Source organism: Pipistrellus kuhlii, unplaced genomic scaffold (genome assembly GCF_014108245.1).
Source record: "Pipistrellus kuhlii isolate mPipKuh1 unplaced genomic scaffold, mPipKuh1.p scaffold_m20_p_6, whole genome shotgun sequence".
NCBI lineage: Eukaryota > Metazoa > Chordata > Mammalia > Chiroptera > Vespertilionidae > Pipistrellus > Pipistrellus kuhlii.
The window spans coordinates 35,029,133-35,139,828 of NW_023425562.1; the positions used below are offsets into that span (position 1 = coordinate 35,029,133).

The 110,696-nt window shown below is 48.7% G+C and overlaps 2 protein-coding genes across 7 annotated transcripts; both read right to left on the reverse strand.

Annotated features, from left to right (window-relative positions):
• Positions 1-9,174: 9,174 nt before the first annotated feature.
• Positions 9,175-79,325, reverse strand: PARD6G (par-6 family cell polarity regulator gamma). The gene is made up of 3 exons (XM_036418146.2): positions 79,109-79,325; positions 51,366-51,588; positions 9,175-12,040 (listed from the first exon to the last, which is right to left on the reverse strand). Exons 1-3 carry the CDS (start codon positions 79,178-79,180, stop codon positions 11,169-11,171), a joined length of 1,167 nt encoding a protein of 388 aa, XP_036274039.1. The 5' UTR covers positions 79,181-79,325; the 3' UTR covers positions 9,175-11,168.
• Positions 79,326-86,983: 7,658 nt separating this feature from the next.
• On the reverse strand, positions 86,984-109,711 carry ADNP2 (ADNP homeobox 2). 6 transcript variants are annotated; one of them, XM_045574730.1, is made up of 5 exons: positions 109,659-109,700; positions 106,559-106,638; positions 100,120-100,174; positions 94,394-94,483; positions 86,984-91,698 (listed from the first exon to the last, which is right to left on the reverse strand). In XM_045574730.1, the coding sequence occupies exons 3-5, from the start codon at positions 100,159-100,161 to the stop codon at positions 88,432-88,434; spliced, it is 3,399 nt and encodes a 1,132-aa protein (XP_045430686.1). In that variant the 5' UTR covers positions 100,162-100,174; positions 106,559-106,638; positions 109,659-109,700; the 3' UTR covers positions 86,984-88,431. The 6 variants fall into 6 exon arrangements, with proteins under 6 accessions (XP_045430686.1, XP_036274031.1, XP_036274029.1 ...); XM_036418138.2 differs by having other exon boundaries at positions 100,054-100,174; XM_036418136.1 differs by lacking the exon at positions 106,559-106,638 and having other exon boundaries at positions 100,054-100,174; positions 109,659-109,711.
• Positions 109,712-110,696: the final 985 nt, after the last annotated feature.

Below are 110,696 nucleotides of genomic sequence, written 5' to 3' on the forward strand. Positions count from 1 at the left end.
GACACTCTACTCCCACTCAGGAAAAGGCCCTACAGCTAGTTTTATCTATGATTGCTGTTTGCCTCAAATCCCACCCCATTTGTGATATAACTAAAGACCCCATGCACAGATTTTTGCACTGGTGGAGGGGCATGGCCCGCTGTGGGAGCACCGCTCATCCCAGTCAGCCAAGCGGCACTCCAAGTGTGTGAGCGCACTGATCACCGGGGGCTGCTTCTGCATTAAGCATCTGCCCCTTGGTAATCAGTGTGCATCATAGCAACTGGTCAACCAGTTCTGGTCATTCCGCCGTTTGGTCGCTGAGCTTTTATTATATAGGATACACATTTTTTTTTTCTAATGACCTGAGGAGACATGTTTATCATGCAGAATTTACCTACAGATTTGGGCCTAATACTATACGTTCTATTCTGTTCCATTAACTCATCTATTTGGAAGTAGTACAATCCCAAATCCTGACCGGAGGAGGTGATGACAAAAAGTGGTCCCACCAGAAACTGGAGGACTCACCCCAGGAAACCAGTCCTAAGGGAGTGCTGATAGAGAACAGCCTGGAGAAAGTGCTCACAGGACTCCAGCTGGCTGTAGTGCACCCACATGCTGCCTCTCACATGCTGCTTAGAACAGGTTGGGAAAATCACATCCAGTCTTTCCTCGCCTTTTCCCTCAGAACACCTTCTGCTCATCATACCTTCCTTGGTGGAGCCAGGAAGAAAAAAATGGCTCCAGGTCTCGCTTTCCCTCTTTACACAGGTACCAGCTGCCCATCAGATGCTGGGCTGGAGTCAGGATAAACAATTTGCTGCAAGGTCTCTGCTGGTTCATGTCCCTTGGCCTCTTTCCTCAGATCCTCAGATCCTCTTGCTCATCACATCCTAAGGCAGGGATGGAAAATTCAGCCCCAGATAATTCTCCTTTTGCCAGGCAACCCCTTTAGCCACACAATAAGGATAGAGAATTCCTGGCCGCCTACCCCAAAAACCACTGTGCTCTTCACACCCTGGCTTAAGCAGGGAGGGAGGATTTGCCTGGACTCTCCTTGCCTGTTTACCCAAAACCCCTTCAAAAGCTGTGTGGAGAGGGAATCAATAATTCGTCTCTAGTTCTCTCCTCAGCTCTTAGCCAGGCACCCATTCTGCCCCTCACATACTTGACTCAAGCCAGAATGGAATTTTACCCACAGGTCCACTGGATCCTTCTCCAGACACCCCTCTTCTCAATAGCTGGATGGAGCCAGGATAGAAAATCCGCCTCCAGCCCTCTCATCCCTTACCTGAGGACTCCCGATGCAACTCACATAGCAGACAACAGATATGTGGATCCTGAGAAAGAAGATACCTCCTATGAAGGGCTCCTGGTGGATAACTGGGCTCAGATTTTTTAGAAAAAACTTTTAGAAAAACTTCCTTGCTTTCTGGTACATTAACTCACCTTGTACCTTCTTTCACCCAAACCTCTATCAATTCTTCTCCAGAGATTACCTTCTTTTACTGGAAAATATTAGGAATCAAGAACTGTCTAATTCTCTGGCATACTGGAGAAATCATTCTCATGTGTAATCTTCATCTGTCATTTACTTGCCATCCTTCTTTTCCGATGTACTGAGGTATCTAGGAAAGATCACGTTGGGCCTTTCTGAATACCATGCTTTTAATAGGGCTGTTATACTTATTTGGGTATGCCATTAGCTCAAGAATATTGTGGGAGAGGGGCTGGGCCCAGTAAATTACAGCTTTTTTTTTTTTTTTAATATGTTTACATTTATTCCACACCACATTTCAAAAAGTATATGAGATGCCTTAAAATGTATAATTAACAAAGAGACTGCAAGTAACTTTATATATAATGCAAAGAAAATTAAAGATCAAAGATAGGTTATGTTGCCTTATATGCCTAGTCTGTTAACCGGGAAATTCCCTTTTTAATTACACAACATATAACAGGCGTGTACTCTTTCACTAGGACGTGTCAGTACGCCATGCCCGGAGGATGTAATTTCATATTATTTTTTTTTATTTATACTTAAAATAAATGAAAAGACTATGAAATATATATTTTTTCATTTATTTATACATAAAGCACAAAGGAAAATACAAAATTACAAATAGAAAAGAATACCAACAAAAAAATGGAAACATCGAATTAAAAAATTATAAATTTTGCAAACAATCATAAAGATTACAAAAAATATATTTTTTTTATTTCGATACACAACAAAAAATATAAAAAAGTTAATAATTACAGAATAAAAGCACACAAATAGAAATATTGAGTTAAAAAAATTAAAATATAGATGTAAAAATTCAAAACTCAACTTCTGTGTGATATATTTTAAAACAATTGTTAACACATAGTGCTACCTCACAATCCGGACACCAGTATGTAGATTCTTTCCTAACACCTTTTTTATAGCAAACTCGGCATTTCCTGGATTTAGTTTTTCCTATATCGCTTTTCATTTGTTCTGGAAAATGCCGTTCAACTAAGTGTGATGGTTTAGATGTAGAGCTGGTTGTTGATGTCTTTGGGTGGGTTTTCACTATGTTGTTATCTCCAATTTCTCTACACACTCTATCAAAAAGTGTAATCGATCCAAATGACCTTTATCTTTTTTGTATATAATATATGCATTAAAGCAGCAAATATCAATTAATCGTAGAAAAAAATTTTTATCAAATTTTTTTACCCTATTACGGGCAGCCGTGTAGGCCACCATAACTCCATCTCCCAAATCTACGCCGCCCATATTCTTGTTATTATCCAGGACAACATTCGGTTTTTCTTGCCTTCTTCCTCTCTTTTCAATCATTGTCTTTTCGTCATTATGAATAGAACTGAGCATCAATATGTCTTTTTTATCCTTCCATTTTAAAACCATAAGTTTGTCTTTAATTCTTACTATATGTTCATTTTTCTGTAATTTTTTTGTTTTTTATTTCACTGGGGATTCCCACTCTGTTTATCCTCATTGTTCCAACGTCTGTATTGTTTTGACACAAGAGTTCAGCCAAATGAATTGACGTATAGAAATTATCTAAGTAAATCCTATACCCTTTATTCAGTAAGTCATGTGTTAACTCCAAAACAATTCTTGATTGTTTTTCTTGTGGATAGCTCGAACCATAATTTGTGTCCTTGCCTGTGTATAAAATTATATTTTGTTCGTATCCAGATTGGTTTTCACTCAAAATAAACAACTTCATTCCAAATCTATTGTAGCTCTTTTTGTAGATATATATTGTTTTCAAAATAAATTCCCTTTCCATAAGAGATTCATCTACGCATATTTCTCATTCACATACATAAAAACTTTTAAACTTTTCTGACAAATTATTGATGATTGGATCAATTTTATATGTTTTTCTATTAGATGTGTTAGGATCAAAACTTAGATTGTCTGCAAAATGCAAAAACTTAAATAATAATCCAAACCTGCTTTCGCTCATAGTTTCATAAAAAAAATGGTGTTTCAATTATTCTTCTTCTTGAAAAATAAAGTTCCAAAGCCGGTTTTCCAATTATTCCTTGTAAAATTAGGATCCCCAAAAAAAATCTTCATTTCAGTTTCATTTGTATCCTTCCATTTTCAAATTCTCAAACGTGGATTTCAACTCAGGATCATTATAAAAAAAATTGGGCGGCGTACAAATTTGTTTGCTCTGTAATTAATCTGATAAGTTCCTCATCCAAAAACTTCTCAAGATAAAACAAAGGAACTTTTTTTGGAGGAGTATCGAAAGTTTTTCCAGGATGTGTAGTGAAGGGAAATGATGGTCTTTCTGCACTCTGAGGTAGCCATGCTTCAGAAACAATGCTGTTGCTAGGACCAACTTCATCAACTTCTTCACCATCTTCATTCTCAGTATCGCTCAATTCCGTGTCGTAGTCAAAATTACTCTCAGATGACTCTGATGACGAACTCATAATACGTCTCCTTTTTCTGCCTGCCGGTATATTGATTTTGTCATTGCTGATATCGTTTTCATTCATTTTGATGGATACTTATAAAAATGTATTCTAAAATAAAAAGGTTGGAGATATAAAAAATATAAGTAAATAATATATAATATGAATAGGTAGGTAAGTGTAAGTACTGTTCACCCAGAACATGTCCACCACTCTCAATAGCGAAATTATACTGATTCCTTCCATGTCTTAAATTCATATCGAGACATGTATGGATGACTAATGCCTTTGTTGTTCAGAAATATACGCCCCGCCCGTTTCGGGGCGCAACATGTATTTCAAGGACATATTCATAAGTCCTACCCGTACCCGATATTGTTTATGTTTGACATATTTATATGTCCCGCTCGGTTAACAGGCTAGAGCCCTTTATCCCTACTACAGTTCATGTGCATTATCCCATTTAATTCATAACACAGTCTAAATAGCCTAACTTCTACATTTCCTAATTTCCTAACCGAGCTCAGTGCTCAGTCCCTGATGCCTGCGATGCCAGGGTGGGAGAGACCCAGGGAAAGCTGGTATGGCCCAATTAACACTTTTTTGACCTGCCTGAGGTTCAAGTCCCTCTGCTGTTTGCTGGCTCCCCAGCAGCCCTGTCTGAGCTGTTGCCATCCTTCACTCCTTCATCTCACCCCCACTGAGTCTCAATGAGACTCACTTTTAAATATATATATATTTTATTGATTTCAATAAAAGAGGAAGGAAGAGAGAGACAGGAACATTATGAGAATCACTGATCTGGCTGCCTCTTGCATACCCCACAATGGGGACTGAGTCTGCAACCTGAGCATATGCCCTGACCCAGAATCAAACTGTGACTTCTTGGTTCATAGATCAACTCTCAACCACTGAGCCATACAGCTGGTGGAGACTTCTTAATTAGTATAGGCATTCTTTGCCTTTATCCTGAAAAAAAAGCCCAATCTCCTTCAGGGGCTAAGTAAGGATCAGCTGAGCATAAACATTAGGATTACGTATTGTTGTGCAAAGGGCTGGGGTCCCAGAAAACCTCAGCCTACTGTTCTTGGATCCCAAAGACTAGCTGTCAAACACATGGGTTTATTGGGGCTTAAGTGCGCACCGGTGGCCACTGGTGCTGGGGCAGTTTACTGTGGCACCAGCTGCCACCAATGAAGCTGATCTGCCAAGTCCCGTACAGCCTTCGGCAGGCGGTGCTGTTGTTTCGCCACTACCAAACACAAGGTTTTATAGAGTACAGTACAGAAAACAGAGAAAACCAGGGCACGCAGAGGGAGGGGGATGTGTTTTTGCACAAGCTGTGTGAGATCAAAACTGCCAGCTGTTTTTTTGGTCGAAGAGCTGGCTAGGCTTCCAAGATCTCAGCATCCCCTTACCGACGGCCTTCCTCATCTTCCCACGGGCTGGGAGAGGGAGTTGGAGCCTGGGAAGGGGGCCCATGTTCCCATTTACCATACATGTTCGTTAAGGCAAATCATGAACCAAAGGTCGTAATTACAGGAAATGTTTTCGTCGCAACAAAATGAAGATCCTTCTAATAACACAGTTGTTTATACCCAGAGTGTGCTGGTGGCGAGGGGAGGCACTGTTGGGTAGCAGTCTCCCATCCCTGCAGCAGCTCCCCCACAGCCTCCTGCCCACCTGCCTGGGAGAGACGGGCGGGGGTCGCCTTGGCCTCTACTATATTAGATGCCTCTGCTTCCAACTCCTCCAGATTTTAGGGAGAGAGAGGAAAAGGGGGGAGAGGGAGAGGTTTTTTGGTGGTTTTTGTTTTTTGTTTTTTTTACATTTTATTGTGGTGTTTTTTTTTACAGAGAGGAAGGGAGAGGGATAGAGAGTTAGAAACATCAATAAGAGAGAAACGCCGACCAGCTGCCTCCTGTACAACCCCTACTGGGGATGTGCCCGCAACCAAGTATTGTACATACCCCTGACCAGAATCGAACCTGGGACCCTTCAGTCCACAGGCCGACGCTCTATCCACTGAGCCAAACCGGTCAGGGCGAGGAAGAGTTTTCTTAAAAACTTTTTGCATTGAGTAAATATAACAGATAAATATTGAGTTAAAAACCAATTACAGTAGGTACATTTACACAATTAGAGCACCACTGTCAAAAAGGAAATCAATCCCCACCCCAACCCCCGCCCACACACCCACAAAAGCATGGATGGACCTGGAGAGCACCCATGTCCGGTGACATAAGCCAGCCAGAGAAAGACAAGCACCACATGACCCCACTCACATGTAAAATCCAAAGAACAAAACAAACAACATGATTAGGCCCTTTCCATTCGAAACCATATTGTACTTTCCCTCCTATTATTATTATTACCTACCACAGAAATGGTCCTGTAGATGCTTGTCAAGACACAGGCCGGTCCCTTTGCTGCCTCTCACAAGATAAATACTTCGCTCTTGCGACGCAGCAGCTTGTTGCAATGGCGGCTGCCTCTCCCAATAGTCTTCACGTGGCCAAAATAGCCTACTTCCCGCGATAGTAGCCTGTTTCTCGCGAGAGTAGCCTTCTCTCGCGATAGTAGCCTGTCTCCCGTGGTGGTAGTCTGTCTCTCACAATTTTAACAACTTCTTGCCACAGTACCCAGCCTGGAAGTTGGAAGTCATTTCTAGCACTTCTAGCTTTTTGCAGAACTTACTTGTCTTGTTTTCATTTAGGCCATTTGTAAAAGGAACTGCGGAGCCCGGGCTGAGGTGCTTTCTGATGTGTGAATTTTAATGTACACATATTTAAACAGTAACAGTCAATGATGGTGACGTGCAGCTGTAGACAGGCACATGGGGCATCCAAATGTGTCTCCTCCCTGCAGCCATCCATTCATTTCATTCATTCATTCATTCATCTATCTAAAGAATTTGATGGCAGAAGAAGCCGAAAGTGGCCAGTTAGAAGTGCATCCAAGTATAACCCGGGCTTGGATTCAACACTTGTCCCCTGATGACTGGATGGGAAATTCACCTCCTGAGCTTTTCTTACTGCTTCCTCACCAACCAAAGCTGGGAATGGGCGGAGATCATTCATGTACTGGTACCTAATGAGTTGTTTGATAACAAGCGAGTCTTTCTTTAAAGGCAAATTCTGAGATTTGCCATGAGAAAAAAGAAAAGTGTGATTTTTTTATTTTGATGTTTCAACGGAATGTAATTCCTAAGAGTGTCGTTTGCATTTGTGTAGCAATTACAGTCTCTGTCCCTATGAGTCTCTGGTCAATCCTGTGGGAGAGGCAGGTGAGACTTTCCTTTTTGCAGCCAAGCAAACCAGCGGAGAGTTAAGCAGCTTTTCTTGGTTAGTAGCTGGAAAGTTGGAAGTAAGTGGAGTGATGGACTTATTTCCTAGTGTATGCCACTTCAGAATGAACACAAGTCTTTTAAAAATAATTTTGCCCTAGCCAGTTTTGCTCAGTGGATACAGCGTCGGCCTGCAAACTAAAGGGTCCTCGGTTAGATTCTGGTCACGGGCACATGCCTGAATCGTGGGCTTCGATCCCCATTGGGGGAGGAGGGAGGAGAAGTGTGCAGAAGGCAGCCAACCAATGATTGTCTCTCATCATCAATGTCCTATCTCTCTTCCCCTCTCCCTTCCTCTCTAAAATCAACAAAGATATTTTTAATGGAGTTTTAACTGTGTGATAATCATTGACCTCAATGAGAGGTGGCAAAGCCGCTGAAGCTCAGTAAGGGCGGCCAAGTGCATGCACTGGTTCCGCAGCTGCAGGGGAGACCAGGGCCTGCAGCTGTCACTCGGTGTGATTTCAGAGGAAGGACAAGAGGCAGAGTGTCTCAGCTTGTGTTTGGCTATTCGTAATCTCTAACAATGGTTTCCAGCCCGGGAAATGTATTCTCTGTCTGTCTTCTTTAATCCTTCACCATCCCTCTTCAGGCTCACCCCTGGCCATGCTGGATGCGGTTCAGTCGCCATTCTGTATTACAACCTCATGACTTAGTTTACAACTGAAAGTTTGTAAAGCTTTTTACCATCCCCCATTTCTTCCTCCCTCAACCCCTTTGGCAACCACCAATCTGTTTCCTGTATCTTTTGTTGTTTGTTTTTAATTCTACATACAAGTGAGATCATACTGTATCTGTCTTACTCTGACGTGTTTCACTTATCATATGCCCTCAAGATTGATCCTTGTAACATTGTGCAAGATTTTATTATTTTGTGGCTGAATAATATTCCATTATATATCTTTACATCTTCATTCATTTTTCCAGTGATAGAAGCTTAAGTTGTTTCCATGTCTTGGCTATTGAAAATGCTGCGATGAGCCAAAGCCTGTTTGGCTCAGTGGTGGAGCGTCAGTCTGCGGACTGAAGGGTCCCGGGTTCGATTCCGGTCAAGGGCATGTACATTGGTTGCGGGCACATCCCCGGGGGGGGGGGGGTGCAGGAGGCAGCTGATGGATGGGTCTCTCTCATCGATGTTTCTAACTCTCTATCTCCCTTCCTCTCTGTAAAAAGTCAATAAAATATATATTTTTTAAAATGCTGCGATGAATACAGGACACATATATTTTTAAAATTGTTTCTTTGTGTGTTTTTTAATCCAGAAGTGGGTTGATAATGTGTTATTGCAAATTTTTCAAACCAGAGTATATTTAGGAGGAGCTGTGTAAGAATTCAGAAAAGCTTTTTCAAAAGGATTTCAAAAGGTTATAGACCTATGACACATCAATCTCCCACCAAATACGTCTATAATTTGGTAATTTAAAATGATACTACTACCTGCTTGAGTTTGACGCATTTTCTCATCTGTATAATGAGGATAATACTTGCTTCATGGAGAACATGTGAAGATTAAGTGGAAAAAATATGACCCATGACAGCCCTGGCCAGTGTGGCTCCTTTGGTTGGAGCATTCTCCCCGCACCGATGGGTCATGAGTTTGATTCTTGGTCAGGGCGCATGCCCAGGTTGCCGGTTCAATCCCTGGTCAAACCTTGTCAAGTTGAACCTGGTCAGGAAGTGTACAGGAGGCAACTGATAGATGTTTCTCACATCAATATTTCTCTCTCCCTCTCTCTCTCTCTCTCTCTCTTCTCTCTTTCTCATCAATAAAAACATATCCTCTGGTGAGGCTTAAAAAATAAGTATATATATGGGCCATGACAGGCACATCGTAAGTATTCCAGGCATCCCACCAGAGCTATAAGTTTATCTGTTTTGTTGTTAACACTGATATTCTCTCTGTTAGTTAGAACACAACTGAGGAACACAAAGAGAATGTTTTTATTCTTTGATATATAAAACCAAGAAAACTTTAACACGTAATACAATATTGTTTGTTTTTTAAAGAAAATGGCAGAAGTATAGACCTGGGTAGAAAAATACACTCAAGCAGCTATTCCAAGCAGTTTGTAACTCCTAAAATTCTGAATAGCACACAATCTTTTTTTTTTTTCTTTAAAAAAATTATTCACATTTGCTTAACAACTTAAAACATGGTAAGAAATATAACTTTATTTCTTGGTAACAGACCCAGTTATATCAATAAGATACTCTTCAGCCAGCAATAACTTAGTAAAATAACATTTCCTTTGTGGTAGTATGTTACATTAGAGTTTTGGTTTTATAATACATGTCATGGTTAAAAAAAAAAAAAAAAATACCTCCGACTGCTGGGGCACCAAACAAGGTGCTTGCACAGTTCATTGGAACCCATGGATTTGGGAGTGTGTGCACTCTCACTAGGACCTCAAAGTGGGGAGTGTCTTTGGTCTTCCCTGTGCCAAGGGAAAAATGGGTAGAAGAGAGACTGGCATTCAAATAAAAAAACCGAACATAGGCGCAGGGCACAAGTACTCAATAAAAGCTATTTCTGAACAATAAATACTTTATGCACAAAAGAAAGATACTTTTTTTTCACTTAACAAGTTCAGGAAAAATGAAAACAGTGAGATAGTTTTTAGACAGTCTGACATCCATGAAGGAAGGACAGGTCTGCCATTGACCAGCAGGGGGTGCTGGGCCACCGGAGAAGCAGCTTGCATTGAAAAAGGCCACCTAAAAAATATTGTATATGAAAGCTTTATTTGGTCAAAGTTTAGTCCTCAAAATATAACTGTAACATTTTCTCAATATCGGATTCAAACATAATATACACTTCATATAAAATTTCATTGGTATAAACATGAATAAAACATTCAAAATTCCCAAATATGTAAATATTGCTAAAAAAGATCAAAGGGAAGTGGCAATGGATTTAATCCGACATAAAAAACCATCACGTTTCATATGAAGATATTTTAAAATGAAGGTAACAGACATAGTCCCAAATGTCTGTGAGCTTTCAAAGGCTTGTCTGGAGGTACGGTAGGGTTGTCCACCATTTCTAGGGAAACATTTCAGAAATTGTGCTCAGAGTCAGTGAAGTCATTGGAAAAGACTGGTTTTTTAACTCCAAGTAAATACTGGCTTTTGATCACAAATGGAATTGCCAAGCAGAGCTGGCTGCTTTCCTGAGGGCTGCTGATAGACCTCGGGGCGTCCCAGGTCACGGGCATGACCTCGGAGAGCTCCTTTTCCCAGTGAGGTCTGGGGGTGCAGCTCCCATTTGGCTATTTGAAACAGGACTATGAACTGACCATTTGAAATTTGTCTTCTACAGTCACACCTCTTAGAGATGTGGGTGCGTCTGTTCTTAAAAACCAGTCTTTCCCTTCTCGCCATGTACCTTCTTCGCTGCGTCCAGCCCACCAGAAGGTTCCACGCGAAACGGAGAAGACTGTGGCCGCCAACACGTAGGTGTGTTTGCATCGCTGACGTTAAAAAACACGAATCTGTCCTTTTAAAGGGTAATTTTAAAGCTTCCTTTAAAAAAAATAAAGTCTTTTAAAAAAATTTTTTTAAAAAGCAAGTATTTTCGACACTTGGTCAGAAAATAACTTTACAAAGGCCCTGGACCTGCAACGGGCCTGGTGTGTGCACGCAAAAGTGGGCACCTTCCGTTTGTGGAGAAATTTATTTAAAAAAAAAAAAAATAGGCAGTATTTTTCATTTTCTGTCCATCCGTTGAAACATCGAGTAGGGTTGTGGAAGAAAAGGAAGGGATAAATAAAAATACAGAGGAGGAGGGGTGACATATACAATTATTTTCTTATTTAAACAAAACAAAAAACAAAAAAAACGGGAGGGGACTGGTCCCTGGGGCTGGGCCAGGATGCTACAGGGGGACGCCCGGCGGCGCTGCAGGCAGGGCGCCCCGCTAGAGGGTGACGGCCGGGCCGTGCTCCTCCACGCCGCCAGGGGGCAGCGCCAGGCTGTGGCGGGGGTCGGACCGCAGGGAGCTGATGAGCCTGTGGAGGCTGTGGAGGCTGCTCTCGCGGCTCTGGGCGCCGCCGCCGTGCAGTCCGGACGCCGGGCCCGAACCGTTGAGCCGGGTGAGGCCGCCGCCGCCGCCGCCGCCGGGAGGCGGTAGCCGCGGGGCCGCCCGGGGCTCCAGGTCGCCCTCCAGCACCACGTCGGGCTCCTCGTCGCTCTCCATGTCGTCGGCGGCGGCGGCGGGCAGGCCGGGCGGCGCGGGCGCCTGCAGGCTGTGGCGGCTGCTGGCCGCGCTGTCCGAGGAGCGGCCCGAGCTGCCGGAGGCCGCGCGGCCGCCGCGCAGCACGTTGTTGCGCTGGTTGGCCGGCTTGACAGTGACGATGAGGTTGTGGCTGTTGGCGATCATCATGTCCGTGACCTGGTCCAGCGTCTTGCCCGCCACCTCGATGCCGTTCACCTCCAGCACCTCGTCGTCCACGGCCAGCAGCCCCGTGCTCTCGGCCAGGCCGCCCGGCACCATGCGCGAGATGAAGATGCCCGGCACCTTCTCCAGCCCCTGCGGCGCCACCCGCACGCTCACGCCGTCGCGGATGTAGAAGCCCAGCGGCTTCTGGCAGCCGTGCCGGTACAGCCGCACGCGCCGGTGCGTCTCGGGCAGGATGTCCACGTCGATGATGGAGGACACAGGGCGGAAGTCGTGCGGGAGCCCGATGTGCAGGTGCGCGCGCCGGCGGGGCCCCTCCTCGCGCAGCGCCAGCGCCTTCTTGCGCCGCGAGAGCGAGCCGGTCGCCAGGCCGCCGCCGTGCTCGGCCTCCTCTGCAAGAGAAGAGGAGAGTCAGGACAGGGGACCCAGCGACAAAAGCACAACAAAGCAGCGCAGCCGCCTGCAGCCCGGGCTGCATCCGGCCCATCTCGGCTCTCCCTGCGGCTCACCTTTCAGCGGCTTCTCAGACTCTGCCCCCCTCCACGGGACCCCGGGGACCATCGGAAGAGTGGAGGCCACACTAACCCCAGCCCCCAAGTCACTCACACACACACACACACACACACACACTCTCACACACACACTCACACACCAAACACACACACACTCTCACACACACACTCACACACCAAACACACACACACATTCACACTCACACACTCTCTCCCTCTCTCTCACACACACACACACACTCACACACCAAACACACACACACTCACACACACACACTCACACACCAAACACACACACACATTCACACTCACATACACTCTCTCTCACACACACACACACACACACACACACTTCGGGGTTGAACTGTCTGTTCATTCTGTCACATTTTCCCGTTCTGGAAAGCATCAAACATCCTCCAGGGTAATGATATGCTCACAGCCATCCTGGTAGCAGCTGGGCTAGCCCAACAGTATTCACCATGAGGCCAAGTTCAAGTGCAGCCACGTCCCCCCAATGGACTTCCAACCAATCTCAAAACCGCACCTGCACCCACGGCAACCAATGAAACGATGGGAAGATTACGAGGTACTAACAAGACACCGCGATACAGAGAGTGAACAATAGACGGAAGGGTTAGGAGTGCCGGTCAGTTCTGGGAAGATGGTGGAGAGGAAGTACCAGGAATTTCTCCCCAGCAGGACAGAAACTGTCTGGTGACACCATTTGGGAACTCTGGAGTCTGCATTGAAGGTCTGCAACTTCAAGAAGATGAGTTGGACAGTAATAATGGTCAATTTTGGTAAATTCCATTGTCTAGCACAGTGAGGCTGCCCATGCCCCCCCCCCCCCCCCCAACTCCCTGGCAGGCAGCTGTGCACGTGGTTTCTGGTTTCCTACACAGCAGCTCCTACAGACTGTGGAAGCCAATGTGGTCAAAAAGACTGTCTTCCAAATACTGGGAGCCAGTGCCGATGGCTGATTGCTGCTTCTGGCTAAAAGAGATGCAGACAAAGAGATGGGTAGCCATGGTCGTTGCCCCTCCCCCTAGGTATGAAGCCCCTCCCCAGCTCAAGTGGCTTCTGTGAGATTTAAAGGGAGAATGTCCGGGAGCCAGACATTAAAACTAGGATGTTCAAAAACAACTGTCACCTTGGCCTGGTGGCTCGGTTGGGGTGTTGTCTGGTGAACCAAAACGTTGCGGATCCAGTTCCTGGTTAAGGCACACACCCAGGTTGCCCATTCGAACCCCGATGGGGGTGTATACGGGAGGCAGCCAATCGTTTCTTTCTCTCATTCCTGAGTTTCCCCTCTCTCTAAAATCGATGGAAACATATCTTCAGATAGGAACTTTTTTTTTCTTTAATCACAAAAACAACTACACATAGAGGAAAATTACAAAGTGGCAACACATTCCCAAAGAAGACCCGAGGAAACATCTCAGGCTCATTCGAGGCACAGAGAGAGCCTATAAAAAAAAATAAAAATAAAAGACTAAACCAGCAAACCCTGGAGAAGGGGGAGAATCTGATTCCCAGAGTTAAGTTATTAGATCCAAATGTCCAGTGTTCAAGAAAAAAACCACAAGATATTCAAAGCCACGGGAGAGTATGTTCCATTAAAAAAAGAAACAAGCCGCCTCCTTCCCAAAACTACTCTGAAAAGGCAAGGCCAGAAAGCAAATGTGAACAAACTGGAAATATCACTACATGATAGGAAACCTAAGAGGAAACCAAATAGAAATTCTGGAGCTGAAAGGTATAATAACTGAAGTACAAAATTCACAAAATACACTAGGGGGGTTCAAAGTCAGCTTTGAATTAGCAAAAGGAGGAATCAATGAGCCTAAGCTAGGACAATGCATTATTATTGCTGAGAAACTAAAAGGAAAAAATTGGAGAAAAGTGAATGTGTAGTGCCTCAGGGACCTGTGGGACACCACAAAGCACACTGTAAACAATAATAAAAATGGAGTCCCTTTAAAACGGAGCCAGCCGGAGCTGCCCTCCCAAAGGAACTGCCTTGCATATCTTATGCCTCAAATCTTTGGATATGAAAGCAGGACAAAATAACTTTGGACTGGGCCTAAGCAATCTTGAGCCCTCCCTCCCCCCCAATTGTTTGCAAAGATAACAAGAAAACAGTTATTATGACTACTAGATTGATGGCTACTCAACTGAAAATTGAGAGCATTATTTAGAATTGGCGACACCATGTTATGTTATCTGCATCTGTAGAAATGCCTTCCTTCTATGGATATAAATGTTCCCCTCCCCTTTCTCATAAATACCCATTGCCTTTGTCTCCTTACCAGAACACTATTTGAGCTTCTACCTGAATCAGTGCTTCCTGGATAGCTATTCTTACTGATCTCAAATAAACATGTGTTTGCTTCTCATCTTGAAAGGCCTTCTATTTTAGGCCAACAAAACCAACATGTGCATCATGGGAGTTCCAGAAGAAGAGAAAGGGATGGAGAGAGAATATTTGAAGAGGAAATGCCTGAAACCTCTCAACTTTGATGAAATGCATGAATATAAACATCCAAGCTCAATGAACTCTATGTAAGATGAAGTCAAAGAGACCCAAACTGAGATACATTACAATCAAATTTTCAAAAGACAAAATAAAGAGAAAATCTTAAAAGTAAGAGAGAAGGTGGGATGCCCTTGCTGGTCTGGATCCATCCCGCTGTTGTTTGCACCAATTGTTGGGAGCCACCTAGAGGCTGCTTTTATATCGTTTCTTCCTTGCAGAGCATCTAGGAAGGGAAAGCAGCCCCGGTGCCCAAAGCCAACTTACAGGAGGCTGGAGGTGCTGTAGAGTCGTGCCAGGGGTGCAGATCCATTGGTGCCTGGCCCTTTCTCTAGAGATTGGACCTGCAGGATTACTGAGGGAGTGTATGATTGCCGCTGGGCCAGTGGGCCCCCAAGACCAGTCGTTCGACTGAGTGCAGTGATTACAGGGTGCAGCTCCTGCATTGAGCATCTGCCCCTGGTGGTCAGTGCGTGGCATAGCGACCAGTGTCAACTGGTTGACTGGTCGACTGGTCATTCAGTTGCTTAGGCATATATATATATATATATATATATATATATATATAATTTCAATCTAGCAAGAAGATATAGCAATCAAACATTTATACATCTACTGAAAGCAAAAACTGACAAAACTTAAGGAAGTGAGTTTTATAATAGAAGTTGGACTTCAATACACAACTCAAAAATGACCAGAGAGAAGATAAGTAAGGAAATAGAAAATTTAACACAATAACCCACTATATCTAATGGACTTATACAGAACACTCCACCCAACTACAACAGCTCCAACCATTGAGCACACCATCCAGGGACAAATTGATTACTTAGATGAAATGGACAAATTCCTAGAAACTCAAAACCTGCAAAGTCTAAATCATGAAGAAATTTTAAAAAGCTACACATCAATATTCCTTATAAACATTGATGTAAAAATGTTCAACAAAATACCATCCAACAGCAGATTAAAAGGATTCTATAAGACCAAATGAGATTTTTCCTGAGATGCAAGGTTTAACATAGGGGGAAAATCAATTCAATAAGACACCTAAACAAAATGAAGTGGGGCGGACATGATCATCTCAATTGGTGCAGAAAAAACACCGGACAAAATTCCACACTCTTTCATTATAAAAATTCTCAACAAAGTAGGAATAGAAGGAAACACCTTAACATAATAAAAGTGATGTCTGAAAAACCCAGAGCAAACATCAGATCAATGGTGAACGACTGAAAACTTTTCCTCTAAGATCAGGAATAAGACACGGATGTCTACTTTCACCACTTCGGTTCAACACAGTACTGGAAGTTCTAGCCAGAGCAGTTAGACAAGAAAAAGAAAGAAAAGGCCTACCAATTGGGGGGAAAGAAGTAAAATTATCTCTATTTTCAGGTATGATCCTACACATAGAAAAATCCTAAAGACACCACAAAAAAAGTTGTTAGATCTAATAAATGAATTCAGCAAAGTAACAGGATACAAAGCCGGTACACGAAAAGCAGTTGCATTTCTATCCACGAGCAAGCAAGGAATGACTTGAAAAGGAAATGACCTGTCAGGCAGGTGCCATTGGGAAATACTGAGTGTTTGAAAAACAGCGTGTTTGGTTTATGGTGTGTGTGTGTGTGTGTGTGTGTGTGTGTGTGTGTGTGTATATATATATATATATATATATATATATATATATTATACCTCTTTTTTTTTTTTCTTTTGACATGGGAAAAGTATAAGAAAAGCACTGGGAGCAGATGGAGGCGGTTTATGGGGGCAGGAGATGAGGGCTGTCCACACAGACGAGAGGAGGAACCAGCCATCCGCAAAGGTGTGCCCACTCCCACACGCGCATGTCATGTTTGGTGTGGATGGTCCGGTGGAATTTTTGCTGCGTCCAAGAGCCTCCCCCGTTTGGGGTGGGAGCCGTCTTCATTGCTTTGCTAATGAAAACCTGACAAGAGTGCTGTTTCTCTCCATACCCTCCTCCTTTTGCCAAAGGCTGACCATTTCTCTGATTGGTGCCCCAAAGCAGCCATAGCGAGAACAGCTCACAGGCAACCACAGAACAGTCAGAGTGTCAACTACATGGTCCCTTCCTCATTCTGAGGATGTGAGATAAAATATGAATGGATTAAAAAGCAATAAACTGCCCTAACTGGTTTGGCTAAGTGGATAAGAGTATTGACCTGCAGACCCAAGGGTCCCTGGTCAGGGGCATGCAGGAGGCAACCAATCTATGTATTTCTCTCTCATCAATATTCCTCTCTGGCCAAAACCAGTTTGGCTCAGTGGATAGAGCGTCAGCCTGTGAACTGAAAAGCCCCAGGTTCGATTCCAGTCAAGGGCAAGAAATACATCTACTGATAGCAAAAACTGTAGCGGGCACATCCCCAGCAGGGGGTAGTGCAGGAGGCAGCTGATCGGTGTTTCTCATCGATGTTTCTAACTCCCTGCCCCTCTCCCTTCCTCTCTGTAAAAATCAATAAAATAAAATAAAATAAAAATAAAAAATAAAAATAATAAAAATAATAAAAATAAATAAATATATATATCTTTCCCTCTCTCTTCCACTCTCCCTAAAAATCAATGGAAAGCCGAAACCGGTTTGGCTCAGTGGTAGATGCTCCAGAAAGTTCGGTTCCGGTCAAGGGCATGTACATTGGTTGTGGGCACATCACCGGTGGGGGGTGTGCAGGAGGCAGCTCGTCGATGTTTCTCTCTCATCGACATTTCTAGCTCTCTAGCTCTCTCCCTTCCTCTCTGTAAAAAAAATCAATGGAAAAAATATCCTCGGGTGAGAATTAAAATCAATGAATTAATTTAAAAGAAAGCAATAAACCACAGAAAGCATGAATGAGAATGTTGGGAAGAAAAAGGAAAAAATGGGAGGAGAGTGATTTGAGAATAATCATAGGAACCACCAAGAGAAGGCCCTCAAATGCCTAACCTATAAACAAGGAAATTTCTCCCAGCTCAGTTCCCTCCAAAAAAGGTATTAATACTTCCCTTAATTTGCCGGATCCCCGCCCACACCCTCCCCAGGGCCTACACCTGTCCAGACCCCCAGGCAGCTGGGCCCTGCCCTTCACAGAGCAGGCTCACCACCAGAGTTTTCTGGGGATTGCAGAGCTTGGTCGCCGCTCAGGAAAGGACTTCGAAGACAAAGTAACTCCCACGTGTGGAGCGGGAATTCAGGCAGATGGGAGCGGAGGCCTCGACAGGCCCTCGTGCAGGCTCGAGCTGGATGCCAGGACACCTGGGCGTGACGAGGGCTCAGTCCTCGGAGCCAGAATCCCATGCCAGCCTTCAGCAGATGGATCAATGAATTAATTACAGCATCAACCAAATTATCATCTCCTCTTAGTCCTCACCCAAGCAAAGGTTCTTATTGACTTCAGAGACAGAGGAAGGGAGAGGAAGAAAGAGAACATTTGGTGTATGAGAGAAACATCGACCAGATGCCTTCCAACCGGGGATTGAACCTGCAATCTGGGTATGTGCCCAAATGGGAATGAAATCTTCAACCTTCTGGACGATGCTCCAACCAACTGAGCCACACTGGCCAGAGCAAATTATCAATTTTTTTTATTCCATATTGATATAGCAAGGTCCAGAAGGATTTCTGAAATAAAGTGATTTAAAAAAGAAAAATAACATATGAGCACATTCTGCTCTGCTCCACAGACATGCCCCCAACATGTGGGTCTATCGGGCCCCTTCCATACATTCACTGGGTCCACGTATGGCTGTCTGTGCTTTTGTTCCTTGGCTTCCAATGCTGACGACTGACCAGTGTGTGTTCCTAGCGAGCATGCAGCCTCTGTACTCAGCGCATGCTCCTACTGGCATCAGGCCCTGTGACTTTAGCAACACAGTGATGAGTTAGAGAGTCTGTCCTGAAGAAACCATGAAGCTAGTGGGAAAGCCGGGGGGTGGGGGGGGAGAGAGAAAGAGAGAAAGAGAGAGAGAGAGAGAGAGAGGGAGGGAGGGAGGGAGGGAGGGAGGGAGGGAGGGAGGGAGGGAGGGAGGGAGGGAGAGGGAGAGGAGAGGGAGGCATGCTTTTAAATGAAGCTGGAAAACGCTGTAAGAAGAGTACGTTCTGGCCTTGACGGGAACAGTGAGGGTGGGGCATCCTGCCCTAAGTCTGCGGGAACTGCCTCCCCCCAGCTACAAGGCGGAGTAACAGGAGACACAAAGTCAGACCCACACAAACATCAGTTAAAGGAAAGCATGAGATGCTCCGCTGACGTCAGATGAAGGAGATTCAGGCAAAGGGGCCGAGAGAAACAGAGATAGGAAGGGACACACGAGGACAAAACCCTAACCCACCACATTGTGGGAAATATGTGCAAGTTCTGGAAAGCAAAACTAACAAACTAAAAAAAAAAAAAAAAGACAAGCAAAGCCTCGGAAGAGCTGAAAGGAGAGACAGAGCCCCAGTTACAGCTGGAGACACCAACCCTCCTCTCATTCACAGAACAAGTTTGCCGAGAATTAGCAATACACTCAACAGGATGGTCGACCAGCAGGGCTCAGCGGACACATCAGAACAACCAACAGCAGTGGACACCCATTCAAGTGCCCGTGGAACGTAGCCAAGACAGACTAGACCATAGCCTGGGCCATGCAAAACTCAACAGATCCTCTAAAACTGCAATCACACTGAGTGTGCTCTCTGACAGTGTGCTTCTGAGTCATGACTCAAACTTGAAATCAATACCAGAGAGAGACCACAGGAAAATCTCCAAACACTCAGGAAACAACACACTTATAAATAATCTATGGGTCAGAGAGGAAGGTTCCAAGGAAGAAGCCACACTAACCCGAGTGAACACAAAGCATGGCCGAGGAGCCACACTGACCAACACGGGGCAGGGGGAGAGGGTAAGAGGGGGCGGTGCGGAGTGTGTGGCACCAAATGCATCAGAGAGGGAAAGTCAACTCAGGGATCTAGGCCTCAGCCTCAGAAACGTAGAAAAAGAGCAACATAAGGCCAAGCGAGACAAAGGAAAAAAACCGTAAGGATAAATAGTGACTCAATAAAACTGCAACCAGAAAAAAAAAAAAACAGAGAAAATCAACGAAGCTAACCACTGGGTCTTTCTGCTGCAGTGAGATGAGGCCAGAGCTGTGGTCCTGGCCATGTCCCGTCTCTGCTGCCCCCGTACCCAGTTCTACCAGGGCCTGTCCTCCATCTGCCTCACACACTATGTCACCAAGTCAAACCGCTGGTCTTTTTCCTGGAATCCAGATGCTTCCATGACATGTTCTCTTCTTATCTAAAAGGTGACAGACAACTTAGCACTTTCATTTCAGTTTCTGGGGGGTCCACATTGCTCTCTCTTCCCTAGTGTCCTGTCTGAATGCCGTGTCCAGAGCAGAGCTCCCCCTGGGCCCTGGACCTCTCAGGCCCTTAGGGAGGACGGCGTGTCGGGGCGCCTTCGGACAACAATCTGTAATCCCAGCCAACGGCACCGTCTAATACATGCTTGTAGTAAATGGCGTTGAACTGCTAACCTAGGAAGTTGCCAGAAAGCCATTTATCATTTCCACTTAGTTCCTGAGTGACAAACCTACCACGTTGCCCACAAATGGACCTGTAAACAAAGGCTGAGGCTCTTGGCTTGTGTGTTTCCTTCTGAAAGGAAGGCAGGGACACCCACATGCTGCCTGACACACAGCCCGGCTCCCCGCGGCCTGGGGCCAACGACTGTGTCCTTGCTGCCCCCTGTCCGTCCCCAAGGGAATCCAGCCAGTGTCTGTCAACGGGAGTCCCGCCCTCATCCCGGGAAACCCCAGCAAGGCAGCACGGGGCGGGGGGGGGTGGGGGGGGGTCAGCTGCTGAGCTCAGTGGCCTCCCCGCCTGCAGGACGTCAGGACCCTCATCCTGGTGGAAGCTCTGGAATTGGGTTTTGAGAAGATCAGGTGGGGAGCTGGTAAGAAGGCCTCGCGCGGTGTCGGCGGGGAGCGAATGATCCGTGTCCTTAGGGCCCACCGCCTGGCTGGCCCTCTCGCTCCAGGATGGCCAAGTAGGCCAGGGAAATGAGTCTCCCAAGCCCTTACTTTCTAGCAATTCACAAACAGAAATATAGCGATTGCTCATATTGGCCTAATTATGAGTCAGGCAGTAACTACCGTCAAAACCAGCCCTGACTTTTAAATGCCACGCTATGTTTTTGTTGTTCAAATCACTGTTAATCCATGTAGCAACTATATCTGCACGCCAGTGTCTGAGTTCCTTAGTCATTCTGGCTTTTTGCGCACAATTTTGACTTTGAAACTTTTCTTTGAACTACATATTATTATAGACTCGTTTTTCAACATTGAGACTGTTCGTCTGTTTTTTAAAAAATCTTTATTGTTGAAAGTATTACTTACGTCCCCTTTCCACGCCCCTTGGACCCCTAACCTGCAGCCGCCCCCCACCCCAGGCCTTCACCACACCATTGTTGGTGTCCATGGTTATGCCTATAAGACTTAACAGTGTTTAGAAATAAAATCCTGTATTTTAATTTTTGAAATTCTGTTATTTTGCTTTGGTTTCATAATAAAAAGTTTTTTTAAAAAAAAAAGACTGTTGATCTGTTTTAACTAATAAAATATTCTACCTGTACCAAATAAATACTTGAAACTGAATGCTGGTATTAGTTATCAGACTAAACGCACATTCGTACACATACCTCCCCGTCCATTAGAATCTAAGGACATCAACAAGTTTATTGCAAGCGATTAATTTCAACCTCCCTGTCAGGGTGTGACCCCAGCACCACCATTCCAACACAAGAAAACAAGAAACTGCTCGGTCCGGCATATTCGAAAACAAAACAGTATTTTCAATTTTCCACTCAGTGTTCTCAGCAGGGACTATCAGACACGCGGGGGAGGCACGTGTGGATTCAGTTCTCACCACTACGGCACGTGAGGTTTACAAAGCGTGTCCAGCTCCCCGGGGGGTCGAGGCCACGCGTGTCCCGCAGACCAAGCACACGGCGCTGGGGCTGACAGCCCAGGTCCGAGCGGCCACCGCCGTGTGTGCAGCAGGAGGAGGGCTCTGTCCCTGCAGCACGTCACTCACCGTGACCGCTCCTGGGGCGTGGAGGCTGGAGGACGGGAGGAGATGGGGTTGAAGCTCAGTTCTTCGTCCACACCTGTGCCTCCCTTCTTCGGGGACCCCACGATTGCAACCCCCGGAAGGCCCCACACACCGGGGCCCCTAACATTTGACCTTTGTCCCACATGCTACAATGATGATTCCTGTGTGTCCAGAGACCCTGATTCATTTAACCAAGCCTCCAAGGGAGCGGAGGCAAATGGAAAGGACCCCAAGTGTCACTGCGCTGGACACCTGTTATATTTCAGCGAAAGACCCTGGTCAGTCATAACAGAGAAAAGACAACTACAGCTATAATGTCACAGTGTCCTAGGACCGCCCCATCTACTCGAAACACGTGTCCTCCAGCTGGTCTGGGATGCTCAGCGGAAGGGGACCCAGGACAAGTGTGCTCAGGGCACTTTTGAGGTTCCTGCTTTGTAAGTGGACTGATGCCTCTCGCTGACCCTGTGCCTAGTGAGGCGGGCTGACCAGCAGAACCAGGGGTCACCTCTACCACCTCCCACAGTTTTCTTAACTGAGGTAGTGACATTGGCAGATAACATTTTATAAGTTGGAAAACAGTTATTTAAACGGAAAAGTGGCCCTGGCCAGTATGCTCAGTGGCCAGAGTGCTGGCCTTCACACCAAAGGGTCTTGGGTTAGAATCCCAGTCAAGGGCACAGACCTGGGTTGCAGGTTTGATTCGGGCCTTGGGTCGGGACACGTGTGGGAGGCAACCAGTCAATGTCTCTCTCCCTCTCTCTCTCTCTCTCTCTCTCTCTCCCCCCCCCCTTCCTTTCCACTCTCTGTAAAGCAATGGGGGAAAGAATCATTGGGTGAGGATTAACAAAAACAAACTGAAAGGTGAACAAGTCTAGGCATCTATCAGAGTAGGTGGCTCAGAGGTGGTGGCGTGCAGATGGCCTGGTGAGGAGGAGGGACAGAGACTGTGAGCCCAGCTGTTCCCGCCGTCCTGACAGGCGGGGTCAGCCCCAGGGAAGGGGTGAAGGTGCCCACCCAGGGCGGAAGGTGCCGGGAAAGACGGGCAGGGCCCTGGGCTGCAGCACCTCAGAGCTGCACACGCAGCCCGCCCACCCGCCGCTGTTGACACAGGAACCACTGCATGCGCACTTTATTAGTCAAAATTCCCAACTGTCCTAAAAACAACATTTCTTCTAAAGAGTGTCACTTTCCTAAGATTCCAACTTGGGTTCCTAAAATAGCTTCTTACAAGAGTAAACATCGTCATAGCTCTTCTATCAAGCAATCTGTTACATCTTGTATTCTCCACACAGTAAACAAATAGGACAGGTAGTTATTGTTTAGGCAAATGTCCACCACCCTCTCTCCATCCTGTTTCCCACGTCCACTCCAATTCAGTGACATTTTCTCCTCTACTTCTATTCCCGACATCAGCGGGAGGAGAAACAGAAGCTACCAGTGCAGGAGCCACTGGTCCGCGTCCTCACTCTGGCTCACATGACACGAGGGAGCTCCCCTGTAAGAAAGTGCTTCTTGCCCAACTGGAGTGGCTCAGTGGCTGAGCATGACCTATGCACCAGGTCACAGATCGATTCCCGGTCAGGATTGCGGGCTCAATCCCCAGTAACATGCAAGAGACAGCCAATCAATGATTCTCTCTCATCATTGATGTTTCCATCTCTCTCTCTCCTCCTTCCTCTCTAACGTAAATACATTTATATATTTAAGTGCTTCTTAGAATCATCTTCAGTTTGACGACCTATAATGTCAGTGTCATAGGACCAGCCGACCAGCAGCCTGATGGAAGCAGACTCTCATTGTGGGAGCTTCGTCCAGGGACCAACTCCTAAAAGACAAGCAAGCCCAGCATTCGAGGGTAGGAAGCCCAGGCACCACCACGGAACCACGTGGAGCCTGCGGACCAGGCACCCCTGCTAACCCAGCTTTCCCATCAATGCTGTAGGTTGGGAATATTTGCTCAGAAAACATTGTGCTTTGAGATACTTTCATAGACTCATGAGACCCCAATAGATGGATCTGCCTGAATTTAACCTCACCCTTGCAGCTGCCTCCTGCACACCCCCTACTGGGGATGTGCCCGCAACCAAGGTGCATGCCCTTGACCAGAATCAAACCTGGGACCCTTCAGTCCGCAGGCCAACGCTCTATCCACTGAGCCAAACTGGTTAGGGCTCGTTTTCACTTTTAATCTTGCAAATAGCAGTGAGGGGGTGCGCGGCTGTGACCAGCTCTGACGGAGGAATTGCCGGGTCAGCCGATGAGCGTATCACGGGGACTCTCCATGTCACACAAAATAACCGCAGCCATGCCCGTATGCCTCACTCAAACAGGCATCACGGTGACAACATGAAAACAAACACGAGAAAGCGCCATCCACAGAGCTGAAACGTGCAATTACAGGCGTGGTTGTGTGCGCACAGCAAGGGTCAGACCGCAAAGAAACAGCTTGATGCAGATATTCAGCAGAAATGACACTGAGAGCCAGGCTCTGTGCAGAAGGACATCCACCGGCAGGCACTGCACCCAGCAGGGTGTCTGGGTGCGCAGGGCATGGATTGGGGGGGGTGGGGAGTGCTCCACCCACGCACTTGATTCTTGGAGCAGAGACCGAGGTGCAGAGCAGGGAACCCATCAGTCGAGGGTGGCTGTGGGAGGAGCGGCTTCATGGGCACCCGCTCCACCTGACAGGCTGGCTCTGCCCTGGTCCGCGCCCGTCCTTTCCTCCCAGGAGCCACCAGCTGACCTCACGGCACCACACCACGAAGAGCAGAGCTTCCCGATGAGCCAAACCTGGGCCACAAGACGAGCAGCCAGGAGCCCATCCCACGGGTCACCTGGGAGAATCACGAGGGCTCCGCACCACAGGAAGTGAGCAAGCCAGTGGCTGCTGGCAAGAGGATTCTAGAAATGAAGAGGTGTGTGTGTGTGTGTGTGTGTGTGTGTGTGTGTGTGTGTGTTGGGGGGGGGGGGGACGGCCTGTTTGTCACTGTCTGCGATGCACACGGCACGGGGGCCTGAGTGCTCCCCCAGAGGCTGGAATCAGCCTTCAGCACGGCCGCTGCGAACACCGGCTCCAGTCTCAGCTTGTCCGGGGCAGGCAGACCACACAGCTCCCCTTCCCACACCTGAGCGGACACGCAGACACACGCAAACCTTCCGGAAGGGCTGCTCCGCGGGATCGAAGCAAGTCAGAACAAGACTTCACTCTCACTGGCTCCAGAGATGCCAGCACTATCAGAGCCTGCCACTTAGGTCGGAAAACAAGAGGGGCCGCATTGGACAAAGGAATCCAGGAGTCCCAGCAGCTTTCTCTTCCCCCAAACTTGGCCTGAAAGCCTTAAGCTGCCTCCTTACTCTAGGGGCCCCTCCAGTGCAGTGCTCGGGCGCTGATCCTGGAGGATGTAGTGTGAGGTCAGGATGGCGCTCCCAGGCGGCGGGCTGGTCGGGTTCTCCTGTTTGCAGGAGCCCAGTCCCTCAGGGGGGCTGCCCTGGAGCCCAGGGGTGTCTGCCCGGGACGTCTCACTCTGCACAGAGGCCCACCCATCGCAGGAAGTGGCTACGTGTGTTCCAAGTGTCCGTCCTGCACTGTGGCTGCTTTTATCAATGCTGGTTCCAGAGTCAAAGAAAATCCAGTGAACGTGTTTAGGAAATGACTCAAACTGAATGCAGATACGATGTAGGGCGGCAAGTCCACTGGGACCTCTAGTAGTAACCGCTCCAATGACAAAGGAAACTTCTTAGCTGAAAACGGCAGGGCTGGGCAGATCGCCCACCGGGTTAGTCTGTACCTCCCTGCTTTGAGGACGGCTGCTCACCCTAAGCCCCCTGCAACCCTCCCCCTGGAGACCCCTGAACTGACTCAGCTCACTCCCCAATCAAGGCCTTGGCTGGGGCTGCCGTCACATGGCCCAGGCCAAGTACTCCGCGATGATGCTTGCCTCACTCCAGCCTTGAGCAAATAGTAGTAATTTTCTCTCTATGGATTTGCCAATTCTGGACATTTCCTATAAATGGAATCATACACTGTGTGGCCTTTGGGTCTGACTTTTTTCACTTAGCACAATTGTTTAAGGTTCGTGTGTGTTGTAGCATCTGTCAGTACTTCCTTTCTTTTTACGGCCAAATAGTTTCCATTGTGTGACTGGATACATTCTGCTAATCCACATATTCCTGATGGACACTTGAGTTATTTCCACTTCTTGTCTGTTGTGAATAAGGCTGCTATGAAAATTCAGGAACAAGTTTTTGTGTGGACGCATGTACTCATGTCTGTTGGGTAAAGATCCAGGAGTGGAATTGCTGGGTCACGTGGTAGCTCTCTGTCTGACTGTCTCAGGAATCACCACCAGCAGTGATTCTCTGAGAGGCTGAATGCTCACATCCTCAACATTTGTTTTTATCCGTGTTTCATGTTTTCATGTGCATGTTGGCCATCTGTATATCTCTTGGAAGGAATCGCTATTCATATGCTTTGCCCATTTTAAGTTTCTGCTGTGAGTTTTTTATATATAAGTTCTTATAAGATATATGACTTGAACTCAGGAAGTGTGGCTTAGTGGTTGAAGGTCAACCTTTAAACCAAGAAGTCACAGTTCAATTTCTGATCAAATCACATGCCTGGGTTGTTGGCTCAATCCCCAGTTAGGGGTGTGAGGAGGGAGCCAATCAATGATTTTCCTCTCATATCTCTCTCTCTCCCTTCCTCTCCGAAATGAAAAAAAAAAATTTTTTTTAAAGATATATAACTTGAAACTTTTTTTTTCTATTCTGTGGTTTGTCTTTTCATTTTATTATTGTGTCCTTTGACATCCAAAAGTTTTAAATTTTGATGAAACCCAACTTATCTAGTTTTTTTCTTTTGATGCTGTGCTTTTGGTGCTATATTTAGGAAACTGTCACCTAATCCACAGTCACATCCCTGTCCATTTCTAAGTAAAGTAGCAAACAAGAGTAGCTGTGGCCTGATTAAAAACAAAACAAAAAAAAAAAAAAAAAACCCAGAAACATAAATAACGCCCTGGGCGTGGGGTCTGGTCTCATGAGCTCCTGCTGTCTGCCCCGGAGAAGCAGCCCTGCCCAAAATAGCAGGTGTTGGTCGAAGTCGCCTGGAACCCGCATGACACAAACATGAACAAGCCAAGCGCTCAATGTGGAAAGTCCTAATTTAAGAAATTAAGTCCCATCAGGTCCAGCCACCAGCTTCCCCGACTTGGTACGAGAGTGATACATGCCCGGAAGGATGCTGTGCAGGGCTGAGGCGTGTGACACGCAGAAGACGAGATGTGACCACACGCCCAGGAGTGGCACCTGCCAGGCGGGCCGGCCGACCCTGGGCAGAAACCGCCTGGAAGAGGAGGAGAAAGCTCAAACCTATCTTCGTTTTTCTGTTACAAGTTCCTCCAAACAACGGATCTTTCCTGAAAGCTCCTCAAAAAAAAAAAAATAAAATAAATATATATATATATATATATATATATATATATATATATAGTCAACTCTGAAACAATTTTCTCCACCCAAAGGGGGCCATGCTCAGGTTTTGGGGGGCTTTGAGCTGCTCCCCGGAGGGTTTGCTGAGATGCCCTCAGAGAGCCCAGGGACAACGGTGGGGCTCCTGGCAGCGCCCAAAGTTCTCCGCTGAGATTTTGGGTCCACATTGCTGAGGAGACGGCTGAGGTCACAGGATCTGCTCCTCTTGGCTTTGCGGCTTCAGGACAGTGGGAGGGGCCCGGCCCCCGGCCCAGCTGTCAGCTGAGGCAAGTCATCTGCCGCCTCTGAGCCAGTCCTGACGTCTCCCTGAGCACGAAACACAAAGACGCCCGCAAACACCAACCCTCCTGCATGTTCACCCCCTAAACTAGGGGTGTCGAACTCAATCAGAGAAGGGGCCAAAATCTAAAATCCAGCCTAAATCGCGGGCCGAATGGTTTACTGAACAGTCATAAACTGTCATTGTGATGGAAACGCAGCGGAGTGCAGTGATGACAGCGCGGTGCGGGCCACATTGCAAGGCCTGGCGGGACGGATTTGGCCCGCGGGCCTTGTGTTTGACACATGTGCCCTAAACCATCCTCTCCAACCTGCTCTGGGTGCTCGGTGGCATCCCAGGACCCACCCTTCCAGCCCAGCATCCCCCCCACCAGGTCCGCAGACAAAGGGCAGATGCAGGGGCCCGGCAGCCTCTCCCAGGGGACTTTCCTGAGGCCCCGAGAGCCCAGGTCAGCGGAGCTCACCCCCATAGAAGCTGAGCCCAAGTCAGAGCTCCCCCCTCTTCCCCGCTTCCTCTTGGGCCTCACAGTCCTTGACACCTTCCTTCCACAAGCGAGGAAACTGAGGCTAAAGCCACTAGTGCCTGGCAGCAGGACTGCCTGGTGCGGCGGCTACCACCCTGTGCGAGTGCAGGAGGCGGCCTCGGGAGGCACGTTCTTCCCCGTTAAAGAGAAGACGTCCTGGGAAAACTCACATCATCTTTGCTGGCTCGTCACTCAGCTACACCAGAGGCAGAGAAAGCGCTTAAACCCACGCGTTCAGAGCAGAATGTAAGGAGATGGGATCCAATGGGTTTAAAAAGCAAAAAAGAAAGAAAGCTCCCCAATAATCATGCCCTTTCCAAACGACAGGCTGGCGCACACTTCCCCGCACTGTTTAATACACATGTGTCAAACACAAGGCCCGCGGGCCAAATCCGTCCCGCCAGGCCTTGCAATGTGGCCCGCTCCGCGCTGTCATCACTGCACTCCGCTGCGTTTCCATCACAATGACAGTTTATGACTGTTCAGTAAACCATTCGGCCCGCGATTTAGGCTGGATTTTAGATTTTGGCCCCTTCTCTGATTGAGTTCGACACCCCTAGTTTAATACAACCAAAACGCACGGGTGTCAGTCAGGACTCTCCAGAGAAACGGAACCAATGGGAGTTATACCAATAGAGAAGATTAGTTGTGGGAACTGGCTCGGGCAGTTACGAAGGCCAATAAGTCCCCAAATCTGCCGAATGCAAGGAGAGCCAGCAGCTTCGATGTCCAGCGGCTGGAGAAGACAGACACTCCGCCCGGGGTGGGGGAGAGAGGGATCCCCCCCTCATCTCTGTGTCCCGTTCCACGGGCAGATTGGACAGGCCGCCGGCTGCTCTCCTCAGTCTGCTGATGGAAACGCTAACTCACCTGAAAGCACCCTCCCCCCTCACCTGGAAGCAGTCATGTCTAACCAGCCATCGGGGCACCCTGCAGGCCCGTCAAGTCGACACATGAAGTTAACCATCAAAATATCCCGTGCAGACAAGACAAAGAATAACTGTTCCGTCGCTGTTCTGTTGCGGAGCTGGGACCGCCCGAGGTTACCCGCCCCGCTGCTCTCACAGAACGGCACAGAGAGGGGCTTTACATGGCATTCGCCTCTCCCCGTTCTGGAGGCCGGAGGCTGCTCTCGGGCCCGGGCTGCTGGGATCAGGCGAGGCCTCTTCCTGGCTGCAGGTCCCTGTGTCCTCGCTGTGAACGCCAGTGAGTCAGGCTCTTCCTCCTCTTGTGAGGACACAGCCCGGTTAGATCCAGCCCCTCCTGTGACCTCTTTTAACCTTAGTTACCCCCCCCCCAAAGACCCCCACGCTGGAGTTAGGGCTTCAACAGGCGGGTTGTGGGCACAGCTAGCCCCCAGCCCTGTGCTCACTGTGACAGCCTTCTCTCCACTTTCTGTCAGGACCGAGCGCCCAGCTGTGACAGCTGTCGAGGACGCACTGTGCTTCTCTCTGGCGCGGGGGTGCCGGGCTTTGAGTCAACACATAGGAAGAGACATTCTCCACCTGCTTCTGTGCCGGCTCTGCGGGCTTCTAAAGCTCCAAGGACCCCAACTACCCTCTGGCCCTGCTGTGATGTCATTCTGCTCCGAGGACAATAAACGAATAAACCCCGAGAGGCTCCCTGAAGGAGGTGCTTTGGAAGGAGACGAGAGGTTTGTTAGAGGAGGGAGAAGAGAGGAAGTTGGGAGAAGGTCAAAGGGGATGGGGGAAACATACACACACACACAAATTATATATATAACAGAGAGGGGCTTTACATGGCATGCATATATATATATATATATATATATATATATATATATATATATATATTATTGATTTCAGAGAGGAAGAGAGAGGGAGAGAGAGAAACATCAATGATGAGAGAGAATTATTGATTGGCTGCCTCCTGCACGCCCCACACTGGAGATCAAACCTGAAACCAGGGCATGTGCCCTGACCAGGAATCGCACCATGATCTCCCGGTTCATAGGTCGATGCTCAGCCACTGAGCCACGTCGGGCTTAAGGACACTTCTTGAAACTATCGGCACCTGTGCTTTCATTGGAAAGTATTCGTAACGGGGAGAAGTACATGGAAGAGGAGGGAATAGTGGCTAAAGGGACAGATGGCAACAGAAACCCAAGCAGATACTTGGCCAGAGTTAAAGTATGTGCACATGTGCTTTATAACGGAGGTTTTCCTCTTTTCTCCACCTGGAAAAGCTCAACACACTGAGAAAAGGCTGGTGGACGTGCTTGTGTGGTAAGTTTAAACTTAGAATGTCTTTTTCAGAACCAGGCACCCTACTTAAACTGTGTATTTCCTATTCCCTTCAAAACTGAAAACAAAACTGACCCCAAAACCCCAAACAACAAACCCAGCAGCTGCTGTGGAATCTCAGCCCTGCCGGCCTCGGCCTGGAGGCAGGCACACTGCTCGTCCGGCCGGCCTTCCAGGCTCTGGCGCTGGGAGGCCTTACGGGCGGCCCTGCCGGGGCACGGGCCCCGAACTGCCAGGGGATGGGAGCCGGGGCCACAGACAAAGCTCCGTGTAGGTAAGCAGCCTTTCCCGGCCCTAAAGCCAGAGGAAACACACGGGATAGACTGCAGTCCCATGAAACAGCATGTGTTGCCAAAGACGGGAGGCAGGGACTACGTAGTGTTCAAATTTACCAGACCGTGTGCTGTGCTCTGCTCCTAAGACTGCACGCCTGCACACAACTGCACCGGGGAACACGGGAATCTGACAGCTGGGAGGACTGCACCAGCGTGTGACATCCTGTGACAACTTTGCAGAGCGTCACCATTGGGGGGAACAGGGCAAATGCACGGGGGTCTGTGGGTTAAATTCTGACAACTGCAATCTTCTAAAAGAAAAACCTCAATAAAAAACCCCACCCCAGCAGAGGTGGCTCCCACGTCCCCATTCCCTGGGCACCCGGGCAGAAACCTCTGGCTGAGGCTCTGCAAACTCTGCCTTCGGGGCTCAGTCCTCCCTGAGCTCGTGAGCCTGTGAGCGCAGCTCCAAGGCCCCCCGGCCCGGCCCATCCCTCCCGTGGCTGCATTCACAGCGGGAAACTCCTCCAGGGCCCTCTGTTCTCGGGGACGCAGAGACGAGCACAGACGCTGAGAGCCCACAGGGAGCTTCCAGAATCCCTCCTGCGTCCTGCTGGCCAGCGGGCCCCAGGCTGTACACACCCCGGGTCATGGTGTACGGCTGGCCCACCCTTCAGGACAGCGATTCTCAAGGGGGTGGAAGGGTGGGGCACCAAGTTCGAAGGCGCATCCCCCTGAGCACAACCCTCTTCCCATGGTCCTTCGAGGAAACCAAGGAGAGGATCTCCACAGCGCACACTCAGAAGACCAAAGTCAGCACCTGTAGGAGGAGGCAGACGCACCCCGGCCAGGGGCACGCGGCTGGCTGCTCCCGGCTGCTCAGAGGGACGAGGGCCAAAGACACAAGGGCCGGAAGACACTGTGTCCGGGGCGCCGGGAGCCTCCAGCGTGATTCCCCGGCTGTCCCCCCCTAAGCCCACTCTCCTCTCCTCTCACAGGCCCGCGTCCACTCCAAAGCAGCCCGAGGTCTCACGCCATGAGCGCCTCACCCCGGAAGCAGTGACAGTGGGCGAGGAACACCCCGAGCCCAGGGAACAAAGGAGCTAACCCTCCGATGTCCTGCATTTTCGCAGGAGCCACGAAGGGGGGTGCTGAGAACAAAGCACCGACCCAAACTCAGGGTTCCGGCCTCGAGCCCACAGGGGAGGGCTTCTGGCCCCACCTCCTGGCACCATGGCCCCCTCGCCGGCAAAGAGGGGCGCCTGGAAGGATGCCTGCAGCCACATTGTGAACCGGAGGGGAACGTTTTTCACTCAGTCATCCCCGGAGCCGCAGTCACTCAGGGGCTCCTGGGGGAAGCAGTCTCAGGCAGCGCGAGGCCAGGGCAGGGTGAAATCACCTGCGAGCAGGCTGGCATGCCCCAAAGTGCAGCAACACGCCTCCTGCCCACTCCGCCCCTGGGGAGAACATTCCTTTCCTTTCAGGGCCACAGCCTGGTACCACCGGCGGCGGCCGAGAGCGGGGGCTCTGTGGCAGACCCGGGACAACCAGCTCCCAGCAGTGCGGCTCTGTGATGGCCCTGGGATCACCGACAGTGGGGGCCGGGGCTCTGTGACAGTGCAGTACGGTCGGCAGCCAAGAGCCCAGGCTCCCTGAGGTTTTGATAGAACCGGCAGCCAAGAGCTAGGATCCTGATGGCCGTGGTTCAGCCCTGCCCCGCCCTGCAGGTTCCCGTGCTGCCAGCACAGATCGCTGTCCCCCACGGAGGCAGAGGCCCGTCTGGAGTGCCCACTGTGCCTCTGGCCGTAATAAAAGGGCGGCGCCCTGCAGAGGGGCTGCAGGTAGCCGCGTGCGCCCGGATAAGGGGCGGGAAGGCTGGGCCTTGGGGGCGGACTCGGCCTTGAGCTCCATCTGCTCTGGGCAGCAGAGTCCTGGCAGCCCCGCTGGCCAGAGGCTGGGCAGGGTGTGGGCCGTGACCCCGGGGTGACAGCGGCAGGGGCAGGCCGCGTGGCCCGCAGTGCAGGGCTCGGCTCCGGTCCTCGGGGAGCGGACGCGCCCTGAGCGGGCACCCGCAGTCCTGAGGGCGAGGTCACCCGCCCGGAGCCACAGCCCACGCTGGCCGCCCGGGGCCCTCCCCGCACTGATGAGACCAGACGCAGGGCGGGGCCCAGGACACAGAGTCCCTGTTCCTCCCGGTCCTGGGATGCTAACTGCAGCAGAGCTGGGAACCACCCAAAGGCCGGGGCCTGCAGTCTCCCTGGAAGTTTCCAGAAGGACTATCGCAATTTTAGAATTGCCCGTCTCTCACCCCAGGGACAGGCGCTCTCCAAGGTGTACAGAGCAGGTATGGCCCAGCTCCGCCTAGGACCTCCATGCACGCTCCACATGCCGACCACCAGAGGCGGCCCGCCCTCGGCCTGCAAGCCCATGACTGACCCCGAGGCTCCCCAGACCCAGGGCACACGTGGCGACGGCAGAGATGCTTGTGGTTGTCACACCTGGGGGTGCCCCTGGCCTAATGTGGGTGGAGCCAGAGGTGAACACCCCATAATGCTCAGGATGCCCGGAGGCAAAGAGTCATCCACCCAAACTGCCCCTGGAGCCGTGGGAGGGAGCCCTGCAGAGGCAGCCGTCCTAAGGCCCCTGAGCTAGTGAGCCACGGCCACGTGAAAGCAGGGTCACACAAGAGAGCCCGTGGGGATGGCGGGTGAGGTGGGTGCGGCCCCGTACCGCGGAGCAGGGACTCGGAATTCCCATGGAGACGCCTAGAGAAATGGCCCTTCTTCCCCAATGTCTCTCTCACGGCGTCCGACCCTGGGCACCCTGGGCCCCGCTGCAGGCTGGGCCCTGTGGGTGCTGAGAGGAGGCCTGGCCTCGGCTCTCATTTTGCTCGGTGGGGGCTGCCTACCCTCTTAATGCCACCTTGTCCCTCCCTGTGTGAGGGGCTGCAGGGCTGTCCCTCTGAATGAGGCAGCGGAATCCCAGCCCGCCAAGTCCCAGGGCCACGGCACGTGGCAGCCCACGTGGACCTGCCGTGTACCTGCCTCTGACTCCACCCCTCCCTCTTGTGAGCAGGGAAACGGAGGCCTGAATCAGGGCCACCCGGGCACTCAAGGCCCTCCTGCGCGACCATGGGACATCACCTTCGACTTGGACTGCTGTGTCCCTCTCCTGAAACACCTGGGGCTCCGAAAAATGGGAGCCCCCCCCCCAACCCTAGCCCTTCTTTCCCCCATCCCTCATCCTCAGAGAGGCAGACACACAGGTGAGGTGTGACGCTGGAGGAGCAAGTTCCGTCAGAGCCCGGACTCTGCAACTGCAGCAAGAACGATCAGCTTCCACGGACACTAAGCACACGTCCTTGTCCCTTGTCAGTGGCCGAGGGACCCATCTCCAGGTGTCGACACCTCAGCTCTGAATTTACTCCCAATAACATCTAAAATACACACTAAAAATTTGACTCACATTTTAAGGTACTGTTTTTGGCCAAAGTGTCTAAGAACAAACACAAACTGCATAAAGACAACTTTCACGGGGGGAAAAATAAAACAGCTGCTAATCCAACACTTCCTTCAATTACCCAGAAACCATCTGGATAGGCGGTCAAACAGCCCAAGGTCCGTTCTGCACCAGCCGATTCTTGGCCAAGGCACCCACCCAGCTCACCAACGCCTGGATTCATTCCTTTAAAAGGTACATTTGGGGCGGACAAACATGCACGAATACCTTTGTAATCCAAGGTCACAGTTTTACCTTTTAGCTCTGGGTGCAGGGCTGGGCACTCGGCTGCCGCTGACGGGAGCCAAAACGCTCAGGTGCCGCGTTTAACGGCGGAGGTCCCTGCTCCAGCCTCCTCGCTGCCCCTGGGGCCGGGGCCTCGCGGCGGGGCCGGCAGGGTGAGCAGTCTGCAGGCATCAGGGGGCCCAGGCGGCCTCCCTCGGAGACTGCATCCCAACCCACCCTGTGAGCTCCCCGTCTGAAGGAGGAATCTAGAGGGAAACGGAGGAAGACATGGGCTGGCCACGCGAAAGATGGTGACAGCCTATTTCTGTGAAACAGGCCATGAATGAGCACGGGCGAGGGGGGTTGGGAGGACATATCAGCCACAGTGGGAAAGCATGCTGGACTTCCCAATGCTGCTTCTGAAAAATAAAACTGAAAAACCCAAGGACAAAAACAACTGCCAGCATCCTTCTCCTCCCTTTATTTTACAGTCAAAAAACTCCCAGCAGCCCTGAGGGCACACGCTGGCCACCAGTCCCGGCAGGGTGGGACCAGCCAGCCTCACACACACACACACACACACACACACACACACACACCCCGAGCACCAGGCAGTCTGGTCAGGAATCCATTTCATCTTCTGTCTCCATCGCTGTGCTATGAATAACAAGCACTTCTCCGCGGAGGCTGGGAGAAACCTCTCATTTGTTTCTGCAGACATTCCTTTGGCTTCAGCACTCCACTGTTCCCCAGACCACGAAGACATGGATTTAGCAAAAGCAGTCACAATGATCCTTCTACACCAAAACCAGCCTTCACAACATTTTACACAGCTTTTAAACAGAAAAGGAACGGAAAATACAATGCAGCGGGTCCTCTAAATAAAGCTGCGGTCTAGAGTTTAAATTCCCCGAGTCAGGAAATCAACTCAGATGTCTTCGTGTGCGCCAAGAGCACAGGGGACACAAGGAAACCACACGCAGTCACAGGCCAGAACTGTTATTCCGACGACGTGTGTGCAGTGAATGTTGACATGGCCAAAAGTGTCTTAACTCCTGTTTTTATGGTCTTTCTTTTTATAACTATGTTAGTGGTCAGGTAGCCCTATATTCTTTGATCCTTTTTATTTCCAAAACAAGATGAATTTAAGACTCCCTGCCCACCCCCCTGCCTCCATCTGACCACCCCCCTTCCCCCCCCCATCCCACAATGCACTTGCTCTGAAGTAAGAAACAAACACTAGGGTCTTCAGCCTGATAAGGGGCTTTCACAAAAAGAACACAGTGACTCTCATGCTCATTGGTTGAAGACTGAATGATTCCCCCACCCCAAGATCAGGAACGGGACTGTGGACTCTGAGAAAGAAGGTATCTACTAAGAACAGCTCCTGGTGGTTAACTGGACTCACATTTAAAAGTAGAGTCTATCAGCCATTTCCAACAGGGGCCTCTCACGCAAACAGCAATTTAAAGGAGAAGTCTGGCCCTGATTGGTTTGGCTCAGTGGATAGAGCGTCAGCCCGTGGACTCAAGGGTCCCAGGTTCGATTCCAGTCAAGGGCATGTACTTTGGTTGCAGGCACATCCTCAGTAGGGGATGTACAGGAGGCAGTCGATCGATGTTTCTTTCTCATGGATGTTTCTAACTCTTTATCCCTCTCCCTTCCTCTCTGTAAAAAAATCAATAAAATATATTAAAAAATTAAAAAATTAAAAGAAGTCTGCACAGAACTGCCCACCTGTGTTCCTGCCACATGAGCTGGTCCTTCCTCACAAAGGAGTTCTTGGAATCCCATTTCAACCAACAGGCCTGAGGCTTTCCCCATCCAATCAGAGATTTGCAGTTCTAGTTGTCAGCATCTTCACTGACCAATAAGAGCAGCTCCATCCTGCCCAATCAGGACAATGCCCTTTGGACTAATTAATCCAAAGATCTGGAGCTTCGGTTTGCATGAGGAGGGACCAGGAACAGGGACTTCTGTCTATCTACGCCAGTGGGCTCAGGGAGCCAGTCTACTTTCCCTTTCCACCTAGGGCTGCGACACAAAATCAAATAAATTAATAAAATTTATTTTTGGGGAGGAACAAAAATAAATACTAGGTCCCTCAGACCTAGTGGCAGAGTGCTTCTCTAGTTGCTGCAACCTCAGAATGCCTTTTGAGAAGAAGACATCAGTGAAAGTCTAACCTTCTCCCTGCTCTGGATGTATTCTTCTCCCCTCAGTTAGGCTAAAATCATCATCAATGAGTTAAAGACTGAAAGTGTTTGCCTTTACCACATTGTCTAGTACAAGCCTCGCTTTATAAGTTCATATTCTCTACTTCCAACAGGCTCACCAGTACCTGTGTCCCAGGACAAGGGCCCCACAAGAGCAGAGACAGAAGCTGCCCGCCCCCCTTTCCCCCCCGCCCCAGCGTCCCAGAGACCCAGCTGGGAAAGTCCAGGCTGGCAGCAGACCGCGGGTGAGGTGCCAGGATTCACAGCTGAACTGATTTGTGATGCGTTTCCATTTTTGTTGAAGGCTCTTTTTCCTCCCGACTATTTTGGATTATTTTCATTTTTGTTACAAACGTGCAGTTTTCAGTCATTCCATCTTGGCTTCTTCTGTGCAGGTCTCTGAGGTGGCGCTGGGGAGGACACAGGCTTTGCACGAGGAAGGAGCAGCAACCCAAACACCTGTCCCGATTTCAGTCCTCAGGGAGAGAGGCGAGGGACAGGCGAACCTGCTAATTATCGCAGCTTCAGCGATGCTTCAAACACAGGACCTGGCTTTCCAGAAGAAGCTGTAGGTCATCTGCCCACATTATCTCATTAGCTGTAATAGCACCCTTGTCAGACAAGCATCCAACAATAACAGCATCTTCCTTTGCAGAGGGCAGAGATTAAGGCGACATGGTAGGCAGGAGTTGGCGCAAGTCTGAGACGATGATCCCAAAGGAAAGGTGTGCTCTGTTCCTTCTGAATTCACTGGAGCAGTGACATCCTGGGAGCCCACTCCTTGCACCCACTGACAGCAGCGTCCACTCAGCCTTACTGCTGCCTCACTCCATGGGGACAGGTGTGAGCCAGTGGTCCCACCGGCTACCAGCACAGACCTCTGAGGTGGCTCAGTGAGGAGGAGCACAGTCCTCTGAGGTGAAGACAGTCCTCTGAGGTGGCTCAGTGAGGAGGAGCACAGACCTCTGAGGTGGCTCAGTGAGGACAGTCCTCTGAGGTGGCTCAGTGAGGAGGAGCACAGTCCTCTGAGGTGAAGACAGTCCTCTGAGGTGGCTCAGTGAGGAGGAGCACAGACCTCTGAGGTGGCTCAGTGAGGACAGTCCTCTGAGGTGGCTCAGTGAGGAGGAGCACAGTCCTCTGAGGTGGCTCAGTCAGGAGGAGCACAGTCTTCTGAGGTGGCTCAGTGAGGAGGAGCACAGTCCTCTGAGGTGAAGACAGTCCTCTGAGGTGGCTCAGTGAGGAGGAGCACAGACCTCTGAGGTGGCTCAGTGAGGACAGTCCTCTGAGGTGGCTCAGTGAGGAGGAGCACAGTCCTCTGAGGTGGCTCAGTCAGGAGGAGCACAGTCCTCTGAGGTGAAGACAGTCCTCTGAGGTGGCTCAGTGAGGAGCACAGACCTCTGAGGTGGCTCAGTGAGGACAGTCCTCTGAGGTGGCTCAGTGAGGAGGAGCACAGTCCTCTGAGGTGGCTCAGTGAGGAGGAGCACAGTCCTCTGAGGTGGCTCAGTGAGGAGGAGCACAGTCCTCTGAGGTGGCTCAGTGAGGAGGAGCACAGTCTTCTGAGGTGAAGACAGTCCTCTGAGGTGGCTCAGTGAGGAGCACAGACCTCTGAGGTGGCTCAGTGAGGACAGTCCTCTGAGGTGGCTCAGTGAGGAGGAGCACAGTCCCTGAGGTGGCTCAGTGAGGAGGAGCACAGTCCTCTGAGGTGGCTCAGTGAGGAGGAGCACAGTCTTCTGAGGTGAAGACAGTCCTCTGAGGTGGCTCAGTGGGAGCAGGACAGACCTCTGAGGTGGCTCAGTGAGGACAGTCCTCTGAGGTGGCTCAGTGAGGAGGAGCACAGTCCTCTGAGGTGGCTCAGTGAGGAGGAGCACAGTCCTCTGAGGTGGCTCAGTGAGGAGGAGCACAGTCCTCTGAGGTGGCTCAGTCAGGAGGAGCACAAGATCCAAAGCAAAGCCACCACCTAACCAGACAACAGTTGACCTGCTGGCGCAGCAGGAAGACAGAGGCTGGGCTGAGCCGATAAATCCAGGGGACGTGGCCGGCTCGTTCGCAGGCAACCCTCTCGGCTGTCTGCGCAGGAGCTCCAGGTGCTGCTGTAGACACAAGGAAACTATTCTTTCTTGTGTATTATTAGAAAACCATATTGTCCACAATGACCAGGAACAGGGGTGGGGAACATCCAGACCGGCGGTCACATGAGGCCCGAGAAATCATTTGGTCTGGCCCTGCCAAGGCAACCGCAGACGGGACTCAAAATTCAATAATTCTAGGAGTTTCTTTCTTTCTTTCTTTCTTTCTTTCTTTTTTTTTTTTTTTTTTTTTTTTTTTAATCCTTACTCGAGGCTATTTTTCCATTGGTTTTTAGAGAGAGTGGAAGAGAGAGGGAAAGACAGAAAAATATCGATGTCAGAGAAGCACATCAATTGCTTGCCTCCTGCAGGAGCCTCAACCAGGGCCTGGGCTGGGGAGGAGCCTGCAACTGAGGTCTGTGCCCTTGACCTGAATTGAACCAGGGATCTTTCAGTCCACAGGCCAACGCTCTACCCACTGAGCCAAACCAGTTAGAGCTAGGAGCTTTTTTCATAGCAACATACATTTATATCAAGTGAATTATACTAAGCAAAAGATGTTATAAATATTCCAGTGGCCCTTGGTAGAAACAAAGTTCCCTAGCCTTGTGCCAGAGGGTCAGGCACTCAGGGGTGTGGCCTGGGTGTTTCCCAGTAACTCCCCTGATTAATGAAGTCTAGAAGGTGCCAACTCGCTTTGCTGAGCTGAGTAATTAATTTCCTTGAACATACAGGTGGCAAAACCACAGCGTCTCTACTTACAGACCCATGTGGAATGGCCAATTATGTCCTCAGAAGGTCGTTTATTTGTAATGCATTAAGAAGTGATTTTAATAAAAGTAAGTTGACTTTCACTGTGTTTCCTATCTATCCTAACTTGAAGCCAAACACCACCCCGAAGCAAAATTATTTCAAGCACAAAAACCAAAGACCCTGCGATACCATTATACATACATGCACATGCACACATGCCACACACACACACACACACACACACACACGCACGCACATACACACATGCATACACATACATACACCAACCCTTAGCTGTTCACATCTGAAATCAAACATTAATAAGCACTTCATCTGTAGTTGCTACTTTATCCAGGGTTCTTTTTTCTTTTTTTTCAATCCTCACTCAAATATATTTTTTCCCATTGATTTCTATTTGTTTCCCTTTTTTTATTTTTTATTTTTTTATTTGTTTTCCCCATTGATTTTTAGAGAGAGTGAAGGGAGGGGGGAGAAACATCAATGTGAGAGAGGCACATTGGTTGGTTGCTTTCCACACGTGCCCCGACAGGGGCTGGGGATTGAACCTGCAACCGAGGTGCATGCCCTTGACAGGGAATGAAATTCCTGACCCTCAGTCCATGGGCTGATGATGCTCTAACCACTGAACAACCAGCCAGGTTTCCTTCCACTGTTTTAAACGTAACTCATTTTACCATCAACCCCTAAAATCTGCTTTTGACCAATGTCTTTTCATCTTTTCTGGTCTTCAGAACCACCTTAAGAAATCAAGGAAGAATCCAATAAGAGTTACCTGATTAGGCTTCTTCCCACGGGGCGGGGGGGGTGGGGTGGGGGTGGTGGTGGTGGCTGGTTCCGCTGGGGGAGGCAGGGGGTGGTTGGCAACGCACAGGTTCTGCACGTGGACTCCTTCCCTGTGAGAACTCAGCATGCAGCCCCGGGCTTCACTGGCCTTACATTTTGCTCCAGGTGGAAGGAACGTGTGTCCCACAGCCGGAGACGGGCAGTGTGGGAACCACGGCTCCATGGGCCGATGACAGGTCTGCGAGGGATGCGCAGCACTCTCAGGGCAGCAGCTGCTCAGGTGCCAAAGGGAACCAGGCAGACCCAGGCCCATCCTGGTTGCTACAGACACCAGGATCCCCAGGACACACCACAGCCCCCGTCACACCTCCTGGCTCCACAGAAAAGGGAGAGGAGGAGGCGGCTCACACTCAGCAAAGCCCCAATGTGTCAGGCGCCCTTCTGAGGGACTTCTGAATATTTAAACCGAGGTGTAACAGATGGGGAAAGCAAGGCCCGGGAGAGATGGAGGAACCTGCCCGAGGCCACATGCCGATGAGCTGATGAGCTGAGGAAGCAGGCTTACTGTAGCCACTGTGTGTCCAGGGACCCCAGCAGCCCAGCAGCGAGAGGATGGTGCTATAAGGGTGCTGGATGGGAAACACTCACGTTCTGGGAGCTGAGCTCAGGCAGAACGCTTCACTAAAAATGCTCAGTCCCAGCAGTGAGTGCCTGGACTCCGACAATCCTCTTGCCTTATAGGATTTCTACCTCTTCTGAGTTGTGTAGTTGACACTATTTTATCTTAAGTCATTGATCCAGACACAGTGTCCCCCTGAGAAGTGGGGTATGAGCTCCCGCAGGCCCTCCCGTGGCCCACATGCTGTCTCTCCCACCTGCACACCCAGGTTCTAGCGATGCCGGATCTGACCCCTCCTGTTAGCCTTCCAACCCAGCCAGTGAACAAGCCACACGGCTGTGCCCCACTGGCTCGTGGCCTGGCCACGACCCTCCAGCAAGAAGATCAGCGCTCTCCTCTCACCAGCCCCTGCACACTGTGCTGCAGGCCCCGCTGAGCTCTCCCCTCCCCAGTCATCCGGCCCCTCCACCTCCCACCAGTCGGCTTCCCTCCCTCTCACTGAAATCTTTTTCATGGCATAGGAGGAAGGGGGGAGGGGGGAGTGCCCCATGAGAACGCAGGCAGGACAGACCGCACTCAGCCTCTCAGGAGCCCGTTAGGACTGCTGCCGGGTCACCCTGTCCTGGGGCAGCTTGTCTGACAGTGGGCAGACTGGAGGGTGGCTGGGGTCTCGGCAGCGACGTGTCCCCAGTTCACGGTGGGTCTGACACGAGCGGCTTCAGTGCCTGAGCAGAGGCTGTGTGAAGAGCAGCCTCCGTGGGCTCTGCCTCCCCAGAGACGCTGCTGAGAGCCTCAGGGGAACCCCGTCACCTCCAGGAAGAGCGTGGCCATCCACGTGTCCATGTCCCAGCCGACTCCGCGGCCCGGGGCTGCGACACGCTCAGCCTGTATTTACAGGACGCTATCGTGGCGGCCCGGGAGGACAGCTGTAATCAAACCGCCGAAAATAACTGCCGGCAGGAAAGCCCCTACTTAGAGCAGACCCTCCAGCGACTCGCACGGGGGCAGTCAGCAGCCCCGGCGTGGCCAGTGCGCCAAGCGAACCGCCCTCTGCCCTTTCAAAGGAGATGGAAGGAGCCCCACGCCAGGGGGTGCCCGCCAGGTCCTCAGCCCTTTCCGACTCAGCCACGGGCCCCGCCTCCCTCAGCTCGCCCCTCAGCAGAGTCCGGTGCAAACACAGCACAGGCCCTTCCTAAGCAGAGGGTCGCTGGGCTGTACCAAGTGCCAACGGGCCACCGTCTCTGCTCCTCCGAGCCCTCCCAGATGCTGCCCGTGTCGGCTGTCCATCACTGCGCCTGCTGCTCCTGAGCATGAGGCTGGGAGAAGCTCCCCACAGTGACTGGGGTGGGTCCTGGGCCTGTGACTCCCACTCAGTAGACCCCAAAGACCCCCTAAAGGGGCACGACTTCACGGGGTCCTCACAGTCATCTCTGTTAGGCAAGACCCTCCTTCCGGAAGAGCAGAGCACCAACTCAAGGCAGGTTCTAGGGCAGTTGGGCTGAGACATTGTGTGGTTCCTGGCTTACCTGCCACTGAGTGCGTGCGTGAGTGAGTACAATTCCACAGTTCCTGGTGCGTCTGCTGCCTACTTCCCGAGCTTTCATTACCCTAAGAGGACACCCCTGGGTGACGTGGTGCTCCACACCCCAGCTCGGCCTGTGCTCCAAAAAGGCCGGCAGCATCACCCCACTTTTTTGGTGGTCTCTGAAGCTGAGCTCCGCACTGAGGTCACACCGAGGATGGGCTGGGGCCATTTGGGGCCCATCTGCATAGGAGCCCAAAAGAGGCCTCAACCAACCATCCACCCCAACCGCAGCCCACGCCATGATGAGCCAAGGCCAGGGAGGGCAGACCTGACAGCTGAGTGTGTGCGTGGCTGTGGGGCTGGTTGTCAGGACACCGAAGGGTGTGCCATGCTGGGTCCACCAATTCCAAGACAAGCAGTTCCGTGTGGGGACCAGCTCATCACCTTGGGCGAGGAGGATCGCCGGCCCCAAGCCTCCCCGTTTTCTCGCTCTTATCTCTGTCAGCAGAGACTCTCTTGGTCTTAACAGCTGCAGAGAGGAACTGTGGGAACCGGGCTGTCACCAGCAGCCCCCACCTGGCTTTGGGAGACAAAATGGAACTGTTTGGAGGAGGCAGGCAGACCTGCAGCGTCTTTGTGGCTGTGCCAGCAGAGGACGTCCTGGGATTGTCAGGGTCCCCCACCCTCAACACACACACACACAGCACAGCACTAGCACCTCGAGATCCACAGCTCAGAGAGCCCCGCTGTCCTTAGGAGGGAGCCAGGCTAGGGCTCCCATCCTCCAAGTCCCTGCTGGTGCCCGGCATGTCCCGGGGAGCTGGCAGGGCTTCTTCCTGGTCCTTTAACTTGAGACTCATCATCTGCCGTGCAAAGTCCAAGACACAGGGTCAGCGTGGGAGGATCAGGTCTGAGCACCCAGATTTGGGGGGTGGGGGTGGGGGAAAGCCTGGTGTCTCTGCAGGGATGTGATGACTCCATCCACAAGTGACAGCTATTTCCTAAGTGGTTTGCAGGCTTTATCAGACTAAAGACATGCAGCAGCGGTAAGTGTGCATGGACATTGTACAGAAATTTGTACGGACAGGTACAGAGCTACTTCTTGGAGTTCGACGGTAACTCAACAAAACACATACTGTTTTACTGCTGCCGTTTCAAGAGGGAAAATGAAAAAGTTCAGGAGAAACTGGTTTGGCTCAGTGGATAGAGCGTCGGCCTGCATACAGAAAGGTCCCGGGTTCGATTCCGGTCAAGAGCATGTACCTTGGTTGGGGCACATCCCCAGTAGGGGGTGTGCAGGAGGCAGCTGATCGATGTTTCTCTCTCATCAATGTTTCTAACTATCTCTCTCCCTTCCTCTCTGTAAAAAAAAAACAATAAGATAGATAGTGGTTGTACAACCATGTGAATGAACTCAGTAATACTGAATCACACGATTAAAAAATGGTTGAAGTGGTAAAATTTATGTTACAGGTGCTTTGCCACAATAAAAAATCAGTTATGTATTAGTTAATATATAGATGGTTTTAACTCTCCTTTTACAGCACTCCCAAGCCGCTCGCCTGCCCCCCGTGGTTGTGCGGAGGCTGTGCTGTGCTGGGCAGGACCACAGGGGACCCCCTGCGCGCACACCACCCCCGGAAAGCAGCTGAGGCACAAACAGCTGCAAACCCCACTGCCGATCCCACCCAGTGCCCCGGCTGCCGCTGCGAAAGGCCACAGCGTGCCTCGGTGTTGTTTACGAGAACCCGGTGCAGGTGGAGGCTCGGGCTGAGTCACTTTCCCACAGGAGAGATGGAAAGGACAGAGATACAGGGGAAAAAACAGGAAGACACACCAATGTGCAAGAGGAAATCCCTATCTTGCTTACGCTGCTGGAAAAGAAGAGGTCACGGTGGAAATTTTTACATCTCTGGACTCCACACGGGTGCAGGTAACGTCCCTTACACAATGAGCAGATCTGCCCTGAGGGGCCATGGCGTCCACGGGTCCCCCGGAGGGACTGTGGTGGTGCCGGCCCAGGGGCTGAGTGCTCACTGGGGGATCTGCTGGTTGTGGTGCAAAGTTAGGGCTGGCTGGCTGACGGGGCACCGTCGTCCAGGTCAAAAGGCAATGAAGGAAGGACTGGCCTTTTGGAAGGAGCCAGAGGCCAACACTTCTGTGCTGACACCTGTGGCCAACCAACCCCCACGAGGGCCACAAACCTCAAATTTAACCCCATCCCCCAAAGCTAAGGTGTCCAGACATCCCGAGTTTGGCGGGACAGTCCCGATTTTTAACAATTTGTCCCACGTCGGGTCTGTTTTATTATAAAACACCGCGGGACACAGGACAAATTGTTAAAAATCGGGACTGTCCCGCCAAAAGCGGGAACGTCTGGTCACCTTACCCAAAGCACAGAGGGGTGGGCACTCCTGGTTCTGCCATCCTTCAGCGACAATTCGTGAAACATCACACCAGGTGTTAGCTCCATGCCCTCCGTTCTCAGCAGGCCCCGCCTCCCAGACTGCACGCCTTCTGCAGGAGACGTTGAGCAGTTCAAGCTTCTGCTTAAACCTTCCCTTGTCCCCATCAGACGCACCACCACCTGCTCCACGGACCCATCCTGACAGCATCTAGACATGACCAACACCGCTTATAATGACGAAAAACTGGAACAGTGGAAATATAAATTAATAAAGAATTGGTTACATTTTGTTACATTCATACAACAGATACGTCCATTAAAAGGATCATATAGCCCTGGCCGGCTGCTCAGTGGTTAGAGTGTCAGCCTGCAGACCGAAGGGTGGCTGGTTCAATTCCCGGGCAAGGACATATACCAGGTAGGGGTGCATGTGGGAGGCAACCAATCAATGTTTTTCTCTCTCTTCCCCCCTTTCCTCCCTCTCTTCCTTCCTTTCACCCTTTCATCTCTCTCTCTCTCTCCTCCCTCCTTTTCACTCTCTCTAGAAATCAATGGCAAAAATATCCTTAGGTGAGGATTTAAAAAAGGGATCATATATGTACAGAAAGTCAAAAATATAATTCTAGGTTAAAATAATCTCTACAGGACACATTATGACCCCGTTTGTGTGCCACGAGGCCCCCCGGACCGTCCGCACCACAGGTCTGGAGGGTTCACCACAACGGACACGGTGAGCACCTCAGGGTGCTGTTTCCACGCTGTTTGCATTCTCTTTTATGAAGGTGTTATAAACAGAAGAGACTTCTAAAAACAAACAGTTTTACAAAAAACTTAATGACATAGTCATAGGGCATGGTTATTTATGATGTTAAGTTTTTTAAATGCATGAATCCAAGTTATAAATTACACTACCGGCTTGAAAATGTAAAAGCACGTTATGTAAATAAAACTAGAAAATAAAATAAAAATAAAATAAAAAGACTAGAAAATAAAAAAAGTAGGATCCGATTCCAGTGTGTAAGCTCTGGCTGGAGGGGAGGCGGCGGAGCCCAGACTCAGTGGTCTGCCCTGGGCACAGCTTGCAGGCCGGCGCTCCGGACAAGGCCGGCTTCTGCGGACAGTGGGCGGCTGGCCTTTGTTTTCCTTTTCACGAGCTGCATCAGCACATTCTCTCCCCATCACTCCCACTCCTGCAGGGGGAGGGGTGCCGGGTCAGGCATTCTGTTTTCTGCATGTTCCCACGGGAGGCAGTGGGAGAGGTTTTGCCCTTTTTTCAATTAAAAAAAAAAAAAAAAAACTCTCCAAATACGCCAACTTCCAGGACACGGTGGCAATTAAAGAAGCAGACGTGTCTCATGAAAAAGCTCCAGAGTCCAGGGAGCAGGGACGTGAGGAGCCCAATCCAGCAAAGCTACCCCTTTCCCCACAACTCAAAGAGCCTGGGCCGTGTCCGAGGAAGAATCAGACGGGGTGGGGACACAGAAAGTCAGGGGTGGCAGCTCCGATTCCTGCTGCACAGGGAGCCCCCAACCTAAAACCAAACGCATCTCCAGCTGCTTCTCACACAGGACCCAAGGAAAGCCGCCATCACCGGGATTTCATTTGCCTGGTAACAAGGTTCTGCCAACGTCTAAACCAAACTCTCAATCATCCCATACGTTTGACTTGGAAGGACACGCCTTCATCACTTTTTCTGGCAGCTCGCTTCAGTGGAATCACAAGCAAACACACCCTGCCCCCTCGCCCCAGCTCCCAACCATGCCACTTCGGATTAGCCAAAAAGTTTATACGTGTGTCTTCCTCCTTCGAGAAACCCAAAGAATTGCCAGAGAACAGTTAACAGACACACGCAAGTGTGCTATATTTAGGCTGGCTTGAAAGTAAACAGTTCAGAGTGCTCTAATTGTTCCGAAAGTCCTGTAGTAGAACGAAGACTTCGCCAACCTCCTCTCGATGCCCGGGCAGGGGTACCCCGGGGTCAGAGAGCAACGGAGATTCCATTAGGGTTCCACCTCCCCTCCTGGGCTGAGGTCCGAGAGGTAAAGAGGCCCATCTCTTAAATAACAAGCGTACAGGGCACGCCGGTGGCTGAAGTAATTAGTTGATGGGTATTTGCACTTCCTGTTTACTCTGCTAAAATTAGAAGGAGACACTCCGAGTATCTCTGCGGGTCTCGCCCTGCGTTCCCTCTGGCGGGGCCGGTTCCCCGGGAAGGACCGGCGTCCGCAGGGCACGGAGGGACGGGCTTCCCGGACACCGGCTGGGTCTGTCGCCCACACATGCAGATGGGACTCCCGATCCTGCCTCTATGACGACGTTATTCTCCTACTAAAATGGGCAAAGCATGAAGGGAAAGGCACAGTAACATCTGTTACTTAATCCAGGGAAAACCCCGCAGCTGGTGGCCGTGGCCCAGGCCGGACCGAGGGCCGCAGAGGCGAGTAAACGCAGGAGAGCGTGTGGATGTGAAGCCCAAGGGGTGGTCCTGCCCCTGGAGCAGAAACACCGGCGTCCCCAGGAAGAGTCCCCTGACTGGCTCCCGGCCTGCCGTCCGAGCTCCCACATGCTGACTGCCTGCAACAGGGTCCTTTCCCCAGCGCCCCAGAACCCTCAGCCTTCTCATAATGCTGGGTTAGGGTTAGGGTCAGCATTTTTAAAGGCGTACAGTAAAATACATGGGATTACACAGGAAATGACCCCTTTAGAGACAATTATCAAAATAGTAAAGCATTTATGTACATAATATCCATAAGGGAATTGGTCCAGGATCTCCCCCACACACACACACCCCAATGTAAAAATCCACGGATGCTCAAGTCCCTTATATAAAATGGTTTAGTGTTTGCATTTCCCCTATGGACATCCTCTCATACACTTTAAATCATCTCTAGATTACTTATAATACCTCACACAATTTAAATGCCGTATAAATAATCGCTACACTGCATTGTCCAGGGAATGACCAGCGAAAGTCAGCACGCATTTAGTATAGATACAATCATGGTAGGAGCCCCGCTGTGTAGCCCACCAGCAAAAAACAAAACATTTCCCCCCAAATATTTCCCATCTGGAGTTGGATGTGGAACCCACAGGCGTGGAGGGCTGACGGTATGTGATTTCTCACTCACACATTAACTAACAGTCTGTACCATTGTTGTAAAATAATGACCAGCTATCGATGCTATTCAAGCTATCTGGCCACCACTAACACGATATGAACATGTCTGTGGTTTCTACGGGCAGATCCTGCCGATCCTGGGCAGGGACACTGACTGCTGTGAACACAGGACGTCTTCCTGTGTCAGCCGGGAAACGCCCCGAGGTGGGTGCCTCGGCTGAGGACAGCGGGGCTCGCTGGTCACAGCCAGGGAGCAGGTGCTGGAGGGGTGGCCTCTGGTGCCACAGAGAGAGGCAGGGGTGCCGGTGCCCCACCACAGAGAGAGGCAGGGGTGCCGGTGCCACAGAGAGAGGCAGGGGTGCTGGTGCCACAGAGAGAGGCAGGGGTGCCGGTGCCCCACCACAGAGAGAGGCAGGGGTGCCGGTGCCACACCACAGAGAGAGGCAGGGGTGCCGGTGCCACACCACAGAGAGAGGCAGGGGTGCCGGTGCCACAGAGAGAGGCAGGGGTTGCCGGTGCCCCACCACAGAGAGAGGCAGGGGTGCCGGTGCCACACCACAGAGAGAGGCAGGGGTGCCGGTGCCACACCACAGAGAGAGGCAGGGGTGCCGGTGCCACAGAGAGAGGCAGGGGTGCCGGTGCCCCACCACAGAGAGAGGCAGGGGTGCCGGTGCCACACCACAGAGAGAGGCAGGGGTGCCGGTGCCACAGAGAGAGGCAGGGGTGCTGGTGCCACAGAGAGAGGCAGGGGTGCCGGTGCCACAGAGAGAGGCAGGGGTGCTGGTGCCCCACCACAGAGAGAGGCAGGGGTGCTGGTGCCCCACCACAGAGAGAGGCAGGGGTGCCGGTGCCACAGAGAGAGGCAGGGGTGCCGGTGCCACACCACAGGGAGAGGCAGGGGTGCTGGTGCCCCACCACAGAGAGAGGCAGGGGTGCCGGTGCCACAGAGAGAGGCAGGGGTGCCAGTGCCACAGAGAGAGGCAGGGGTGCCTGGTGCCACAGAGAGAGGCAGGGGTGCCGGTGCCCCACCACAGAGAGAGGCAAGGGTGCTGGTGCCCCACCACAGAGAGAGGCAGGGGTGCCGGTGCCACAGAGAGAGGCAGGGGTGCTGGTGCCACAGAGAGAGGCAGGGGTGCTGGTGCCACACCACAGAGAGAGGCAGGGGTGCCGGTGCCCCACCACAGAGAGAGGCAGGGGTGCCGGTGCCACAGAGAGAGGCAGGGGTGCCGGTGCCACACCACAGCGAGAGGCAGGGGTGCCGGTGACGGGCTCACACTGAGAACAAGAGGGGTCGGCACCGTAAGCCAGCCCGTTCATCTCCGGGCCGTGTCTCTGATGCCACAGGAAGGAGGAAAAGTAAATAATGAAGACAGGATGCAGGACCTCGGCCCCGCAGAGAGGCGAGGCCACGGAAGCTAATGCAACCCCACCTGCACACACAGACCCGGAGATGAACCCGTGTCACCGCGGCGGGGGGTCAAGAGCGAAGGTGCCAAGGTCTTGAGGACCAGCCGCATGAAGGGCAGGCAGTGCCTCCGTCCTGCCCCAAGCCCAGCCCACACGCAGCGGTGCAGAGACACGTCCCCTTCCACAGATTGACAAAGCCCGTGTCCTCTGCCGTCCCCATGGCGTCTCACACCCACTGCTCACCTCCCACACCAGCGAGCCCACAGCACGACCCACGCGGGCAGAGCTGTGGGACCAGCCGGCCCTGAGAGCAGCGAGCAACCACAGCAGAGCGCGCGGACGGGCGGGCGGGCGGGCGGGCGGGCGCCTTAGGGAGAGCATCTGGGACCAGGCCCTCCTGAGGGGGCGCGAACACCTGCCCACATGATGTGTGGTGGGGGCGCAGGGACAGGGAGGAGGCAGCAGCCACCGCACAGCCAGGGCCTGCAGAGGCAGCCGAGGGTCCTGCGCCTCAGGCACGCCCCCAGCCCCCTGAGGAAGTGGCAGCTGTGTTGACGTCTGGGACAACAGAGGCGGAGCTTTCTGATCTTGTGCCAGAAAAAAGTCCAGGGTGAGGTCAGCGGTCTCCTGGTGCTCCGTCTCCACAGCATCCCCTCCGTCACCACAAACAGGACGTGACAGCTCGCTCACGGGGCACTGACCGCCGGCCAGCGCGCTCCGAGCCGTGCGCGTGCTGTGCTCACCTCCGGGCAACCTGCCGCCCCGAGCCCCAGGCCCCGCGTCCCCGAGGGCCTCCCCAGCATCCTGGCTGCGGCCGCTACTTTCAGTGGGTGCTTAGGCTCTGCCCCCGTCCCCAGACCGGGACCCGTCCCCTCCTGCTCAGATCCAAGTCACCGTAGCACGCACATGGGCTGCAGGGCTTCCCGAGGCCTCTCTGTTCTCTAGGGGCCCTCAGTGCTCAGAAGGTGCCCTCGGAGAAGGGGGCCAGGCATGACCAAGTCAACCACAACAGGCCATTTTCCCATTTCCTGAAAGCCAAGCGTCACCGCAGGGGGTTCTTCCCGTCAGTACCGTTGACCCTTGAACAATCTGTGTGGATCCACTTGCACGTGGACGGCGTTCAATAAACACCTGCTCTGTTTCTGATCGGCGGCTCGGGGTTCGAGCATGCAGGGGGCTGACGGTGTTCGCTGACCCAGGCGGTCCTAGAAAGGGGACTGGAGCGCCCCTGATCCTGGGACCAGCAGGGGGTCCTCGGGTGGATCCCCTGGAAGTGCCCAGGGACAACAGCACTCCGTGGAGTCAGAAGTCATGGTGGACTTTTGAGTGCAAGCTGGTTGGCACCCCCAACCCCCATGTTGTTCAAAGGTATGTAAGTTTGAAATGTGAACGTTCTCCCATACTCAGCAAAGAGAAAACAAAAACAACAAAAAAGTGAGGCTCTGATGTTGTCACAGCAAAACGAGGTCTTCAGAGCTCAAGTTAACCAAAGCAGCCATTTAAAACTAACATCTTTTTCCAATCCCAAAAAGCACAGTGGAAACCGTACTGGCAACCCTGAGTTTCATTCTTGGGTTTCTGACTAAGGCCTTTTCTTTTCTTTTTAAATATATTATTGATGTTTTACAGAAAGGAAGAGAGAGGGATAGAGAGTTAAAAACATCGATGAGAGAGAATCATCGATCAGCTGCCTCCTGCACACCCACTAACTGGGGATGTGCCCGCATCCAGGGTACATGCCCTTGACCGGAATCGAACCCTGGACCCTTCAGTCCACAGGCCGATGCTCTAAACACTGAGCCAAACCGGTCCCGGATGACTAAGGCCTTTTCGTTACCGAATTAACTGGCTTCCAGTTGAAATACTGAAAGTATCAATATTACCTTATTTCCCCCCTCAGTATTTAAAAATCAGAAGTCAACACTGAAGTAGAAAATACAGTTTAGATATTTTTTAAGCCTTTCTATTAAAGTAATGTTGACCAAACACACGTTAATTCCGCTCGTCTCTTACCACTGGCGAGAAAACAAAACCTCAGGCCCTGCAAGGACGGACAAAACCGAGGGCCGTGTGCGGCTCTGAGATGCGCGCCGCGCCCGGAGGCCGTACCTCGTTTCTGGATGAAGACCCTGAGCAGGGGGTTCGCGCTCGAGACCGCCTTGCAGAAGTTGTCATCGTTGTTGATGGGCAGCAGGTCGCCGTGCACGTCCGCGTAGCCGATGGTCACCTCGGTGTTGGCGATGTGGTGGGTGTGCACCACCAGCTGGTAGAAATCCTCAAACTTCCCGGGCTTCTGGCGGTCTAAGGAGAACCTTCGGAACTCAGCCCCAAACTACAACGCAAGACACGGGCGTCAGCGAACAGCAGGGAAAGGGCACCGAAGATGAGTACGTGTTTACGGAGCTTCTACAAGGCCCGGGGCACAGTGGCCGTCAGGGCCCGGCCCCCGTGGAGCTGCCATGAGCCCGCGAGGGAACCGGCCAGCCCTGAGCGCAGAAGTTGTCATCGCCGTGCGCAGGTGGCAGGGGGAGAGCAGCAGCAACATGAACCGCAAGCACCGCCGATGGAATAAAACGCCCGTTTCCCTCCTCACCGGGTCTGGGGCCAGGGACCACCCCTGCACAGCCCTACGCAGCTCAGACACTCGGGGACAGGGGAGGCAAGTGCAGCTGACACGTCTGGGCTTTTTCCTAAGGGCACAGGAAGTCCGGGAACAATTTTAATTTTAAGCAAGAAAATGATTTGATATGATTTGCAATAAAAAAAAAACACACAGCCGAAACCGGTTTGGCTCAGCGGTAGAGCGTAGGTCTGCGGACTGAAAGGTCCCAGGTTCAATTCCGGTCAAGGGCATCTACGTTGGTTGTGGGCATATCCCCGGTAGGGGGTGTGCAAGAGGCAGCTGGTCGATGTTTCTCTCTCATCGGCGTTTCTAGCTCTCTATCTCTCTCCCTCCCTTTCTGTAAAAAATCAATAAAAATACATTAAAACACACACACACACACAACAAATAGCTGTACTTTAAAAGGATCAGAAGTGGAAGCAAAATAGAAAAAAAGGAAGGAAGGAAGGAAGGAAGGAAGGAGGGAGGGAGGGAGGGAGGGAGGGAGGGAGGGAGGGAGGGAGGGAGGGAGGGAGGAAGGAAAGAAAGAAAGAAAGAAAGAAAGAAAGAAAGAAAGAAAGAAGGAAGGAAGGAAGGAAGGAAGGAAGGAAGGAAGGAAGGAAGGAAGGAAGGAAGGAAAGAAAGAAGGAAAGAAAGAAAGAAAGAAGGAAAGAAAGAAAGAAAGAAGGAAAGAAAGAAGGAAAGAAAGAAGGAAGGAAGGAAAGAAAGATGGAAGGAAGGGGGAGAGAGAGAGAGGCAGGAGGGGGAGGGCCTGGTACAAATGACGATTCACAAATCTTGTGGAGACAGAGAACATAGAGGTCTCTCTTAAAATAAAATAAAAATAAAATAAAAAGGCTCCGCCCTGGCCGGGTGGCTCAGTAGGTTGGAGTAGCATCCCCTAAACCTAGGCTGTGGGCTCAACCCCCAGTTAGGGCACATACGGGAAACAGCTGATATTCCTCTCTCACATCGAGGTCCCTCTTCTTTCTCTTTATGGAAATCAATAAAAATCAATTCTCAGGTGAAGATTAAAAAAAAAACAAAAAAAAAAAACAAAGGTGGTCCTCAGATGTGCAATTCCCAGATGCACTCTTCCTGCTCTGGGAATTGCCCAGGCCCCTCTTTCCCGGCCTCCCAGCCCGGCCTGGCTCAGACACCCACAGAGCTGAGCTCCGGGCCACCTGCCTGCAGAGGACCCCGGGTCACCCCACACCGGGCAAGCTGTCCCGGGACCCAGAGACACCGCCTGTTTGTTTGGAGTGAGGGTTCTGGCTGTTGTTCCTCCCTTGGCAACAGGGACCTTCCTGCATCATGCAGGACAGATTCTGTGCTCTTCAATAAAACTGCAAACAGACTATACTGGTTCCAAAATACACAAGAATGAAATGCCTGATGTTTACACAAAAGCGAGCCGCCATATCCTCTGGACATGATGTCAAGAGCAAACCCGCTCCAACCATACAGGTCTGCATGGTTCTCAAATCCGGGCAGGCATCGGCCTCCTAGATGCCCAAGCCCTGGAATTGGCAGCTCAAGAATTTGCGTTTTTACAAGTTCCCAGGAGAGGCTGATGCTGCTGGGACCGCACACATAAAACCACTGGTTTTAAGGGAATTAGTCTCCAGACGTCAACTTCCACAGATCTCGGAGAGTCGGTCTCCTGAGGCATTTCCCTTCAGAAAAGCAAAAGAAAACAAACTCCTCACCCATCCTGCACTGCCCAGGAGTAAGAGAACTTCCAGGCACACACACAGCTGTGGGACAGCCCAAAGCTCTGGTTTGGGAAAAGCTGTCTTCGATGGCTGCCTTAGGGAAGAAAGGCTCTGAACTCAGCAGGGCCTGGAAGGGGCCAGCGAGGGCTGGGGCCGGTGCCCAGAGCAGAGCAAACCTGAAGGCCCCCCGTTACTTACAGATAAGCATTATTTTTCTTCCAGTATTTACTAGCATTCTAAGGATACACCATTGGCTAGCCCACACGCGGGTTATATATAAACTTTCTAGGACAAGAGATCAAACCTACAATATAGGTTTTTTTGTTTTGTTTTGTTTCTAATATGTTTTATTGATTTTTTACAGAGAGGAAGGGAGAGAGATAGAGAGCTAGAAAAGTCAATGAGAGAGAAACATCGACCAGCTGCCTCTTACACATCCCCCACCGGGGATGCGCCTGCAACCAAGGTACATGCCCTTGACCGGAATCGAACCCGGAACCTTTCAGTCCGCAGGCCGACGCTCTACCACTGAGCCAAACCAGTTTCGGCACAACATAGGTTTAATGTGTGGGGTTTTTTTCAGATTTGGTAAGCCAATCCCATCACACATGCTTACTTCAATATCAACCATCATTTCCCATCCCATATATCTAATATCTAGAAGCTCGATGCATGAAATTCGTGCAAGGGGCTCAGCCCTCACAGCCCCGACTGCCTCATGGCCCGGCCCCCCACCCACTGGTCATTCCAGAAGGTTGTTCCACCATTTGGTCTAATTAGCATATTAGCTCTTTATTAATAGGATGCTAATTTCCTGAGCAATTAGTTTTTGATCAATATACACCATCTTCACCATTCTTTTGATTTCATTTTTTTTCACTAAGTATATCAAATGACTTTAATCATGTCTAATAAGTCTAGTAAGAGTATTTCTGACTTCTGTAAATAAATCTTAGTTGAATATTCCCCCAAAGTGGGCACAACATGCTCATTTTCACTTAGGGACTCAGGCCCACCCTCATTCCTCTCACATCTCCTAGACTTGTGCCCCATCCTGCAATTTAAGTAATGAGAAACAGCAGCCATTAAATCACTTGTTCTGCAATGTTTCAGTCTAACTGCATTTGGCACTTGATCTAAGATGCACCTCAATTTGTTGCTCAGTTCTTTTAATAATTTTCCTCAAAATATGCTTTAACATGTTAAGGTTTTATTTTTCAGTATCATGTGACACACAATATTACATTAGTTTCAGGTGTGGTTAGACAATCATACACTTAAAAAAGTGACACCCAGGTAAGTCTAGAGCTCACCATACAGAATTATTACAATAATACAGGCCCAGGGCACGAAATTCATGCACAAGGCAGGGCGGGGGGGGGGGGGGGGTGTCCCTCAACCCAGCCTGCCTCCTCTCCAATCCGGGACCCCTCAGGGGTTGTCCGACTGTCAGACATCCCTTTTGAAATCTGGGACCAAGGGCTCCTAACCCCTCTGCCTGCCTGCCTGATCAGCCCTAACCACCTCTGCCCACCTGCCTAATTGCCCCTAACCACCTCTGCCTGCATGCCTGATCACCCCTAACTGCTCCCCTGCCAGCCCGATCACCCCTAACTGCTCCCCTGCCAGCCCGATCACCTCTAACTGCTCCCCTGCCAGCCCAATCACCCCTAACTGCTCCCCTGCCAGCCCGATCACCCCTAACTGTTCCCCTGCCAGCCCAATCACCCCTAACTGCTCCCCTGTCAGCCTGATCGCCCCTAACCCCACCTCTGCCTCAGCCCCTGCACCCGGGACCCAGGCTTCCATCCTCCGGCTGGCTGCAGGCACCCAGGACTCAGGCTTCCCTCCCTCTGGCTGGCCACAGGCACCTGGGACCTGGGCTGACTTCGCCCAGGCTGGAGGCAGGCTCCTGAGACTGGGGGCGGCTTCGCTCTAGGCAGCTTAATCTGGGCCCAGCTTTGTCAGGAAGGACGTCCAGAAGGTCTTCCGGAAGACATCCAGTCAATTTGCATATTACCCTTTTATTAGTATAGATTACTGACTCTATTCCTTATGCTGTACTTCACACCCCCATGATTATTTTGTAACTGCCAACTTGTATTTAATCCCTTCACCTTTTTCACTTAGTCCCTCAAACCCCCTCCTATTTGGGAACTGTCAAAATGGTCTTTGTGTTTATGAGTTTGTTTCTGTTTTATTTTGTTTTTTTAGATTCCACTTGTAAGTGAAATCACATAGTATATATCTTTCTCTGTCTGACCTATTTTACTAAGCATAATACCTTCTAGATCCAATCATGTTGTCACAAATGGTAAGATTGCATTCTTTCTTATGGCCTTGTAATATTCCATTGTGTACATATACTAGTAGTCCTGCACACAAATCCATGCGCCAGTAGCTCTCTGCGGGGTCTGGTTACTCCGTGCCCACTACCCAGAGGCTCTCCATAGCCCAAAGGCCCATCCGAAGAACGCCTGCCTTATTGCCGGGGCGACAAAACAAGCATTCCACCAGGCCACTCACACTGCCCGCTCTCAGTGGCCGCCCCCCCCACCCCAGGACTGGGGAACTCCGGCAGGGCTGAGAAGACTGAGCACCACCATCTTTGTGATGGAGTGATGGTTAATTTTCATATTACCCTTTTATTAGATAGGATATCACTGCTTCTTTATTCTTTCATATATTGATAGAGACTTAGGTTGCTTCCATATCTTGATTATTGTATATTTAAATGTTGTTCTTATTAATCTGTTTTAAAGCCTATTTTGTCTGATATAAAAGTATTACTACCCCCATCTTTTTTTATGTTTACATTTGCATAAAGTGTATTTTCCATCCCTTTACTTTCAGTCTCTGTGTGTCTTTAGATCTGAAGTGGATTTCTTATAGACAGTATATGTAAGGGTTTTGTTTTCTTATCCATTCTTTTTTTTTTTTTTTAATTGATTTCAGAGAGGAAAGAGAGGGAGAGAGAGATAGAAACATCAATGATGAGAATCATTGATTGGCTGCATCCTGTATGCCTCCCATTTGGGATCAAGCCTGCAACCCGGGCATGTGCTCTTGACTGGAATCAACCCTTCAGTCCACAGGCCAACACTCTATCCACTGAGCCAAACCAGCTAGGGCCATCCTATGTCTTTTTTAAAAATACTTGTTGCCCTAAACAGTTTAGCTCAGAAGATAGAGCCTTGGCCTGCAGACTCAGGGGTCCCAGGTTGGATTCCAGTCAAGTGCATGTACCTTGGTTGCGGGCACATTCCCAGTGGGAGGTGTGCAGGAGGCAGCTGATCGATGTTTCTCTCTCATCGATGTTTCTAACTCTCTATCCCTCTTCCTTTCTCTCTGTAAAAAAATCAATAAAATATATATATTAAAAAGATACCTGTTTGTGGATTTTTAGGGAGGAAGAAAGAGAGAAAAAAACATCGATGTGAGAGCAAAGCATTGAAAGGCTGCCTTCTGAACCCCCGCCCCCAACCAGGGATTGAGCCCATAACCCAGGCACGTGCCCTGACCACACTGGCAACCTCTTGGTTTATGGGTCAATGATCAACCTCTGAGCCACCCTGGCTGGGCGATCAAATATATTCTTCATGTCAGTTACTGTATTCTTCATTTCCAACTGGTTCTTTTTTATGGTTTCTATCTCTCCGGGTAAGTTCTCACTGAGTTCACTTATTCTTCCTGCAAATTCATTGAGCACCCTTATATAAACCAGTGTTTAGAATTCTGCATCTGATAGATTGCTTGCCTCCATTTCATTTAGTTCATTTTCTGGAATTTTATCCTGTTTTTTCATTTGGGACAGGTTTCTTTTTTCCCTCATTTTGGTTGTTTCTCTGTGTTTATGACCCGCTATGTCTCATGGTCTCGGCAGGGTGGCCTTATGTAGCAGGTGTCCTGTAGGGCCCAGTGGCACAGACACCCTAGTCGCCTGAAGACTATTAGGGGCAAACCAAAAGGACTCAGGAACTAGCTTGAGTAATCAATCTCCCAAGAGCCAAAGATGGGAGCATTTGTGTATTTGATCACCAATATGGATCATAATTGTTATGTGTTTAAACACATCCAGTATATATCAATACATTTGTTTATAATAAACAAAAATTTATTTTTCACTCTTTGGATGATTCCATAGGAACCAACCCATTATTTTGAAAACTGGTAAAAAAAAAAAAAATCAAGCACTCTTTCATTCGTTATCAGGAAATTCACAGAGGTACTCCTTATTTCCCAGAACTTGCAGACAAATAAACTGTCATTCTATTATTATTTTGATAATATTTATTGTATTTCATAGCTGAACCCAACTATTTTTCCTACAACAGAATAGTAAAAGCGGGGGGGGGGGGGGGGGGGGGGGGTAATCTCCTAAAATTAAAAAACATCGGGACCGGTTTGGCTTGGTGGATAGAGCATCGGCCTGCGGACTGAAAGGTCTCGGGTTCGATTCCAGTCAAGGGCATGTACCTTGGTTGCGGGGCACATCCCCAGTAGGGGGTGTGCAAGAGGCAGGTGATCAATGATTCTCTCTCATCGATGTTTCTAACTCCCTATCCCTCTCTCTTCCTCTTTGTGAAAAAAATCAATAAAATATATATTTTTAAAAAAATTAAAAAACATCATCTCAAAGACAAAGAAGGCCAATAAGTAAAAGTGAATCAACTTGTAAATGTGATTTATTTATATTCCCCTTAAAAATATTAAATAAGTAAAAATAATATGATCATTTTACTGAAATTAGAAAATAGTCTATCTACCAACTTACCTACCAACTTATCTCATTTCCTGTTGTAGTTATGAAGGGGAGGCTCCTGCAAGTGTTATTGGATAAAAATACCAGTTGCTACAAAAGGCATGTGTTACCCAGGAAACTGTTACTGATGAGATTCTTTGTCAAAGAACAAGACCCTTCTCCTTGGTCAAGAAGCAAAGAGACAAAAGGGGGTGGATGCCAAAACCGGTTTGGCTCAGTGGTAGAGCATCAGTCTGCGACTGAAAGGTCCCGGGTTCGATTCCGGTCAAGGGCATGTACGTTGGTTGCGGGCACATCCCCAGTAAGGGGTGTGCAAGAGGCAGCTGGTCGATGTTTCTCTCTCATTGACCTTTCTGGCTCTCTATCTCTCTCCCTTCCTCTCTGTAAAATATCAATAAAATATATTTTTTTTAAAGGGGGGGGGGGGGGAGAAACCCAAGAGGGCTAAGAGCTTGGGAAGTGCAGAGTATTTGCTATTTTAAGACATCAGCTCAAAGCACCTCTGGAACAGTAGAGTAATAATCTGCAAAACTCCACTCCTAAAAGCCATCAGAACACTGGTGAAAAGGGTCCAAATAAATTTTTTAAATATATTTTATTGATTTTTTTTTTTTTTTTTTTTTTTTTACTGAGAGGAAGTGAGAGGGATAGAGAATTAGAAACATCAATGAGAGAGAAATGTCGATCAGCTGCCTCCTGCACACCTTCTGGGGATGTGCCTGCAACCAAAGTTCATGCCCTTGACCAGAATAGAACTTGGGACCTTTCAGTCCGCAGGCCGACGCTCTATCCACTGAGCCAAACCAGTCAGGGTCAAAATAAATTTTTTGAGAATTGTGGAGTTTAACAATGGCATTCAACAATCCAAGGAAGGTTTATTCTGAATCTCAGAGCAGCAAGCTGTATAATTTTAACTTCCTATCTCCCTCTCTGCAGCTTTGAAAACCAGCAGCCTAACAGCCTGAGAGGGACACAACCGGTTTGCTGCTCACCCCAAACCCCTCACCCACAGAACTGTCACTACTAGGCCGCCCTGGAGAGCCCTACTCACATGGGAAACCCCTTTCCTCGGGGCATTTGTTAAAACCATCAGCAGCAATTGTTTAGTGATTTAAGATCATATGATAAAAGTTGTATTTTAAATGAAATCTATACAACATATACTGGAAATTGTTTGTAACTACATTTACTAGTAATACGAGAAAATTAGATCCAACTTCCAAATACATTATAATCTGTACAGAGGTAATTTTCAAAATTCTTTTAGGGCGATGTGATGTTTGAAGACTTCAGGGTATAGGAACCACTGCGAAAGTGCCTGCGGTAAGGTGCCAGCTGACACAAACAAGAACTGGACAAACACGATAAAAATGAATGCTGGGGATTCACACCTCTTAGGACGACAACTATAACATGCGCGCACACACACACACACACACACACACACACCACACACACACCAAAAAGCAAGTGCTGGTGGGCATATGGAGAAATCAGAGTCCTTCTGCACTGTTGATGGGACTGTAAAATGGTGCATCCGCTGTAGAACATACTATGGAGGTTCCTCAAAAAATTAAAGATAGAATTATCCTTTGGCACAGCAATTTCACTTCTGAGTATACAGCTAGGAAAACTGAAGGTAGGATCTCAAAAAAAAAAAAAAAAAAAAAGCTAAAATGTAGATGCAACTCAACTATCCATCTACAGATGAATGGGCAGGCAAAGTGCGGTCCATCCATGCAATGGAATATTATTCAGCCTTAAGAGGAAGGAGGTTCGGGCTTATGCTACAACTTTATGATTCCTCTTATATTTGATGTACTTAATGAGTGGTCAAAATCACAGAGACGGAGAGTGGAATGTGGTTGCCAGGGGCTGGGAGGAGGAGGAAGGGGATGCTGCTGCCTCATGGGTATCGAGTTTCAGCTGATAAGATGGAAAGAGTGTGGGAGACAGAGAGTGGTGATGGCTGCACAACAATGCAAGTGTATTTAGCAACACTGAACTGTACATTTAAAAATAGTTAATATGGTAACTTTTGTTATGTGTAATTAAAAAAAAAAAAGGGAACAAAGATACGCTGGGCAATGAGATGTCCACGGCAGCTTTGAGAAGCGCTGACATGTTCTTTGCGCTCTGGAAGGCCACCCACATGTACAGGCCGCGTGTAGGTCAGGAAAGTCCTGCAAAGCCTGTAATCCCTCACATCTGGCTGGCCTTGGAGTTCTGTACAGTCAGGAAGCGGAGGCTAGAGGTGTGAAGTGCCAGAGGGTTGAGGATGTGCTCCAGCACGCACACAGAGCCCCTGAGCACAGGCAGAAAGGCTGGCTGCTCAAGTCACTGAAGGACCTCTCTGTCCACTCATCAGCTGAACCGAGCTGGCCACGCAGAGACATCAGTGGTCCCACTCCCCACGGTGAATACAAATGCAATTCAACCATATTAAAATCTTACCTGCCTTTTTGCAGATATTGACAACCTGTTCCTAAAATTTTTATGTAAATGCAAGGGACCCCAGAAATCCAAAAGATTCTGGAAAAACAGAGTTGGAGGGCTCACACTTTTCTTTTTTCTTTTAAAATATATTTTATTGATTTTTTTACAGAAAGGAAGGGAGAGGGATAGAGAGTTAGAAACATCGATGAGAGAGAGAATCATCGATCAGCTGCCTCTTGCACACCTCCTACCGGGGATGTGCCCTCAACCAAGGTACATGCCCTTGACCGGAATCGAACCCAGGACCTTCCAGTCCGCAGGCTGACACTCTATCCACTGAGCCAAACCAGTTTCGGCAAGACTCACACTTTTCAATTTCAGAACTTACAGCATAGAGCTGGCATAAAAATAGACATACAATCAATAGAGTAGGATTGGGAGTCCAGAAAAGAACAACCTTACATTTGCGATCCATTGGCTTTTGATAAGAATGCCAGGAAAATCCAACGGTGGAAAAGAACAGTCTTTTCAACAGATGGTGCTGTCTTGATACCCACATGCAAACAATGAGGCTGGATGCCTTATTCAGATCATAAGCAAAAGTGAACCCAGTAAACTGTGTTATCTATATTGGATATAGACCTAATGTGAGAACTGAATTTATAAAACTTTTAGAAGGCATAGGATGAAACTTTCATTACTTGGGTTAGGCAATGACTCTGATAGGATTCTTTGACAATGCGTTGGGAAGAATTGGAGGAATCTGAACTCTCAGACGCAGCTGGTAGGAATGTAAAACCCACGTAGGGTGCTTTGAAAATCAGTTTCGAAGCTCCAAAAAATATTGTCCATAGGGCCCAGAAATGTCACTCCTGGGTGTACACCCAAGAGTAAGGAACACATAGATCCACACAAAAACTGTACGTGAATGTTCACAGCAGCATTATTTACAAAAGCCAAAACCCAGACGCCCACCACTGATGTTAGATAAACAAAATGTCGTCCATCCTTTCCTGACTTTTAATCCTCACACAAGGATACGCTTTTTAAATTGATGAGAGAGAGAAATATCAATGTGAGAGAGAAACATCCATCGGTGTCCTCCTTTACGTGCCCTGGCCAGGGATCAAACCTGCAACCAAGGTATGTGGCCTGACCAGGAATCGAACCTGAGACCTTTTGATGCTCCAAACAAATGAGCCTCCTGGCCAGGGTTGGCCTATCCTTATAACTGCATATTATTTGGCCACAAAAAGGAATGAAGTACTGACATACACTAAGGGAAAGACATTACGTTAAATGAAAGATGCCAGGCACAAAGACCACATATTGTGTGATTCCACTTACACTACATGCACAGACTAGGCAAATGCACAGAGAAAGCAGACCAGGGACTGGGGGTTGGGAGGAATTGAGAATAACCGCTAATGGGCATGGGGTGAAGAAATGTTCTAAAATTAGTGGGCATGGCTGCACAACTCTAAATGTACTAAAAACTACCTGATTTATACTTTAAAGGTGTGGTTTTTATTTTGTGTGAATTATAGCTTCTAGAGCTATTTTTAAAATATTACACCTTAAAGAATAATTGTTTTAAAATAGCCAGTTGAAGGCTGGTTGAAGGCCACACATCCAGAAACATGTAAACCACAGAAGGGGGGTCCAACCACCTGCTGTCAGCACTCACCAGTTAGGAAGAGAAAGACCTAAGAACTAAGGGAAGGCCCCCCAGTGATTGCCGGGCCCTGCAGGGGAGAAGCAAGAGATGATACTCGTCCAAGCTGGTAGGGCCAGCTTTTCCAGTTCAAATGGGTCCCACAAAGTTGAACTGGGAAGGAGGACGGAGGGCAGGACTCGGAACAGGATAGAACTTGCCATCTCTCACACGCCCCTCTCCGCCCTGGCCACAAACTGCAGAAGGCCCTCCGTCTCTCCTCTCTGATTCAGGAACTATAACTTTATACGAATGGTATTTCTGGAGTCACCAGGCTCTGACAATATAAATCTATTTTCACCATTCAATGTCACGTGACCCCCAAAGATAACCCATTCCCATGATCGTTCCTTTTTTTCCAGGTTAAAAGTATTAAGTATTAAAATTTCCCTTTTCTTGATACCTAAGGAGGTCTCCCCACACTTACCCACATGTTTAAACAACTCAATTGTGTTGTACAGACAAGTTTAACTCTGAGCAGGAGAGGCGTGCTTGGTGGGCGCCTCAGTCTGGCTGCCTGTCCTCGTTCCCACAGTCACACCGACAAGCTCCCAGCCACCCGCCTCTTCTCCGAGTGGTCCTGTGGGGGAGGCAGCTGGACTCACAGATGCTCTGCGCCTGAGAGTCACCTGGCTCTCGGTTTGTAAGGTGCCCAGGGGGCATGATGGGGTGTCGTCAAACTCACCAGGCAAGGCCACAGGAGCCTATTAAGGAAGTCGTTACCAGTTAAAAATCTGCTTAGTAAGTAGGTCACTGTAAGACACCTCCCAAACCCCAAGCAGCCACAAATGTTTAATCACTGCACGAGCGAGGGCAGGAAAGGACCACGGCTCACAACCAGAGGGGCCGGGAGGGCAGGGTCTCGTGCTGCAGCCTAGCTCACCCCCTGTATACAGCAGGCACTCGAATCTCCACTCAAAATTAAACTTCCGTTAACCGTTTTTTAAATAAAACTCTAGAATTTCAATTAAGTTAACACTGACTGACAGTCACTACACAGGAAGCCAGCCCTGGCCAGCTTGCTCGATGGTTAGAGCATCAGCCCATGCACAGAAGGGTCGCAGGTTTGATTCCCAGTCCAGGGCACCTACCTGGGCTACAGCTTGCTCCCCATCCCTGTCGGGGCAAGATCTGGAGGCAATCAATCTGTGTGTCTCTCTCACATCAATGTTTCTCTCTCTTTCTCACTCTCTCTCTCTCACACACACACACACACACACACACACCCCTCACACACCCCTTCTTTCTACTCTCTAATGGAAAAAATATCCTCTGGTGAGGATTAACAAAAACAGGGCAAGATCTGGAGGCAATCAATCTGTGTGTCTCTCTCACATCAATGTTTCTCTCTCTTTCTCACTCTCTCTCTCTCACACACACACACACACACACACACACCCCTCACACACCCCTTCTTTCTACTCTCTAATGGAAAAAATATCCTCTGGTGAGGATTAACAAAAACAATAACAACAACAAGACACAGGAAGTCAGAGGTGAGCATGGAGCCGGGCTGGGTGGCTGCCTGCACCAGCCTCGCCCGGTGTGCCTGCCACAGCCCATCACCTGAGGCCGATGGCACGTGTCCTCGGGAAGGTGAAGATGTTCTCACAGGCACAACCCAGAAGGCTGCGGAATATCTGCAAATGGGATGAGCGACCTGAGGGTCGCTGAGCGAGTCAAACACTCTCTGCAGGAAGCCAGCAGGGCACTGGCTTTGAGTTTATTTCAGACGTCAAAGCTCAACATTAAATGCCAATTTGAAAGGTACACAGTCCTGTGTGCTCGCAGCTATGCCCAGCGCTGAAGGTACTGGGTGTTTTCTTTAAAAATAAATAAATAAATAAATAAATAAAGGCTTTGCTTCCAAATGACTTTCCCCAGAAGGAGGTGCAGCCATCATTTTCCTTCTCGGCTCCCTTTCGCAGGAGTGGCCCCAGCACCCAACCACCAGCACACTTCCACAAGAGTGACCTTTTAAGTGACATGTTTTTGATTGAACTCCCTTCTCCAAACTGCCAATAGGAACTTAAGATAGATAGACAGACAGATAGATAGATAGATAGATAGACTGATAGATTTTTTTATTTTTTTTTACTGATTTCAGAGAGGAAGGAAGAGAGAGAAACATCAATGATGAGAGAGAATCATTAACTGTGTCCTGACCAGGAATCTAACTGTGACCTCCTAGTTTAGTGGTCAGCAAACCGCGGCTCACGAGCCACATATGGCTCTTCGGTTCCTTGAGTGTTCTAACGCCACTTCTTCAAAATAGAGTCGCCCAGGCCAAAAACCGACTTCTGCGCCTGGGCCACGAAGTTTCAATCGCACCGTACATGCGCGCCCGCACGTGGTATTTTGTGGAAGAGCCACACTCAAGGGGCCAGAGAGCTGCACATGGCTCGCGAGCCAAGGTCTGCTGACCACTGTCCTAGCTCATAGGTCTATGCTCAACCAGCGAGCCACAACAGCCGAGCAGCCAATGGAACTTATTCAACAGACACTATCCTGCCCTGGGCTTTTCAGTCATAAATTTATTTTTATTTATTTATTTTTTTAATATATATTTTATTGATTTTGTACAGAGAGGAAGGGAGAGAGATAGAGAGTTAGAAACATTGATGAGAGAGAGTCATCGATCAGCTGCCTCTTGCACACCCCCCACTGGGGATATGCCTGCAACCAATGTACATGCCCTTGACCGGAATCGAACCCGGGACCCTTCAGTCCCCAAGCCAACACTCTATCCATTGAGCCAAACCGGTTTCGGCATAAATTTATTTTTAAATGTGATCCTGTTTCACCCTACCCCACACCCCCCACAGACCTCAGTAATAGTAGGCACTCAAAAAGCATTCAGAGAATGGACAATGAGTGTGAGGTGTGGGCTTGCAATCATCCTCAGACTCTATGAAATAGCTCTAAGCTCCAGGTACCGTCTGTCCCTCACACTGGGGAACGCCGTGAACAAAACAGAAAAAAACGCCCGTCCTTACGAAGCTGCCATCCCACTAGGGAAGAGAGACAGGAAAGGTAATGAACACCTACACCATACAGTATGTGAGGGCATCGTGCCAGAGGGAGAAAGGAGAGAACACCAAGGAGATGGGAGGACCACATCCACGACAGGGTCCACCGGGGGCAACGTGGGGCCACGGCCATCCCAGCCCCGGGGCCTGGGTCCCTCCCACTCGTCCTGCTCTGGTGCTGCTCTGGGCGTGGGGACTGGGCCTCCCTGGGCTCCGGTTCCCCACGGGTGGGACGGAGCTGTGGGGCCTCATGAAGCCACACGCAGAGGTCTGGGATGCGACCTCTCCGGTCTTGATGCAATCACTGCCCTCGGTCCTGGACACAAGGCCTTCCTGTTCCAATATCCCCGAGTGGTGCTTGCCAGAGGTCCCTCGGTCACTTCCTATTGTCAGAGGCTGTGTCCATCTGGGACACAAAGTACTCCTGGGGGGGGGGGGGGACCTGAGGGCTACAGTACCCTTCCCAGGACATCCTCTGATACCTGTCCTACAACGCAGACCTGAAAGGTGCCAACAGGTGGCCCCAGGGTCCCCGCAGCTCTGAGCCCCGAGCTGCTGGGAGGGCAGACAAGGCCCCACCCATCGAGGCCCGCCCCAACCGGCGGACTGCACCCAGCGGGGCCCCACCCTCCCACCCCCTCCCTGCTGTCAGGTGAGAGCAATGGCAGGTCATCAGAAACACAGACAGATGGGGATGGAAAATGTTCATCAAAATGTTTACAGCAGAGAAGAACGGAAGCTGTAAATGCCCGTCAAACAGAGGAAGCACATGCCCGGGGATGAAATGAAGAAGCCAGCGGAGTGCTGTTTCAGGGTTAATGACTCAGGAAGCCTTTACGATACGGAAACTCACGGAAAGCACAACTGAATGCAATCCCAATGAGGTCAGAACTCACAGACCAAGCAGCGGGGCCTGGCCCAGAGAGGGACTTCTTGGAGCCAGGAGCCGGAGCCCCGCACACCTGGCCTGCCCACCCCCTGGGGTTCTATTTTATTATTATTATTATTAATAATAATAATAATTATTATTATTATTATTATTATTATTATTAGTCTCTGGAGCTGGGCCCGGGCTCCCAGGTTCTAACACCCAGCTCCTGCCCTGCCCGGCATGGCTCAACGGTTGGATGGTGGTCCTGTGCACCAAAGGGTCACAGGCTCGATTCCTGGTCCGGGCACAAGTGGGGGTGACAGAGATGTTTCTCTCTCGCGCTTCTTCTCTCTCTAAAAAATCAATAAAAACATTACTCAAGTCACACAGGCTCCTGTGTGATGTCTTCAGATGAGAAGTGTGGGAATGTACTGGAATAAAAGAAGTTCATAAATATGCATTGAAAAAAAAATCAATAAAAACATATCCTCCGTGAAGATTAATAAAGAATAATAATAATAATAAAATAGCTGAAACCGGTTTGGCTCAGTGGATAGAGTGTCAGCCTGCGGACTGAAAGGTCCCGGGTTCGATTCTGGTCAGGGCAGGCACCTTGGTTGCGGGCACATCCCCAGTAGGGAGTGTGCAAGAGGCAGCTGATCGATGATTCTCTCTCATCGATGTTTCTAACTCTCTATTCCTCTCTGTAAAAAATCAATAAAATATACTTTAAAAAAAAAAGATTTACCTTCCTTTAAAAAATAATAATAATAATAATAATAATAATAAAATAGAACCCCAGGCCCTGCTCCTCACGGTGCAGCAGCAGCAGCGCCTGGGCCTGCTGAGATGCACGGTCTGCATCCCAACAAGACTCCCAGGGAGCACATGGGTGTGACGAGCAGGGTTGGCAACGGCCAGTGAGCACCCTGCTAGTCACCACTGCGGGCTGGTTCACTGAAGGCCAGATGGGGCCGGGCCCTGACCTCCTGTGTCTTCATGGGCTGGCGGTTTGCTTGGCAGCCAGATGATGCGCAGTCATCACACGTGCAAATGTGCAATTACACACTGAGAAATGCAAATGAAGGCACGGCAGGACGCAGGCCTGGGTTTAAAGAGCAGAGAGAGCACAGGGCATGACCCACAGCCCCGCCCACGGGAGCCAGGCCGGGAGCCAGGAGTGCAGTGCAGGAGGTGGCTCTGTGGCTGGCACCTCTGATGCCCCCCCCCCCTTCATCAAGGCGGGTTCTGGAGTCACAATCAACACAACATTCAGAGGAAGGGGACCCTCGGTCTCCTTGTCGGGTTTTGGGGGTTGGAGGTCCCATGCCCCGCTCTGAACCAATCACTGCATGGGAGTGGGGCTCCCTAAGACCATCAGAACCCCCTCGAAGAGCAGGGTCAGGGCTTCTGTCAGAAAGGGGGCCGGACCCAATCACAAAAGGAGCATGCATGTCAGAGTCCATGCAAGCATCTGGGGACCGCTTTTGGGACAGGGCCAGGAGCTTGTGTGCAAGTGCACAACCATATAGAAAACGTAGAAGGGCCCCCTGTGGGGGACGGTCACAAAGCACAGCCCCCACCTGACAAGGCACCTGCGTCTGCGGGAGCGGGGGCCTTGCCACGGCACGACTCCCCGGGCTGGCACGTCAGGACAGTTGAAAACCGGGCCACAGACCGGTGAGTCAGACTGGGTGGAGCTGAGGGAGAGCCTGGCCCCTTCCTGTGCCCAGTCCACCCACCGCGATCCGGAGCGATGACGGGGCTGCCGTGGGCACCTGCAGAACTGCCCCGACAAGCCCACGTCCTGCGCGGGGCTGCCGAGGCTGCTGAGGCCGGCGGACCCACTGCGCTGCGGTCACCTCTGCGAGCACCCGGGGGCCCTGCACCCACGGGCCCAGCACTGCTCTGCAGGCACGGGGCAGGGCAGAAGGGGGAGGACCCGGGGTCAAGAACGGGGTCTTTGGCCTCTGCCCAGCAGGGACTTCTAGTTTGGGGAGAGGACGTGGCCAAGCTTTGTGCGCAGGCTCTTTAATCCTAACCCCTACAAGAGGGGTCACTGTCCCCACTCACAGACAGCAGCCTGGGACCTGGGAGGACTCAGGAAGCTGCTCACAGTCTCAAGCTAGCAAACAAAGAGATCGAGGCTGAGACAGGGAATTCGGACAATCCTGAGGAGCCCCTATGTCAGGGCGAGGCTTCCACACGGAAGGTCAGGCAGGAACAGGGACGCCCACGTGGGGAGGGATTCCCCGGGGGGACAGGACGGCTGACCGTGTGGCCACGGAGGGGCTGCTCTCAGAGCTGGGGCACAGGGACGGGAGACCCTGGTGCTGTGAGACGTGAGCTGCAGATGGGCCCACTCAGGGCGGCCACCTCCATGGGACATTCCGGAAGCACAGATCCACAGGCAGAGGAGCCTGGACCCTGGGCCGTGCAGGGAGGCAGGGTCACACCCCAGTGCGAGCTCACGATGAACGGGCACAGGTTGAGGAGGGAAGCGGTCTGGTCGGGGGTGTCTTATCAACACAGACAGCAGGGCAGAGTCGTTCAGAGCAAGGCCTGGGACCCAGACCAGGTCCCAATTCCTGACTCACCTTTACGGGCTGCGTGCATGACTCTGGGCCATCTCAACCTCGCTGACTGCATTTCCTTCTTTGTGAAAAAGGGACAAAAGCACATCCCTAATAGAGTTGTTGTCGGAATCAAATGCAAGTGTGCGTGCCAGGAGATCCAGCAAATGGCAACTGCTCTCCAACGGCTACAACCAGCCCGTCCACAGGGCCACCCCCGCTACTCTCGCCCAACAGAGCTGGTGGGGTGAGGGCGCACACTGCCTCCTGGGGCAGACCTTCCAGGGCACACACAGGCCGCCCTCTGAGACCCACACGTGCAAACACAGTAAGGATGCCTCCTGCGTGTGCAGCTTCATAACAGCAGCTCCTCAGGCTGGTCCTGGGCACCCCCTTTCCTCAGGTGAGCGCCTCCTCATTCCCGACTGAAGCCTGTGCCTCCCCTCACGGGCAGGCAGCTGTTCCTCAGGGCCATTTTTCAAAAAACGAAACCACCTTTTCGTCATTCCATGAGAAAAGTTGTGCTCACCATGGAGATGCAGAGCCCACCAGGCGCTGCCCGCCCCCACCGTGAACTTCCAGGGGCCTCTGCTAAGTGACAGGTCCAGGTGTGCCAGGGCCCTGGGAAGTCACGGATGACACTCTGCCGACAGCTGCAGAGAGCCTGTGCAGGAGGACAGGGGGAGGTGAGACAGGCAGCCAGGGTCCCCCCTGCAGCCACCCCGCCCTCCACACACACACACACACACACACACCACACACACACACACACACACACACACACAGAAAGCAGCCCAGCCCCGAGCTGGTGACCAGGACACGTGGGGAGGGAGGTGCTGGAACACGTGCCGTGACTTCAGAGCCCGTCGGAGCAGGTAGGTGTTGTCTGTTTCCCAGGAGGTGGAGTCCGGGGGCAGGGGAACTGGATGGGAGCCGGTGTGGCAGCAGAGGGTTTGAGACCTGGTTCTGCCATTTGCAGCTGGGACTTTGGGTGGCTGGGTGAGTGAACAGCCAGGCCAGCCCCCTGGGCCTCCTCTCTGCAGCCTGTGGGTCAGGTGTCATGAGCATCAGGGAAACGGCAGTGCCATGTGCCCACCGGCGGGAGGGCTGGCAAAGGCCCTGATGCTCCAAGAAATGACACTTTCCTGGGATTGACAAGGTCACACCCACCTGGGCTCTCTCTCCTCCACCCGGTGTGACCGGGAGGCCGCTGTTCCCACCGGGCTGGGAGGGCGCAGGGCAGGGAGAGAGCCCAGAGGCCAGGTGGCCCCAGAAACACAACAGCCGGTCCACTCGCCAGGGCCCGGTGCTGGTGCTCAGCCTGGTTGGGACTAGGGTCCATGATCGCTTGGGCCAAGAAGAGGTACCACTGCCCTGGCTGGTGTGGTTCAGTGATTACAGCTTGACCTGTGCATCAAGATCATGTACCTGGATTGCGGGTTCACTCCCTGTCCCCGGTCAGGGGGTGTATGGGAGGTAATCAATTGATGTCTCTTTCTCTCTCTCTCCCCCCCTCCCTCTCTCCCTCTTTCCTTCCCCTCTCCCTCCCTCTTATTTCCCTCCCTCTCCCTTTCTCTTCTACTCTCTCAGAAAAAGCAATGGATAGACTATCCTCAGGTGAGGATTAACAAAAACAAACAAACAAACAAACAAAACAAAACAAAAAAAAAAACACCCGGCCTCCATGGCTCAGTGGTTGAGCTTCAACCTATGAACCAGGAGGTCATGGTTCGATTCCCAGTCAGGGCACATGCCTGGGTTGTGGGCTCCATCCCTAATGTGGGGCATGCGGGAGGCAGCCAATCTATGATTCTCTCTCATCATTGATGTTTCTATCTCTCTCTCCCTCTTCCTTCCTCCCCGAAATCAATAAAAATATATTTTAGAAGAAGAAGAAGAAGAGGAGGAGGAGGAAGAGGAGGAGGAGGAAGAGGAGGAGCAGGAGGAGGAGGAGGAGGAGGAGGAGGAGGAGGAGGAAGAGGAGGAGGAGGAGGAGGAGGAGGAGGAGGAGGAGGAGGAGAAGGAGGAGGAGGAGGAGGAGGAGGAGGAGGAGGAGGAGGAGGAGGAGGAGGAGGAACCACCACCCCTAACAAGAATGGGCCACATCCCTGGGAAAATGTTCCCAGCTCAGGAAGCGAGTGGACAGGACAGTGTCTCTGGGCTCAGGGTGAGATGCAGAGCGGGGCTTCCTCACACACTGTTTCTCACAAAAGCATTCCCTGGTGTCTGGAATGTGTGCCGGGTGTCTGCCCAGACACACAGAACATCTATACCTTCGAGGGACCAGGAGGCCGTTCCTGCTGGAGCTCCGCCTTCCTGCGCCTGCACCTGTGCGGCTGCTGAGGGGCCCCCGTGCCCACAGGCTGGGGGCGGGGTGCCCCCTCCGCCTCCATGTGGGGGCCATCCCACGCAGAGAAGTTTGTTTTGTCCCATAGCAACACCCATTATTATTCCAGACCAGCGAGGGAAGGGAGGTCAGGACTTGTGGGTGGGGAGCCGATGGTCAGGCCCCCAAGCCACGGAAAACAGGATACTAGCATTACCTCAGTCTCCAGTTCCCCAGGCCCAGCGGACACATGGCCCTCACCCTTCTCTCTTCCACAGCCCTAACCCAGGGGCCTCGGGGCCCTCCACAACGGCGCATGTCCCCACAGGAGGCCACAGGCAGGGGGCTTTCCAGACCGCACACCAGGACTCACGGCCTGTCTCAGACGCACAGGCCCAGAGGGCTCGGCTGGGAGGTGTGACAGCCGTGGAATCCAGCGTCTGACAAGCATTCTGATGTCAAATGGAAAATGAATGTACCTGCTCACTGGGCAGGACTCTCAGTGGGAGGGAGCAGAGAAACTCCTCGTCAGTCACACAGTACACAGCAGCCTCCACAGGTGTGCACAGGGTCTCAGGACGCCACGGCCCACCTCGCTGCAGGCCCCTGGGGGTCCATTCCACCTGGGACACTCACTGTGCGTGCGTGCATGTGTGCGTGTGCGTGTGCGTGTGCGTGTCTGTGAATCCTCATCCTAGGATATTTTTTCCATTGATTTTTTATTATTTTTTAATATATTTTATTGATATTTTACAGAGAGGAGGAAGGGAGAGAAATAGAGAGCTAGAAACGTCGATGAGAGAAACATCGACCAGCTGCCTCTTGCACACCCCCTACTGGGGATGTGCCCGAAACCAACATACATGCCCCTGACCGGAATCGAACCTGGGACCTTTCAGTCTGCAGACCGATGCTCTACCACTGAGCCAAACCAGTTTCGGCTCCATTGATTTTTTTTTTTTTTTGGGGGGGGGGCTCCATTGATTTTTTAGAGAGAATGGAAGGGAGGTAGGAAAGGGGGAGAGAGGGAGAGAGAAACATCGATGTGGGAGAGACACATTGACTGCTTGCCCCTTACATGCACCCTGACCGGGGCCAGGGGTCAAACCTGATACCCTGGTACATGCCCTTGACCTGGAATCAAACTTTCAACCCCTCAGTGTGCGGGCGAATGCTCTAACTACTGCACTCCAGCCAGGGCAGGAACTCACACTGTTTGAAAGGAAGATTTTCCAGCCTCGTCCAAGAGCCTGTAGCCTTAGCTGTCCTGTGGCCAGCTGAGGAGCACCAGCCCCACCCGTGCTCACTTGTCCCATCCCCTTTTTTATGCTGGGCCCTCCAGAAGGGCTCACAGAAGCAGGTGTGGACTAAGGGAAATCCAGGAAAAGCATGAGAGCAACGATTCGAACCACAGAATTAAACGGAGGACTCTGAGCACAGGAGTGGTGGGAACCCTATGCTCTAAGGCAAGGGTTAGCTCCGTGTCATTTTGACGTGTTAACCAACAAATACTTAATAAGCTGCAGTTCGAGGTCTTCGGGAACTCCCCAGGCCTCAGATGTCTATGGCAGCGCAGGCCAGGGTCCCCATCTACACATCTGAGTCGAGAACAGCTCCCCAAGTGGTGGGTGACGCTGGCCAGGACCGCGCTCGCGCTGGGCAGCTCTGAGCTCCGTGTCCGTGAAGCCGGAGCAGAGCAGAGCGGCAGTGCAAGGGGCCACGGAGGACCGAAGAGGAGCCCGCAGGCAGGCAGCCACCAGAGGAGGGGCGCCTGCGGCTCTCGGCACCAAGCTGCAGGAAGAGCCGGGACCTCAACCCAGACGGGTGCGCAGAGGGACCCACGGCACCCCTGAAAAACACCACCTACTTCTCCCGCCTTCGGACACAGGAGCACATCGTGACTTCGCGTCCTTGGTGACAGCGATCCTGGTGGTGGTCACACGGGAGGGGCGTGCTGACTAGGCAGGCAGGCAGGAGCCTTCCTGGATGCTGGAATGTTCCACACCTTGACCTGAATAGTGGTCACCCAGGTGCACACACACGAAGTTGGGTCCGGCTGCATGCCGGAGTTGAGTGTCCTTTGCTGTCACACCCGCTGGACGTCACCCAGGAGACCCAGCGTGGTAAGGCAGCCTGGAGCCGCTTCCGGGAAGGCTGAGCGTCCTTGGGCAAGAGCAAGAAAGGGTGGGGCTGCTGGACGGTCGGCAGGGACCAGGAGATGTGAAGAACCCCGCCCCCAGCCCGCCCCGATCTGTTCACTTGATGAATGAACCTTCGCTGGCCTGTAACTTTTAAGGTGGGATACGGCCTGTCCTGGCTACCTCTGTACCCCGGCCCCAGGTCTGGCACACAGCAGCTGTGAGGAAACAAACGGACGGCGGGTGGACCCAGACTGTCAGGGACAGCCACCAAGCAGAGGACTGTGCAGCAAGAACCAGCTGCAGAGATGCAAGAAGAGCAGCGACTGTTCCCCCAAAAGCAAGAGGCCTTCCTTCCCCCGCTCCAGACCCACACAGCCCTGGGGATCTGTCTCCTCCACAGCACAAGCCCGGAACACCCGCACCTGGGCTTCAGGGCTGCCTGAGGGAGAGGAGTCAGGACCCTCACCCCCACCCCCCCACCGGCCAGGGCCACGGGCAGTTGGTAAAGCACGTGGCTCTGACCTCGGGCGCTTCCTGAGACTCCCTGGACATCAGCGCGGTTAGAACGGAGCTGAAAACAGAACCCATCCTGCAAGGCTGTGATGGCGATACATCAGTGATTATTTGCCATCACTCTGTATGTTGAACAGTGTCTGACACATAAGTGCCTCTCTAGGCGGAGTGGTTAATAAGTTTGAAGAAATACTTGTGGACACAAACTACACAGGGGGCCGTGTCCAGGCTGGGCCATCATTGCTCCGGGTTCACAGGGAGCAGACATCTGTGGCCAGGACGGGGGCAGCCAGCAAACCTGACAACAGCCGGCTGAACGGGGGCAGCCAGCAAACCTGACAACAGCCGGCTGAACCAGTGTGACACCTGACCCACAGGACCCCTTCCCCGTTCGCGTCGTGGGGCTGCTGCTGTCCTCACTCCAGGCTCCTTCCTTCCTGGACTCGAAAAGCCCAGGAGGCCCCATCAGGGGAGAAGTCAGGATGCCTCCCCTTTCTGCTGATTCCTAAGTGGTAGAGTTTGACACCTTGACCGGTTGCATCTGTCGACCCCTGACACTCCTCCCTTCCCTGACGCGGGGAGGATCCTCTGTCTGAAACGCCATGGGTCCCAGGCAAGGGCTTGAGACCAGGAAGGAGCATAGGGCTTTCTATTGCTCCCAAGCTTGTAATACTGACACCATCAGTGCCCACACACTGACACCCCCGCTGGGGTCCCTGAGGAGAGTCTCCTCTGGGTACAACGTCCCACATCAAGTCCCCAAACCTGTTTGAGCGTGGCATGCACAGATACAGCAAAACCGGAACCTTATAAGGGTGTAGCTGGCACACAGGTGAGTCAAACTGTGTCAGGCGGTTCTCAACGGGCCCTCGGAAGGCAAGGGCCCAGCACCCGTGGGGAGCCTGGCCGTGAGCCAGCGCAGCAGACGGAAGGGCGTGTCCCTGCAGGCCCTGCCAGGCACCCAGCACCCTCAGCCAGAGGCAAGATGTGGGGACCAGGGGACACACCGACTTACAGCACGGTCACCGCAGCCCCACGGGCACTGAACGGACAAGCAGCTCCAGAGCCCCCTGAGAACAGGAAGAGTGACAGGAGAAAGGCGCAGGGAAGAAGCAGACGCACAAACAGCCGACAGATACGAAGAGTTTCAGTTCACTAACACCTAACACACAAATCAAAACCAAAGGACAGTGTTCTAATCGGGAGAGGATAAGAAAATGGAGCTTTGGAGGGACGGAGAGGGATGGGTAGATATGAAAGAGGGCATATAACTTTCTATAAGAAAACTTAGCGATATGTACCAAAAGCCTTCACCCAGAAATTCCACTTCTAGGAATTTGTCCTCAAAAATAATGAGAGTTCTGAACGGATTTAACAGAATCAGTATTCTTTATCTACTTTATATGCTTATTCAAAGATTTAAATAGGAAGATGTTATTCACAGCGTTTATTATAGAAAAAGTTGGAAATGCAAGATTGGTTAAATTAATCAGCATGTAGTCATTTTGAAAATATGTTTTCCAAAAATATTTATGACAGGAGAAAACATTTGCAGCTTACACCGTGAAGTTGGAGCGGGGAGAGTGTAACATGCCTACAAAACACAGTCCTGATTCTGTAAAGCAAAGACGAAGGCACACATCCCGGATACAAAGGGTCCGAAGGCCATGCAGCAGCCCTAAGCCACGGCTCATCTTTGGACCAGAAAAGTAACCCGCCCGCCCACTCCCCGCCCCTGCCTAATAAGGTTTCTAAGCTATAATGACACAGGTATTTGTTTAGACTCCAAAAAGGCCTCTAACGAAGTAGTGAAAACTGCATAGAAGCCTCCTGTAGTGTTATTCTCCCCCAACACAGCAGACACTGCCCTGTGAGTGTACACGCGGTCCTCCGTCCCTCCTCGGAGAAGTACCCCCGTGCGAGCACTGGGACTGGGGCCCTGGGGGGAGGGCAGCACAGAAGAGGGGTCAGAGGACAGAGGAGCCTGCCTGCGGGGTGGAAACGTGGGATGGGCTTAGGGGAGGGTCTCAGGGCAGAGAAGACTCAGGGACAGCATTGTGAGTGGGGCCAGGGAACATGGATGAGACCATTGTGGGACCCAAAACGGGGCTCCAACCAGAGGGTGGGTGAGGGTGCAGCACCTGCTGAGAGAGGGTACTGTGTTCCTCCGCGTTCTCAGGCTGCATGAAAGGCACCGCTGAGAGTTCTCCATGGTGCTGTGCTGCTTCCTACTTCTCCTCACATGACAACTCGTCACCAATGGCTTTGTCCCCTGCGGACTCTCCCAGCACTGGCTTTCTTGTACCCTCTGGTGGGCCACGACTTGCTCCCCCCAGATACCTGCAGGGCCCCTCCCTCCCACGTAAGCGGAAAAACAGGGGCCCCACAGCCAGAACTGGGGAGTCACAAGTATTAAGGCAAAAGTGTTTGGGAAAGTGTAAGAGGCTACATGAGGGGGGAGAGCCACAGGGTCAAGAAATACTGTCCCCAAAGCTCTGGGAATTGACCAGCTGACCTCAACCATCCTGAGTGGATCAGAGGTGGTTTTTAGACCAAATATCCTGAAATGCAACAGAATCCTGACCTGCAGGCTTAACTCTTACAACTGTGGGTGCTGTGCAGTTTTCGAAGTGCTTTCTCGCGCATCGCCTCGTTGGGTCTGAGGAGGTAACAGAGCAGGTACCATGCCCATTTCACAGATGAACAACTGAGGCTCAGAAAAGTTAAGTGACTTGCATGAACACTCACAGGGTAGTAGATGTCAGAACCATCTGGATTCAGCTCCCCTGGCACCAGTTAGCTCACATACAAACCCTGCTGCATTTAGGTTAAATAAAGTCATCACTGCCCTAGCGGTTTTGCTTGGTGGATAGAGCGTCAGTCTGTGGGCCAAAAGGTCCTGGGTTCAATTCCGGTCAAGGGCATGTACCCCTGTTGCAGGTTCCTCCCTGGCCCACCCTGGTCAAGGCGAGCACAGGAGGCAACAAGTCAGTGTGCTTCTCTCTCTCACATAAATGTTTCTCTCTGTCTTCTCCTCTCTCTTCCACTCTCTTTAGAATCAATAGAAAAATATCCTCGGTGAGGATTTAAAAAACAAAGACATCACGGACACAAAGCTCTGCCTCCTGTACTCTGGCAGCAGAAGTAAAGCTCCTGCAGAGACGGACTCCGGGAGAGGGTCAGCGGGAGGGTGGGCGCAGAGGGAAGAGCCTCGTGGAGCCTCTACAGACAGCAAGGTGAGCCCATCCCCTGAGAGGGACAGGGCTGTAGAACCAGCCGGGCTCTCGGGGCCCACCTGATGCGGTCCTTCCAGGAGTGCTCCCAAATTCAACCAAAACTCTGGCTCTGCACTCACCTCCAGAGGAGCATGCACTGCACCTGAACTAGAACTCAGGATCAGGATGCACCCCACTGGGCTGCCAGCACGCCCACACCCTCAGTGCCCAAGGAGAGACTAAGACAGAGCCTTACTCTCCAACCCCCAGCAGCCTGCACGGACTGGCAGTCCAGAAGAGCTGGATAGACCGTGGGGGGCAGGCGGGGCATTGGCTCCAGAGGGATCCTGTGCACCAGGCAGCGCCCCCCTCTGCCCTCTGCCCTGCCCCCCTCCATAGTGCCATCCAGGAATGGCATTCACGTTAGTGTCACTCAGTGCACACTCAGAATCAAGTAGCCATGTGAAGGGGCAGCAGGAGGGACCTTGTGACAGCGCTGGTGGTGACAGGAATGTGCACGCGACCTCCTCACATGCCAACGGGGCGGCTGAGGTCCTGGATGTGACTCTGGCGACAAGAAGCCACTTTGAGGAGTCTCTATTTTATCCCACAACAGCCTATGGTGATCTCACTAGAAAGTTTTTAAAAAATGAAACACCACACTGCTATGGTGTTGGACCATGAGCTCAAAAAGCCAGATTCCCACTGAGCTAAAGAAACGGACATCGATTTGTAACTCCTACACGTGCCTGCGGGTTCTTCTCCCATAGGACTCAGCCGGCACGTTTGATTTTGGGGGTGGGGGCACTCACTGCCAGGCTCAAGGGCGGATGGGTGGGGGTGGGGGCCGCGGAATCAGCATGGGAGGAGGGAGGATGCAAACTTAGTGGAAACGAGGGGTTCGTAGAAAACCCGTAAGACTGAAGATGAGAACGAAATCCTGCAACTCATTGCAGCTTCGAAACCCCCAACCCCCTTCCTCTGCGGATGTCCTGGAAACCCTACACCAGAGGATCCCCCTAGTCGGTAGGGGCGCTGGTACGGGGCCGCGGCGGGACTTGTCTCCCCAAAGGCCCGGCCAGGGTGTACGCGCCCCAAGGCCCCAAAAGTGCGCGCAGGTGGGGATCAGCGCCCACCCTCCGCCCCGCCCTCCCACCAGGCAGGCTGCTGGGCCAGACTTGGCCGCAGGGAGGGGGCCCCCGAGAGAAAGGACCAAAGGGCCGGCTTCCAAGCAGCGGGCAGCGAAAGGCCCAGTGGGGTAGGGGGCCTTCCCCAGGACCCCGAGCATCTGCAGCTCCGCCTCCGCCCGAGGGGTGCCCCCACATCAAGACCATCGCAGACAAAAGCGTCTGGGGCGAAGGAGCCGCCTCTGCCAAGCACAGAAGCGCCAGATCCTATCAGCCAGGAGCCCGAACGCGCACTGCTGCCCGCAAGTTGGGGCACGCCGGAGCCGGGCGCGGGCAGCGGGAGAAGCCGCCGGCCGGGCGCGCCCTGGGAGGCTGGGCCGGGTGCGCGCCCCGGGGCTGGGGGGTCCGGCCCGGGGGTTCGGGGCTGGCTGCGGTCTCCTCGTCGCCGGTTCTGAGGCTGCTCCGAGGAAGGAGGCGGTAGGTACGGTCAGGGACCTCCCCCGGCCCGGGCCCCCGAAGCCCCTCTCCACCGTGCCGGCGGCGTGCCGGGCGCCTGCGGCTCGCGGAACAAAAGAGCCGCTCCCGCCGAGGGTCCGGAGCCCGCGCAGACCGGCCGATGGCTCAGCCCCCGGAGCGCCCGAGCCCCTGCCGGACCCCACCAGGCTGCGTGCGGGCTTTGTGTCCGCGCAGGGGCGGGAAGGACGGCCGGACCCTGCCGATCCCAGACGGCGCCCGCGCTCCGGAGCTGCGGCCGGAGCGGGGCCGCCCCCCGCGGCGCAGGGGGCACCCATTCATTCTCCGGGGGTGGCAGAGCCCGCCCGGGCTCACCTTGCTCTTGACTTCCACCGCACTGCAGTCGTAGAAGCGCAGGGTCTGAGACTTGTGGAAACTCCGGTTCATGATTCCGGCCCTGCTCCGCCTCGTCTTCGCCCTCGCCCCGCGCCAGGGGCTCCGGAGAGACGCTGGGGGCGGCGCCCACCGCCGGGGCCTCGGTCCCAGCCCGCGCTCTCGGGCCGCGGGGCCGGTCGGACTGCGGCGGCGGCCCGAGCTGGGCTGGCCGGCCGCGCGCCTCGGGGACTTGGGCGGCCGCGCGCGGGAGGAGCGGAGGAGGCAGGCGCGCGCCGCCCGGAGCACCCGCACCCCGAGCACCCGCCGCCAGTCTCCACCCCGCGCCCCGAGGAACCGCCCCCTCCAGGAGCCACCCTGCCACTGAGAGCCCGCCCTAGGGCCCGCCTCCCCCCAATCCCCGCCCCGCGCCCCGAGGACCCGCCCTCGAGCCCTAAGGACCCTTGTTCACCCCAAACCCGGAGCACCCGCCCTGCGAGGAACGCCCCCCCCCCCCGCCGGAGGACCTGCCCCCGGGGATCCGGGGGACCTTTTCCGAGTCCCACCCCCCACTCGCGGAGGACGGATCTCCCGAGGACCCGCCCCCAAGGCTGCTGATCTTGCATGGAGCGCACTTCTCGGTACGCAATGCCAAACCCGGGCGAAAAAGCATCGCCTCACTCCCACCCCCACCTCGGGTGCCTCATTTCCACCTCCGCACTCCACCCCGCCCCTACCCCGCGCTTTCTCTCTCCAACTCACCCCGCTTCAACTGCCCTGCCCGGGAAGGGGGTGGCTTTGGACTGTTTTGTCATCATCGTCTTGGATGATAGGGGAACCACACTAGGCCATAGAGTATGAACATCACTCAACCCTTTCATACAGATTGCCAAATGGCATTAGCCAAAATCTGATTTTCATTTAATTTCACTGCATGTCCTGTTACTGCAGGATATGATCACAGAAGGACAGAATTACAGCCCCTGCCCATAAGAGAGAAAAAAGCTGGCCAGGGGGCCAGACATACAGAGTTCCAATGCAAGGCGCTGGAAAGCAAGCAAGCCAACAAAAATGCCAAGAGAGTCCCACAGAAGCAGGGGGAAACTATTCCAGACAGAAGGTTGAGGATGTCCACTGGTCTGAAAGGTGGAAAGGAACTGGTATATTAGTTTATTATCTACACAAAATTTAATAAATTCCAGGTTTCCAAAAGATAGTATTGGGCGAGCTCAGAGAGAGCAGACTGTGCACAGAGGAGCTGACTTTCCCTCAAAGGACAATTTCCTAAGCTGAATACCAACCCAGAGAAGAGTCACAGGTTGCTGCTGATTGCTGACAGTGGACATTATGTTCTATTTGGGTAGGAGAGGCTCAGAGCATGCTCAGGTGAGACAAGAGGCTGGGGTGAGGGGGAAATTCTAGGGTGGGATAGCACCTACTAGCAAACTTGGGGCTTGAAGAGTGGGAGAAAAGGCTGGAAGTTCCAGAATTCCAAGCTTGATGGGATGAAGGCATGTCTGTCATACCCGTGACACAGTGTGGTCCAAGGCCCAGCAGCCCCTGCTCCAGCAAGCACTGGAGAGGCATTCCCCACCCAGATCCACTGAAGTGGGCTCTGCACTTGAACAAGATCTTGGAAGGGTTCTTGGGTGGCAGCTATCGGCTGCCTTGTCAGTTCTTGATTAGGAAAGCTGGCAGTTCCCATGTGAGCCTGAGTTTTCAGCCACAACTTGGCTAGGGCGTCAAGCCTATGAGTAGACAAGAACAGCTGAGCCTTCGGCTGGAAAGCTTCTTTTCTGATCCAGCAGCACTGTTGTAAATCTCTCCACAGGTCCTGGCCTGACACATAGCCGTGGGTCAGAGAAGACTGGAGGCCCATGGGTGGGCTCTCTCTAGCTGGCGGGTGGGCTCCAAATGGTGCAAACTTGCCCCAGTCACATGCTGATGGCCACTGACAGTTATCTCTGAGCCAGCACCTCAGCAACGCGTCCAGAGATTTCAGTGAAATTAAATGTTGAGATTCAGCATAGGGGCCGGGAATCTGGCGAAGCCTTGTATTTCCACGATGGCCTGCAGGCATCTCATGGAGGACCTGAGCCTAGATGACCTAGCTGACCTTGGACAATTCACTTAACTCACCTCAGATTTCGTTTGTGAAGTGGATGCTGCAGTGCTTCTCTGGCCTGCTTCATGGCGACATCCTGGCAACCAAAAGACTCATCGGCTGAGGCCCCGCTTCGAAATCATTCAACTGCTCTGCCAGTACCACTTGTAGGAGGGGTGCTGTGCTTTCCCAGGGAGAGAGCCAGGCGTGGGCACCGTTCCCCTTGAGATGAAGTAACACGCCAGCCATAGGCATTCCTTCACTAAGGCTGGGGCTACAGATGAACACTCTCACACTTATACAGGGCTCACTGCTGGCTTCGGGGAGGGGGCGGGGCCCAATCCTCCAGAATGACCTATCCAGAATTGGTGCCCGAACCCCTCGGGATCTAAAAGGAAACATGTTGTAGACTCAGGAAAGTGTATTCCCCCAAAGCCCTAGGTTTTCCTTCCAGTTGTCAGTAGCTTAAATGGAAGCAACAGTCGTTTTTAAATCTCTAACTTTAAAGGTACATGGTGACTAAAGGCAATTTCATCAGAAAAAAAAGGGGGGGTGGGTTTTAATAAATAACAGAGATAAATTGTTTTTTAGATAATAGAGAGAAAAAAGGTCACCCTCATGTGAGTTGCTGAATCAGCAGATCTTGTTGATGGAGAGGATATTGTGATGGGGAAGAGACCATGGAGGTGAGGCCATGACAGAGAAGAGGCTGTGGTGGCACGGAGACCACAACAAGGAGAGACTGCGGTGCGGAGGAGACCAGGAGGCTGTGCCGGGGACTGTGGCGGGGAGCAGATGGTGTGGGGAGGGGACTGTGACAGGGAGGAGACTATGGAAGTGAGGAGAATGACAGAGAATAGACCATGGTGGGGAAGAAACTGTGAGGAGAGAAGACAGTGACGGGGAGGAGGCTGTGAAGGAGGCCTGGGTGGGAGGATAAGGGACCATGGAGACAGATGTGCATAGTACGTTCCCAGGCCCAAATATACTTAATACCTACTTCAGCAAGAAAGTTCAGCAGTATTTTTTTTTAAATATATTTTATTGATTTTCCACAGAGAGGAAGAGAGAGGGATAGAAGAGTTAGAAACATCGATGAGAATCATCGATCAGCTGCCTCCTGCACACCCCCTACTGGGGATGTGACTGCAACCAAGGTACATGCCCTTGACCAGAATCGAACCCAGGACCTTCCTGTCCGCAGGCCAATGCTCTATCCATTGAGCAAAACCGGATTCAGCAGCAGTATTTTTTGTGTAGTGAACTTTTTACAAAAAAATATTGGTGTGTGTTTTGGCTTTTTTTGTTTTGTATTTTGTGTGTGTGTGTGTTTGTGTGTGTGTTTAAGCTCATATATATATTTTATATATATTATTGATATTTCACAGAGAGGAAGGGACAGGGATAAAGAGTTAGAAACATTGATCAGCTGCCTCCTGCGCACACACACACCCCCACCAGGGACGTGCCCACAACCAAGGCACATGCCCCTGACTGGAATTGAACCTGGGACCCCCAAGTCCATAGATCGACACTCCATCCACTGAGCCAAACCGGGCAGGGCCAAAATAATATTGTTGATAATCTTACATATGCACACAAATGGTGCTTTATTTTTAATGAGGAATGGGATATTTGCATAATCTCAAAGTACCTTCCCACATAGGTATTAACTACAAAGGGAAATAGTGTGATTTTACAGTGGGTAAGTCTGGCAGACACCATTTAATAAAATGAATGCCAGTAATGGGACAAGCCAAAATTGTGCACCATCTGACTGCATGCAGCAGTGTATTAATAGTGAGAAAAGCTGTTGGGAGATTATAACATTACCAAATGTAGGTAGCATTTTTAAATAAACACATTTCAAATAAAATTAACCATTCAAGCATTCTCTTCCTGATGGTCTCTCTTGCACATCATCTGTCCTTATAGGCAGATGAACCTGCCTGTTGAGGAACATAGAGCATGTAAAGAAAGACAGTCTTTTAAGACTTTTATGCTAATCTCAGTAGTTTGAGTTATGCAGCCAAATGATCTGGATTGAGGCAGACTTCATATGACAAAGCAAAGATTGTTCTGGTTATCCTTGAAAGTATACTGTGTTTTATTCTTTTATATCTTCCTGTCTAATCTTTTTTTTATTTTTATTTTTTGCAGTCACTTTCAAAACCAGTGGTAGGGAGGGCACAATATGGATGCCATCTAATCTATCCTAATGCAGATCACTGCTAGTAAGCAGCTTCTAATTAACCACTCAGGAAGTGGCAAAGACCCATTCTCTTTATCTAGTGCACATGTGTCAAACACAAGGCCCGCAGGCCAAATCCGTCCCGCCAGGCCTTGCAATGTGGCCCGCACCGCGCTGTCATCACTGCACTCCGCTGCGTTTTCATCACAATGACAGTTTATGACTGTTCAGTAAACCATTCGGCCCGCGATTTAGGCTGGATTTTAGATTTTGGCCCCTTCTCTGATTGAGTTCGACACCCCTATTCTAGTGCATGAAAAATAGAGTGTATGATTATACAGGACCACTTCTTATGAAATAAGGAAGAACTCATCTCCCCGCCATTTTCTAAGTGGAAAAACAGGCAAAGAGGGACAAGAACTTGGCATAGATCCTCAGATGTGATAGAATAAGGTTAAGCAGTTCGTATTCAGAACTTAAGTTTTGAGAAATTAGATTAAGTATATTGTTTAAAATTCAGATATTGTGGGTATTTTGGTATATAGTGTACAGCTCTAAACATATATTTAAGAATTTATTTCTAAGCGGGGATAAGAACTTTTGATATGGTAATGTCCCCAGAATATCTAACTTTATTACTGAATAGCTCTCATATTGAATTTACCAACCTTGTCATTTTAGTTTTTAAAATACTGAATTGATGCCATGTTTAACATTTCTGTAGCAATACATCTATTTTTAGTATCTTTAATCATCAAATCCATTAACACAGAATGTTAGGTGGAAGCCAAAGAAAATAGGTAAGATATGGAAAGACTACGGCTAGAAAATTGTATAGTACTGGCTATTGATATATGTGTACTCTGCTTGCTTCTCATTTAGTAATAAGCATATTTGACAAAGATGGCCTTTTATATCACCTGAGAATAAAAGAAAACAGTGAACTAGACAGTGACCAGGAAACAAGGCACCAAGAGTTCCTAGAGTAGCAACATGCAGCTCTCATCTGAGGTTATTGTTTTTTAATAAGTTTTAGAAGAGCACCTATCTTAAAACTGGTCAGCAGGCCTTTGTTAATGCACTGAAGAGTCATATCACTAAAGGAGAGAGCTGTCATGGGTGGGGCTGAACTTGGGGCTTCCCCAGAGCATCAGCTGTGGTGCCCCTTCTTTTGTGTAAGTTGTCTTACTGGTGTACACATTCACTCTAGTTATGTGAAAAGCACTTACAAAATCTAGACAAATACAGTTTTTAAAAGTAACTAAAAGTTGCCCTTGCTGGTTTGGCTCAGTGGATAGAGTGTCAGCCTAGAGACTGAAAGGTCTCAGGTTTGATTCTGGTCAAGGGCATGTACCACGGTTAGAGGTTCCTCCCTGGCTCAGGCTCTGGTCAGGGGTGTGCAGGAGGCAACCAATCTATGTGTTTCTCTTACATTGATATTTCTGTCTTTCTCTCCGAAAACCAATGGAAAAATATCATCAGGTGACAATTAAAAAATAATAATCTATATATATAAAAGCCTAAGTAGCCATTAGACCGAACTACTGGAATAACCAGTCATCAGTCACTATGATGCACACTGATCACCAGGGGGAAGACACTCAATGCAGGAGCTGCCCCCTGGTGGCCACTGCACTCCTACAGCCAACCTCCCATGATCTGCCAACCTCACCCAACATGTGCATGAATTCATGCACCAGGCCTCTAGTAAAATGAATAAAAGTAACCAAATACTATCTTTTCTGAAAGATGCATAATTTCTCTACAATGATCTCAGGTATTTCCTGCCGTTTTCAGAAGTCATCTTCCACAAGAAAGCAGCAAACCTTGCATGAAGCTCCTGTCCTTTTTAGGACTAAAGATGCTTTCCTTGTAATGATAAGACCTTATCTCTAAATCTACCTGAAAGCCCCTTCCAGCATTCTCAGGAAAACTTTAAGAAAAACTATCCAATCCAGTAAAGACTTGGTGTTATTCATTGCTATTATTACTCAATTTTCGCCCTGTCAGGGTGGCTGAGTTGGTTAGAGCATCATCACCATGATACACCAAGATTGCTGGTTTGCTCCCTGGTGAGGGCACATAAAAGAATCAACCAATTTCCAAAACTGCTTTGGCATCAGCCTGCAGACTGAAAGGTCCCAGGTTTAATTCCGGTCTAAGGCATGCACCTTGGTTGTGGGCACATCCCCAGTAGGGGGTGTTCAAGAGGCAGATGATTGATGATTCCCTCTCATCGATGTTTCTAACTCTCTTTCCCTCTCTGTAAAAAAATCAATAAAAATATTTTTTAAAAGAATCAACCAATGAATGTGTAAGTGGATCCACTTGTTTCTCTAAAATCAATAAATTAAAAATGTTTTTAATTAATATTCTCATTTACTTTCACATAAATTTATTAAAATTTCCACATTGTGGATTGTAAACTGCAAGAAACTATGCTCTGTAAAGATATTCATGATAACTAAATTTGAATTTGTATAATATGACCACACAATCTTAGTTCATGCACAGTAAAACATGTCTATATGGTTGCTAAAGTTGGTTTATAATTTAAATATTAATAAAATTTTAAATTTTTATTGGAAAGCTTTCCTTCTTTTACTTTTTTTTTCTTTAAAAATAAACAACTGCCTTGCCTGTGTGGCTCACTGGTTGAGCACCAACCCATGAACCAGGAGGTCATGATTCAATTCCCAGTCGAACATATGCCTACATTGCGGGCTCTCTCCTGTGTGGGACATGCAGGAAGTAGCCAATGATTCTCTCTCAACATTGATGTTCCTATCTCTCTCTCCCTTCCTTTCTGAAATCAATAAAAAAATATATTTAAAAATAAACAATCATAGCCCTCGGTGGGTGGCTCAGCAGGTTAGAGCATCATCCTGATACACCAGGGTTGTAGATTTAATACCGGGTCAGGGCACATACAAGGTTTTTTTTATTTCTCTCCCTTCCTTTCTCTCTCTCTCAAAAATAAATAAACGAACAATCATATTGCTCATTTTATGAGTGGATAAAGTGGTTGAGGAAGCACCTTCTTTAAAAAGTTGTGGAAAACTAACCTTAGCTACTATTTAGCAGCATGCATTATATATTTTTCCTCTCAAAATGTGTAACTAGATCATTTGTACGATTTGTATGAATGATAGTATAATAGTATTTGTTTTCAAACTGACAATATGGTGGATTTAAAGATCCCTAGCAATACAACAGATTTTGGCCACGTATGCTTACCTGCCTGCTCACATCTATCCTGGTCCCTGCCTGCCTTCCTCAAGACTTTTGCTTTGTGGTCCACGTTACGGAAGACACTGAAGGTGGCACCCTGCACCTTTGTGGGAGTCACACTGATCTTTGTCTGGGGCCCTCTGACTTACTCACTATTAACAAGTGAACTGATGTGGTTTTTATTTACTAAAAAATAGTATCAAATAAAGGTAAATTAATTCAGAGAAGCTAAAATAGTATGCTACATTTAACTGAATAGACTTTAAATATGTAAAGCTGATGTACCCTGGCTGGTATTGCTAAGTGATTAGAGCGTCAGCCCAAGTACCAAGAATTAAACAGTTCTATTTGTAGTGGTATAACAAATTTTAATTCAAAATAGACACTCTGAAAACAACAGGGTAAAAAAAAAAAAATAAACTTTAACAAGCTCTTTTTGAATTTACAACAGAGTACACCAACAATCACAGACCAGTTTCACAATTGCCCCAAAAATACACATTATAGCAATTACATGCAAGTATTATATTTAAAATCCATATAGTAACATTATCTTATTTTCCAGAGACTGTCAGATCCTCTAAATACATTAGACAGGTCCCTCTGCTGTGTGTCACCAGCAAAAAATGACTTAAGATCTATCCTGGTTAGTCTCCATTACTAGTTCCGGTGCTTTAAGATCTTTTATACCATTATGTGAAAAGAAAAAAAACACCCCGAGGTTTAACTGTCCAGGGAACAGTAAAAGAATGGGAGTTCATTCCCAATACCAATCCCATTAGTCAGACATTGGGCTATGGAACATCCATTTCCCTAGTATGAATATGCTGACTTCTGGGAAACTGTCAAAAATTAATGGCCCAACCATGGAACTTGACCCACCATAGAGCTCTTAGGTCTACTGATTTTCCCTTGTCCCTGAAAACTTGTTTATATTTCAGTATCCACACTCAGGGGTAAAAATCTTATTCCTGAGTAACATGGTCCTTCCCTTTCACTGGTTTGTGTACAGTTAGATTAGTAGGAGAGTCTGTGTGTGTATTTTCAATGTTTATTCTAAAGGCACTAAAGATTTATTGTCTTACCTTTGAATGGAAATATGACTTATCACCATATCAAAAAGAGGGGAGAAGTCTACACTGAAAAGAATTACTTTATTTGTAATATAACTCTTACGAGCTAAAATACCAGACTTCAGGTTCATTATATTTTTTTAACAAACAAAAACATTTGGTTTTCTATGAGTTATAAAAAAAAAAAATGGCTAAGACAAACCTTAAAAAAGTTAAATGAAAACTAATCTAATAAGCAAATATCTTACAAAAATAAAACAGCATAGTGAATGCCATGCACCCTTAGCAGCTGCACACAACACAAAGGTCTGTGCTTACTTCTCTACACATTTACTGCATCATTTGCAGCTATGTGTAAAGCTGAGGGAGATCAAAGATCTGCAGTTAATTAATAATCTGAAATAAGCTGAAATTTCCTTAAGTGAAAAAACAAATGTGGATTTCAGTTTTTATCATACGATCCTGACACTACTGGAAAAACAAGGTGTGCACAAAATATCGAAATATTTAATTTACTCAACAGAGGGGAAAAAAACTAAAAAATGTGACAAAATCCAACTGCAGAGAATTATAAAAGAACTATCACTTCTTCATACGAAGTCTTGCTGAGCACCTGAAATACCTCTAAAGAGCAGCATAAAGACCACTGAAATTGATTAGTTCAACATACAGTGAAAAAAATAACATTTTTAAAAATCTCAATTAAAAAAACTAATTTCCTAATTTTTTACAAATTTTGTGGTTCATACTCAAAGTTCAATCTATGTTTAACATTTTTAAGTTCAGACATATCAAAGCCTAAAAGGACAGAAGGCTTCTGACTTTTTATTGCTTTCATGCAAATGTATCTTCTTTTTCCAAAAAATGAAGCCACATCAATTTTCCACACCCACAAGAGTGAGGACAGCAACTCTACTTCCTTTTTACTAGGATATGGTCTCTTGTGGAAATAATCTTTAAGAAACTGCTTTTTTTCTTCATAAGAACGGTCTTCATATTTTTTGGGATTTAATGCTAAAATTTGAAGAGCGTCATCATTAACAACAAGTGGTCCCTCCGTCCTGCTTTCATTCCTTTGTCTTTTAAGAGGAACGACACTCGTTACCTTCTCTGGAGCTGGGGACACATCGGAGTTTATGGCCAGAAGTTGTTGCTCCCCTTCCTGCTGGTCTTCTGCCCCAAAGTGGCCATCAGGCAGCTTTCTCTTTACAGAAAAGCTGGAGTCGTGCAGCACCTCATCATTGACTAGAAGCAGCTCACTGTTCTCAATGAAATTCGGTTGGACTTGCAGGTCTGAGCTGCTGTCCTTTGGAGCACTTCTGCAGCGCAGGAGGTGGATGGCAATGGCCGCCAGGGTCATGTTTCCAGTGTAAACCCCACAGCAGTGGATGCACTTGAAAGCTGGAGATTTCAAGATTGTGTGGACGGTTGGCATGATGTGGTGCCTGTCCTTCAAATGGAGCTCATAGGCCTCGGTTGTCACAAAGGTGCCAAAGCAAAAGGGGCAGGTCAATGCCTGTTTGCTGGGTGCACCCTCGGTCTGAGGCCTCACTTTAATATACACGGGTACGAGTGACTTGGAGTGTATCCCAGCCAGTATTGCCAAGTAGACTTCCCGCCCCCCCAACTCTTCCTTTGGCAGCATGGTAATGAAATCAAGATGGGGAAACAGCAGGTTGCCATTGGCATCAATATCCAGTTGGAAACCTTTGTTACTATAATCCACAGGTACCTTCTTCTTCCCCAGGTGCATGGTCCTGCTGTGCTCTGAGAGATCTTTAATGCCGTGGAAAGTGCGTGGGCAGAACAGGCACCCCAGGCCATGCTTCAGTAGGTGATGGATGAGCTCTTCCTCCGATATTAAGCATTTACAAGAGAGACACCGAACTGTCTTCTCTCTCATCCACTTCAAAAATGGCGCACATGCAGCCAGTTTTTCTGGCTCCCGTTTTTCAGCAGATTTGGACTCGCTGTGCTTATGAGCCACTTCCATATGGACCTGGTAGACGTTGGAAGGGAAGAGCTCATTGCAAACTGGACAGGTTTTCCACTGCTTCGCCTGTTTGAGCACTGGGCTCAGCTCTGCTGCAGAGGAGGAGGGCTGAATGAACACATTTGGAGCTGCATTCACCACCACTGAGGGAGAGGGCATGCCAGCCATCGGACTGGCCATCTGTGCAGTTGTGCCGGACGGCAGGAGCTGGATGGGCACCTGGGGTGGGGCAACACCTGCAACACCTCCAGGTGGTGCAGGCAAAGTGACAGATACCGGAGCAAGTGTATATGTGGGAATCCCATTCACCTGCTTCCCTGTAGGTATCAGCTGCCTTAGAATGGAGCCTGATGTCAAGAAAGTTGTGTTTTGTGAAGCACCAGGTCTAACTGGCTGATTGGCAGGCAGAATGTTAGTATTCACAGACTGATTAAGGTGCATGACCCCAGGCCTCACTGGTTGGCTCACAGGAAGAACTCCTGACATGACTGGCTGGCCAAGATGCAGCACACCAGAATTCACACCCTGGTTCCCAGGGAGAATGCTTGACGAGACTGTTTGGTTGGGAGAAAGGAGCCCAGGTGGAACCACCTGGCCTGCAGGGAGAACACGCAGGGGGACCGTCTGGCCAGGAGGGAGCGCCCGTGATGGAACTGTCAGCCCAGGGGGGAGAACCCCGGACGGAGCTGTCTGGCCAATGGGGAGAACCCCAGATTGGACCATCTGGCCAGCAGGGAGAACCCCAGAAGTTGCCGTCTGTCCTGAAGGGATAACCCCAGCTGGGGTCATTTGGCCTGCAGGAAGGACACCTGATGGGACAGTCCGATTTACAGAAATCACCCCTGGAGAGACTGCCTGAAGAACCCCAGGGGTGACAGAGGGACTGACAGGAAGGACAGTGGACCCAACAGATCTGTTTACTGGAAGAACCCCAGAACCAACTGGTTGGCTTACAGGCCCAACAGGCTGGTTAAGGGGTAAAACCCCTGGGCAGATGGTCTGGTTTATGGGGAAGATACCTGTTCCAGCAGACTTACTGACAGGTCTAACCGGCTGACTCAAGGGCAACACAGGAGGATTTGCTGACTGATGTAGTGGGACTCCGTGAGAAAGGAAGACAGGCTGCGGCCCTGAGGGTGGCACAGCAAGACTGCTCTGGCCCCCAGGCAGGGGACTGGAGATGAGAGTCACATGGGACTGGGCAGTGGCAGGTGGAGAATGGGTGAGGCTTCCAGAAGCACCTGAGGCCACAGTCACTGGCTGGACTGAGCCCTGAACTGGCTGGACAACAGTCTGGTTTTGACTATTTGGCGGTAAGGCGAGGTGAAAGCAAGATGTGGCAGGGACACCCGGAGTGCTTCTGCTCGGTGGTATGGTCACGTGTTCAGCTGGTTTGGGAGCGATATGCATTTGCTTCAAAAGTCCAGTCTTCCTAATATGTTCTGAAATCACGGACCTAAGCTTATTCTCCAAATCCCTGTGTACATCCGACGTCAAAATATGATACATTAATGCATCCTGACTACTGGCATTGGCGTTGCACTTTTTACAGTAATACTTGTCAGAGGGTGGCATCTTCTCTGTAGAAGGGGGATCATCCGTTTTGGATTGCTCAACCATTTCCTCAGTTCGTAGACCAAAGTAGGAGTTAATTAAGTGGTGAAAATGGGCTACCAGCACATGCTTCTTCATGCTGTAGTACAAAGTGTTTGAAAAGTTACATTTTAAACATGTAAAACTGATGACATCACTCCTGGATGACTTAGCCTCACCTAAGATGTTCACTGTGTAGTTCTGCACTTTCCGAACAGGTGCATGGAACATTTTGAAGTGCCGTCCCACCACTTTGGGCTGAGAGGTAAATACACAGTTTGGGCAAGGGATCACCAGCTCTTGGTCAATTTCATCTTCGTGGTAACGATGCAAATGATTTTTGAATGAAGTAAGCACTTTTGTAGAGTATTTGCAGAGGCCACAACAGTATGGCTTTGTTCGGTATCTCTGTTAAAAGAAAAAGTTCAGCATCATTTAATAAAGCTATTATATGTGAGATACACCTATAGTTCACAAGTATATGACTCTTTTTTAACATGCTAGATAATTTAACTCTATCACCCCTCAGAGAACAATGTGTTTTCAAATATACATACCGGTGTATGTATGTGTGTGTGTGTGTGTGTGTGTGTGTATATATGTACGTGTGTGTATATATATATCGATATGTGTGTGTGTGTGTGTGTGTGTGTGTGTGTGTGTATATATATATATATATATATATATATAATTTTAATTTTTATATAAAAAAATTTAATTGACTTTAGAGAGGGAGGGGGAGAGAGAGAGAGAGACATATCAATGATGAGAATCATTCATTGATCAGCTGCTTCCTGCACACCCCCTACCAGAGATCAAGTCCACATTCTGAGCATGAGCCCTGGCCAGGAATCAAACCAATAACTTCCAAGTTCATAGGTTGACACCCACTCACTGAGCCATAGCAACTGGGCAAGAACAATGTGTTTTAAGCCAGGGCAAGATTTTCCTTAAAGGGCCAGAGAATAAATATTTTAGGCTTTGTGGGCCACCCAAGAGCTTCAGTGTCAATCACTCAGTGCTGCTTGGTAAGACAAAAGCACCCACAGCTGGGGCAGGGAGTGAGGAAGGGCTAGATAGGGTCAATGGGAGGAAAAAGGGGACACATGCAATAATTTCAACAATAAAGATTTAATTAAAAAATATAGCTCAAAGGAAAAAAAAATCACCCATAGGTGACATGAATATCCATGAACATGGCTTTGTGCCCATAAAACTACAAACATCATTCAAATTTCATTATCAATTTCACATCACAAAACAATATTCATTTTTTCCTTCTCAAACATTTAAAAATGTAATAATTAGCCGAAACCGGTTTGGCTCAATGGATAGAGCGTCGGCTTGGGGACTGAAAGGTCCCGGGTTCGATTCCGGTCAAGGGCATGTACCTTGGTTGCGGGCATATCCCCAGTAGGGGATGTGCAAGAGGCAGCTGATCGATGACTCTCTCTCATTGATGTTTCTAACTCTCTCTCTCTTCCTTCCTCTCTGTAAAAATCAATAAAATATCTTTTAAAAAAATAAATATATTTAAAAAAATAAATAAAAATGTAACAACTATTCTTAGCCCACAGTTCATACAAACATATGGCGTGCCTAGTTTCCAAACAATCCACTAAAACCACAGATCTCATTACTTAGTCCTTATAGTACTTTGAATTAACTGCTTCATCCTTTCTCCAATGTTGTTTTTATTCCAAATTCTAAAGCCTCTGCAACTTATCTACAAATAACCTAACTTGCAAATTACAAAACCCATCATTACTATCTTTTACTTCCTATTTCTATTCTTGGGGAAGGTAAGAGCCACATTGACAGTGCTCAGCAAGTATAAGTGTCCAATAAACTATGTAACAAATAGTAAATAAAGAGGGACTATGCCAAAATCACCACAAATAACCATGAGGTAAGTTTCAAGCAACAGAATATATTACTGACTCTATGGAATTTCTCTTTAAGGCACATGATGGGGGATTCAACAAGCTCAGGGCATAAGAACATACGTATACTTGAATCACCCTGGTCAACAGAGGAGTGCAATACAATAAACTGTTCATCTGTGATGATGTGAGAGCAGTGCACCCCCTGGTCTCAAAAGTCTCTAGACCTTGGAGATGTGAACCACAGAACATCTGGCTCTCATTCCACAAAGGAGGAGGGTGAGACCTGAAAAGACTGAATGCTTCACTGAGGTCCCACCATGGGCTGTGCAGATATTGTTCCATGTGGGGACACTGATCCTTGCTACACAGTGGCCACAGTTCAGACCCATCCTTCCTAGATCTGCTCTCATGAACAATCTTTCTCATTAACACACAGGTGCCCCCATTCTGTGACCGTCTCTCTCCTACTCATGTGCTTGCTCCTCTTGGGTCACAGGTTAGAGAAATCACCAAACACACCCAACAACATTTTGCTACTTCTCTGCAATTAGCGAAACCCCAGATTCTGGCATTTCTGGTAGGAACTATAATAAACCCAGGGCTGAAAAACCCCATATATCTCTGAAATCTGGGAATACTTCACACCTGATGTCACTTAAACACCCAGTTTAAGTGGAGTATGACTTTAGTTTTATTAAAGGTTCATTAAAAAGGGTGTCTTGGAGTGGGGAGTGGGGGATTGGAATGGAGGGTTAAGGACAAATATGTGATACCTTAATCAATAAAGAAATTTTTTTAAAAAAAAGGTGTCTTATAGTCAATGAAATACTGTATTGAAAAACAAGATACTCAGCAAAAATTACACTTAATAAAGAATCAACAAAACTCATTAACAACTGTACATTATTATCAGTAATGTGGATAGGTCTCTGGGTAGGGAGAAAACGTCCTAACGGTGACACCAGAAATATTCACAAAAGAAAAAAATAATAAAATAGACTTCATCAAACTAAGCAAGCTCTGTTCTTTGAAACTGTTTTTAAAAAAGAAAAGAGAAACCATAGGCTGAGAGACAGTATTTGCAAGCCATACATCTCACCTCCTCCCCATCTGTTCATTAGTAACCCCAGTACAAGTGACATACATCCCTCAGAAGTGAACCAACCTTTACCCTCAACTTTTGAGGAAGCATGAAAATCAAATACAAAAATACATACCACTTTCTTTCCAGAAGGTTCCCAGAGAGAAATATCTCCCCATGATGTATTATAAAAGTACTTCTCTCCTGGATCAAAGTCTTTAAGGTCCTTTCAAAATGGGAGAAAAAGAGAAAAATTATGCAATTTCAGCAGATAAAGAAATATTTCATTAGAACCTGGTGGGATTACTTGGTACCTAAGAAATCTACACGGGAAAGTGAAGTGAAAAATGCAGATCCTGAGCAAACTATGACACAGCCATTAAATATACACTGAGTGGCCAGATTATTATGATCTCTAAAAGCATAATAATCTGGGCACTCAGTGTATATCCTATATAATAAAAGGCTAATATGCAAATTGTCCCCTCTACCAGGAATTTGACCAGCAGGCAGGCTGGCCAACAGCCCATGTCCCCTCTCCATGGCCAGGCTGGCCAGATCCCACCCATGCACGAATTCATGCACCCAGTCTCTAATATAAATATACTGATTGGCCAGATTATTACGCATTCAGAGATCATAATAATTTGGCCACTCAGTGTATAAAACCCAAGGAATAGGCTGAAATAATCCAAGTTAAAATTATAGCTTCATAAGAAATATATTTCCCACAAATAATTTTTAAAAGAAGAAAAAATCAGCACACACCACCTCGCATCAGTGGTGAGTACTTTGGGAAAGAATTTCAGGGTGCTAAGAGTATAAAGTGAGAGTTTTGAGTGTGTGCGAACCAAGGGCACCAGGTGTCGGCCACAAAGAGGGCAGACCATGTAGACCAGGGGGTGTCGAACATGGCAGCAGGGGAGGCGATGGAAGGAGATGGTGTCATTGAGAACCTAGCAACCAGATCTGATGGGAGTCCAGACTGAATCCTGGTTCAAACAAACCAAGTGTAAAAAATTTGGGGAAAAACTGGAGAAATCTGAACATAAACTGGGTAATAGGTAAGACAATTATTTAATGACACAGAAAGTTGAAAGTCACAGAAAAAAGCAAAGTAATAAAAAAGCATGGCCAATATAAGCTTAAATTGGTAAAGACTGCACACACACACTAAGATGTTAATAATGGTAATCTCTGAATGGTAGAAACATGGCATTTAAAATTTTATTTTCTAAAAAAAATAATTTTCTGTATTTTCTCTTTCACAGTTTATATCACTGTCCTTATAATCAATTTAATTTTAATCCTCATCTGAGGATATTTTTTAAATTGATTACTGTACCCAACATTCAGAATTGAAGGGCAGATAAAGAGCTTCACAGATAAGAAAAAACTAAAGGAATTCATCACCACCAAACCAGTATTATATGAAATGCTGAAATGTATTATTTAAGAAGAGAAAGGGAGCCGAAACCAGTTTGGCTCAGCGGTAGAGCGTCAGTCTGCGGACTGAAAGGTCCCAGGTTCGATTCTGGTCAAGGGCATGTACGTTGGTTGTGGGCACATCCCCGGTAGGGGGTGTGCAAGAGGCAGCTGGTAGATGTTTCTCTCTCATCGATGTTTCTAGCTCTCTATCTCTCTCCCTTCCTCTCTGTAAAAAATAAATAAAATATCAAAAGAAAATTAAAAAAAAAAAGTAAAGATAAAAATTATGATCAACACGCCAAAACTGGTTTGTCTCAGTGGATAGAGCGTCAATCTGCAGACTGAAAGGTCCCTGGTTCTATTCCGGTCGAGGGCATGTACATTGGTTGCGGACACATCCTCGGTAGGGAGTGTGCAGAAGGCAGCTGGTTGATGTTTCTATCTCATCAATGTTTCTAGCTCTCTATCCCTCTCCCTTCCTATTTGTAAAAAATCAATAAACTATATTTTTTAAAAATTATGATCAACAAATACATATATATCAACAAATGAATCTAAAAATTAAATTAAATTAAAAATCCGAGGAACAGAATAAATTTGTAAATATAATAGAATCAGGGGCAAAGAAAGGGAATGGATTGATAACTATCAGGGGGAAAGGGGTGTGGGGGTGCAGGAAGAGACTGGATTAAAATTGTACACCTATGGATGAGGACAAGGGCAGAGGGTGGGGTGGGAACCAGGTGGAAGAGAGTTATTGGGGAGGGGGGGGAAGAAACAATTGTAATAATCTGAGCAATAAAGATTTATTAAATTCGAAGGAAAAAAACCTGCAATCTTTTGGTGTAAAGGACAATGCTCCAACCAACTGAGCCACCTGGCTAGGGGCAAAGGTCTTTTTAATATATTAACAAATATTAGTTAAGCAAAAGAAAGATAATTAATATAACTGCTGTTTCTGAATATACCTGTGTAACACATTGCTTACCAAGTCAATTCAGAACTACAGAAAAGTACACATTATTACAAGTATATAAGTTGGAAATAGTATATTGTGAGGTTTGCAACATACAGAAATAAGACACATGACAATAGCACCAAGGCTGGAAGGGGAGGAAAAGCACACTGCTGTAAGGTTGTTTTATCACATGTGAAGCAAACAGTATTATATTAGAAAGGTAAATGAAAGCACAGAGCTACTAAATAAAAAATGGAGGTGAAAATGGAATTATAAAAAATATTCAATCTAAAAGAAAGCAGAAAAAGAAAAAAGGAACAAAGGACAGAGAGATAAGTAAAAATAAATAGCAAGATGAGAGATTTGAACCCAACCCTATTGATAATTACATGAAGTAGCAGGGGCTGTGTTAAACCATTTCTTTAAAGGAACAGATAACATTAAATCTTTATCAGCTATACAGTCTCTGACATAAGCACTCAATCCACCATTGTGCACAAAAGCAGCCAGAGACAATATAGAAATACTGACAAGGATGGCTATTTCCACAAAGTTTATTTACAAAACAGCCAAATATGGCCCATATTTGGGGCCATAGTTGGCTACCCTAGTTTGAAATACTCAAATTAAGAGACACAGACTAAAAAATGCTATCTATAAAAATCTCACTTTAAATAATAAAGACACAGGGGGGCAGTGGCAGCGATTGGTATGGTATGTACACATATAATATCTTAATAAAAAAATAAAATAAATAAAATAAATAAATAATAAAGACACAGAATAAAAGTAAAAAGATTTAAAAAGATATATCATGCTACCATTAATCAAAAGAGGCTGAAGGAGCTACATTGATTTCAAACAAAGCAGATTTCAGCACGGGAAAAAGAATGTTAACAAGGCATGTGCCCTAGCCAGTTTGGCTCAGTGGATAGTGTCGGTTTGTGGACTGAAGTGTCCTGAGTTTGATTCCGGTCAAGGACACATGCTTGGGTTGTGGGCCTGATCCCCAGTGGGGGCCACGCAGGAGGCAACTGATAAATCACTCTCATCACTGATGTTTCTATCTCTTTCTCCCTCTCCCTTCCTCTCTGAAATCAATTTTAAAAAATGGATAGAAAGTCTAGTCTTCAAAAGAACTCAACAATTCTAAATGTGTATGCACTTAAAAGAATTTCAAAGTATATGAAGCAAAACTGATTGACCTGAAAAGAGAAAAAATTAAATCCAAAATTACAGCTGGAGACTTCAGGAAAGACAGAGATCAACCCTGTGCACCTAGGGGTGGCACTCAGAACAAAGCTGGCGTTGGAAATGCGTTGCAACCTCTCGCTGGTTCTTGGGAGTGGGGGTGACGGGGATGGAGGTGCAGTAAGAATACTGAACGCCACTAACAACTTCACAAAATGACATTTATAGAACTCTCCACCAACAGCAAAATGCAATTCTTTTCAAATACGCATGATACATTTCCAAAAACAGGACTCATGTTGAGCTATAAAATATTTAAAAGGACTGAAATAATTATAAAGTATAATCTCTGACCAGAGAAAAATTAAATAAATCTTTAACAAAAAGAATTCTAGTCCAGCTAGCGTGGCTTAGTGGTTGAGCGTTGACCCATGAACCAGGAGATCATAGTTCCTATCCCTCTGTCCCTCTTCCTTCCTCTCTTTAAAATCAATAAAAACAGATTTTTTTAAAATGGTATCGAGAGAAAATCCAAAATTTCTAGAAATTAAACACATTTCTAAATAATCCATGGGTCAAAGAAGAAATCACAAGGGGAATTAGAAAATATTTTAAACTGAATGAAAAGGAAAACCATGAATCAGTTGTATAGGATGGAGTTAAAAAGTGCTTCAGGAGAATTTGTGGCATTTTGGAGACTGGGAATCTAGCTATGATGTGCACTGACCACCAGGGTGGAGCGGAACACCGCGGGCATCGGAGATCCTCTACAGCCTCCCTCCAGTTACCTGGGGGTGGAGGTGACGGGTTGTCTGCTGAGCTCACTCTCACTCCCCCTGCTACCCTTCCCCAGGACAACAGCTCAGCCTGCCCGCAGCCGCACAGCATCTTCTGGGTGAGCAGGGCCACAGCTGCCAGAACTGCAGAGCCGGTTGGGCTCCCCATAGGTTTGCAAAGGAGCCGAGCTGTGAGGCCACCTGGGAGAGAGCACGTTGCCTGCTGGCTTCAGTGCTGCACCACTAGGCAGCCCAGAGGCCCAGGCTGTGCCCTGGCCTGCAGCATCCTGCTGCACTCACCGCATTTCTGCTGGGGACTCAGGTGAAGGGGGCCATGCAAGGGCCTGGAGACCCAGGTGCTGCCCAGATCAAAAATATTGTGTTTTTTTTGGTTTTTTTAAAATATATTTTATTGATTTTTTTACAGAGAGGAAGGGAGAGAGATAGAGAGCTAGAAACGTCGATGAGAGAGAAACATCGACCAGCTGCCTCTTGCACACCCCCTACCAGGAATGTGCACGCAACCAATGTACATGCCCTTGACCAGAATCGAACCTGGGACCTTTCAGTCCGCAGACCGACGCTCTACCACTGAGCCAAACCGGTTTTGACCAAAAATATTATTTTTGATCTGCAGCAGGTTGGATCTGTATATGTGAAACCAAAAGGGCTGACTATATATTTATTGGAAAAAACTGTGTACCAGTGGACCCGTGAAGTTCAAATCCCTGTTGTTCAAGGGTCAACAGTATTTTAAAACTAATGACTATATATAGCTTACATATTCAGTGTCTGAACGCTTTTATGCTTTATTTCTGGTATCTTAAAATGTCCTTTGTATACAGTTAATGTGGGTACAATGTTCAAAGTAAAACTCTAATAAAGCAAATTAAAAATGCAAGTGCCTTGGCTGGTGTGGCTGTGATTAGAGTGTCAACCACTACACTGAAGGGACATGGATTCAATTCCTGGGCTGCAAGTTTGATCCCATCTCTCATATCCATGTCTGTCAGTCTGTCTGTCAGTCTTGCTCTCTTTCCCCAACCCTCCCACTCGCTCTAAAAATCAATGGAGAAAATATATCCTTAGGTGAGACTTAACAACAACAACAACAACAACAACAAAGTACACAAAACTTGAAATTAAAAAAACAAAACTTAATGATCATAAAAAGCCCTTCATAAAAGTCACTTTAAAAACTTGTCAGCTGCCCTAGCTGGTTTGGCTCAGTGATAGAAGTGTCCAGCTGTGGAATGAAAGGTCCTGGGTTCAATTTCAGTCAAGGGCACATGCCTGGGTTGCTGGCTCCATTCCCAGTAGGGGGTGCAGGAGGCAGCAATCAATGATTCTCTCTCATCACTGATGTTTCTCTCTCTCCCTTCCTCTCTAAAATCAATAAAAACAAACTTGTCTGCTCTTAATCTATTACTGATATCCTCTTACCTTCAGCAATTCCTTGCAGCTGTCAAGCCCAATATCCACAAGAATTCCTTTCACCTTTTTTCGTACCTTCCTGATGTTGTCAAGATTTTCCACAGGAATTTGAAACATTTTTGGAATTTTCCTTAGAAAGAAAAGGAAGCTGTAATAAGTAACAGGATTTTTTAAACATTGAGAGTAATTTTCAACAAATCATGCTGGGACAACTAATTATCCACATGCAAAAGATTGAAGTTGCACTTGAAAAAAATTTTTAAAATATATTTTTATTGATTTCAAAAAGGGAGATGGATGGATAGAAACACCAATGACACAAGAAAATCACTGATAGGCTGCCTCCTGCATGCCCCTACTGGGGATCAAGTCCACAACCAAAGCATGGACCCTTGACCAGCATTGAACCCGGACCCTTCAGTCTGCAGGCTGATGCTCTATCCACTGACCCAAACTGGCTAGGGCTGAAGTTGCACTTTTTGCTCACACCATACAAAAAAAATCAACTCAAAATGGGTCATACACCTCCACCTAAGAGCTAAAATTTTTTAAACTGTCAGAAATAAACAAGAAGAAATCTTCATGACCTTGGATTTGGCAATGAACTCTTAGATATGACACCAAAAAGAAACAGAATAAAAACTAGGTAAGTTGGACTTCATGAAAATTTAAAATTTTGGTGCTTCAGCCTGTCAGTAAGCCTTCATTGTCGAGTGTCAACTTATGAAGCAGGAGGTCATGGCTAGATTCCCAGTCAAGACATGTGCCCAGGTTCAGGCTCGGTCCCCCAGTAGGGGGCATGCAGGAGGCAGCCAATCAATGATTCTCTTATCATTGATGTTTTTATCTCTCTCTCCCTTTCTCTTCTAAAATCAATTAAAAAAATATAAATAAAACAATTTTGTGCTTCAAAGGAAAACATACAAAAGCAAAAAGCAAATCCACAAGCCCTAACTGGTTTGGCTCAGTGGATAGAGTGTCAGCCTGCAGACTCAAGGGTCCCGGGTTTGATTCCAGTCAAGGGCATGTACCTCGGTTGTGGGCACATCCCCAGTGTGTGTGTGTGTGTGTGTGTGTGTGTGTGTGTGTGTGGAGGGGGAGGAGGGAGAGGATGTGTGTGTGTGGAGGAGGCAGCTGATTGATGTTTCTCTCTCATCAATGTTTCTAACTCTCTCTCCCTCTCCCTTCCTCTCTATAAAAACATCAATAAAATGTATTTTTTTAAAAGAAATTCCACAAAATGGGGAAAATTTTTACAAATTGTATTTCTGATAAGGAACTTATACCCAGACTGTAAAAAGAACTCTGATAACTCAATAATTAAACCAATATCCAAACTTAAAATGGGCAAAGGATCTAAAGAAGTAGCTTGCCAAAACCGGTTTGGCTCAGTGGATAGAGCGTCGGCCTGTGGATTGAGGGGTCCTGGGTTCGATTCCGGTCAGGGGCATGTACCTTGGTTGTGGGCACATCCCCAGTGGGGGGGGGGTGCAAGAGGCAGCTGGTCGATGTTTCTCTCTCATCGATGTTTCTAACTCTCTATCCCTCTCAATTCCTCTGTGTAAAATCAATAAAATATATTTAAAAAATAAAGAAATAAAAATTAAAAAAAATAAAGAAGTAGCTACTATACAAATGGCCATTAAGCACATACAAAATGCTAAACAGACATGTGGAAATGCAAATGGAACCACAATGAGATATTTCTTTATACCTTATAAGGATGGCTATAATTTTGAATAAAGAAAAGAACAAGTGTTGGCAAGCATGTAGGGAAATGATTTCTCCTACATCACTGGCAATAAAATGGTACAGCCAGTTTGGAGGACAGTCTGGCAGTTCCTCAAAGGATTAAATACACAAGCACCATATGAGCCAGCAATTCCACCAAAGAGAAATGAAAACACGCATCCAAACAAAAACTGCAAGAATGTTCACAGTAACACTATTCTTTTTTTTTTTTTTTACAACTTTTTTTTATTGTCTAAAATTTTATGTTTCTTTTTTCCCCAACTGACCCCCCCCCAAGCCATTCCCACCCCAGGCAAGCCCCCACTGCCCCAGTGTTTGTGTCCATTGGTTATGTTAATATGAATAAAAGGCCGAGACCGGTTTGGCTCAATGGATAGAGCATCGGCTTGGGGACTGAAGGGCCCCCGGGTTCGATTCCGGTCAAGGGCATGTACCTTGGTTGTGGGCATATCCCCAGGAGGGGGTGTGCAAGAGGCAGCTGATCGATGACTCTCTCTCTCCCTTCCTCTCTGTACAAAATCAATAAAATATATATATTTTAAAATATATGCATAAAAGTCCTTTGGTTGCTTTCTAACCCTTCTCCCCTACCATTTGTCTCTAGATTGATCTATTCTTGTTTATGAAACTACATTGATCATATCCCACATATGAGTGAGATCATGTGATATTTATCTTTCTCTGACTGGCTTATTTCGCTTAGCATAAAGTTCTCCAGTTCCATCCATGTTGTTGCAAATGGTAAAAGTTCCTTCTTTTTTATAGTGACATAGTATTCCATTGTGTAGATGTACCACAGTTTTTTAATCCACTCATCTGCTGATGGACACTTAGGGTGTTTCCAAATCTTAGCTATGGTTGATTGTGCTGCTATGAACATACGGGTGAATATATTCTTTCTGATTAGTGTTTCTGGTTTCTTGGGATACAGTCCTGGAAGTGGAATTACTGGGTCAAATGGGAGTTCCATTTTTAACTTTTTGAAGAAACTCCATACTGTCTGCCACATTGGCTGCACCAGTCTGCATTCCCACCATCAGAATAGCACTTTTCTTAATAGCCAAAAAAGTAGAAATAATCCGTAAGTCCATCAACTAGTGAACGGATTAAAAAAAAAAGGGGGGGGGGTGCATTCATAAAATGGAATATTATTTGGCCCTAAAAAGAAATGAAGCACTCACTGGACTACAATGTGGGTGAGCCCCAAGGAACATAACGCTCAGTGATAGAAGCCAGACACAAAGAATCAAGTGGTCTGATTCCATTTACATGAAATGTTCAGAACAGACAAATTATATATACAAGCAGAAGGTACAACACAGGTTGCCTAAGCTGAGAAAATAAAGGCTGAGGGGAGGCTGATGAGAACTGGGAGGTGGTGGCTTAGGGGAACAGTTTCTTTCTGGCATCACAGTGTCCTAAAACTGACTGTGGTGTTAGCTGCAAATATACTAATAGCCACTGAATTGTACACTTTTTTTTTTAATATATTTTATTAATTTTGTACAGAGAGGAAGGGAGAGAGATAGAGAGTTAGAAACATCGATGAGAGAGAGTCATCGATCTGCTGCCTCCTGCACACCCCCTACTGGGGATATGCCTGCAAGCAAGGTACGTGCCCTTGACTGGAATCGAACCCGGGACTTTTCGGTCCCCAAGCCAACGCTCTATCCATTGAGCCAAACCGGTTTCGGCTGAATTGTACACTTTAAAACGTACACTTTAAATATGTGAACTGTATGGTATATAAATTACATCTAAAAAATCTGTTTTTAAAATATCTGAAAAAAACATAAAATTAAAATAAACCCTTGATATTTGACTGGAAAAGAAGGCACAGGTGTGACCTAAACTGCTTTTAATATACACATAGATAAAAATAAATGTGTGAGCATTCCATAGCTCTGCCCAGTAAAAGAGCCTAGAAGCAGTTTCCCAGCCCAATAGCACTTCGAGCACTCCTATGACCCAAATCTTAATTTCTAAATACCACTTTCCACTAAAAGAAACCAGGGCTCCTTGGGAAAATGGCTGATTTGAGGGCTGGAACATGGAAAAGACAAGATGCTCCCAGAACACCTTGTGCCAGAAAATAAGGAAGTTGGTCAAAGAATGGCGAGACACATCAAAAGAATTCAAAAGAAGCCAGCCTGAAGTTCTCACAAGCAAAATACGGGCCAATCGGGGCATCAAATAAAATGACAGTAATAGATTAGAGCCAATGCACTAAAATTTTCCAAAGATAGTGAAACAGTATCTTCCATTCCACGTGCTCTTTCTCAAATATCACTTTGATACTCTTTCCAAAAAGTAAGGGCATTTATGCCCCCACCCCATGAACCTGGGCAAAACTTTATGGCTGCCTTACCTAATAAAGAATGGCAGAATTAACGCCAATGACTTCCAAGGCTACACTATAAAAATGCCACACTGCTGCCTATCCTCTGGGGACCATCATGCTGGAATCCACACACGATGTTAGAGGAAGCTAAACTAGCCCAACAGAGACTACACAGAGATATTCTACTATATGTGCGAGAAAAGATGCCACTAAGGCCCATCAGTCAAGTCAACCCCAGCCTTTGAGTCTTTCCAGACTGAGACCCAGACATTGTGGAACTCCTGATCCAAAGAATTATTGAGGTTTTTAAATAAAATGTTTTATTCTACCAAGTTTTGGGATAGTTTGGTATACAGCAATAACCAAAACATAACCCACTAGAATATAAACTTAATTCCATGGTATTATAATTAAATAAATTAAAAGCTTGATGAGAAAAACTCTGGGGAGGGAGGGTATGTATGCGAGGGGGGCCAATGTTAAAATATGTACACAGATAATAATTTAATTAAAAAATAAATAAATAAAAGCTTGATGAGAAATGGAATATTTACATGGTTTCCAAGCACCTACTCCCAAAATACTTAATAATCAAGAAAAAAGAGTAATTCACAGAAGTCTGGCAAACGAACCCAAATTAAGAGACTCTGTAAAAAAACAACTAACTTTTAATACTCAAAAGTGTCCAGGTCATACAATATAACATTATTCAGAATAGCCAAAATGTGGAAACAATTCACATGTCCATCAGATGACCAATGAATAAACAAATGTGGTATATCCATACAGCAGAACGAAAAGCACTATTTAGCAATGAAAAGCACTAGGTACTAATAGATGCTATAACACATATGAATCTTAAAAGCATAATGCTAAAAGAGGATGGTACAGAAGTCCTCATATTGTCTGATTTCGCTTACAGGAAATCAAAAAAAGACAAATCTACAGAGATAAAGGGTAGCTTAACAGTTGGCCAGGGTGGGAAGAGGTACTGACTACAAACGAATGAGGTTTGGGTTGGGTGGATGCTGGAAATGTTCTAATATCAGATTGTGGTGAGGTTGTACAACTTTGTGAATGTATTTAAAAATCAATGAATTATACACTTAAAAAGATCATGGAAGGAAAAACTAAGGAACTGTTCCAGATCAAAAGAAACTAGATAACTAAATATAATGTGCAATTCTATCTAGATTCTTTTACTTTAAATATTATTGGAACTGGCAAAACTTCCATAGTGATAATGTATTTATTTCCTGATTTGATGGTTGTGTTCTGGATATGTAGGAGAATGTTCTTATTAGAGATAACAGACAATATTTGGGGTAATGTGGCATCTTGTTTGGCAACCTATTTTCAAATGATGGGGGGAGGGTTTTTTTAATTGTATTTCCGTAAATCTGAAATTATTTCAAATGAAGTTTTTAAATGTGTAAACTATAAAAGCTAAAAATAAAATTCATAAAATTTGAATTAAAGAAATGTTAGGTAATATAATGAATGCCAATTTTAATTACAGAAAATAACTTTTAAAGATTTATAATATTCACTAGTGAAGTAGAAAAATTATAATTTCTACATGTTTAGAGAGTAATTTGGCAGTATCTCCCAAGATTTTAAATGACAACTTCTACAAGTCAGCAATTCCCCTATGCACCCTTGCTAGGAATCCCCAGAGGAACCAGTTTATACATCTTTCATTGCATTCATCTATGCTGTAATTACCTATTTTCTCTATTAGACTAAACTTCAGGACAGGAATCATGTTTTATTTGCATGGCTGGGCCTATCACAGAGCATAATATATAGCAAATGTTTATAATAAATTAAAAAGGGTAATATAAAACATTAAGACTCATGAGACATGTGAAAGGGCTATGGAGATTCAAAACGGAACGGCTATGGAAGCTTACAGAGGTGGAGGCCAAGATGTTCCAGGTGAACACATCAGCATAAAAAATGACTGAGGTGAAGAAGGAAAAGTGTGAATATATTTAGCAAAAGGTCAATTAAGCCAATGTTGATCAATGTCTCTCTTATCGTTGTTTCTCTCTCTCTTAGAAATCAATAAAATCATACTTTAAAAAAGGTAAATACACTGAATTGGGTTCCAGTCTTCAACAGCATCTTCTAACAGAGGAGCTGTCAAGAACCTCATGATGGCTCTCTTTACAAAGTATGTACAGGTGACTTTCTAGCCCACACTGTCGTATTTAGCCAGAGCAAGGCTCAACAAAAATTTCTATGATATTCTTTCTACTCAATCAGACTTGCTTTCGTTTCCTCCTTAAAGTTCCACTATCCTCTGTATGCTAAGGAAGTTAAATTTGTTGCTTGCAAATAAGTCTGGCCTTATCTAGCAAGCACTAATCTTATTACAGGATTCTGAGAAGCATGGAGAAGAGGGATTGGTGAACTTGCCTGAGCAGCGGTTTTAGAACAGGCTGAGTTCATAGGCTGGTTCCTGGAGTTTACTGAAGAATGGCTGACTCAGGAAGATACTGAAATGAAGCTGTGATTGAGCAAATTTAAATAGACTCTACAGTAACCTATTCAAGACTTAGGAACAAGGCCAAGGAATTGTCAGTCTTCTGTTTTATACTTGGAGAATAGTCCCAGCCAATGTGGCTCAGTGGTTGAGCATCAACCTATGAACCAAGAGGTCATGGTTTGATTCCTGGTCAGGGCACAAGCTCGGGTTTGGGGCTCGATCCCCAGTAGGAATAGCTGATTGATGATTCTCATCATTGATGTTTCTATCTCTCTCCCTTTCTCTCTGGAATCAATAAATGTGTATATACATACATACATACATACATACAGACATATGTGTGTGTGTGTGTGTATTCCCAAAGGTTCATCTGCTGTTGCTTTTAAAAAATTTGAATAGTAAATATTTTTTAAATATGTATTTTTATTATTTCAAAGTAAGGAGAGGGGAAAATAGAAACATCAATGATGATAGAGAATCACTGATTGGCTGCCCTCTCCACACCCCCACTGGAGATCGGGGCAACTGGAGTATGTGACCGACCACACCAGCTTGAGACCTAATGGGAAGTGTCCCCATTTCCTCATCATTGTTATTGATTCCCCCAAAACAAGCATTAAAAAAACTTTCCCTTGCCCTGGCTGGTTTGGCTTGGTGGATGGAGTGTCGGCCTGTGGACTGAAAGGTCCCGGGTTCGATTCCAGTCAAGTGAATGTACCTTGGTTGCAGGCACATCCCCACTGGGGGGTGTGCAGGAGGCAGCTGATCAGTGTTTCTAACTCTCTGTCCCTCTCTCTTCCTCTCTGTAAAAAATCAATGAAATATTTTTTTAAAAAAAACTTTCCCTTTTTAGAAGTTTGCTAATGTTTAAGGGTAACAAAAAAAAAAAAATAGGTAAATTATAAAAGTTTCATAACCTTTCAAGAGATCTGTTCTATTGTTGCCAATCACTTTGGGGAAAAGAAGCTGAGTTTTACCATAATTTTTCATTCCAAAATACTATACTTTTTATCCATTCTAAGATGCAAGATACCATTCAAAATATCTAGTGGGTTTACCAGGAAAGAAATTGTTCGCTGTATTCATATTTATAGATCCTCTAACGATGCTGTTCTCCATATATTTTAGTACTCAGTTAAATCTGTACATCTGAAAAAAAACAAAAAAACCCACAGGCTAATTAATGCAGCTGCACTAATCTATCTCAGTTCACACTAAATTAATTTTAATTTCATAGTGTGGTAAACATGGACCTACCAAAATGTCCACTGATATGTACCAGAAACTGTTATTTCCTAAAGAGGCACTTAAAGGGTTTTCCTTTGTTATTAGTATCATGACCATTTAAATATATTCCATTATGTAAAAAAAAAATAAAAAAATACAATATTCTAAAATATAAAGTCAATCAGATAATAAATACCTTTTAAGCAACAGAACTTTCGTTTGAGTTCCGGTGGAATCTAACTTTAAAAAAATTTCACTTGAGAGGCAACACAGCACAATGATCTCACCAGCAAGGATTCTGGAGCCACTCTGCTCCAGTTCCAATCAACTCCACAGTTTACTAGTTGTGCAATCTTTCCCAAATTACTTAATCCTTGGGCCTTAGTTGCCTACCTGTGAAACAGGGAAAGTGCAACCTACTCCATGAAGGAGTTGTGAGGATGCATTAATACAAGAAAAGCACTTAGAATATCGCATTGAGTTTGCTATGAACCTAATTCCAAAAATCGATATGAAATGCACAAGCATTGGAATAGGGGCTTAAAAAATACACACACACACACACACACACAAAACGTATGCCTTAAGCCTAGCCGGTTTGGCTCAGAGGATGGAGGATTCACCTGCAGATTGAAAGGTCTGTGATTGGTTCCAGTCAAGGGCAAATACCTCCGTTGGGGGCTTGATCCTGTTCCCAGTCAGGGCAGCAACCAATTGATGTCTCTCACATTGATGTTTCTCCCTGTCTCTTCCCCTCCTTTCCACTTTCCCTAAAATCAATGGGAAAATATCCTCGGTGAGGATTAACAAAAACAAGAACACAGGCTCAACCAAGTCCCTGCTCCAAACGAAAGAAAGTTTGTTCACTATCTGGCCAACTCTCCAGGAGCACCTCTAAGTTGGGTTACATTACTTGACTCCCACCCAGAGATGAACACGCACTTTCCACGACCCTGTTTTCCACGATTCTCCCTCCCCCAAACGCTCTCCACAGCAACGCCTACCTAGACTCCAAGCCCAACTTTTTGATAAACACTGCACATCTTCGCATCACAGCGAGTTTCAATAGCGCGAGTCTCTCATTCAAATGCAAAAAAAAAAGTAATAATAGTTAAAATATGTAATAATTTCCCATTATGCAACTGGGCATTATTTGAACTGGCAGTTACAATCTCGGACATTCCAAAGCCAAATGTTAGGCAGAAATTTTGCAAACAATCTATGTCCACGCAAGTCGGCACCGGCAAATGAAAAGTTAAAATTTTAATGTGAACACCTGCATGTAAATCGTCAATAGTCACATCAGACCATCCAAGGTGAAGAAACGGGTTCACGCAGCCCTTTCCTTCTGGGGTGAAAATACCACGGGGCAGGCTAAGGAGCGGCCGCATCCTCACGGCCCACTTTCGCGGTCACTCAAGGCCGGTCCGGGGCCAGTCCGAGAAGAACCGGGGCTGCGCGGGGTGCGCTTTGCAGGAGCCGCCCTACCACCCCCACATCCCGGGGCCGCCCCCCTCCCCCGTCCCCGTCCCCCGCCTCCACTCACTGTCCCCCCCAGTCCCAGCCCTTCGTCTCCCGCCCCGGCCTCGCGGCCCCCGCCCCGCCCCGCGGCGACCACCCCGGTCCCACGTGACACGGAGGGACGACCGGCGCCGTTCGGGCCGCGAACCCGCCGCCGAAGAACGCCGCGGGATTCGTGAGGCGGCCGCGGGTGTGGGCGGGACGGGGCGGAGCCGCCGCCGGGACTTCGCGGGCCCGGTCGGTCGGGGGCGTCGTCGCGGGGCCGGACCGGGGCGTACCTACCGCTGGGCGCCCGGAGCGCCGCCGCCTCTCGCCGCCGCCTCTCGCCGCGCCCCGCCCCGCCGGGGCCCACGCCCGCCTCCGCCCCGCGCGGCGGGACCCCCGCCTCGGCGCGCGCACACCCCCGCGCGACCCTGTCCCCTCCTCCCAGCTCGGCCAGAAAGAGAAAATGGCGCTCGATTTGCCTCCGGAAGTGACGCATGCACTCATTTGCATGTCGGTGCAGTCAGCCAATAGGATGAGAGGATGCGTGGGACCCCTGGGCCGGGCCTCACAGACCCCTTGGGGACCTTGCCTAAAGCTGGACTGGAGCCTCTGTGGGGGGAGTGGTGATGTCCTGCAGGAGCCCCCTACCTTGACACCCCTTCTGCCACAGTGGACTGGCCCTCTAGTCCTTTACCAGCATCTGTGCAAACTCTCGTGAGAGTTTGAGTGGATAATGACGTCATTGAAGGGGTGGGGCAATTGGGTCATCAACCACGTGGCCAATCACGTGAGCTCCCTATATCTTTGACCTCATTTGCATGGAATGGGGATGGAGCTACGGTAGTAGCTGCAGCAGGAATGGGTAGCCACGCCCACATGTCAGAGCCAATAGGAAGCTAGCTATGAAGAGAACCCTGCCCTGCCATTGGACAGTAGAACTTGGGCTATCAGAACTTTTACAAGTGTGCCCTTGATTGGCTCATCTTGGTGAACTGACTGGATGGGGGTCTCCTGACTATTCTAAAAAAATTTGTCACACCTTTTCTTGAGAAGTCTGATTTTTAAGTTAGAGCCACTGTATGTTTTGTAAGTTAATTACATACATTTGTAAAAACTAAATGGCCTTAAAATTCACTTTGCCCAGATTCATTAAATACTGTGAAGCAATAATATATTTTTCAAAACGAATGAAAACATGGAGTAGGAGCTTTCAAAATGGCTTTGGATCTTCTTTGAATCAAGCGCCCTCAGGGAGCTTGAAGTTTAATGAAGCCAGGTGTGTATATTAACACCTACTTTTATTTATTGGGTCCCTGTCCTAGTCCCTAATGACTA

Bases quoted from the DNA above. Each gene is read 5' to 3' on its own strand.
- PARD6G (XM_036418146.2), bottom strand. From the start codon at position 79,180: ATGAACCGGAGTTTCCACAAGTCTCAGACCCTGCGCTTCTACGACTGC. The intron at 51,589-79,108 runs GTGAGCCCGGGC...CTTGCGTTGTAG, and splicing joins CGGTGGAAGTCAAGAGCAAG to TTTGGGGCTGAGTTCCGAAG. The intron at 12,041-51,365 runs GTACGGCCTCCG...CTTCTCTTGCAG, and splicing joins GGTCTTCATCCAGAAACGAG to AGGAGGCCGAGCACGGCGGC.
- ADNP2 (XM_036418136.1), bottom strand. From the start codon at position 100,161: ATGTTTCAAATTCCTGTGGAAAATCTTGACAACATCAGGAAGGTACGA. The intron at 94,484-100,053 runs GTAAGAGGATAT...CCATTTTGAAAG, and splicing joins GCTGCAAGGAATTGCTGAAG to GACCTTAAAGACTTTGATCC. The intron at 91,699-94,393 runs GTATGTATTTTT...TTCTTTTAACAG, and splicing joins AACCTTCTGGAAAGAAAGTG to AGATACCGAACAAAGCCATA.